Genomic DNA, 144,179 nt, shown 5'->3' on the forward strand with positions numbered 1-144,179 from the left:
CTGATAGTGCTTAAGTGAAGATTTCTTAGCCATATGTTCTAGTGTGTATAAATGTTTTCACATAACTGTATTTGCCTTTCATTACCACTGTGTGGTCTTACAGGAAGAGCAACGGTGTAGCCCTTAAAGCCTTTGTTCATTTCAACCACAGAGATCAGGGCAAGAGGCAGAGACAGGTTTCCCCACACCTTGTAGCTCATCCTTGGCTCCTCTGTCCTGCAGAACGATATAAACACAGCTTTCATCCAAATCTAGGCCTACTCTAATGCAATTGAGTAATACGTAGCATTATATAGATATAGACATTAATTTGGGGTATGTGATGGTGATATAAACCGCTGTGAGATGGATACAAATAAAATACTATGCTGTCAGAAATGGAATGAGTTTTTGTTTGTGCCACTTTGCTGGGGTCAAGTTCCTGTGCAAAGCACCATTTGTTTTATGTTCAAATCACCCCCGCCCATTTATAACACTTAGCTCAATTTCCTGTTTGTGGCCAAACCTCAGTGTTTCACTCATATGATGCTGTAACTCTGTGCTGTAAAGAGAATGTACGTACCAAGCATGTCTGCAAGAACAACAATATGCTGCATTAGTTGACTTTTACTTGGGTAATTTCGCTGACCCTCTTATCCAGAGCAACTCACAAGATGAACTTTCTGATAAGGGGGACAGGCCAAGCAATAGAGGATAGTTATAACAAGGAGGGGGTAATTTTGTTAATAAAAAGATAAACCGTACATATCGAATTGGCGTCTGGATCCATGATTTGGCTCATCATAAAGCTCTGATTCTGAAAGGGAAATCATACATATGTAAAGAGTCTAGTATTTCTATCTAGTTAAAAAATATATATGATTTAATCATCTGGAATTCAATAATGACTTAATATATACTTTTCACACAATATTTTACATTAAATACTATATAGCAAGCAGTATATAAAATGCTTACTTACTGCAGTCAATACTATGGCCATAAAACTCCATGGCTGAGTATGTTTTGGAACTTAGAAGGTCACCCCGTATTGATATGTTGAGAATCCCGTACTTGTCAACCTGTTTGTTAGGGCCTTGGGACAGGTCTGTACAGCACTGCGTCTGTATGGATGGCCAGCACACAGTGTGGTTCCATCCATTCACCTCTACCAAGAGCTGGTCCAGAAGGGGCTCCCAGTACACACAAAAGTGGCTTTCTTCTGTTTCAGGGCCCAGGCCGAGGTCGAGGGAAGAAGAGCCCTCACATTGGGTAGTTATCTGACCTCGGATGGACAGGAAGCTGTCATTGGCATAAATGCTGATTGTACCACAGCCCCTTTGTAAATCATAAGCCAGAGTCAGTTTCTCCTTTCCATGGCGCCAGGTTCCACACATCTGGAAGAATCTGTCGTATTCCCCTGATCCTGTTGAAACAGGTGAAGTAAAATGTGTTGAATTCATGACAATGTTTTTTTTAAAATAGTTTTAAAGCGGTCTCGGCACGGCCACACCCATCGTTCAAAATTATAGTGTCCTGCTTAACTTCAAACAAATATTATTTCCACCTACCTGGTGAAAATAAGGCAAAGAGAAAGATCTTCCACAGTGTCCCTTTAAACTCCGCCCCCATTGTCACTGTATGGTTTCAACTTTGACCTCTATGAAATGAAAAAAATATAGAACAAAAGTTATAAAACATAAATACTGGTTCCAGACACTTCACTCTCTGTGAAAACAGGATAGATCTGTTCCAGGGCGATTACAGTCCAGTTTCTCAATTGAATGGGTTTATGTCTTTTGACTGGCACTCTATCTGTCCTCTTCCATCCAGGAATGATTCTCTCATTCTTTCCCTTATCTTCTCTAAACAACCCACAGCTGGTGTTCTTCTGAGATACAGTTATCCTTCCTCAAATGTGTCTTCAAGTATACTCGTATCAATGAAAACATTTGTTCAGTCCTTAAAATACATTAGTGTCCTTTCTCTATTATCAATGAGAACATTGTTTCCTTCTAACAGACACCATTAACTGGGACTTGTATTTACTGAATCTTCAATGACAAGTTTGTGTTCTGCCTTGACACAGATGCAGACTTAATGAATGCAATGCTAATCTACAAGTCAAACTAATTTCCTTCATGAGAGCTAAACTGTCACATAGTGCTTAGCATTTTGGATGTAGCAGGAGCCAAATGGCCTTTGTGTTTACAACTGAACCGTAATAGAATGGTGCAAACAGTGTTGTACCTTGAAGTTGTACCTTCATTTGGCTTTCAAACTGAAGTTGTAATGAAATGCTTTAAACATTTAAAAGATGTGTATATGTGTATTCTTGCTATTTATGTGATCTACAGTGCTGCTTGAAAGAATGTGAACACTACAGGGATGGGCATTGTTTTTGAATAAAATATAAAATATACTCAGAAAATCTGTAACTAAACCCCAACTAATAATAAATCAAAAATACTAATAAACCAAAACTTGTGGGTGCAAAAGTATGGGAACCCCATCATTCAACAGCTTGTGGAACATCCATTAGCAGCGATAACTTGGAGTAAACGTCTGCTATAGCTGCTAATCAGTGTCTGATATCTTTTTTGAGGGATTTTTGCCCACTAATCCTTACAGAACTCAACCAATTGAGTGAGGCTTGAGGGGTGTCAGGCATGTACTGAGCGCTTCAGGTCTTGCCACAACATCTCGATTGGATTAAGGTGAGGACTTTGAGTTGGCCAATCCAAAACACAAACCTTCTTTCTCCTGATCAATTCTTTGGTGGATATGATTGAATGCTATGGGTCAGAAGAGGAAAAGCCGCCCCTGATCTTGTATGCTTAACTGTTTGGACAATGTTATTTTGGTGATAACCAGTGTTGGATTTTAGGCAAACATTTGCAGTTTTGATTGTGACCGAAAAGGTCAATTTTGGACTTGTCTTTCCTGAGAATGTACTTCCAGAAACCTTCAGATTTGTCCAGGTGTTTGGGCAGTTTGGTTATTTTTTGTCGGTAGAGGCTTTGTCCTAGCAACCCTCCCATTAATGCCATTTTGATTCAGTGTTCCCTTTTGTTGAAGCATGGTGACCTGAAATGCACCAAGGGAGGTCTGTCAGTCCCTAGATGTTATGTTTGGGTTGGCATTTACCTCATTTATTATCTTTCTTGTGGCTCTAAGGGATATATTAGAAGTGTGTGCACTTCTAGGCTGAGTTTCTGTCATATTAAATGCTCTTCATTTGTAAATGAATTGCCTCACAGTGGACTGATGGACTGGTTGTACAGGCTGATGTGCTCTCACTTCCCTCTTTCTTATGTCCTCTGAGATCTCCTTTCCTATTTATCAGAGAAACTCTATCTGACAGTCTGTTTTTCTGTAAGTATTTGTTTCTTTTTTAATTTAACTGTGCTTATCACCTGAATTGATATTCGCTGAATTGATAACTCCATATCCAAGAGAAAGACTGTTTCTTTTTAAAAGACAATGTTAACAAAAATTATTCTAAAATTAAATATACAAAGAAAATATTTTAACCAGTTAAATGGAGAGCCCTAATGCCATATCACTCCTAAAAATACACCTTGCAGAGAAATGTTTCTGTGACCCCTTTCTGAAATTATTAGCTATATAACTTATTTAAAAATGTGATAATAGTTATCATAACTGGTAGAAATCAATTGCTTATTACTCTGAAATGACATCAACAGGTATTCTTGCTGGATGGTGTTGAATGTCTGTTGTATCATTATACAGTTACATTGTGAAATGCATAATCTTATGACATAATGTAAACATATATAAACAACACTGTATTCATGTAAAACAGTTTCATATTACAATGTTTCACTCTTTTTCCATATGAATACAAAAACAATATCACGGTTTATCAGCACTCTAGTTAAGCAATTAAGAAATTTGCAAATAGTTTCGTAGCAGTGAAATCATTTCTAAAATACCTGAAAAGGACAATTTAATATTGATGAAACGTTAGTGTACATACACTACTGTTTAAAAGTTTGGGGTCACTTAGGCCATTAATAACATCAAATTGCTAAGAAATACAGTGTAGACATTGTTAATGTTGTAAATGACTATTGTAGGTTGTAAATGGTTGTGTATATTCAGTCAAAAAAGGTAGGAAGGAAGATGAGAACAACCTAAAGAACATAGAAAATGCAAATAAGGATGATTGGTTCCCAGAGTGACCTGTGGATTAATTATTTCACGTACACTACCATCAAGAACAATTTGGTTAATGACTCAACAGCTCTCATAGTTGGGAGACACTCTTCATTAAACATCAATAACACTTAGTCTTTCCTGCCTATTTGCATTCACATTATCAACCACTCTAGACAAGTTACCACAAAACCATGGCACATCTTTTTCTATCCAATCTCCAGAAATCACCGTTGGTGTCCTTCTTCACAAATCAAAGCTCCTTACCTTTTCCTTATCTAAACTTTTTGTTCCATTCTTGGATATCACAGTTTTCCATTCTACTTCTCCACCTTCATTCACACTATCAGAAACAAACACTGCTTCAATTCCACCACCATTCCAACCTGCCTGTACAGTCTGTACTGCCTTGAGAGAAAAGAAACACTGCTCACTCATGCACTTCATGCACCCTTCTCACTACTAGTGGTAAACACTGATTGTGCCAGGCCACATGGTTCTAAGGACAGATATTGCACCTGGTGTAACTGACCTTGTCTTATCTGGTGTCCTGATGGATCTTGGGTACAAGCACTCTAAGTGTTACCTCTTCTCTCCTTTCTCTATCGCTCACTTATTTCCTTACTCGCACAACCACTGTTGCAGAACCTGAACACCAGGACAATGTCTAATGACTACCTGGCCTGACAACTCAGCTGTCTTTGTCAACCTTGTCATGTTGCTTATCCAGATTCTGCTTGAAGACTCCTGCTGTCGCTGCACACTGTCCAACTGGTTGTTTTGCTATTTCTGTCTTCACTTAACCCTGTCTTAACCCTGTCTTCTCTTAACACTTGCCTATGAAAAGCCAGCAGAACTGTGCATTTCTGTGGAGTACGTATCTTGACCCTGAGGTCATCTTGAACATTTACATATCTTGATGAACAATCTGTACTTGAAATGACAAGGGCGCTTATAATCTACAGTCAGCAAAAGAGGATTTTGTGGGATTTTTTCCCAACAAACAGTGCGAGTTTTCTGGGTATGCGTACAGACACTGACAACTACTGATGCACAAAAGACAAAATACAAATTATTTGATTTCTCTAGAAATGCTGTGTTCTGTATCTTCAAACCAATCTAATTTGGACTAAAAGCCAATAGCCACATTCAGAAAGAGTAGGTATTAGTTAACTAGGCCTTGAGACATGATAACATGAACAAAATACGTCAGTTTAACCTATGAACAGGGCACTGACAACACATTTTTGGTTTCTGTGGCCAGCCTGAACTCGTCAGAAACAAGATGCAAGCTGAACAGTTGAACCACAGTCTAGTGAGGTCTGTGCAGAAAACATGCAAGATACCTCAAACATCTGTCAATGCTGCACACAAACTGAGCTAAATGTTAACAAAAGAAAGATGTCCTGCAAACATTATGAGGAAGCTGAGCAATAAGCAAGACATCTACCAATCCCCAAAAATAGTACCTTCTACAAAAGCAGAAACATATGATATCATATGAGAGCCACTCAAAAGAGGGGTTCTCATTGCAGGTTTTTCGGCGTCTACATCAAGCCTACAATTTAAAAGTAATGTCTTTCTCCACAAGACCAATTTTTTACAAAGATGGGTGGTAAACATTATAAAAAAGTGATTGAATCATATTGCAGTGTATTACAAATGAAGGAATACATCAGAAGGCACCATAGGTGGCCGCGCCCACACACCCAGGCTCTGTATTCCAGTACTTTGGATTAAAATAAAATAATGACTATGGGATTGAAGTGCAGACTGTCATCTTCAGTTTGGTATCAGTTTCCGGTATCTGTCAACAGTCATATCATCAATGAAGACAACTGAGCCAATCCCAGGGTCAGCCAATCATGCCATAACAGTAACTCCACCATGGTTCACAGATGAGGTAGAATAGTTCATAGTTACTTTCTTTTTCTACACTTTCCTCTTTCCATCACTCTTTTAAAGGGAAATAATGAAAAATATCCAAGATTTGTCTAAATCTGAAAATGTAAAAAGTAATATTTGGACAGTCTCTCTATGCCTGCAACTCTCCTGCTCAGGGAAATTAGGGTCAAGCTAATGTGAGCGCAGTCACCTAGTTATTTAAATCTTGCCCCATTAAAGCGATTTGACATAACGTTGTGAAATAATGAACACTCAAAACTTTCCTTTTCAACTTTTGGAAAGGAAAGAAAAAGGTGTAGTGGTCTCTTCATTTTTTCCGGAGCTGTAGATACCTACACTAATTAACATAACAAGGAACAGGTGCGCCTGATAATCACTGAAGGGGATTGTGAGAGTACCCCCGGCACCGACGCGCAGCACTAGCGGCGTGACTTCCCCAACCCTGGCTGGCGCTGGTTATAGGTTCTGGACATCCCGGCCCGGGAGCCAGCACTGCTCTTCCGGGCCATACCCCTCCCAATCCACGAGGTACTGGAAGTCACCCCACCACAGTCTAGAATCCACGATGGACCAGACAGTGTAGACCAGCCCATTGTTGGTCTCCAACAGCGGAGGGGGGGCCTCCAGCACCCGGCGGACCCAGCTTCCGACAGGGTCGAGAGCTAGACAAGGTCGCCCGGTTGGTATACGGGTGTCTCCCCGCGGTTGCGGTCAGCCACGGGCTTGTTGCGGTGTACAGCAAGATGCAGATGCACATGGGCTGGGTTCCATATCTCCTCTGCATGCCGGAACCACTAATCCACCGCGGGGACCTCGGTCTGGCTCCAGTGCCTTGGTACCCCAACATACACTGCAACAGTGTGAGGTTCATGGAGGAGTGGTGCAGCAAATTCTGGGTGTATTCTGCCCAGGGCGAAGACGTTGACCACTCCTCTGGCCAGCCCTGACAGTAGGACCGCAGGAACCTGCCCACCTCCTGGTTTACGCGCTCAACCTGCCCATTGGCCTCAGGATGAAACTTGGAAGTGAGACGTACCATGACCCCCAGCCTCTCCATAAACCTTTTCCAATACTCGAGAGGTGAACTGGGGGCCCATTCTCAGACGCATCTACCTCTACCACGAATGGCAAAGATGGATCAGGGTGAGCCAAAACACAAGCGCTCTAGAGAACAGAGCATTCACTGAGGTGAATACCCTGTCCGCCTCGGGGGTCTAATGTACCCTGGCTGGTCCCCACTTCAGCAGGGAGGTTGATCAGAGCCGCGACCTTGCCAAAACCACAAATGAACCTCCGCTAATAATTAGCAAAACCAAGGAACCGCTGTACCGCTTTCACCGTGGTCGGGGTCGCCCAATTACACACGGCTCCGGTGCGCCCCTTGCCTGCAGTAGGCTGTCCAGCTGGGTGGCCATGTCCACCAGCTAGTCGAAACCGAGCATGGTGTCACTCCTCGCTGTGTTGGGTCTGGTTGAGGCGGCTGATGACATGTAAGACCCGGTCCATTGCAGTTCAGAGTCTCTCCAGCATTTCCCCATGTTCTTTGATGCGTTCAATTATGCCGGAGAGTTTGGGTTTACCTGCTGACTCCATTCGTTTGGTGGGTTATTCTGTCACGTTCTGTCTTCTGGAAGTAGGAGTCAGACACAGGGAGTTGCTTGCTTGTGTTTATTTAGCAGATAAGCAAGCGTAAAGAAATGCCTAAGCAGGCATTACATTAACAATGGGCAACAGTAAATCCATTAAAAGAAGAAAATGTGCCAAACAGGGCAGTAGCGCAGGGTCTAGCTGTGTTACACAACAACATGCAAACATAAAGAGAATCCCTGACATAGACAAAACAGAACGGTGCCAACAAACAATAATCCACGACCCTGAGAGTAACCAAAAGACACATATATACCTATATTAAAGAACATAAAAAGGAACAGGTGCGCCTGATAATCACTGAAGGGGAAACGGGGGGATGGTGGCTTCAGAAAGCCGGCGACGCTAACCGCCGTAGTCCAGGTGCACCAGCAGGGGGAGCCACAGGAGAGGGGGTTGTGACAACTCTGTTCCAGAATTCTATGGTTGTTTTTGGTAATATTTAGCCAACTGTAACCTGGTCATTTTGTTCTTGAGGCTTACTAGTGGTTTGTGTCTTGTGGTGCACTCTGAATTTCTGCGGGTTTACCTTCTGTGTATGGTAGTCTTTGACGCATCTATGTCTACCTTCTGGTCTGGTGAGTGGTATTGGTTTTTTTCTTCACCATTCTTCAGTCACTATAGTGCTCTTCTATGGTCCAACTTGTTTGCCATCGCTGGGCTTATCAGTGGTTCTTTCTTGATGTACCAAATAGTTTATTTTGATGCCTAAAGTTTTTATGTCTCTGATCAATTCATTGTTATTTATCTGCCTTACTATAGCCACCCAGACTTGCACTGACACTTCACAAACACACCTGCCAATTAAGAAACAGCGATGAAGCAAATTGTCCAAATACTTTTGGTACCCTAAAATGGGGGGCAATTATGTACAAAATGTGCTGTCATTTCTAAATGGTTCATCTGATTTGAAAGAATACCCTGAATTTACAGTTGGTAGTCGACATTTAAATGGTATACCAACTGCATCATTTCAAATCCACAAAACTGAGCCAAAAACTTTTGTCACTGTTCAAATATGTTTGGAGTTCACTCTACCCAGGGAAACTGCATATAATAATTTCATGTGACAGGTGAATTGTCTTTGTCTGATACAGAATGTCGTGTCCTAGATTCTGCTTTTGTGGTGTGACAGGGATTTTATGTGTTGTGGAACTTAAATTTTAGCCAGGTCTTTACCTGTGCTTTCCTGCTTCACATTATTCGTCCTTTGCTCAGAACCTATGGTACCTCACAAATAATGGGATCATTCAACACAATGGGGTCATTCACGCATCAACAAAACTACCTTGTTTCATTTCCAACCATCCATGCCCCCCTCTTGGAAAGGGATTGTGTTTTCTCATTCGAAGGTATTGCACTGATTTAAACTGGGTTAAGCAAACCTCCTCCTAGAGTGATCTTTTTTTTTGCACTTAACCAACTTGCATTTAACCATGTGTGTTGGATTTAGGTAAAAACTGTTCAATTAAATAAACGCCAATGTGCCTCATAGTTGGAACAACAACTTGCCGCACTCCAGGAACTGGGTTGCCTAACTCTAGTGTAATTACTGTTATGAATTTCTTGTACACCTCAGGATTAAGAATGGGAAATATTAAGTGCATTTCTTGGCAGCTGTAGCAGTTTGTCTTTGTGCACTAGTGCAAAGATAAAGCATGCAGTAACATGCTCTAACTTCCACAGACTTTTGCTGGACATACCATTGAGGTGTACTGCAGGTCAGGACAAGCTGGCACAGCACCATTTGTTTTATGCTATCAGCTACCGTTATAATGGCAGCGGCTCTACTACAAACAGCCCAAAGTGGTGCACATTTACCACTGCAGCATGGGTTCAAGTACATTTCCTTGCCCTTTCACCAGAAACTCTTTCCTCTATTCTTTCATCGCTGTCTCACAAAAAAATTGTGAAAATATGTCATTTTACAACAGCTTAAGCAGTTGCGGTGAACACTTAAGATGAGTTTTAGATGTGCTGGGCGTTACAGGCATTATAATCCTGCAGACATCTGCTACTATTTTGATTGTTGTAGAAATTATTCTCCCATTTACAATCACCCATATTACCATTTTATTTCAAACAATTATCTAGTGTAGGCAACTAACTAAAATACACAATATCAGACCAACACCTGGGTCAGTTTATCAATACATTTCCAGTTTGAATATTTCGCTAGACACTATTAGGCAACGTTTCTAATAAAATCTACCTTTACCTCCACCACAAATAGCATCTATGAACTGTATGACTTTTGGTGCTGGCCGTTTTAAAAGCGTGTTAGCCATTCATGAATGACACTGATACAATAACTATCAATATAGGTGATGATAACTGACTTTTTCATCAAGTGAAAAGATGAGAGAATGTAGTGTAGTTTTTGTCAATCCTGAAAAAATCCTAACGCACAATTTGAAAATCCACCAGAAATAGTTGCAATATAACAGTAAATAGTTTTATTTTAGGCTTCCTATAACATAGCTTCTGAAGGTGTAGCCGGCAAAGTTTTTGTCTATCCTGAACAAATCCTAATACATAATTTGTTTTGACTTTGATGTGTTGTTCGGTAGTCCGCATCTCTAACCACTACGCTATTTAACAAGGGGCAGTCAGTCAGTCAGTAAGAGACATGCACTCTTCTAGGACGGCTCTGCTTACGAAGTCCGGCAAAAATATAATTGCCCCTGAAAGTCTTTTATAGCCATCTTCAAAGCAGTGCACCACCCACTCCTTTCTCTCCGATTACTGCAGGCATCTGATCACTCATTAACAATTCTAGACAAAAACATATATTATCATAGTGTTATAATCATATAAAGAGAACCTATAAGAGATACCTTGATTTCTATGAGTAAATGCAATAGGGCACCCCTGTAAAATAAAGAAAACTAAATAAAGTAACATACCAGGTTCTGGTCAACTTTAGCCTGGTCTTGCAGACCATACATCAGGCATGCTGTACTTCGAAGAAATGTCTTGCCTACCACTAACAGTACACTATTCTGTTTGAGAAGAGCAAAACCGACCTACACCCAATCCCTAACCCCCCCCCCCCCCCATTGTTTAAGCAGAGGGCCTCAGCAGTGAAAGAATGTCCCTTTCTTTTCACTTCTCAAATGTGTGTGTTTGTGTGTGGGCATGTCTGTGTGTGTGTGTGGTGGGGGGAATCTATCCCACAAGGATAGATTCCTAAAACTGGTTAGGGTTTAGGCATTAATTGTAAGGTTAAGGAGACAGGGTTAAAGTGTATGCATAGGGGTTTAATCATTGAGGTTAAGGTTTGGGATATATTTTTTTATGATATTAAATTGCTGCTGTAATTTTTACTTAACTATATAATGGCCACAATAATGTCTGACGAAAAACAAAAAAAGGAGATGTGAAAACATGATTTAGGCGTGTGTTTTAAAAAAAAAGTTAAGTTCTGTCTTAAATATAAAAGCTCAAAGCATGGGTTATCGTGGTTAGCACCATACAGAATATGGGTCAAATTACTGGGCATCTTATTATTCATGTCAACAGAACAGTAGATTGCACTCAAACCACATTTTCTTTATTTGCTTAGTTATGGAGATGCATAGTATGATGGAGGATATTCACCTTATCACTCTTCCCCCATCATTTTCTATCAAAGATGCTGAATATTTAAAACATATTCTGGTTTATTGTGCCCTTTGAACTCTAGTTTGAGGGTATTTCCTTTAAGCTGCAGTATTTTTTCTATTCATCATTATATTCAAAAACAGTGACGTACTCTGTCACTGACTTCTGATAAGTAAACTCTGGAGTGTCAACGCTGGCTATGTAAGTGAGAGCAAGACATGCAACAGGCTTTACTCCACCATCGTTTGTCTGAGAGAGAGATAGAGAGAGAGCTGAGAGAGAAGTGACCTGCAATGGTGGAGGAATGTGACCCGGTCTGTGACATCAGAGCTGGACAAAAAGGCTCTGTAGCCCGGGCCCTGAGCCAGAGTGAAAATGAAGTTCAAAGGTCATATGATGGTCCAGCATCTACTTTAGCCATGTGAAGCAGTGTCCCATGCAAAAAGCTGAGTTCAGCCTTTTAAATGAACAGTTGAGCAGCATGGTAATTTAATATCAGATAATATAAACAAACATATGTCATTCAGCTGTTACATGATGTGAAAGTATTGCAAATATTTATAGTAGGGGAGAAACATCCAGTACTTTCTTAAGGCTTGTGAGGAAGGCATGGGGTTAAGATGCATTTCAAAACCACCGCTCTCAATCAAACATGGAATGTTTCTTTCCATAAAGGTGGGTGTTTTTGTAAGGGTTTTGGGATGGAGGGGGATTTCTTTGCATATGTCTGTCAGAAGACTACAACAGACCGTGAGAATTTAATGCTCATCTGAGGCTACACACATTAATTTGTGCGTAGCCTCCAAGTTATTTGGAATTCCACCTGCTATCCAATTTCCTCACAGACCTTAATCCCAGCTCAAGATCTTGCAAGCTGCAAACAAAAGCAGAATCGAGGCTATTCCATCTGAACAAGTCTATTTTTGTTTAAGCCAGTAGTTATTGAACTGCCGTCTCTGATGCACTTCAAAAAGCAAACAGCATTTTGTCCTGATGGAGCAACACTCGTAATCTCTCAGTGGGTCGTATGGGTACAGTTACTGTCTTATGTTGCCAAGTTGGCAAGCAAGTGGACAAACATTAACATGCATTAAACCCATCATTCATTACCCAAGCTGTGGTATAAATAGTACTTCTCCTTTGACTCTGTTATTCTTTATAGTATTATCATTGCTATATTATATTAATAACATGACGGTTAGTCCTACTAAACGTAACAGGTACATCTTTGAATGAATTAATCCACCCATAAAATAATCTAGATTCAGGTCATTAGTGTCGTTTCGGTCAAAGAAAGCAAATTAACCTTGTTCCCTTGTCTTGAGAAATATTACTGATAAGAGATTCGGTTTAGTCTACATTTGTATCATAGAAGTAGCTAACAACAGATAAAAAAAAAACTCCTGCAAATGTAAGAAATGTATTTAAAGCACAACGTGAACCAGGACAAAAGGAAAGTGCGTCATACAAAGACCCTGTCTGGTTCCGACAAATAAGCTAAAGAGCAGCGGAATCAGCTGTACGGTTATGAAGCAACATTGTCGTTGATCTAATAAAGTCCTTTGTGTAGATCACCAACTGTTAATTAACACGTTTTATAAAAACGGGCTGCCAACCTGCATGTATATAGTCTAACTGTACATAAATGACTGCGAGAATCCTATCCACTGCCGGAGTTAGTTCAGGTTTTTCTAGATAATACAAATTGTCCTGCAGTATTTTTATTTACTGTTGGTATGAGCACTGTTGACTTCTCAATTTGAAAAAAGATTTGCTCTTGTATGCTTTGGCCTCCGTTGTTAACCAGGCACTGTCAAACAGTCTGTCTTTAATGTTTTACAAAAATACCCTATTGACGTGAAATATGAACTGAATGCAAGTAAAACCGAGTATGTTGTTCTTTAAAGTGTATAAAAATGACTGATTTTCAAAGCATATTAATGAGTCGATTTAGAAGTTATGAATAAATTGGATTATTATATAGAGGCTATGCGGTTGTGTTTTGTCACTACATTATCTCTTAGAAAGTTGGTTGGCCCTCTTTGATGTCACGTTGGTAGATAAATTGCTGGCTTACATAATTATTAGTGACCTCTAGACACGAGTTATCAAACACGTCTTTGTGATGGATAACTGGAATTTAATTTGTTGTTTACTGAGCAAGGCACCTACACATCTTTAATAATGTAACAATTTTGATTGAATTGAAGACCTACAGACAAATAAGTTAGTTTTTTATGAAAGTGTTTCCCTTCTGCGTGCCTTTTGTATGTATGTAAATATTTAATTCAGGGCTCATCTGTAAAATAAACCTAGGTCTTATTATGAGTCATATTTTTAATTACATTCAGCGAAAGTCTAACCAGTCGGATAACATAGCAAAGCACCTGCCACTGCCTTAAATGCGTTGTTGCTGTACAAGCACATGGTAGGCTCCAAATATTCTATGTACATAAAATATAACATAGCACAGATTAAAGCAGTAAATACATTTTTACTTGTTTTTTTTTATTTACCTTTAGCCAAATGGAAACTGCTGAAAGTTGTTCTTATGGTTTTCCGTCGATGTCTACTTGTCTAAAAATTACAGGTCCTCTGGTGAGCGAGTCTGTTCTCCACTCCAAGATGTCAATGTAGATATGATAGCTAGCGACGCTTTTAACTAAATGAAACTCAAAGATAAATCCGAAGCAAAACCCGAAGTCATAAGCACGTGAAAATGAGCTATGACGAGCTTGACTGGAAGTTCATCTTTCAGTAACTCCGTGGTTTTGAAATTGCATTTATCACTTCTGCGCATCAGACTACACTGGCTCCCCGCGTTACACAGTACAGCCACATTGGAATGGTCCAACCAGGGTACTTTGAGCTGCCTCACACAAAGCCTCGCCCTTGGGAATTGCTGTCAGCACAGACAAGGTGCGAGACAAACTGCCTGCGGGTGTTTAGCAGGCATATGAAGAGGGGCCACGGTGGTGGGCGCTTTCTCTGCAATAATATAAGGGCACTTCACATTCCAAACTATTTTATGCTAAATGTGTTCCAAGCACTCACTTTCTCTGTTAAAGGCTATTATAAAACGTATAAAGGGTAGTCTTTAATATTGTCAAGTCATTTCCCCAAGGTTAAGCAGTAAGCTAGCTCTCTGAGAAATTGTGACATTTAATGTTTAAACATTGGTAATATGAACTTGACATTTTTTTTACGTCAAGTTAATTTAGAGAGTAATAGCGAGTCACATTTCCCATTTGAAAACTGTTACAGGAGGTAAATTCATGAAGAGAGTGGGGGGAGACATTTAGACAAAACACCTGGCTATCATGATCAGTTGTCTGGGTTTTTTGTCTGTACAAGGGTGTTTGCGCATGCGTGGACACCTTTATGCCAGGAAGCAAACAAAGGTGTATTTGTTTGACATGCAATGGATAAGTATTTGCCTTTTATATTATATGGCAGTTTCCCTCAACAAGATAAGAATAAGTCCCCCTTCACAGCTGTTAAAAGTGTGCTTAGTTCATGCAGCTTTTTTGTAGTCGTAATAGAGGATAGGATACTTACGGATTGGTTTAGAGCTAGAGTCAAATGTAACTAAAAGTGGGAAGTATGGACAAAAATCTATATCTCAATGAATTGATTGAATTATCACGATAAATAAAATTTTGATATAGCCCGTATCTATAATGCACAACAGATATGTATTACAATAAACTACATCAGCAAAAGGTACACAATAAGTTAGCGCTCCAATTAGTGACTGCAAAATGATACTACAATAATTGTCTGCCATATCACAGTAGTGAAGGGAAGTATTGGACACTTATTTGTCATTGCGCTCACGTGAGTTAAGAACAGGAAGGTTCAGCAGGCCAGACAATCTATTTGTTAATCTCCAGACAGTGGTTAATGGTTAGGATGGTTGATGATTAGGCTTATGTGTTTGTGTAGGGGAAGATGTGGTAATATAGGATATTAGCAGCGTCAGTCAGGCAATGGGAGAAGTTGGTAACAACCATGTGACAGTCTTTCCAGAACACACACTAAAACCCAAACATTGTTATAGAAGGTGTATCATTTAGGTAAATATTTGTAGAACAGTAATATTGTTTGTCATTGATGTAAAACAAAATGCACTGTGGTGTATTGATCTGCAGGACTTCCAACATCCTGCAATTATGGTTTTGATGGTCAACCTTTCATGAGCTTAAAGAAAACCCATGTTTGATTTGCTTTCACCCTCTTTAAAGCCATCCGTCATTTCTGCAGCAAAGTCATCATAAAACCGTACACACGCTAGGAACTTCCTCAGAGGTTTTGTGGCGTGTCATGTAGAATGTAGAAGGTTTCTCTCTCAGTCATCGATGCCCTGAAGGTTCAAACATGACCTCAGACAGTATCAAGTAAGACGAGTTGACGGCCCTCATGGACTTGCACACCCACACACACCTACAGACATGGCTCCAATTCAGCAGGTGCCTTGTGCTCTGAGATACTTACTCCCCTTACCCCCTCCTCCTCCTTACCCCTCCTCCTTACCCCTCCTCCTCCTTACCCCTCCTCCCCCTCCTCCTCCTTACCCCTCCTCCTCCTTACCCCCTCCTCCTCCTTACCCCTCCTCCTCCTTACCCCCTCCTCCTCCTTACCCCTCCTCCTTACCCCTCCTCCTCCTTACCCCCTCCTCCTCCTTACCCCTCCTCCTCCTTACCCCCTCCTCTTCCTTCTCCCCCTTCTCTGCTGAAACACAAGAAAGAATTGCCTTTTTAAAACCAGGATAGGAAAAATGTTAGTCACCTTTTTCTGATTTAATTACAGTTTGAGGATATTTTTGTATACCCTGTTGTATACCGAAGTCAGAAACACACACACGCACCCATGCACACACGTACACACACAAAGGGTCTTCGGCAAGATTCTTCATGGGTCCAAACCAAGACCATGAAATCCCATTCTCTGGGGCCTCCTCTTGTTATAGTCTCAGTAAAAGCTTTCATAGCAATCAGGGGTCTCCACACAAACTCTATACAATGTGTTTATATGACCTAAAACCACACTAAAGGTTATAGTACCACATTCACTGTTGAAACAATGATTTACTAGTGATTTAGACATTTAATGCTTAGTTAACTTTGGGTATAACCCAATTCTGGCATCTCATTTATGTGTTCTCATTGCCTCCAGAGCTCCAGTCATGACTACACATTCATTCAATGTGGTTGTTATTTCAGGGACGTGAACATTGAAACCAGAGCCATTGAGGTGTCAGAAGACTTCCAAATGAAATCCACGATCTCTCCTCTCATGATTGTTTTGCCTAACTTTCCCTGTTACTCATGTTGATCTAGGAATGTGGGGAAAATCCAGGTGGTTCCCTCATGAGAGATAATATCTGTTTACGTGTGAAATACTGAACACGTCTTAAGATCCTACTGTAAGGTTTCCCAGACTATAACTTTATGTTTTTAGTGCTCACGTGCTGGTTGTATGGTTCCTGGTAGGTAGGGTTCATCTCAGAGTTAAAAGTTGATAGAATTGTATTATCATAGAGTGAAAACGCGTCCTGTTCTGCATGACTTGCATGTGTGTGTGTATCTGTCTGGTATGACAGAGAGTTTTGGGAACATGCTCCAACATGTTCCTAAGGACTGGTTTCAGGTTTTTCGTATATCACCCACACCATTTCACTGATAGATCATTTGATATTATGCGTGGGCACATAGCTCCATTCAAAATATTCTCTCCAATTATTTATATTCTCTCCTCTGGGCTTCTCCTTCAAAAGCAGAATAACAAAATATTCTCTCCCTTCCCCACCTCCTCTTGAGAATGTGTATCCTGAGGCAGTAGTTAGCATCTCCTTTTACCGATATTCTTCTCTGTCCTGAATGTAGCTTTTTTTCTCATCCATTTCTTCCTCTCTCTATACACCTCATTCAATTTCTCTCTCTCTCTTTTAATTCCCTATTTCTGTCTCCCCTCTTTTCATCTTTTCCTCTCTTTAACCTTTCCTCTCTTTCCATCTCATCCCATATCTCTCTACATATTCCCACTCTCTTTTTTCTTCTGTCTTCATCAATTCCTTTATCTCAATAATTTCGTCACCTCTTTCTCTCTTTATGTCTACCCATATTTTCCTTTTTTTTCATATTTTTCTTTCTCTCCATCACGCAGCTTACTCTACCCACCTCATGATATCGCTGTCTCCTTCTCTTCAGTTCCACTCTGCCTAGTTTCTTTTGTCTGGGTAACATTTCAGCTTATGCATTGGTGTGGTTTAGGTCGCGTGGTCAGAAGCATTTCTTCTCTCACAGACAACCACTTTAGACAGATGGCCGGATGACGACTCATACAGACGGACCTTGTCTTCTACATTATTAAAACATGAACACCGGGACCCTGAACAACCCAGCGATTACAATCAGGTCCTCCGCCGTTTCCTGTCACCAAGGTGACGAGTGGGTGCCCAGGGAACAGCTGGTCAGCGTTGCTCTGTCCCCTGGCACCTTTTCTCTCCCGTCAGTCAAATCTGACATTAGCATATAGATTGAGCCTGTTTACACATTCAACCGTAACACCTAGCTTGGTTTGAGCAGTGCAAAAAAATAATATAATTATCACGCATACTACAATAATTTCAAACCACATAACAATGTATTTTGAGGATTTGACTCAGGTTTTTATAATACAGGGTAATATATGCTATGATGTGGCCTGTGTGTTGATTTCTGAGCAGTGGGATGTAATGAACAGAATGTGTGGAGCTTTGCTGCAAGTAAGATGTGTGGAGCTCTGCTGTCCATAATTACAGAGCAGAAATGCAAAGATTACCATTACAGTACATCATCTACTACTAACTCACTCCAGTACACCCTTTAGATTGATTATTTACATAAAATAGTGCTTAGCTGATAAATGATCTGTTAATTCCCTGGTCAGATATGGTAATAAGTCTGACACATCTGTTTTCCTGGAAGTCACATTGAGCAGAGGGAATGGGGGAGGCAGAATAATTGATCTGAATTTAAAGCCTTTGTGGGACAATGTAGTGTGTTACTGACTCAGCTGTGATTTCATCGCTTTAGTCTGTGTGTTTCAGCCTCTGACCTCTCCCATCCCCTCAGCATTTTACTTCCAATCATATCTGTGCGATCAGGCATATATTAGACAGTAAATATTTCCATTTTGAATTGTTGTGAAATGTGAAGAATCCAAATATGGTTAATTCATCCATAACAGTCAGAAAGGAATGTAAGTTTCAAGGTTAATTTGATGTAAACTGAATACATAATGGGAGTATTGTTCCTCATTAAATAGAAATATTTGTGACTGGTAATTTGTACTAGCTAGGGACACTAAATCATTGTTCGGTATTGACAATAGCGCCATCAACACTAATGAAGTCACAGATAGAGCACTGCTAACATGGCCTTGATGTTTTTCTACCTATTAAAGATACATTCTTTGAGTAGGCACCACCTCTACTAGCAGTACTGTTGACTTCAGGGATGGCAAACACCCTAGTGGTTATAGCCTGTAGTGCTTGGAACTCAAAGGCTGCTATTTTGAACCCCTTATACAACAACCTGTAAAATCTGCTGTTGTATTTAACCCTGATTGCTAATGTAACCTTCTGAATTGGAGTGTAAATTACTAAAATGTTCATTATTTAATGTCTTTACAGTGTTTAAAAAAGTTTTTTTGAGACTATTGTGGGCTTCCAAATAGACAATAGTGAATGTTTAGCGCCACCCTTTGGCAAAATGCATATTGCATTTATTTACATAGGAAATCGGGAAAGCACGGAGGTCCAGATTCCACATGAATCTTGTCTACTGTCATTTTTACATGTTTATATAGTAACAGGTCTCTAGATGTAGCACCGCTGACAAATGAAATGTCCAGTGAAGCATGTGAAGAGAGCAACATTCAAGCTCCCGCAGGAGTTGGATAGAGTTAATTGTGAGGAATTGTGAGGAAATCTCAGCAAAACCAAACTCCTCCTCTTTCTCATATACCAACCATGGCCTACTTAAGATATCTTACTCCACCTGCAAATGTACCATCCTCTTTGAAGTTATAGCTGGCAGAATGAGAGCATGAGAAATAGAGAGCTTATGTGCACAGTTCATTTCTGCAAGGCAAAAGCAAGATATGAAAGGGGAAAAAAGGAAAATGTATGCTCACACTAATTGAAGTGGCTCTGGATAAGAGCATCTGCTAAATGACTTAAATGTAAATGTAAAAATGAAAGATGAATGGTGTGGGAGAATGGAGAACCGTGTTCCAACAGTCGGAACACTATGATACACCGACTCTAAAGTTACTGTATGTAATGATACTGAACTTGAGATTCTGGGAGTGAGTTGTAAATCAAAAAAGTCTGGATACTGAGTGGGTGGGGTCAGGGTTAGTGGGGTTAGGTGGGTGGAGAGCACCATAACATCCACAAACCCAAATCGCTAGTCGGGGAAACATCTTCCACACACAGAGGAACTGGATGACGAAATGGGGTGTTCCTCGAGATTGACAAAAAAATCATACACCAGTGCTAAGACACACACACACACTCGTGGGCTTTGGGTGTTCTACCAGACAAATTTCTCCAGCTTTAGAGTTTTTTTTTCTAAACTGCAATTAATTTTTCTTCACTCCTCTCATCTGTCATTGCAAGGATCCCACAAAATCTCATCGTAACGTTATCTCTTATCTACGATTTGTGCAGTGTAACTGGAAAAACAAGTAGAGAACTTCCTTTTTATTTCCTGACAGTGCTATGCTGGTAAAAAAAGGTGAACTTGTGTAGCATTGAGTGGGGAGTCTGGATTTGTCAGTTAGGCCTGGGAAGTCCCTGCTCAGCTGTACAGCCATGTAATATTGTGTGGTCTCTGCGAATCGTCTCGTGGAAGTATACACCGCCATCATGCTAACTCTAAAGACTCTGAGGTTTGGCTTCTCTCTGTGAGCTCTGCTCCTACTCCATCCCTATTTTTCCCTCTCTGTCCTTCTCTCTCCTATAAACTCTCTCTTATTCTCTTTCTCTCCCTCTCTTTCCTGATGTTCTCTTATTAATCTTTCTCCTTCTCTCTCCCCCTCCCTCTCGCTCTCTACTTTTCCCTCCTCTTCTTGGAGGCCTCCCTCTGTGGCTGGGCAGAGCTTCAGTGAAAGTTTCCTGGCTGTGAGGCAAACTCCAGGGCTACACAATGTGATGTAGCGCTAATCTGTTTTCTTTGGAAGCGACCTGTGCATGGCTTCTTGTTTATTTGCGTGGGATATTTCATAACATATACATGACAATGATGCCTGAAAGTATGTGTGATTTCTCAAATCTAGATATGCAAAATACATGCTGGTTTTTCAACACAGCGTGCCCCAGAGAAGAGCAGGAGGGGAAACCCCTGGCCCCATTGTGCCGATTCCAGCTAGCCACATACGGCTCTATGCTGCATGAACTAGCTAAGTGCAGATGTGCTTGACTGAAAGTGCTTTTATATCACACACAGGAGGAAGTGGCAGGCTGGACTGCAACAGGCAAGAGGCGCTCTCTTCCCCTCTTGCTGTTTCAGTTAGTGTTTCACACGGCACACTAATCTCACAAGCTAAATTATTGATTGCTTTGATGTCTGATGCAGGTCCCAGATTCCTGTATCAAAGCTGATGACTTGAAAATGAATTGACAGTTTAATATCTTGTAATTTTCTGTGTGTTATACATGAAAGTAAATAATTTCCTAATGTCCAGCTGAAACTTAATAAAGATAAAAATAATAATAATAATCAGGCAAACTAAACCGAGGTAAATTGAGTCTCAACAAAACCCCTGAAATTAATGGGCACGAAGAAGGAGACTCCCCCTTACTATAATAGACTAAGTTTTAGCGGTTCTCTACATTCAGAGCTTTGAAAAGACTCTTACCCTTGTCCAAACCATCTCATGTTCAAAACATCGGTCCTTGTGCCACCAGTTGCTCAGAACAAGACCACATTTATGTTATTTTCCTGGCTGTGTGGAGACACAGGACACCCCAAGGGAAGTGACCTCATTATCAGCTATTACCAGTAATCCTGTGGGGGTCTGTGGGCCTGCTAGCTCCCCAGAGAACGAAGAGGGAGTATTGGGAGAGCAGTGCACAGACAGCGCCCTCTACAGGGCACATACCATCCTGTCTCTGGCCTCCATATTGTTGCACTGATCTCTGAATCTTTCTTGTCCACATCCACCCCCTTTCCTCTCAGAGTAAAGAAAAGCTGCAATTGTTATAACAGATAGTGGTTAAACAATATGATACATAACAGAATGGAACCATTGTTATAAAAGGAGATGCCTCTTTCCATCATTCTGTGAACACTGTCTCTCCCTCACCATTCACCTCAGGTTCTGTTTGCTCAATCCAGATATAACTAACCATGAAAACCTCTTCGTGCTTGTTATAGCTAAAGCCGTACTGATGACTTTTAGCCTAATATGCTCGCATAGTGTAATTGAGGCTAGTATCATGTTTGCCTCTACTCATGGAATAGATTTTTTGTAAAAAATGAAAAGCTCCTTTTAAGTGAATACAATATCATTCTGGCAGGGCTTCCATGGTCTCTCCTCAGTCTCTCTGGTTTCGTTTACCCCCTGGCCATCTCCCGGGGAGGGGGTAATTCACTGCAGACCACACCACATTGATGGACAGGCTCCCACAGATGATGATAGGCCAGTGGGGGAGAGAGTTACTTTGGCTGCCGGCCCTTATGCTGTCTCTTGCTGAAGTCTACTGCACAGTCTGTGTACAGAGTAACCCACGACCACGCCTGCCATCATCAATCAGTTAAAACATTCTTGTGTGGATTTGGTACCCTGCTGTGTGTAATAGTCTTCCTGAATACGCCCAATTTCTGGTCATTTAATAAGCTCTAACAGTTTTGTGGCAATAGATGTTCAATCCATTAAGACAGTGTGTGAAGTGTCAATATGTTTGCATTACATTGTGAGTCTGGTTCAAATATTCAGGACAATGGCAAAAACAAATGTAAGTTAGCAAAGGGAGATGTTTGAGTTTTCAACAACTGCGCTGATGGTTTAATGCTCTGAAAAAACAATTACTGTTGAGAAACACATGAGTTACAGTAGTGCTTTCGGGGTGGGGGTGCAAACTGGCTCAACATTTGGTGTCGGTGGGGTTAGCGTTGGACAATGTATCTTCGCCTCATCACGCTCTTGTGAATCTTGTGGTACACAGATACAGTTAGGTCCCTAGAAGCTCAAATGTGGTTGTTGGCAGTGAATGAGTTATCATTAAAGCACATACCTGTAGATGCAAAAAAGTACTTCCTGGTTCAGCAAGCTTTGTGATAAGAAGCAAATTGGCTTGGTGAGAATACGTTTTGGAGGATGCATCTCAATCTTCCACCTTTCTGAGCCAAATTGGCAAACTGATTTTTTTTTTGGACATTTTATTGTCACTGTTTTTTGTGTTTTTGACCCGTGGAACACATACCCTGTTGTATGTAATGGATCATTTTCATCCATTAGAAGAGGTATTTTGATGTTTCCCAGATGGAGCAGTGGTCGATTGCACTCTATTGTAGAACCAAACTGAGCGACTGGAAAGTCCCATGAGCAATGCAAAGTCCACTCATTCTGCTCTTCAGAACTTCCGATAAAGGTTCAGTGATGTTACGATCTGGTGGTTGGAGAGACCATGGAGGCAGCATGAATTAATAAACATGAATTTGTTTAGCCGCTAGTATGGGGTTGTTATCATCCTGGAATATTGGAACATCATGGGGAAACTGTATTTGTATTGTACCTGCTACTGTAAAATGGCCTCATATTCCTTGGCTGTATCATGACTATGCAGTACAATCATCAAACACAATGACTCCCACAACATGGCTGCCCATACCATTATGGATCCCCCACCGTGTTTAATAACTGGCAGCAGACACTGTGGTCTAAAGGTGTCCTTTGTCTTTCTCCAAGCCTTTTCAAGAGCAATTCCTGAGGGACACAAAAAGTAGTGCTGTAATACTGTTTCACTTTGTTCCATTTGTTTGTTTCTTACGTCTGCAAATTCAGCTATTTTGTGTGTGAACCCAACCAACATAAAATGAAATCTCTATGGTGCGATTGACTGGATTGACCTCACATTAGCTATGTGCACTGAGTGCCTTCCAGACGGTAGACACAAACACTGTCATCTTGCCAGCTAAGGAACAGTACATTGCATTGCTAGTTTCTCTCATTGTCTTAAATTCCAACAGCTGCACACACTGGTGGATGTTACTGACTGTCGCTAGCTAACAAAGTGTCACCTGTAATTCAATGCAGCGAAATTGAAATGAAGACCGGTGATGGTTATAAATGTGTTTTATTGTATTGAGTGGTAGAAATAAAGAAATGTCTAACATATCCTTTGTTTGAACTACTGGAAGCCAGATTTCATCAGATTCCCACACGTACTTGTATCATACTGTATGCCATTAATGAGGGCTGGGGGGGCAGTAGATCAAACCACTGTGAGGCAAAGGGCAGGGTGTCACACTCCTTTGAAACTTAAAAATGCGCTCTTAAGTGTCTATAATTAGCACACATGCTTTTATTTCGTATTGTTGATATTATTGAAATAACATAGTTATGTTTACAGTGCTAAATTGCGGGAGACAAATCATATTTTCCCAGGATGTGGGGGTCGCTACCCCCTCTGCCCCCCCTGGAATTGTCCAGCTCGGCATCTGCTCTCATGATTTTTGAGATTCTTCCTTTTGCAACATTTAATAATTTTGTAATTTGTGTGACTGATTCACCTGAAATTTAGGCACCAACTAATTGGCCTCTTCGTAAATCTATTAGATACCTCAAGTTGCTTTGAAACTTAATCTTCAAAGTGTTAATTATCAGACCTCTTTCTGGCAGACATGTAGTGTTAATTAGCAATCAAAATGACCACTGTAGCTGTGTTTGTAATTGTGATTTAGCTAAAGTAACAGTCCTTATCCATGTGGTGTTTCCGTCATTTTGACCACCCCATGTGTATTTTTCACAATGAAAAATATGTAATTTCTGTCTGCAAATGGTGGCCTGCATTTAAACTGAATAATGTACTTTTTACTTAGGTGAAGACTTTGGGTATTGTGGAGCTCCTACACCTAAATATAGATAACACAGGAATCTAAAACTAGCATCTGTTGATAAGAATTAGGGCTTTTGATTTTTTAAATCAATGTTATTGTTTCCATATTCCCCAGTATAGGTAAGCTATAAATAATATAATGTGTTTACTTTGTTCATTTCTCCCTGTTTTAACCAAAAATAACATAATCCCTGATTCATAACTATGTCGTCTGGGTACCAGTCTCTTCCGAAAACATACTGAAGTAAAAGATGTGTACAGATTGGCCTACAGTAAGGTCAACTCAATAGTGTTAGAATATGCGAAAGAAAATGCAGTACTTCTGTTAATAAAAAAGCCTGCAATTTCGGTTCACAACGGTATTATCTTACACAGTTGTGTTTTCTATCGAAACGATTTTCGTGATTGTTTAATTCTCACAAACTTCTCACTGTCAGTTACTGTTGAAGGTTTCAAAGCACCGCCTTTATCTTCAAGTCCCACCTCTTTTTACTCCTCCGCTCTGCTCGCGATGCATCCTATTCCCAAGGAAAAATTCCTGTAGGAAGGACGAAAAGATTATCAAAAAGAGAATAGTGACTTCTATCCAGAAAATATCGAGTAAAAGGGCATATAGAATAATCCAAAATTATCAAGGTATGTGCATATATTACAGTATTTTGTTCTGCAGTGGACGTTTCACGTGAAAGCCACAGATTGCTTGCAATAGGGGGTGTCAAATGACTGACAACACGGCAGAATTCCTTGCAGGAAAGTCCTGTCTGATCATTTGCTAGTCTTGTGTGCATATAGATTATTAAACATTCGTGAATTCATTAATACAGACGTTTGTCTTTATATTTAGGAACTTGCTTTTACAATAGTGTTACACCACAATGAAGTCGATGCAATGGAACTATTTACTCTACACTCCACCTAACTTGCTAGTATTATCGCTGTAAGAATTACTTATTTTATGATTTTGCGTTCAGTTGAACATGTCTGTGTAATGGCCTTGTGTAGTCTATGAACTGCAACTTTGCTTTAGGCTTAATACTGGTTTATAACGAGACGCGCGTATTAAAATGTCACAACTAAGTTCGAATTCCACGGGTGCGAAACTTCTGACGTAAAATAAACAATCGTGTTACACTCCTGTGTACTTTAATCTAGAAAAAATGTGAGGATTTGAAACCGTTGGTTTGTGGATTCTTTCATGAGAAATCCATCTTCGTAATGTGCAATCAATGTCTTATAGCAGGATCTCAACTCAGTTCAATTTATATTCTATAGGACAGTACATATTTGCATGTACAGAACAGTACAGTGCAGAAGAACACGTTCGTAAAAATATAATTTTTTGTTTACCTTTGAAGTAAGCCTGGACATTGATTACTTGAAGTAATGCAACTTTTCCCTTGTTTTAAAAAGCTTATTGTTCGTAATGTGTCTCCCAGAATATGATGCTAACATATACTATTTTTCGGCTAGATATCTTTGGTTGTTGTTATATATTCTGTAAAATTGTCATTGAATAGGATGCTGGCATTATGGTTTGCCCTGAAGTACATTTTCTTTTAATCTGTCCAACTCCAGTTCTAGTACACATCGCTTACTCTGTCATCCTAATTTCAAACATACCAGTTGTTTTTTTTACAACATGTACATAGCCATCCGGTTTTCTAGGTTTCAGCTCTGCAACCTTCCCAGACAAAAAAAACTACTGGTCTTCCTCTACAAAGCAGGCTTAATGAAAGGTCAGAGGAGTTCCGTAAAACCCAGGTCACTCAAATTTTCCACGCTTGAATCCCACCATTTGATTTTACCTTTTGGATACTCACCATAATCCTCAAATATCGGTTTCCTTTAAAAATAATAGTAGAGAGCAGTATACAAAATTGGAGTGAAATTAGATTTGTAGCATAGCCTATATATCTGTTACCATATTCCCTTTTCTCTTCCACCACCTTTTAAAAAAATAATATTTTGGATCACACATCTGGAGGCCTCTTAGCATCCATAGATGTCATGATATCTTCGCATCACCCCTTTGCTCCCTTTCTGTTCTCGATGTTCTGTCAGTATTTGCCAGGCTGAATGCTGAGTGAAACATGCTTAGTGAAACCCTGGACATGTGATACTGGATGTAGTCCTGTATATGCATCTTGACTCTTGATGAAGATGATGCCAATGGCTATGTGATGCTACGGTCAGCTAAACAAACAGACTGGAAGGCTAAGATCCTTCACATCTCTTCGTGGATTTCCTCTCACACTCATGCAGATGGAAGAACGAATCCTGTGTGTGGTTGTCATGGCAACACCACATTTTTAGGATGGCAGAGACCCATCTGCTTGTGTGCCTCATACAGCGGACGATGTGTCTGTGAACTGAAGTATACTGAATCTGTCTGTGCATGTAAGAACAATACTATTTAATTGGATTAAAGTACCTCTTTTAAGAAACACAAAACAAAGACAATAAGCTATTTAGAGTATGCCTGACTTTGAAAATACCTCTACTTTATCTTTCTTCCTGCATGGAATATCAACATCCTCATTCATCTCCGCCCTTCTCAGGTCTAACAAAAACCATGCCAGAATATAACAACGGCTCATAGAGTACTGGTTGTTAAGCTACTTCCACTGATCTCAATGGGGCTTTTAGTAAATGTCCAGGATAAATACTGGAGGCTATGCTGTGTTTATTTTGGTGCAATCAAGAGCAATTGGTATGTAGCCTACATGCCAAATTGACAGTGTACCTACAATCGTCTTCGCTAAACGCATTCCATTCCTCCACACCCAGCTCTTTACCCTCTTATTCTGTTTGTTCTCCCCCTCAAACCCCTTCTCCATTTCCTTAGCTCTCTCACTTGCTCTCCCACTCTCTCCATTTCTGTCTTCTTTCTCAATATTTCTACTCTCTGTCTTTCTCTCTGTCTCTTATCTGTTTGTCTCTCAGTTTTTGTCTGTCTCACACACTTTCCATTTCCCTCCGTACTCTCACTTTCTCTTTGCCCCAACCTTTGCAGCCTACACCAGTTATGTGACTGGCATGTCTAGGCTTTGAAAGTCAAGATGATGTCAACTGGATATTCATATGTGATGTTATTTAGTCCCAACTGTCCAGTGCAAAAGTTTGTGATTAATCATAGCTGAACCACTAGAGCTTTGGGGCAGGGAATACCTGAAGTTATGACTGTTAGTAAGTGACAGTAATGGAGCCATTTTCTTGGTGAGCACTGCATTGGCAAGTTCATATGTCCCTTTTATACTACAATAGTTTTATTTAGATGAATGTGACTTAGAGCGTGTTAAAACTTCAACAGTTGCCCTGATGACAGCCTAATTTAAATAACATTTACATAATATGTAATATAACAAATTAATGCTCAGCATTCTGGCACCTCCTGACCTAGAAGGTGTATAAACGCGCTGTGTTGTTTACTTGGTAACTAAAATGACACTCCCTACAGAAAAAGTGTTGTTAGTGATAGTGCCAGTGTGAGATTTATTTACATTACTGTTCAAAGGTTTGGGGTCACCTGGTCATTTCCTTGTTTTCCATGAAAACATACATGAAATTAGTTTGAATAGGAAATATAGCAAAATAAATAGGACATTTAGTAATTGACAAGGTAAGAAATAATGAATTTATTTTAAATAATAATTGTGTCCTTCAATCTTTGCTTTCGTCAAAGAATCCTCCATTTGCAGCAATTACAGCTTTGCAGACATTTGGCATTCTAGTTGTCAGTTTGTTGAGGTAATCTGAAGAGATTTCACCCCATGCTCCCTGAAGCAGGTCATTTTCGTGTTGTAGGAGGAAATTCCCTCCAATCTAGTGCTGTCCAGAGGGAATGGCATGGTGTTGCAAAATGGGATGATAGCCTTCCATCTTCAAGATCCCTTTTACAAATCTCCCATTTAACCACCACCAAAACACCCCCAGACCATCACATTGCCTCCACCATGCTTGACAGATGGAGTCACACACTCCTCCAACTTCTTTTAATTTGGTTTGAAAACTTAGATTTGTCTATCCATAACACTTTTTTCCAATCCTCCTCTGTCCGGTGTCTGGGATATGGCTTCTTCTTTGCAACTCTGCCAGCATCCTGGAGTCGCCTTTTCACTGTTGATGTTGAGACTGGTGTTTTGTGGCTACTGTTTAATGAAAGTGCCTGTTGAGGACCTGTGAGGCATCTGTTTCTCAAACTAGACACTAATGTATATGTCCTCTTGCTCTGGTTTGAGGCATTCTGGTTAGAGACAGTTTGTGCTGTTCTGTGAAAGGAGTAGTACGAGGCGTTGTGTGAGATCTTCAGTTTCTTGGCAATTTCTCGCATGGAATAGCCCTCATCTCTCAGAACAAGAATAGACTGATGAGTTTCAGTAGAAAGTTCTTTGTTTCTGGACATTTTTAACCTGTAATGGAACCCACAATTGCTGATGCTCCAGACACATAACTAGTCTAAACATTTTCAGTTATATTGCTTCTTTAATCCGCGCAAAAGTTTTTAGCTTTGCTTACACGATTGCAACAGGGTTTTCTAATGATCAATTAGCCTTTTAAAATGATAAACTTGGATTTGCAAACACAACATGCCACTGGAACACAGGCCTGATGGTTGCTGACAATGGGCCTCTATATGTCTATGTAGATATTCCAGAAATATCAACCGTCTCCAACTACAATAGTCATTTATAACATTAACAATGTCTAGAATGTATTTCTGACCAATTTGCTGTTATTTTAATGGACCAAGAATTAGCCTTTTTTTTTCCAAAAACAAGGAAGTGACCCCAAACCTTTGAACAGTAGTGTAGTTGCAAAACATTTTTTTTATTATTCTGCTTGTACATGGAGCAGGACCTGACTTGATACGTCACCACTCATTCCAATCCAGCACATGCTGAGCTATACATCATCCGTAGACCTCAGTAGCCACATCAGTATTTGTCTGGAAAGTGTACCACGTAACCTCAGGATGGTAATACTGACCGCAAATCAGTCCAAGATTTAGACTAAACTAACATACTGAAAAAACTGTCTTGATTCCAGATTTAGGTTGGAGATAATTTTTATAAGTCACCTAGCGAGGTAACGTGGAACACTTTCCAGGAAGTCTAGTTCTCTAGGTCCTTCGAACTCCATCAGGAAAGAAATTGCAGAAACAATTCTGCAACCCTGTTTCCAAAAAAGTTGGGACGCAGCTTAAAATGCAAATAAAACAGAATGCAATGATGTGCAAAAATAGTACTAAAACAACATATCAAATGTTGAAACTGAGAAATTATTTAATGTTTTTCGAAAAAAACATGCCCATTTTTAATTTGATGTCAGCAACACTTTTTTTTTAAGTCGGGACAGGGGCATGTTCACCACTGTGTTGCATCACCTCTTCCTTTACAAATACTTTGTGTTTGGGAACTGAGGAGACCAATTGCTGTAGTTTTGAAATGTATTCCCATTGTTGCTTGATAAAGGATTTCAGCTGCTCAACAGTTCAGGGTCTCCTTTGTCGTGTGTTTCGTTTCATACTAAATATTTTCAATGGGTGACTGCATGCAGGCCAGTCTATCACCTGGACTCTTATTACAGCTCCATGCTGTTGTAATAGGTGCAGAATGTGGTTTGGCATTGTCTTGCAGAAATAAGCAAGGCCATCCCTGAAAATGATGTATTCTGGATGGCAGCAAATGTTACTCCAAAACCTGTATATATTGTTCAGCATTAGTGGTGCCTTCACAGATGTGCAAGTCACCCATGTGCACTAATGCACCCCTTTTGAACTGCGCTGATAACAAGCCGGGTGGTCCCTCTCCTCTTTACTGTGGAGGATGTGGTGTTCATGATTCCCAAAAATAACTTTAAAAATGTTTGATTTGACAGACCACAGGACAGTTTCCTCAGTCCATCTTAAATGATCTTGGGTCCAGAAAAGGCGGCAGCATTTCTGGTTCTTGTTTATATCTGGTTTCTATGAATGGAGTTTTAACTTGCATTTCTGGATGCAGCGATGTACTGTATTCACAGACAATGCTTTTGGGAAGTGTTCCTGAGCCCATGCAGTGATGTCCACTACAGAATTGTGTCTGTTTTTAATGCAGTGCCGCCGTTGATCACGGCCATCCAATGTTGGTTTTCAGCCTTGTCCCTTGGGTACAAAGATTTCTCCAGATTCTCAGAATCTTTAAATGATATTATGCACTTTAGATGATGAGATCCCCAAACTCTTCGCATTTTTACGTGATAATTTTTTTTCTTAAATTGTTGCACTATTTGCCTGCGCAGAGTGGTGAACCCCTTCCCATCTTTACTTCTGAAATACTCATACTCTCTGGGATGCTCTTTTTGTACCCAATTATGGTATTGACCTGTTGCCAATTAACCTGATTAGCTGTGAGATGTTCCACCTGGTTTTTCTTTTTAGCATTACACAACATTTCCAGTGTTTTGTTGCCCCTGTCCCAGCTTTTTAAAAACATTTTCCTGGCATCAGATTCAAAATGGGCATATATTTTTCAAGAAACAATAACATTTCTCAATTTCAAAATTTTATATTTTGTCTTTTTACTATTTGCTATTGAATATAGGGTTTAATTAATTTGCACACCATTGCATTCTGTTTTTCTATACATTTTATGCAGCGTCCCAACTTTTTTGGAAACATTGTTGTAATACCACCAGCAACAGCACTTACCCTGTTAATTACCAGGTAAACAACATTGCCACTGAGTTTATACACTTTCCAGGACAGATGTCTATATCTTTTGTCTTGCAGCGCGGTGAGATAACGTTTTGTGAGTGTGAATCAAATTGTGTTGATATATTATAATGATATTTAAATCAAATTGTGTTCACAACATCTGATGGAGTCTAAATAGGCTTATAGTCAGACATAGAGATGATGTGATGACAGATTGATGTATAAAAGCTCCTCTCACAGTACTAACTCAGCCCTGTGACCACGGCTCAAAAACTGTAATCTATCCAGACATGGAATGAGTGTACAATCTGAGGCTCTTAGCTTAATGATTGATTCAGAAGTTCATTATGAGATAAGAGCCAGAGTTCCACAAATGACACACCACTGTGACTAAAAGATTTGTGCTGCAGAAAATGTGGACAGAATGATAAAACCATGAAATTATTTCAAAATTTTTTCAAGAACGAGTTAATTTAGTAGGATCTTAACTACATGTTTTGAACATGTATAAATGTGTCATGACACATTAACCAAATCAAACTTCAGATTTTTGGAAGACAGGCAGGCTATCCAGAAAGCTTTCCCAAAAAGCTTCTGAATTAAATGTAAATTAAATAAAGCCTGTGTTGCTGGGAAATAAAATTATTATTTACATCAGTTCAGAGGCAGTTTATGTAGCAAATATGTGTGCTACAAAAAAGCTACGTTAAACAAGCAAGTCTTTATCAAACAAAAAATGTATCGACATTTCTTCTTCTCAAGAGTGGTTTTCTTATGTGATCCAAGCATTGTTGTGGAAAAAATGCCCACAACAATGGATAATAAAGATTACCGCCGCGTTTCCACTGGTGCTTTAACCCGGCACCTGGGTCACACCGGTGATTTATGCTAATGTTGGCTCCAGACTTTTCTGTTTCCACTATACATTTGGTACCAAGGACTTGAGGAGGGGCTCAGGTAGGTAGGAGGAGTAAACTATAAACGTGATTTAGTTTTCCGGTTACACAAAATAAAAGCCAATATTTTTTCTAGTAGTACAATAAAGCCATGTTCAGTTTGTTTACAATACCGCGTTTTAACTTGAGTAATAGAACTAATTTCTTACTCAAACTCCTGCGACCGGCTCCTTCACCAACTTCACTCGTAACACTGCAACTGTAAGCCAATGTATTCATTATTTGGTTTGATAAGAATTCTGTCAAAACTATGTACTTTTTATAGAAGGATTTGGGAGAATTCTTAGGTGATATTGCGTTATAGGTTCTGCAGGCTACGTCTCTGTCTTAGCGTTCCCTTTTTCTATCGAGTCAATGGTATCGTACCACATTCGGTCATTCCAACTCTTTCCGTTCTGAGTCTTTGCTTCCTTGTACTGTTGCTTAATTTTCAAGGATCTGTTTGTTAGATCGGATGAAAACCATTACGAGAACCCTACAGACTAAACAAACGATACACATCGCTATTCGAATAGCACAAAATGCGGCATTTTCTATTGAGCCAATGGCATCGTACCACCTTCGGTCGTTCCAACTCTTTCTGTTGTGCGTCTTTGCTGCCCTGTACTATTGCTTCATTTTCTCAGGGATATGTTTGTTAGATCGGAAGAAAACCATTACGAGAAGCCTAAAGACTAAGCAATTAATAGGCTACACACCACCATTTGAATAGAACAACATACCGCGTTTTCACACCAAGTAACGCGTCAATCCGCAAACCCCGCCCTAAATCCTAAATTCCGGGTGGTACCAAGTGAGAGCCAGGCTACTCGGCCGGGCCCGTATCTGTGGAAACAGAAACAAAACCTCGACTTTAGGGTGAAACACCAGTGAAAACGCAGCATATGTGTCCATAACCAGCGTTTGTCATTGTTGACTCCTGTCTCTTCGGTCTGGTGTATTTTGATCTGCAGAACCATTAGGAGTGCTCTGGGTTGTTTAGTTGCTCAGGTTCTCCTGTCTATTAGTCCTTTCTCCAGAGCTTTAAATCACCAAGTGTCTCCATTGTCTTGATATCTTTGTCTGTGCTCTGACTGGCTGGGCTGTTGAGCTATTGACTCTTCTTGTCAGATTAAGACTTGTGACTGATGAAGAGCAGTGATAAACCAGTTGTTTTGATGATAATCTCACATTGAGTGTGTCGTTGACAGCATGTGCAACTGTGTGGTAACTGTTTCTTTCGCTGTTTCTTTCACTGTGTTTAAGTCTTTCTGACTTTCTGACCCTTTCTGTCTCTTTCTGTCTCCCCATTGTCTGTAACCTGCTATCTTAATTGGGTGGGTTAAAGAGAATAAAGGCATATATTTTCTCCATAGTTGTTTGGCATTAACATTCTTTAGCTATGTCTAGAACCTACTGGCAGGCTAAACCTGAGAGAAGAGAGAGATGAAAAATATCAGTGATGAAATGATCAAGGAGGAATTTCTAGGTCTTTGCATAGTTGACTTGGCCATCGCTGCATATTTCGCTGGAACAAGTGAAGAATGACCTTGCTTGATTGAGGGCCACATGGCTCTCTTAAACGTTTTGATAGACCTTGTCTCCAGCCGTTAGAGACAAAATATTGAATTGTTGCAGAGGCCACCCTAGCTAATATTGCTCCTTTATCAGTTTAAGGATTGTAAAAAAAGTTATATCACAACTGTGAAAGAATTGTTAGAATCTCTGTTTCAGTGGCTATTTATGTAAGCAGAATCATTGTTTGGCCAAAATGTAGCATTTGAAAAAGGCATGGGATTGCCTTTGGTCTTGTCTGTCAATGGGGCATTACAATCAAGTGATCTTGCTGTGATTGTAGTCATTACATCCAGCTTCTGTTCAATTCTAGCTTCTGTTACCCAAGTGAGTATTGTGAGAAAAAATTGTGCGAGAGAAGGATTTCAGAGGTTGCTCTGTTGTCCAGAGACTGCAGGAAGGAGATGCGGGTGGAGCAACAGTTGGGGTGGTGGGGTTGACCTGACCACCATTGACAAATTGCCTCGTCTCGTCCCTCCTTTTCAAACATGGAAATACGTTTGGCTGCCCTTTCTCTGGGGAGTGGCCGTAAGTCACTCTGTAGCCTTTTTGGTGAGACAAATAGACTGACGTCATTGGACGGTGTGTGTCCCTTGAAGCAGTCTGCCAGATGCGCCTGTAGCAGCTGCTAGTGGCTTTACACGGAGAGGGACTCTGGCATGCCGTGTGCCTTATTATTAAAGAAAAATACCCCTATTTACATCCCCAGACTGCAGACATCAGCCTCAGTCTCGACCATCAGTGGAACAAATGCCTGGTGAGGAGGAACAGGCCTCGGCTACATTAAAGAACCAGCTCTCCCTAACGTAATACTGCCTGAATTCCATTGGGCGCTGTGTGTTTGTGTGTGTTTATGTGCGTACTGGAGACACAAGCTGGTCATGCACATTTGGCTAAATTCCTTGTAAAACGGAGGTAATGTATTAAATTAAAGCACTGAAGTGCATAGAGTCATAGGCAATCTGTTTATCAGAATGCTTCATTGAAAAATTATTTCCTTACTTAAGCTTTTTATTGGTTGGTCCCGAAAGGAAGATTGCACCCGGCGTCGGCCTTGACCAGGCAGAATTTGGCACTAACTCCACCAGGAACTTCTGATGTTATGAGCTCACAAATGCTGTTAGGCTTGCTTTTATTGTCGTTCTGTTTCCTTGGTGTCTGTTGATGAGAAGACCATGAGAGGGATTCATTTTGGTCTGGCGTCAGTCTTTCATAGAGATGTTCTTCGATGCAGTCACATGAAGGTCTCTGAAGCCTCCTCAGATTGCCCTGCAGTGGACTGGTAGATCACAAAGCCAATTACATAAAATACCCATAGGTAGTCTGACTCTGACCACACTGCCTGAATGGGCTTTGTTATCATGTGGGAGACTGCCAACAACTTCCCACCACCAACTGGGAAAACATGTAAGTTAACATTCAAAGTTTCGGACAGTAAGTTTGATCAGCATCTCTTGAGCTTCCTAGAGTTATTCTTTTTCCATGTTTTGGCAGTTGGCGTCACAGTAAAACCTTTTCCTCTGGGAAAGCCTATCATAATGTCTGATCCTGCTGTTCCTCCCAGTCTGCCCATAAGCAGACAGATTTAGAGAGCTTTAATGCTCAATTACTTCTGCTTTACAGCCGACGCCACTTATCCACGATGCCTAGCTAATGGGGTGGGCCCCCTGTCAGGAGTAGGACCCTCTGTTTGATGAAAATTAAGAATATGGAACACTTTGAAAAATGCCTGCAGAGTTCTTCTGCACAGTGCCAGGCAGCTCTTCCTATCCCTCTGTCTGTCAGAAAGCTGCGATACATGCCTTAATATATCACGTTCCGATCAATACAGGGAAGATGCCTTAATCCATATAATGTATAGCACAGCCGGTATCATTTTACTGCAACTTAACACCTACTAACTGGTTTCACTCTCAGGGTCTTTCTTCACTCCAGCAATAGGAAGATACTTTTATTTTGCCCACCCCACTGCGTAATCAAAGTGTGTGGACTCGTTTTTGTTGAGGGATTGATCTTATTTCAGTTAGCGGTAAAAGTGCATGCTTGGATTTGTCCCAAAATCACAGAGAGTATCTCACTTATTAACACCTGTAAATAACTAATTGACTTGACTTTCAAGTTCTGTGTAATGAATGGCTCTTTAGAGACAACTTATACACTCATCCACTTGGCTGCTTTGTTTTATGAGAACGGTTTATCTTGAGAGTAGACTAAGCGTCTTCCTGGGAAGATCATCCCATGGCTAATACTGTTTACTGTCTGCTGGTCAGTTAGGGTTTTTTATTGAATTATTCCTGCATGCATGTGATGTGGCACACTACCAATTTAAATAAGTTGTGCAAAGTGATGTTTGGGTAATAGGCAATTATTCTGGACTGTGTTGCAATTGTTTTAATGGAAAATAATTGCTGTTTTGGGAACAGGCATGAATACTGGGGCAGGGTTGGTCGGGTGGGCATTGGGAGGCAGGCGGACAGATGGGAGGGTGTAGTCTGCTGGTGGTGTTTTCCTCCGATTTGAACAGCAGGACTCCTCGCTGAGCAGACAGGCATGGCCCGGCAGAGAGAGGGTAGAGGAACCAGATTGGCTGTGAGGTCACGGAAGACAACACAGAAGATGGTGGGAATGACAGAGTAGGCAAGTGAATGAGAAGTAATGAAGTGATGGAAGAATTAGAAACCGATGAGGAGACAGTGGATATATTGGGCTCTTAGATATATTGGTCTCTTAGCCCTCCTGACAAAAAGAAGTTAACAACATGTGGACGGCTCATCAAGAATGGCTGAAATAGTGTGAATGAAGTGGTGTCAAACATATTAAAACCATGTGTTTGATTCTTTCCATTCCAGCCATTACAATGAGCCAGTCTTCCTCAATAAGAAGCCACGTTTGCTGTGAACCTACACTGACGAGATTGTGAGTGGTCTGTTCTCCCCAAACACCCAGCCCATCATTCATTGACACAGCTTCTAATCCAGCCGGGTCAGTGTAGTGCATGTAGAAGATGTCTGTAAAAGGGTCTAATCGTCTCAGCCCCCAACCCACAGGACGTCTGAGCCTTCTGTCACTCTCCTCCAACAAGAAAACAATCTATCAACCAGATGGGCTGCACCAAACTTTATGGCCCAATTCCAAGTGGATCTCTTCACATTCTATGCAGTTGTGAAGATGGGCTTTCATTGATATAAGCAATTGGGTGAAGCTTTCACGTAACTTGTCAAAGGTTAATCTGGAACATTTTAAGTTTCTAAGGGTGGCATCAGGGATATGGATGGGGGAAGGAATCGGTACAGTATATCACTGGTGGGTAGTCATACATACTGGACTATATATACTGAAGTTTGAATAGATGCAAGTTGTGATGTATAGCATAAGAAAAATCTAAGTATTTCTGACATTTAGTTTAATAGCTGTAACTTTTTCAACCACTCACACAGCAACAATGTGCACACTGTAGATAGTACTACTAAGAGAGCCTGAACAGATCGGGCAAGGTGCCGAAACATCTACAGATAGCGGCAAGATGCTAATACGATTGCTACTAGTCAAATATATTTTTATAGCTTTCTTGAGTAAACCTGGGAATGTTGCTAGCTAGCCAATTAACAAGCAATATGAGGGGTTAATGTGGGTTATTTTTACTGTACAATTTAGCTTGATTAACAAGTGATGTTTCTGTTAAATTTGTGTGAGTTGCTACATAGTTGGTCACTAGTGTTTTGCACGGTCTTCACCACGTTTGCTTGAACAATAAATATTTTCCTCATTGAATATATAAAGATCTTTTTTACCAGTGTTCTTCAACACTGTTGTTTGCTCCTTGGGGTTTCAGGCTGGGCGTTTTGTAAAAGCACTTTGTGTCAACTGCTGATGTAAAAAGGGCTTTATAAATAACTCAAGGTAAAATGTATATAATTACTGTGCGAATAGGATTCCAACATAAGATTGACAGAAATGTACTGAAGAGCAAGTGCATCACTGTATTGTAATTCCAAGAAGGAAAAGGTCCCAGTAATGAGTATTTATGACACACATAAAGCTGGGAACACAGAGGAATATGTGGGGTGGAATGAAAGGGGTCGTAATGGGAGCAATGACTATGGGGTAAAGGTGTAGCCTGTCAGCTTTAATTTGAGGGTATTGGCCATCATGAGGCAGGTAAATCCATCAGAGAGACAGCATAAATATTAAGTGTGACAAAAACAAGTGTTTGGTATACAAAGAAGTAAGAAAGCACTGCTGACCCAAGCAATGGAATATTACCTGGCAAACAAAGGAAGACCACTATGACCAAAGAATGCTCAGTTTATTTAAGAAAACTCTCCAACAGATCAGGAACAATCCACGAGGTAGGCGTAAATGCCGCTACCATCTGCATAAGACGTCACTAGCTGAACTACAGAGTTTAGACTGCAAGGTGAAAAAACTAGTTATTTAGAAATACTTGGTGGCCTGAATAAGTACCTAAAAGAGCCCACAAAGCTCTAGAAAAAGGTCTTGGGACAGATCAGAGAAATATCAACATGACCAGAGTAATGGCAAGAATAATGTGGGGGGAAAAGGAAGTGGCATACCACATCATCTGTGAAATATGGTGTTGTGTTTTGGGCATGTAGGGCTGCCACTGGAACTGGCTCAGTTGTCTTCAATGATGATTTAACTGCTGACCGCAGCCGCAGTATGACCTCTGAAGTGTACAGTAACATCTGCTCCGGTACAACCAGATACCTCTGATACAACCAGATACCTCTGATACAACCAGATGCCTCCGGTACAACCAGATGCCTCCGATACAACCAGATGCCCACTGGAACAACCAGATGCCCACTGGAACAACCAGATGCCCCTGGTACAACCAGATGCCCCTGGTACAACCAGATGCCTCTGATACAACCAGATGCGTCATCATGTATCACAAAAATGTGTGATCAAATATTTTTGGACTGTTTAATAAGAAAGGAGCAGATATCAACTGTAAGCCTTTCTAGAGAAAAGTTTTCAGAATCCGAATCACCTTTAAACAGACCTAGAATTTCACTTGGGCTGCTAGTGGTACACAACACGAAGGGCCAGTAGACATATACATCTCACAAAGGTGAGTACACCCCTCACATTTTTGCAAATATTTGATTATATCTTTTCATGTGACAACACTGAAGAAATGACACCTTGCTACAATGTAAAGTAGTGAGTGTACAGCTTGTATTACAGGGTACATTTGATGTCCCCTCAAAATAACTTAACACATAGCCATTAATGTCTAAACAGCTGGCAACAAAAGTGAGTACACCCCTAAGTGAAAATGTCCAAATTGGGCCTAATTAGTCATTTTCCCTCCCTGGTGTCATGTGACTCATTAGTGTTACAAGGTGTCAGGTGTGAATGGGGAGCGGGTATGTTACATTTTGCTCAGACCATACGCCACACACTGCATCAAATTGGTCTGCATGGCTGTCGTCCCAGAAGGAAGCCTCTTCTAAAGATCATGCACAAGAAAGCCCGCAAACAATTTGCTGAAGACAAGCAGACTAAGGACATGGATTACTGGAACCATGTCCTGTGGTCTGTTGAGACCAAGATACATTTATTTGGTTCAGATGGTGTCAAGCGTGTGTGACGGCAACCAGGTGAGGAGTACAAAGACAAGTGTGTCTTGCCTACAGTCAAGCATAGTGGTGGGAGTGTCTTGGTCTGAGGCTGCATGAGTGCTGCCAGCACTGGGGACCTACAGTTATTGAAGGAACCATGAATGCCCACATGTACTTACAGCATAGAATTGGAAATCCAATACAGAGACAGACAGCAATACCAGCAGACTGGGGAGAATCAAATGCGACATGTTGTGTCTAATGGTTTTATTACCTTGGCATGCATGTACATGATTATCAATGAGAAAAATGAACAACGAATCACAATGTATTGCAATATTGAATTGTTATACTGAGTATATTGCAAAACTTCAAGAATTACAATATTAGGCAAATGGTGTAATAACTTAACATGTAGTCCCAGGCAATTCCCAAACCTAATAAGGGAAGACCCCTACACTCAATCTACCCCCAATCCCAGACAAAGACCCCCTATAGGGGGACAAATATGTTTTAAGGCAACATCTAGCACCCAGTTGAATCACCAAGATTATGCAGAAATTCCTCTTCAGAAAAGTTACAAGCTTTGAAGCTCATACCCTACAATCAGTTGCTCTACTCTTGGCTGAAGAACGGAATATACAGTGGTATATACAGTGGTATATACAGCGGAATATACAGTGGTATATACAGTGGTATATACAGCGGAATATACAGTGGAATATACAGTGGTATATACAGCGAATACAATGGTTTATACAGCAGAATATACAGTGGTTTATACAGTGGAATATACAGTGGTATATACAGCGGAACATACAGTGGTATATACAGTATATATTCCCAGTGAGAGACAGAGACAGAAAAAGTGAAAGAGAAAAAAATGGAGAGAGAAATAGAGAAAAAGAGAGAGAGAGAGTAGTCAGTGAAACTGTATCTCTCCAGGCCCCCATTGCTGACTGGCCTTCCTGGGCTCTGGCCTGGCTGCTAAATAAATGATAGCTATTAGATACTGCAGCACCGTGACGCTGAGCTACCCTGGACACTTAGTCAGCAGCACACAGATGACAATTCTTAATACAGATCAAGGTCACCATGCTAAAAACATCATTGCAATAAAAAATCAGTAAGCTTATATCAAATATTGCCAATTTGTTTCAATATTTTCTATACTCATGCTACTGTATCCAACATCTCTGGGTGTGGGCACAAGAGAAAATATGATTGAAGGTTTCAGCAAAGGATTGTTTGAATTAACGCACCTTGATCAACTGGCACACAGTTTCAAGCTGACGTTCAGACACAGGCTATGACATTTTTAACTAGCATCATTCATTGCCAACTCAATGAAAGGGGGTTGTATGGTTGGAGACTCACTGCTGATAGAGATAAGAAAGGGAGACAGCAATTTGTGAAAACACACCTGAGTATGCCACATGCTCCAGAACCTACTGCAGACAGATGAGACCAACATAGATCTTTTTGGTTTAAGTACACAAATCTTACAAAGCCTTCAAAGAAAAGAACACCTTGCCACAGTCAAACTGGGAGGAGGTTCAGTGATGTTTTGGAGTTGCTTTGCTGCCTCTGGCATTGGGTGTCTTGAACATGTGCATGCAATCATGAAATCAGTAGAATACCAGGTCATTTTAGAGTGCTATGTCAAACCCACTGTCAGAATGCTGGGTCTCCGTCAAAAGTCATGAGAACTGGAGCAGTTTGAACAAAACGTCTGGGCCAATCTGCCAGTACAGAGTTGCGGGAACCTCATCAATGGCTACAGGAAGCACTTGACTGCAGTTATTTTTAGGCAGTGCAACCAAATATATAAATATACAAACAAAGCTTTAAGTACAATTAAATAATTTTTGGCAACAAATACTTAGGTAAATGTAAATTTTTCTTATAGACAACAGTGAGTTATTTGAAGATGAAATGCAAGGGTGCCAATATTTATGGCTACAACTACATGTGCTCTAAGTAATTCTTTAAATTAATCACTTATATAAGATAATTGTCATTAAATGTATGCTGTAGTACCTTTAAAGTGCCAAAAGCCCACTGCGAACATTTATTACACCCTTTCATTGCCACCCTACTAAGTGTTTGAAGTAGTGAAGGGTTGTCTGGAAAAAGCCCAGACACATTCTTTGACAGCACTTGTATTGTTTTAATTAGACCTAGTTCAAACTCTGCTGCCTTGTCAATTTAGCTGGAATTCTACTCCAGCTCAACTCCAACGCCTCAGCTCTTTGATCACATCGGTGAATACTTTTAATGTGGACGGCTGTCACTGGGGCTCCTGTTAGTAGTTACAAGGACCTATGTCTATGAGTCACTGTTTGAATGTGTGTTGATTTATGTTGAGAGCCTCAGCCAATGTTTCAAATGTTTTCTTATCTTCTAATTTAGCCAACTCCACTATCTTCCAGCTAAACGCCACTATTTAGTGAGTCTGCATTTTGTCTCCTTCAAGTCATCATCTCTTGGAGCTTTTCTTTGGCTGTGATTTAGTGAAGCAGTTTTGCAGAGGATGGAGGAATATGTGAAAAGAAAATGTCACACTTCCCACCCCAACAGCTTAGTGATGGGTTAGAACATCAACACCTCACTGGGCTGGGAATTGCCATGATCCTTGTGATACGACATTGTCACAACATTTAAGAGCTTTAAATACTTTCTTTTTCTTCAAAAGATGGTGGAAAACCTGAAAGAAAAAACACAGGATTTTTTGGTCTGAATGGAGCCAAGTCTCGCAACCGTAATACTGAATTGCAATATGCTAGGATATGTATTGCAACTTTATTGATATGCACTTTTACAAGTCAAAGTGCAGGTCTAGGCTTCTATGCATGAGGACAGGATGTTAGGGAGTCATGGTCTAGGAATGCAGTGTATTATCCACGGTAGACCTAGATCTCAGTATAGTCACTCTACACCTAAGTCCACAGGGAAAACAACTCTTCCTGTTTTTGTGCAGAGGAAGACAGATTGAACCTTGTGAGTTTAGACGAGTCAGGCCCCATGGCATGCATGATGATGACAGTCAAATGGCCACTATGAGTCAGAGGTGCTACCATAAGAACATGGTCATTGTTCAAGCAGATGTATAGTTTTGGACTCTTTGTCACTTTGATGGTAAGTGTTTTTGCTGGTGGTGGATTTTACCTCTTAAACCTGAGCTCAGAGTGTGCTTATCAATGCCATGTCTGGATGACAGATTTTCAATTTCTAGGTCTGCATTAATTTCTCATTGATTGCTGTAGCACCTCCGGAGCTCACTCACACTATGTCTAACTAGTCTAAAATATATTTGTCTGAAGGGTTAGAAAGCCTCTGACCCAACCTCTGTGTGCTGTTTCTTGTTGCTTGGCAGGCAAAGCAAGCTGTCCTGTTATAACTCATTGATGAACTCTAACCTCTGTCTGCTCAGCCCAGAGCTTTATTACAGCTGCAAGGCTGCCTCGTTTCTGAGGAGGATCACTAAGACAAAACTAGATATGAATCAGAAGACAAGGAATCCCACCATTCCCTTTCTACTACACTGGCAGTTGAAAATCCTTGATGGACTTTGTGGACTCATAGTGGGGAGGTTTCTTGGGGTTTTGTGTTTGATCAAAATGCATTGCATGCCATTCTGTTTACAAATCTTTTTTTCTGAAGTACTCTACTTTGGTTTTAGTTAAGAATTCCTTTCCTCAGACTGTTTGATGTTTGGTAAGTCTTCTTCTGGCTTGGTTTGAAAGCTACATTTGAAATTGTATCCATTTCCGATGTAAGTTTAAAGCAGAGCTTAAAGTTAAGAAGCGAAGGCTTAAATTATATAGTCAGATAAAGTAAGTTAGCTTTGCTTGACCTCAGGTCTCTCTCTCTTTCTGCATTTTTTCTTCTTTGTTTTACATGAATCTCTGTTGGTTCATAACCCATTGACCAGGTGTGCTGTCTAGGCTAACGGTTAATGAAGGGGTCTCAAATCAACCAGGGTCCACAACCTGAGTTTATGGTCACAGCAAGAAGAAAATTCCCTCTACACTGACTCATGCGGTCAAGGGAACCGATTACAGGCTCAGCCATCCATATATACGTTCCAAAAGGAAGGAGGTTTGTGGTCAAACCATCCAGTAATCAACCCTTCAGAGCTATGCTTGTTCCAGCGCTGTTTTCATTTATACTTGAACTCAGTAGAATTGAGGAAAGCTCCTCTCATTCAATCCAATCTGAACACATTCCCACAAACCCCTTGTTTTTTACATAAAAACCCCATCACGGCTCCAGACCTGATATACATGTCCTTCAGTTTTAACCTTTTTTTGTTGCAACATGGCAATTACTTTAAACCAAACCTTGACTTTTATAAATCTCTAATAGTTAACAACACCTCACTTTTGGGGGAGACTGTTGGGTTGGGTTTATGAGCTGGACATGTTTATATCTCATTTTATAGCAATTCATTTGGCTGAACTAGGAGTCGCCACTTTGCAACAACACTCAGCAGCCATGATGGTTGACGGATGCAAGTGGGTTGACTGTGCTCAGGCAGAGATATTATAGAATGGACGAGATATGAATCTCATTGTTCAATATACAGTATTGAGGAATTATAACACACCTGCCCATCAGAGAGATGACCAATCATGTTCAGGCTATCATCCTGCGTCCTGCTGTTGCTATGCTAATCTTAACAACATTTCATTTGAGAAAGATATGAGTATGAGACAAGAAATTGCACACAAAAAATCAAATACTCTTTCCCAGAATTACCAAAAAATGCATTGCATAGCCTAGTGACAATATAGAGATCAATGTGACCAGTTAGCATGAATACGATTTTAGTGATGTTTCACTATCTAGTGCTGTATCTCTGTCTCAGGATGTGTACATGTTAATGTTAGGAAAAGGGAGGGCTGGGAATCCAAGAGGTAACAATCATCTGACATTGTAATGGTCGTTCATTATTCTGCTAGTTGTGGCATTGTTTTAGTGTGAAATCCGTATGAGTGATTAAGGTAGGTTTTAGCCACATAGTAGCCCAGCCCAGCTCTCCGGGTCAGAGGACAGATGCTCCTGTCAAAGAGTTTATTGCACCATAGACTGGTGCTGTTTTATAGGCATTTGGTTGAGGGCTGATTAAGAGAAAGAGAGAGAGAGAGAGAGAGAGAGAGAGAGAGAGAGAGAGGGAGGGACATACCCGGATGTAGAGTGGGAGATGGCAGGGGAAAAAAGACTAAGTTGTCAAGATTCCAGACAAAGCAAAGACAGAGAGAGTGAACGGAACAGTCAGATTTAAGGGCTTGGAAGTCACAGAGAGACCTGTTGATTGAGCAGGTAGTAGAAATGTGTTTCACTAGCACCGAATCTCAGGAATCTCAGTACTACAGAGGAAGACAGCCGGTTTGAGGTAAGAGTGGGCACTCCTGCTAAATGTTTGAGAGTACCACCCCTGCTGGTCTGCCGTTGGTCTCCCACTGTTGTTCTCAAGCGTTGGCTTTTCAATTGCTCTGTGCTTAGTGGGTTTTTTGTGCTTACAGTACCTGATATTGAAGTTCTCCCTCCAGAACAACTTTACGTTGGAGACAGCGGGAGGTTGACTGCCACTTGTTGAACTGTGTCTTCTGACAAGCATGTCTTTTCTTGATTGGACATTATGTGAATAAACAGGGATGCAAAAATGTACTGTATCAACTGGGCTTAGTATTTCAGTCATCCATTTTGCTAATCAGTAGTGGAATGGCATGTGGCTTTCTTGCCTAGGAACAATTCAATATGTTTTTTGGAATCTGAAGGAAATTGAGTTATTCCAGGGAAATGGAGTGAGTGGAATAGGGTTTGTTGTTCATTCAGGTCCTTAATAGAACATTTGCAGACAGTGGCTGTGGACCCACCAAGTCTGGATCTGTGACATATTTCTATGTTATTGATTTTGCATTCATGCTTTATCACTATCTAACAGTGTCTTAATTTGAGCCAGTTCCACATGGAAAGAATGTTATTCTCCAGCAACAGGACATGTTTAATGTTATGTGAAATTTAGTACACATTCTTATTCTGTCTAGCAGTTGATAAGTTTTTTTGGTCTGAAATGTTACTGCAAATGTTACATTGGAGATTACAAACGTAAGCCTTTTTAACTTCCAATCAACTATACTCTTGCGTTTCTCACTGTGAGGGACAATTCCCATAACTACTTCATGGCTTTCATGTCTCTACAATAGCACCAACAGCTTGCATATATTATCTCTGCTTTAACTTTTATTCAGTGGACTGTTTGAATATATTTTCTTTAGTTTATGTCATCATTAGCCGTCCCATCTCTCCCCCTCTTTCTCTCCATCCCTCTTTTTCTTCCTCATGATGTTTGTTGTGTCCCTTCCTTTCTGTGTCTCTCTTGTTAATGGGTCTCATGGTTGTTTCCCCTCTGCCTCTTCCAAATGTTCCTCAGAGCCAAAGAGCCAAAGAGCCGTGGCTCGTGGTGGGTGAACGTTTACTGAGTGTTTACCGGGATGCCAAACAATCTCCATTTACTTTAAGCCGAAGACAGAAAGTCCCGGATCGTTCAACGTTGTACACACACGCAAGTGTGCTTGCTACTGTACACACAAGGAGAATTTGTGAGAGCCAGCGGTGTCGGCACGAGCAGTGAAAGGGAGAGCCCTGCTGACAAGCGCTAACGTGAGGAGTTGCACACAACGTTGCAGATTGTTCCACGCTGCACCCCCACAATTACACGGCATGACGTGTCCTTTCCTTCTCACCTGACATCCCATTGCTCATCGGCCACTCCTCTTCGGGGGGGGGGGGGGGGGGGGGGGGGTCAGCGATAAATCCATGTAGTTTCTCTGTGCCTGAGTGGTGAGCGGTGGCAGGGCAGGTATAGTGGGGTCTAAATAACCCTGGTCTGTTTTTATTTCCAGAGGGGAACCCCATCAATAAAGGCCTCAACCATCTGCTGCCCTCTAAAAGGCCTGTTGCGCCCCACGGCTGACTGGGCTACCCTGTCAAAGGCCCCCTCCCCCTCCCCCTCCCCTCCCCTCGCTCCCCCTTCCCTCCCCTTGCTCCCCCTTCCGCGTCTCCCACAGCTGCCGCCTCCCAAGGCCTGCTTGCCTCTTTCCTCCTCGCTGGCTGACCGAAATGGCTCGCGCTTGCCCCGTCTTTTTCTACCTGTTCCATCCACTGCGCGGTCCATGCAAACCTATCCTTTTTCTTCACAAACCCGGCACACTATGCCTTATTGTCTAAGCATGCCAACACTGGCAGTCCTCACCACCTGTCTGCCCGTGTGTCTATGACACAGCTCAACCCCGGAGCTATAGAATTCACCTCGTTACTCATGCCATTACATTATCCTTCACATAAGTCCCCTATTACACATTACCAATCATTCACGCCGTACAACATTTAATATGACAAGCTAATGTGAAATCTAAATGACCCTCAAACATATTAACAAAGCATGTGTCTTGCAATCCATATAAGCCAGTTAATCAAGCATATAGGCTGCATTTAGCTAATTCTTTGACCTTCAGTCTATGCTTTCCTCAAACCTATCCATTCTTTCACTCCTCACTGTCTTCCAGCTGTCTTTTTTCACATCTTTCTATCTTGCAGTCCGGCGTGTCCTTGAAATGGGGCATATGTGACTGCTGTGCTGGAAAGCTGCTGTACCTCTGTTAAAGTGGTGACGCCAGTTGTCCACATGCGCTACGTCCGCACACAGTATGATGAAGTGAAGTGAGGAAAACTCGGGACAGGGAAATGTCTCTGCCCATCAGAAAGACAGCTTGGTCACTGGGATGGGATGAAGGCACAAGTGAATGATTAAAAGGGGAGAGATTACAACAAAATGTATATTGAGTTAAAGACAACTCCACTGATTAATTATTCATCCACCCACCCTTCACTGTCAGATGACAGCACTGCAAGATCAATGTCACCTTAAGGCAGCTAGCTGCTTCCCCGATGGTCCTTGGTTATTATTAGCTACAGAGACTGGGTGTTGTTCTCCCTGCAGGCGTTAGAGCAGAGCCCTGTGGCAAGGCGTTTTGAAGCTGTGTCATTAGCATGATCAGCCCTAGTCTACTTTTTGTTTTGTTGCTCTAGTGTTAATTAGCTCCCAGCTGCTGTTTAGTCATTCATGTATTCAGGCTGCCTGAAGGGTGTGACTGCACATCTCCTTCTATCGCCCCCTGGTGTCGAGTGAAACTTCCAAGACCACAGTATTCCTGCATATTCCTGTTCTGTCTCGCTGGGATTACTTTTGAGTTTACTTTTGACACACACGTTATAAACCGGCACATTATATGAACAGCTCGTTTTGAATCCTTTGGTGCGATTCTTTTGGATTCTGCTCTACCATGGTGACTGACCATGACAAATTCACAGAGGTGCAACCAACGGGATTTTCTAATTAATAGTGCGTGTCAGTGTCTGATGGGGTCACTTCCGAGACACCCACTTCTACTGTTACTACCACAACTGAATTCCTTACAAATTCCAATGTTTGAGTGAATCCATGGCCCTCCTTAAACCCAGTAGCCTGTGAGAATTCTCTCTGAAACTCACACAGGTGCAGCAGTCTCCGTAGGCCCAGTCTGCCTTTTTGACACATTTCTCCTGATGAAACCCATCTGTGTGCGAGTTAGTATGAGCATGATTTATTCCCGTGGTAATACTTGTAAGAGTGTGTAAACCAAAGGTGGTTGGTTTCTGGCTTGTGTGTGTGTGTGTGTGCATGTGTACGTGTGAAGTGTGTCTGTGTACTGCACATCCCCCTGGGCCCTTTGCGGAGGTCATGGATCTTTATTTGATGGCTGATTAGTGTTGAAACATCGTTCCCTCTTGTGCCCCAACACCCACTAACACGATGAAAACCGCCAGCTCCTTCACTCATACTCACACCTCTGTCAACATCTATTCTATCACTTTCCTCCACAGTCAGCGACTCCCCCACCTGACACACACACACACACACATTACTGCTATCTGTTCCCTCAGTGACCCTGAGATGACCCTGGCAGAACCATCTTTCTCTGCTGGTTATCCTGCCCCTAGCCTTTGCATTGTCCCTCCACATCCTGTTGGATAGAGGCCACGTTTAGAGCACAATCGCAGCTAAATAATATGTAAGATGGGAGTGATCGCGAGGCCAGATGAATGATTCTTATATATTGATGTCTGGGCATCAACATGCAAAACATTAGCCAGGCACAAACGGAATGATGCTGCAAGAAGCACTAGAATGGATTGTTTGGGTGTTTTTCCCCTTGGTAAAGCAGTTAGGGACCACAGGGAGAGAGATTTTAATGAGCTATCATAGTTTATGTGCGGTATTTGGAAAAGCTTCACCGAGAAAGATATATCATATGCACAGCTTTCATGTTATTCAGTGTCTAGTATGCAAGTTTTTTTGAAACTAAAGCTTTTGGTTATTCGTGGATGATTGAATGTTACGAGACCAAGATGACAAAATCCTGACCCATTTTTCGAAAGTGCTTTTTATTTAACATCAGTGAGCCCATTGTCGCTGTACAATGATTTTAACACATGCTAGATTGAAATGAACCTGAACTTCTCACTTCATCACCCCTATATAAGTGCTTGGAAGACATTTTTGTTTGTACTTTCTCATGATGCAGTGAATGTTTTTGACATGCTGTTTCTTCATATGATTTTTTAAAGGTTTATCACAGATACTCATCTAAATTAGCATCAATAACAAATTGTCATAGGATATGGCTATAACACATTTGGTTATCAACCTTATATCGGCAGACGTGGCTTTTGCCACTTACGATAGGTGAAGAGACAGACTCCGGGGTTAGTAGCTACATTGTTAAAACAAAGTTATGATGAAAAGATATGAAGGTGTGGGAAAAAAATATTCTTCAGACCAAGATGAAAGAACACTTTCACAGCCTGCGGTTTTAACTTCAAGCTGCATGACCTGATTGACTTTTATTCTTTTTCACCAGTTCCAGGTGTCAAACCACAAAATGCTTGTAAAAGGATTGTAGTGTCCAAACATTGAATTGGTACAAATGCCACTGCAGTGAACCCTTAATTCAGAACAATAATTTACATATATGTGTATATATATATGTAATAGTTTTTTTAAATTTAACTTTTATCCATGAGATAAAGGATGGAACTGTTGTGGGGGCGGTGCATGAGAGCCCTATTCATCTATAAGTGCCTGTTCCACATGTAGGTAGAATGTCTCGGTTTGTCCTCGCTGTCTTTGTGTTACCCTACAAAATCTAAATGGATAATGGTTAGCATACATTTTAAGTGCATTGAAAATCTTAATAAATCACAGTGAGAAAAGTGAAATAAAACTTGCTCTGTAACATGGAGCCTTTTCTTTGGTTGGTTCCTGTGACCCAACTCTCCTTTTCTCCCTTTTATTTCTCATAATCCTGCAACCATCGGTTGAGTCCCACACATCCCACATGAGTTTGGATCCACCAGCTGGAACCAGTTTCTGAAGGAAGTTCCCCAGAGAAAATGGCTTATTTATAGAGGCGTTTCATTTTGGGGGTCACTGATCCATGAGACCACTGTCTTGGAACAGAATAGATTGTATTGCAAGCCTGAAACTCAAATCTAACTTTATTTTTTTTCTCATTTTCAGTCTCTGTCCATATCTTTTCTCTGTCGTTCAGTTTTCTGCTTATTCTTTCACCCGATGTAGAGCGTAGTTGATTTGCCCCACTTTTTTTCACGTGGGAGTTCATTGAATATGCAGCACTTTTGTTTGTGCTGCTTTATTGAGTCTCATTCAGTCTGTATTATGGTCATGTTTAGGTCCAATACTTCAGTGAAGGTGAACAAATAACTGCAGAAGATATAAATGGGATGGTACTGATATCCAAATCCATTGAGACAGCCGCTGTCAAGGTCATGGATAGGTCAGTATAATAACTAGAAACTTGTCAAAACAATCATTTGTTTGTGTTTGCATTATTGTTGCGATGGGTCTTTAAGCATTATGTAGAAATAAAAAAAAAGACACAACAGCTTAGTCTTTTGTCTCAGCCCACATTCACACCATGTGATGTTCCATAAACAGACAGAAACTATCACCACTGACCACTTATTTCAAAGGACAGGAAGAGTCTGTTGCGTCTGGAAGTTTAGTTTCAACATATGCGCTTATAGACAGTTACATCTTTCCTTTGTGCAACCACATTTATGTGCAGTGCCTTACAAGCTGTCTCTTTATTTGATGAGAATATTCAGTCTCTTTTATGCTCAAAGCCGACAAGTGCAAAATAGACCATCCTTACTCTAGCGTTTTCAATTATTTGTTTTGCAATCCTGATCCCGAGGAACACTTCAGCCTGAGGCCTAACAACTGTGGATACAATTCAGTCTGTCTGGTCCAGCTACAGTGTTCAAGAGCTCAGCCACCCTGACAGAGTTGTCATGCATTGTGTTCAGTTCACACCACCACCCACCACTGTAAGCCAAACCCAGACGATTCTCATTCTCCACCCAATGTAATCAGTCCCAGGTCTCATCTTTTCTGTTTCTTTGGTGCCCTTCTGTCCCTATTTTATTATTTCTCTAATTTCCTCCTTCCTCTCTTGTTGTTGCTCTCATTCTACCTTCCTGCCTGCATCTGAAGAGGTTCAAATTACACACTAAATTAGAACCATGTATCCCCCTGTTTTCCTTTCTCCGTCGCGCCATCATTCAATGCTTTTTCTCTCCATCTTTTGCTTTCTCTATCTCCCTCTTGTATTACCAGCCCTGCTTCTGTGTCTTGACTCAACAGCTGTGACATTAACAGCTGTAAGAAGACTCTCGCCTTTTGTCCACCTCTTTTTATAGGACCCTCCATGAGTGTTGGATCAGTAGATCTGTCACCTTTTATTTCTGCCGGTTTCAACACATATGTTTTACAAACTAAGAATAACAGCACTTTCCATCCCCTAATTTCATGCAAGCATAAGTATTGGGATAAGCAAATTTAAGAAGTATGCAAATTCTATCAGATTTGAATTAGGAGATTGACTTGGTCTATACCGCTCCACATTTCTCCTTGATAAACGTTGGCAGTGTGTTTTGGGTCATTTCATTGTGAATCTCCACCCATCTTGTACATTTGTAGCCAAGATGCTTCTGTACACTTCTGAATTCATTCTGCTAGCGCCACCATTCATTACATCATCAATAAAGATGAGTGAGCCCATTCCAGAGGCAGCCCTACATGCCCATGCCATGTCACCACCCCCACTATGATTCACAGATGAGGTGGTATGCTCAGATAATCTTTTGTGCTATAGTTCCAATTGAGAGCCTGTTTACTTTTAGCATCCAAATTGCTTGCTTTTCTTTCATCGACTGCTCGCTAGTCATGGTGGATTATGCTTACTGACCAAACATAGACTCCAAACCCAAACAGAGCTGGGAAATCACATTCATGTGCTGTTTTATGTGTGAACAATCAGTGCAACAAGAAACACCTGATCAGTTAGAAACACTGGTGAGTTAAAAGTCCCAATGCTTATGGTCACCTAAAATGGGAGGATGGAACTCTGACAGTGCTGCTATTATAAGTTGTTAAAACATGTATTGAAACAGACAGAAATGTGAAATAGCAATTTGCTGTACTAATACTTATGGTAGGCACAGTATGTCACCTGTTCTCCACTGGCTTTTTTCTCTATCTCTACATACTAGGCTTAACTTGGCAATGCAACAGAAATTGCCTGTGGTTCAAATGAAGCCAAGTCCAGTCAATCTACTGCAGACAGCTGCCTGTCGTCACAGAGATACCGGTAGATGTTCTAGAATGGTGACACGGCTCAGGACATGTCCGTCTTTATCTCTGTCTATCTCTGTTACAGATCAGCAATGCTCAAAGGGGGTAATTTTGTTTGTTTGTTTGTTTGTTTGTTTGTTTTTGTAACTTTTTTTGTGATTTTGCTGATGTCTTTATTCCGATTGACTTAGTGTTCATTTGGGGTGAAAGGATGGGGGAGGATATGTCTTATTATTTTGGTAAGCTTCCTCCACTGACTTAAACCACTCTCTGAGAGACAGGAGCCCTGGTCGGGAGTGACCATATGAGCTAATGTGAGGTGCAATTGCTTTATTAATGAGGTAGAAAACAAAACCAGCAATCTCCAGAATCCAGACCTTTCAGGTTAAGAGTTGAAAACCCCTGGTGCATTATTGTGCCATATAGTAATGAAAGATATTTTAAATATAGAACACAATTTTCACAGCTTCTTTTAAGCTGGTTGACAAAAAGTAAAATGCCAGGGCAAGTGGGAAGTGGGGCATTGTGTAGAATAGGTTGGAATGTGGTTCTTAGCCATGTGGTTCTTAGCTTTTAAAAAGGGCTCTCTAGCTTGTTTTTTTTACTTACAGTTGCTGACATATTAATACATTTTTTACATGATTTGCTGTTTTTCTTCTGTTATTATCCTTTTAGCATTATAATATCTGTAACGCCCACTACAATGGTGGGTGTTACCTTGTGGGTGTTACCTTGTGGATATCATCTTGTTGCTGTTATAGATTTTATAAAAAAAAAGCTTATGACATTGACGAATAATAAGATATTGTATTTTAGCTTTAGACGCTTGGACATTCATCATATTTGTGTATGCTTGATTCAGGATACAAAATGTTTTATTTGTTTTGGTCAGAATTATGTAATAAAATACATGAAAGCACTAATGAGTGCAGCTAGTTCAGCCAGGGAACCTGAGTGGGTGTTTGATCAGTGATACATCAGCTGATGTCTGCATTGCTCCTACCACAGTCTCAAGATTTCCTAATCTAATATGGCGGTCTATTTAAGTCGGTCAGGGTACTCACTCTGCTGCTCTGCTGGTTGCCTTAGCATGCTTTTGCTAAACCAACTCACCACTCCAGCCTCCATCTCTTGGGTTCTATTTCTTTCTGCAGGGGGACTGGTACCGCTTTCCTTGCTCATTACCTGTAGGTCTCATCTCATCTTCATCCGCTTATCTGGTATCGGGTCGCGGGGGCAGCAGCTCCAACAGGGGACCCCAAACTTCCCTTTCCCAAGCCACATTTGCCAGCTCTAACTGGGGGATCCCGAGGCGTTCCCAGGCCAGTGTCGAAATATAATCTCTCCACCTAGTCCTGGACCTACCCCGAGGTCTCCTCCCAGTTGGACGTGCCTGGAACACCTCCCTAGGGAGATGTCCTGGGGGCATCCTTACCAGATGCCCGAACCACCTCAACTGGCTCCTTTCGATGCAAAGGAGCAGCGGCTCTACTCCGAGTTCCTCACGGATGGCTGAGCTTCTCAGCCCATCCCTAAGGGAGAAGCCAGCCACCCTTCTGAGAAAACCCATTTCAGCCGCTTGTACTCGCGATCTAGTTCTTTCGGTCATGACCCAGCCTTCATGACCATAGGTGAGGGTAGGAACGAAAATTGACGATATGACAAGCAGATTTTAAGTTATGATTTCTCCCTCCCCAATTTTAAGAATTTCATAAGGTGATGTTAGGATTAGGCAGGTTGTAGGTATTGCGATTAATAATATTAAAGTGTTAATGTTGTTATTTGTAGTATCGTATACACCATCATGCAATGGCGTGAGTTTCCCCAAAGAAACAGAACCTGACAATAAGACAGCGTATGTAAAACCAAGATGTGACGTTTCCTGTCTGAACTTTTAGAATTATGAGGATGGTTTAATCAGTAATCTGTGGATAGTCATGGTAGTATTTTCTATCCAAATGAATGGCGCACAGCAAGGTGAATAATTGGTCATCTTTCCCTTGAGCGAGGCCCTTAAACCTTATTGATCTTGTGAGTTGGTGTTGAAAAGAGCCGCTGCTAAATTGCATTTGATGTTGTACGTGCTGACTTCATCAGTGTTCAGAAAAGTGGATAGTATAGGCACATGCAAAATCTGGGAACATTTTCTAAATGAGACATTCTTTTAGGTTAAAGTGATAATATATCAGAATTATATTTTATTATGTGGTGCTTTGCCATGTGTACCATTCATGCAACCTGTAATTATGGTACAACATTTGTTTTTAGAAACATTCCAAATGACAAAAGTTAGTAATCCATGTTTTGACCTAAGAACTACCACACAAACTCACTGACAAGCTTGTCCCTTTCATCCATAACATTAATAAATTATCTTAATTTTCCCAACATGTCAAAACATGGCAGTCCACTTTGTTGACCCAAGGGGTTATAGACACAGACATGAACATGTTCAATGTATCCTTTGTTTGTACATTCTGTGATTCATCAGAGTTGCGACTTTTCTTTCCAGTGTAATGTCCGTAATGCTAGAATCTGCCATCTAACAATGAATCTGATAAGAATTCTCCCAAGCTTTCCTATGTTCTCCTTTGTTTTTCGGGTTACTGAGGAAATACAGGATATCCACTATACAGAGTCCAGCCAGGCAGATATAAAGATAATATTCTGGATAGGGAAAGGCACAATGTCTTTGAGAGAAATAATTTTTGCACAAACATTCTTTAATGTGTTCCTCACAGGCATCCTGTTAACTTTGTGTAATTATTTTTATTGGTCTGGCGAGTTTGCCTCTCAGCGTTTGGGGGCTAATGTTTGGGTCTATTGCAATAGACATATTAGGGATGTTTTTTTCCATTGTTTACATCTGTGCTTGCATCTGTGTGCCACACGCCATTAGCCTACAGAGGGGTGTATGTTAATATTTAGTCTCTCTCATCAGCATCTAAAACCTTTTCCCTCCAGCCAGAGCAAAACATCATTGCTCGGCCATGCAAGCGATTCATCAAATGAGTCTCCTTTACATGCACTGTTTTTTATGGCTGGGGTGAGACTGACACATTAAACACATCAGATACAGAAAGGCTCTGTTCGTAATCAGACAAGGGCTCCCACATCAGACTCCAACCTTGTCTGATGTTTCACTTCCCACAGAGTTTGCGAGGGTGGTTGATTCGAGAATTTAAACCTTAACCTTTTTTTACACAAACCTTTTCTGTTTTCTTGGTTTAGTCATCTGACTTATAACTGGAAAACGATCAGACAGAATCACCATTTTCAGTTTCTGTCTTTTCAAGAAACCAGCTTGAATGTTCTTATCTCAGCTCTCTCCGTCTCCTCTTTTTGGCTGTGCCCCACTCCCCTTATGTCTGTCACATCTATCACTTTCTGAAAATGCCAATGTATTCTTGATATGGGTAACAGGGGTGATGACCTATCTTTGGAGTGCTGGCGTTATGTCATTCTGCATAGGTCCCTCCATTCTTGTAAATGATTAATCGGTTCCTGGGTGAAGGTACCGCTAGACTGCAGGCTGCTATGTTGTAAAGCCGATGTCTGAGCCTGGACACGCTCCAGGTCAATGGGTTTACTGGGTTGCCATGGTGCTAGTCAAGGCTTGGTTTCTCATCATTGGTTGTTTCAAATTGCTATTAGAAATGTCCTGGATGTACTGGCTGTAGGTAATCTTTTACATGTGACCGTTCATCTGTAACCTCTCGTACCGGGTACCGGAACAGTATGAACAGGATGGCCCTTTTTATATCACCCATTCAGACTGGCTTTCGAATCCACCTAGAAGGAGAACAGATTTTAACTCTGGCCTTTTAACCTACCCTTTATCAACAAATCATTTTTGATGTGTCAATACAGTGTAGACTAGTGCATCTGAGAGGATATTGTACCGTACTATTCAACTAATCAGTGTCTTCTTGTTGTGTCTGAATGTGCAGGTAGCCCACCATGCACTCCTGAGTCATCCATCCCGTTTCCTGCTTTCCCCCTGGATCATCATCGGCTCTGTGATGAACCACACCCCCAGCCCTCACATGGCCGAGGCCGCTAAGTCCGGGGCGGGCCTGCTCTGTGGCCTGGGTCTGGGGCCGGACAGGGTCCGCTCTCCCGACAGCCTGACCCACACTCCCAGCCCCAACGGTGGCACCCCGAGCTCCAGCCCTCCTCTGCTGCTTTCCCCAGGCCTGGGTGAGTCCGGGGACTGGGAGAGCCGCGAGGAGTTACGTCTCAGGGAGCTGGAGGAGGCGCGGGCACGAGCCGCCCAGATGGAGAAGACTATGCGCTGGTGGTCCGACTGCACTGCCAATTGGAGGGAGAAGTGGAGCAAAGTGCGTGCCGAAAGGAACCGTGCGCGGGATGAGGTACGTCAGCTCCGCCAGCGGCTAGATGCCCTCACCAAGGAGCTGACGGGCGCGCGGCGGGAACGCCAGGAGCTGGCTTCCGAGAACGAGACGCTCCGTCAGGAAACAATGCGCCTCCGTGCCGACCAAGCCTCACCTTCCCACCCCCTTACCTCAGCGCCACCCTCTTCTTCGTCCTCCACCCCGACTTCCTCCAACTCTCAGCCTCCTGTGGACAGCAAGCAGGACAGGGTGGGCGAGGGCCCCGGGTCACCGGAACAGGAGCCAGTGAGAGACGTGGACACTGAGAAACCCGACAGACAAAAGGTGGGTGGATAGATATGGTAGAACCATTATGTTATGAAGAGAAATCAGTACCAGAACTTAAGTAACCAGAACAGTGATGGTTTGCGTGCACAGAGCACCTGTCATTTATTTGGGCCATTGTTCCGTCTTGTTAATGAAGGGCCAAAAGCAGATATGTCTCAGGTCGATTTCTCCAGAATGTGTTATTCAGACCTTCCTTATCAGGGTTCCTTACCTGAGCATCGTGGCTCAGTGGGAGCGCAGCAATGGTGCTCTTGTTCTTAAAATAGACTCCCGCCCCCCGTTCATCCTATCTTGTACCCAGGGGGCACGGACTGAAATATTGCAGCCCAGTCCCAGTTTTCACCAGCCTATTTTCCGGAGGAAAGTTTAATTTCTCCTTTTCGATGCTGGGAGGGAGCATCTTGCCTAATTGTAAAGGTTGGTGTCCTCAGAGGTCCTTAGGCATATAGCCACAGCTTTGAAGGTCCCTGAGCTGAACCACCAGGTTTCGCCATTGAATAACACTGTGGATTCCAAGCCCAGTGTATTTAGCACTGGACATTGATCGCTTGACCAGACGAGGTTTCTGTTTTTAGGAAGGGTGTGTATCTTGGCAAGGAGTATTCAGCTGTGTTCCGCTACGCTACATTATACTCTCTAGCCTAAGAACACACACAATGACATGACAAATACACGCAATAACCTGTAATACAGTTGATGCAGCTCAGGCAGCAGAGAGAGTACAGATCAGTGTCATTAGCAATCCAACTTGACCTTCAGCCAACTCCCTCATGGGAGGGGGGGCAGATGTTTCCATGGAAACACACTGACAGCCACACACTTCGGAGCATACCGAACAAGGGGTCGACTTCAGACGTGATAGGTAATGACGATATCCATTCTCCGTTTCCCCCTACGGGGCCGAAGTGAAGATGGGAAAAAATGAATGAATTATGAGAAATCAGACCACCCTGCGCGACCTGAATGTCCAGAGAGATTTGTCTTCAACTGCTCGCTGCGGGCCAACTGACACAAAATAGAGGCCTTTCCGGGTCCAATGGCTGGGCATTTCAAATAAATCACATCAATAAATACATTTTGGGTAAACAGCAGCATGAAGCAGAGCTGGGCATTATAAGCCTATTCACATACAATCCCATTTCCTGCTCCTCCATTGTTCTCACTCACACAGACGAGCTGAATGCTTCCACATGTGGCGGCCTGAGTAAGCGGAGTGGCGCCACCCGCCCCCCTCCACTTTAAATTATCCTCTAGGTCCCCCTGCTGGCCGTCGATGATAAACAATTGTTTTCCTGTTGTGTTCAGTGTTGTGACATAGAATTAGATGGAGAACAAATCCCTAGGTATGTCCTTTTATAGTGTTTGTGAGCCCATGGGCAGTACCAAACACTTATTTTGTTGAAGTAAATTCTCTTCTTCACCAGTGAAATAGCTGATCGATCCCTCATCACAAAGGATAAGCCAATGAAGTTGGAAGTCCCACCCAGCTAACTACATTCAAATGGTCGCTGGTGATATTTACTCTGGAATGCCTTTTTGACCACTAGAGGCCTCTATCCTTCTGTATGTATTGTGCTCTTTTGTAGCAGGAAGTTGGCGGAGGGTCCAGAGACTAGCGTGGCTCCCAGGGACAAACTTTTGATATGTAATCCTAGCGACTAGGAACAGAAAAAGAGAAAAAGATGGGTTCTTTTGAAAAGTCTGTTTTTGAAAACGATGCCAAATGGCTTGGGAATTTCATTAATACAGACAGGAAATGAGGATAGAGGTAATATGCTATCAGCTGTGGCAGCGCTATTAGGTTAGATAAAACCTGTCTCCTTGTCAAGATTAATTAAGAAAAGTAAATATTTAAGTCTGAAAGTCTGCTCCACTCTCCAGCCCTGATGGGGGATGTGATGTGCTGCAATGGGGATGATGACGTCAGGAGTTTCAGAATGAAGCGATCCAACTTCCTGGTTCATGTTACAGAGTAAAACAATGGCAAGAGCCCTTACGAAATATCAGACATGTTTGACAACACGTTCAATTATGTCAAAGAATCACTGACTGTTGTAGTCACACTGCACGTCCGTTTCTTTACTGTTTTTATCGTCTTTATGTACCAGATTCAATAAAAGAGAATTAAAACTATTAAGTGTTAGGTTGTCCCCAGTTTGGCATATTACTCTCCCTCTCTCACAGGAGTTGGAGCTGTTGGAGTCAGTTCTGAGGTCCAAGGCAGAGGGTCCAGACTCGTGGGACTCCCGCAGTGCCAGCAGCCTGCGGTCTCCCCTGAGTCGCCAGGACCGCAGCCGGCTCCTCTGGGATGACATCGCCGCCACAGAGGAGGACCCCGGCAAGATCAACGCCCTCCAGCTGCGTCTCGATGAGTCACAGAAGGTCCTGCTGAAAGAGCGCGAGTAAGGAGAGGGAGTGATACGGGTTATGTGGCGAGAGTGAGAGACGTACGCACATGTCGATGTTTAAGTATGTGCACTTTCACATAGGAAGTGCTTTCGAGTACATCGGGGACTGAATGCAGAAAGAAGCTGGACGAGCGATTCCTTTTACTATTCATCCTTCCGTCGTATTTTATTATGGAAAAGGCATTCACGTTGAGTGAGTGAGGACTAATGCAGCATCTGTCTCTCTCTGTTCGACCTGGCCCGCATGCCTGCCTCATTATTTACAAGCGCAGCCTCCTGTTCTGGCCGGGGTTCTGGCACCGCTGCCGCACTCCCGCCAACACTGCCATCAGGCCATTAGCTTTTCCATTAGAATCATAACAGTTTTATGAGCTCTCCGGAGGCTGCTGATTTCACTAGTCATTGGACTGCTCCTTCAGGTCCTACAGTGTGACAGGCGAAGCCCATCTGACTGAGTGATCTGTTGAGCTATTCCGGAACATTCTGGAATATGTCTGTATTCTCTACCATTGGGACCCTCCAGACCTCCAAAAAATAAGTTAATGTTGTTGTGTTAACATCTATCCATCTTTGTTTTGATGGATTCGTGGTTACAAAGTAGGCCAAGGATACTGTTCTTTCAAAATAAATACATTTATTGTGCCGTGTTACATTCTCAGAACCTAGCAGTGTGTGTTTGAGATGCTTTAAAACAGTTCTCTAATCCAGATCAGTTAGACAGTCTAGTGTTCTCCCATTTCGTTAGAGCAGTATCTAACAAATTGTCTCTTCTCCCCAGGGATAAGCACGCTCTTAGTAAAACCATTGAAAAACTGGAGACGGAGCTGAACCAATGGAAGCTCAAATACGAGGAGCTGAACAAGACTAAGCAGGAAGCCATAAAACAGGTGAGAGGAGGGGTCACTTCTACCCTGTAAACTCCTCTCAACGATCTACAGAAATTATATGAAATCGATAATGAATTGAGAAATTAAATATTAAAAATGAATACGCGACAAATGACAATAACAAAGCTATATCTGCCTAAAAAGTAATCCAGGGAACGTATACAGTACATGCATATGACCGCCAAGGCCCTCCGTCACACTGGTGTTATCACCTCGCCTGAGGCGGACACATCAATGGCTCGTCCTTTTCATCCCAGGTGTTTTTAGAAGTATCGCAGGACCAGTGCGGCCTTCACATCACAGGCTTCGCTCTCCTTTCCCTTCGTACCTACGTCACTACAGCCTGGCGCACTGACGCACCTGCTGAGAGGGCGGCTTCAAAGACCCAGGGCCGCCCCGCTCGTGGCTAGAGAGTGTGCTTACGGGAGATAGCCACTTGGGGGCACTGTACTCTTAGAGCAACAAAATAAAGCAGGGTGTGTGCGGCTTGTGTGTGTGTGGTGCGAGTGTGCGGCACGCGCAGTCCAACAGGGTAGTCACTGGGGACTGAAGATATCTCTCCGGATATCCGGGAGGTGAGAGAGGACAGGAGATAGCTCAGGAGAGGAGGGTCCGATTGAGTGGGGAAATAAGACTGATGAGAACAGCCAAAGCAGGAGGGAAGTGTTTGATAAGGGAGAGAGTGCAGAGAAGGAGAGGTGAAGGTGACAGGTGTGTAATATATGCCCGAGTCACCCGTAGGATTTCACAGGTTTAATGGGAAACAGGTTAATGGAGCCCCCCCCCCACACACACACATAAGCCTGCCTCAGTGACACCCGTGACACCATAGCTTTCCAAGTAGAGTCTATTCACTGAAAAGGGGGGGTGGGATAAATGGAACTACGACCAAGACCGTGGAGGAACGTATTTGCCAATGACACCTGTGGGTAATGATTTCTTGGCTCTGAATCCTGACTTCTCTCTCTTTATTCCTCTGTCTTTCTTCCCTCACCCCTCCCACTCGACTTCCCTGTCAGCTGAACATGCTGAAGGAGGTCCACCAGGATGAGTTGGGCCGTATGTCGGAGGACCTGGAGGACGAGCTGGGAGCTCGTACCAGCATGGACAAGAAACTGGCCGAGCTGCGGGCCGAGGTGAGGGCTTAAACACTCCCCTTTTAACCATCTGCTTTATAATGGTTTCGAATGGATTGTTGGGAGCTGTTTATGCTGCGTCTCAAAGCACTTTACATTTAATGGGGGTAATTCAGTCCGTTCAGCGTCAGTCCCTTGACTCCGACTGACCCACTGGTTGATATAGTAACAGTGGGAGCCGCCCGTCAGGCCACTGTGTTGGCGACAGACTTCGCCATCGTTCTTGAAGGGTGTGTTTCGCGCCTGCGGCTCGCATCGAGTCGAACGAGCCCTCTCCTTTTGAAGTGTTAGTAAGCCTCCCTCCCCTTCGCCCGTTCCTTCCTCAGAAGACCGTTTCCCCTGGGGGGCGCCTGTCGAAGGGCACTGTCAGGCTCACGAGCCTCACGTGTCTCCTTTCTCCTCTCTGGCTCATCTGTTCGCCCTCATAGCGACACGCTCGGCGCGGATGTCAGCCGTGGGAATACACGCCGCGTTTAATGGCTCCGCTGTGCTGGCAGACGAGCCGGGCTGTAGGATAAGATGATGAAATGCTAATGTGGCATCCCTTCACATGGAGGGTGCTTACACAGGGCTTCTTATTCACGACCTGGACGCTTCTCACATGCCGCCGTTTTCACTGTCCTCTATCGCCTCCAGTAGGTTTACCTAACACCCTTCACGTTGTTCTACACCCTTACCCCCACAGATGGAGCGTCTGCAGGTGGAGAACGCCGCCGAGTGGGGCCGGAGGGAGCGCCTGGAGACGGAGAAGCTGGCCCTTGAGAGGGACAACAAGAAGCTGCGGGCACAGACGGAGGACCTGGAGGAGCAGCTGGCCCGTAAACGCCGGCAGGCGGCCAGTGCCCTGGACACGGACCTCAAGACCATACAGACGGAGCTGTTTGAGCGGAACAAGGTGAGGCGCCCCGCGAACACCTGGCTTGAACTCATACAGTACAGGAGGTTCACTTCGTGAGGTCAACCCTTCTCCATCTGGGCCGATTCTCCCTAGTACCACTTTATGCCGCGTGTTAAAGGATTAAGTGTGCTGTAACTGTGCATCAGGATTCCTGTGCTGCCCTATCCACGCCCTCTAATTAGACCAGTTACTATGAGACTGAAGAACGTGTGTTTGAGTGGGAAGCCTTGACTGACAAGGCAACAGAAGGACGGATGGGAAATGGTAGAGCGAACTTCCAAATCGTCCATTCAGATCTGTCGGCACCGCACAGCCTGTCCCTCGCTGCCCTCCATTCTGGCCCTTGTCATGAAGATTAAGGACCCTTATCAATCCAGAGCAGGTGGCCTGTTCCGAACGGGGCAAACCTATTCAGCTGGATAGGCGTCAGCTCATAGCCGCTCACTGGTTCCGCCATATCATCCAGCTGCATGTCGTCTCCACTCATTAGTTCTCCGAGTGACCATCAGATACCTGGGAGACGTGCCCGTCGTCAGACACGCACAAAGCATGTGTCCGTCAGACGCCGGCTGCGGAGACAGAGGGAAGCGCATCGCACGCTGTTGGCAGCGCTCGGGCGCCAAATCAGGTCACTGCTGAGAGAATGGAGAACCAGGAAATGGAGGATGCGTTCCTCTCCCTCCTCGTCTGTCCTCTCCATTTATCTCCGTCTGGTGTAATCTCTGGGTCCAGCTGTGGCTCTTTAGAGGAATCTATGGAGGAATAAAAACACTTAGTGCTGGCTCTCCAGGAGCTGCTGATTTATAGTCTGGGCTAAAAGCAACCTGAATACAGCCGTCACTCTTTCTGTCTTTCGCTCTCTTGGCACTTTCACACTCGACCCTCATTCTCCTTTCGTTAACTCATTCGTTCACTTTCGCAGCCGCCCACTCGCTCTCACTCACTCTCTCACCCTGTCATTCTTTCACACGTTCGCTGTCCGGAGAGATGGGGAGCCAAAGACTGGGGTGGACAAAGACATTTACAGAAAAAAAGAGTAGCAACCCGATGTGAGAGGGAGAAGAAAAGCAACCGTGAAAAGGACAGGCCAGGCCCCAAGCATAAGAATAATGTGTGTGAGATTAGTTGTGGATGTCTCATGTGTATCTCATATACAGCCAGGCAGGACTGGAGACATGGAGACCGTGTGGCTGATGGATGTCCTTCAGTGTGGTGTTGAGGCGGGGTATCGATCGAGAGAAACACGGCAAGCGATTAAGACACTGTGGCGACACAGGCAAAGAACAAAGTGTGATTGATACCGAAATCATATCCACTCTCAGCCAGAACTCTGTGGGAAAAACATGGCCTGCTAGGAGATGGATGGACGTCCTCTGTGGCAATGCACTTCTGATTGCCCGAGGAGAGAGACCCGGAAAAAGGACTGTGTTTGTTGTGTGTGTCTGTGTGCTATCATTTGTCTTGGTGTGTAGGCTGCCGTGGCATTGGTCCCTGGTGTGCGCGCGCGCTCGTGTGTGTGTGCGCATGTATGTGTGTGTGTGTATTGGTTCCATTGGTCACATTAAAGACAAGTTGAACGACAGCCTATTGATTGAGAAAGTAAAGTGCAGAAAAAGAGTGAGGGAGCGGTAAAGGTTTGATATATATATTTAATCAAAGGCTCAGCTGAAGCCACAGTTCCAGACTCTGTGTGTGTTTGTGTGTGCGTGTTTGTGTGTCTTAACTTTGCAGCTTTCTTTAAAGGGATAGGGCAATATTTTGGCAATAAAGAGTGCTGAACTAATGTCTTTGGGGTGGGACGTTAAGCGGATTCCAAGGCACCTATGTATCATAAGATTTGGGGTTTTAACCCCCGGTGTCCTGCCAAGATGTCCAATCTGGCCAACCCAGTCATCCCCAGCTTCCAATTGGGAGACTATGTGACTCTGTGTGTGTGTGTGTGTGTGTGGGGGGGACTGTGTTTGTGACTGTGTGTGTGTGTGTGTGACACTGTGGGTGAGTGGGTCTGAGACTCTGTCTGTGGATGTGTGTGTGTGTGTGTGTTTGTGTGAGAATGTGTCTGTGATGCTGTGGGTGTGTGTGCGTGAGACTCTGTGTGTGACACTGTGTGGGTGTGTGTGTGCGTGTGTGTGGGTGTTTGTGTGAGAATGTGTCTGTGATGCTGTGGGTGTGTGTGCGTGAGACTCTGTGTGTGACACTGTGTGGGTGTGTGTGTGCGTGTGTGTGGGTGCGTATTTCTGCATTGCAGGCAGTTAATCACTGAGGGTCCTTAGATTATTAGACTTGTCTCCCCCACATCACTCACATATGCTGAAGATGACAGGAACTGCCTGGCTATATATTATACTATTACAACGTGCTTTGTCTTTTATGCTCTATGAATACATTTAATCTCCTTATATGCAAAGGCAAGCCCATACTTATATGCACGAACACACTCACACACACACACTCACACACACACACACATTTATGAGGTGTATTAAACGCACTCATTGAACATACCTCATCTGAGCCCACCATCAAATGAAAATTTCAACAAAGACTGAAACATTAAAGAGGTTTCTGCTTGCCAGTGAGAAGCACAGGTAGAGAGAAACCCTTCTCCTTCACACAGCAAGACTGCCCATAACCTCCATCATTGAGCAGTACTTCACCCGCTGCCCTTGTCGCTCAAGATTTACATTGGTCCGCTAGGGGATGGCGACATATTACCAGCCTGTGTACAAAGCCAAGACAGTTGAATATCAGTATCAGATGCATGCATTCATACCCAACGGAGTTGAAGTGCAACTTGAGGGGCTGATATTTAACCGGCTTGTCTGAAAAAAGGTCTGCTCCATTTTTCAGTGTAATGAGCAGCCCACCAGCACCTCTCTCCGGCCATCCACCAACAATAACAATTAGGTTGCTTTTGAAAAGGGCGTCAGCTAAATGACTATGTCTATGTGAGGTCTGTTAGTTTGAAGGTAGTTTCTGGAGCCATAGCTTTAGAGCAACGGCTGGATGCCCACAGCATCATTAACAATGGGCCGACTGTGCCCCCCCCCCATGTCGAAGAAAAAAGTATGTGACAAATGTGAAATATAAGAAAAAAGGTATTTCCAAGCAAATATACAGTATTTTTTCCACACTTTGAAATACATTTCATAATGCATTAAAACAATACTGCATTTTGCAAATGGTTTAAGTGGACTGAGGTGAGTCCTGTGCTGGTGAAATAGCATCCGACTGTTACGATAAAGTGTTTCCCCCGATATAGTCTGGAATGTTCTCTTGTGGGTGACAGAAGTCTCCACCACCTAAGTCTACATGTCATCTGAACATACACTCCAGTCCTGTTGCACAGTTCACTAAATCTGTCTGGTCTGAGGATCCATGGCCCCAGTTCTTCAATGGTGTTCTTCTTGAAACCTGTAGTTATCAGTGTTCATGGCCAGTGGGTCATTTCTCCTTAGTAAGTACAGGAGGGGAGGGACTTCCTGTTTATTGCACTTTCACAGTTTAACAGGTTGATGGGGGAGATTGTTGGCAGGGTAAATAAACTGCTCTTTTCTCTAAGTTGTCTGTGGGAGGCAGCTGACTAAACCAATCTCACTCAGGGTTAGCATAAAATAAAACATGAAGCTGCCCGTGGAGTACTTCCTTTTAGCTATTAGCAAGTGGTTAAAATGTATTTTCCAGTATTCCTCAGCGCACATGTTCTAACCAAATCAAGAAAAGAGGTATGTTGATGGCATTCATATCTCCTCCAGAGGTGCAAGTTTCCATTTACAGAAATGAATGATACGATTGATATTTCACTTCTGCCCATTGTTATGAAGATAGAGGCAGCCAGAGAGGTGGCCCTAGGAATGACTCAACCTCACATTATGTTCACATGAGGCTGAAGTAGTTATATTTCTTCAAATGCCTTGATCATTATGCAGAAAAACACACACACACACACATATAGAATATGCATACTTCCAAACATCGCTAATTTCTCTGTCAGTACTATTGTCATCCACATTTTGTAAGCAAAGCCTAGTTAAAGAAGTGACACATGGTCTGCCTGAAGGAGTCATTTTGTTGAAATGTATTGCAGTTTTGCGTCCTGATATTAATTATAAACCAAGGGGTTTTGAATGCTGATTGGCTGAAAGCTGTGGTATATCGGAACCTAAACCAAGGTATAACCAGCTATTTCTGTACTGTTCTAATTACTAGTTTATGATGGCAGTAAGGCACCTCAGGGATTTTGTGATATAGTGCCAATATACCAAACTGCTTAGTGCCAAACTAAACCTTTAGCCGTGGTATATTGGCCATATACCACACTGCCTTGTGCCTTATTGCCAAAATACATGAGCTGTAAGAAGTCACATTTTTATGCATCTTACTCAACGCCTACTTTGTTTTCTATCCTGAGTTCTACCTTTCCACTGCACTAATCTCAACTGATGCCTGCAGAGAAATTACACTTAATAAAGTGTACAGTGGCTTTCTATTTCTGGCACACTGATTCAGATTTTTGTGTGTAAACAAATCTTGGATGAATTCAGAAGGACAGTTACTAATACAGTGCGACGGTGTGGGCGACAGACAGGCGGAGTGAGGGAGAATGCTGGGTCAGCCCTGCACAAGCTGCAGGATTCAGACATCAGCTGTGTCATCTGCGAAACCTCAAAGAAAGACTGAGTCACAAACTCAAGGTATCTGTATTTCTCCCTCTCCTCTCCCCCTCTTTCTCCCTTAGTCCCTCCACGCCCACTGAAACGGCCGCTGGCAGAATAAACAGAGCTTTGTTTAATGGCTAGCCTCCCTGCCTCCTCCTGCCAAGGACAGGAACTTTGGCCGTGAGGAGCCTCGCACCTCTCGGAGTGGGTATGTGGAGGGGGCGATGTCAGACCCAGTCAGATAATAGGAAAGACTGCAATAGGGATCAGAAACCTGATTTTTGGTGAGAGGGGATGTTCTCTCTCATCTTTTTTATGCCCGCCTTGCCCAGTTCTGTAAAAAACACAATTAAACCACACCTACACCCAGCATCTGCAAGCTACACCCGCAAGCCCCCTCCCTGACCACTCAAATTCAGGGATGAAACCTGACCGCACACTAATCACAGTAATTAATGGGCCCATACACACTGCTCATCTGCTCTGTCTGAATAATGGACTGACTTGTGCCGCCGCTGCTAGTGAGCAGGTTTCATTAGTCAGCTTGCTTCATTATCACCATGGCGTCTGTTGCTTGACTCTGCTTCCTGTTTTTTCCTTGAGGGTAAGAAGCTTATAAAAATTATCTCTCCCAAAACAATGTTCTATTCTTTGGGCTAAAACATTCCTTTAATGTGTTTGTGTTTCAGGGTTTGTTTGTTTGTGTGTGTGTGTGCGTGTGCACGTGTGTAAATGAGATCTCCCGGCATGTGGCTGCAACATCTGGGGTTAGCTGGTGTGAAATTATTTGTCTTGCTCCTTGGATTCAGTGCTACTCCTACCGTCGTCCTTTTGCATTTCAACCTGCGTCGCTCCCCCTCTGGGAGCTCTCTATTTCATCTCCCTATGTCTCTCATCGTACCCCCCCCCCCCCCGTGTCTTTTGTTATTCCGTAGCATGCACAACCTTGTGCGACAGGCTCATCTGAATGTGAACAATATGTACAGTGTTGGACTTGGTGGCTCCGGTGTGTCAGGCCTGACCCGGTGGGCGTCTGTCACTGTGATGCATCTGTCCCTTAAAGTCCATTCCACCTAAACGGGCCTCGTCTCGGATCTGTTACTGAGGGCCTGTGTGGTTCATTTGGGACCTCGGGGGGCTGGAGCTTATGGTGTGGTTTAGACGGCTAAAGTTCTTAGGATTGGGAGAGACAGCAGGATTAAGACTAAAACAGACAGAGGACGCCGAGCAGGTGAAGGAGATATGAGAAACGGAGAGGGCTCAAGAGAGGTAGGGAGAGATGTGTTGTATGAAGATTATAGAGCGTTGACGCACTTAACCTTTGAATCGTATTCAAATGTACACTTTATTTACAAATAAAAAAGTGTGTGTGTGTTTGTGTGTGTGTGTGTGTGTGTGTGTGTGTAGGACTACATGACAGATGTACTATTAACGTGAGGCACATAAGGAAGCATTTGTACTGACACCATGTTGAAGATGAGGTCGTTTGACATAACATTTCAGGCTGGAGGACTGCGATAAGCAAGTGTGTTGGGTAATTTTGTTGTGTTTCTGTTTATGTGGAATAAAGGGAGAGAGTGGAAAATCGTCTGCTTTGACAGGACAAACCGCCGTTCCCTCGCCAAAGGAGCAGCTTCTAAGCCTGACGTTTATCCTTAGCTCTGAGACGAGATGAGAGGAAGAGTAGGAGAGGGTTACAATACAGGTCAGAGGTCATGCTTTTAAGAAAACGGAGGAAGCAGAATGAAATGAACGGTAGGCAACCCTCGACCTGTAGCTGGGCAGTCTCGCTAGATTTGGGGTGTATTCATTCCCCTGGAGAAAGCATTTTAGTTGTGACACGGTTCGTCAAACAGAGGGTCCTTTTCAATATGACGCTGTGAGTGCTAAACTGATGAATCGTCTCAGTCGGTAAAGTGCTGGGTACCTGGTTGGGTCCGAATCCGCCACCAGCGTTAAGACAGAGAGAAGGGGAGGAGCCGAGCAGCTGTGCCGGGGGTCATAGGGCATAGCCTGGGTAATGCATTTGCTTAGTTGACAGGTGCACGCATGGCGATTAACTCCAGCGGTTGCTGGTGGACGAACCCCAAGGCCGTGCAACTGCTTCCTTGATTCCCGCAGGTGGGCATTGCCGAGGCAACTCAGGGTCAACTCAGGGCCAGGTTGGTTTGGAGGTGTTCATCATCTCTTACTGGGCAGCTCTGCATCCTAGACTGTGGGAAAGCTTTAGATGTTATTATTATGACTAAAGGGTTTGCTTTGAAAAGGTGATGGTTATTGAATTACGGATATATTGCAGGCTGCTAACTGAATTGTAGACTGTGCCAGGATTGGCCCAGAGCAAGCTGCGCTCTGGAGGAAGGCTATCTTGTTGTATTCAGCTTTCGACTGGCCGGCTGTACTCTAGACAGTAACCAGGGCAATGTTTAGTTGCCAAACGTTGTTGAACGTCAGATATAGAAACGACACAAATGGAACCTCATTCTGTTGAGTCTGGTTTTCTTCTATGTTCCCTGTGTTGTTTGGGGAGCTAGCCCCTGTCTGCTACAGGCTTGCAGGTTTGATTCCAGCCAAGGACCAGTGCAAAAACAAGTCACGTTGGATATTAACGTCTTCCAAAAAACTAAAATATTTCCTTATTCCTGCTTTTGTTAAGGATGGAAGGCAGGCAGGAAGCATCTCTCAGTAGAAATAGGCTTATTACAACTTGTACTCTTAAAATGTTCACACAGCACAGCTAGAAGAGGACTGGTCAGAAGAGGACTGGTCACCCCTCCGAATCTGGTTCCTAGGTTTCTTCCTAAATTTCGAACCCTCTTGGGGACTTTTTCTTAGCCACTGTGCTTCAACATTGTTGTTGCTTGCTCCTTGGGGTTTCAGGCTGGGTGTTTTGTAAGAGCACTTTGTGACAACTGCTGATGTAAAAAGGCCTTTATAAATACATTTGATTGATTGGAGATGTTAGCCTGACAGTGGAACCATCAGTACGCCATTTACTTCTACTATCCCCAGTTTGCTGTTGATTGATCCCCCGCTTCTTTTCTTCCTCCCCCTCTCTCATCTCCATGGACTGATCTAATCCTGGCCTATCGAGCCCAGGCTTTGAAATGGGCTCCGTCTGGGCGATGTCATCATAATCAACCCAAACTCCACTATGTCTCCGTCTTTTTTTGTGTCTATTGGTGGGGTGAATCGGTGGGACCCATGAGGCTTTACATGAACACATAAATTCAGTTTCATAAAAAATGGAAGAGGGGGAGAGTGTTGCAAATGAGCGTGTGTGTGCACGTGTGTTTGCATGCGGTGAAAGGTAGACGGGGATGTAAAAGTGGCTAGGCGAGAGAGAGGATGTCTGAATAACGCGTGTGTTCATGTGGGGTTTTAGTCTGTCTCTGTCCTGGCAGTTCCCTGTGTTTTCTTTACTGTATGCTCTTCTATATTGTACATGCTACAGGGTTTTCGAATCAGTGCGTGTGGTCACTTTGGCGAGTTTGTTTAATGCATTCTTTGTTGTATGTGTAGCGTAGCGTGTCTTTGTTTCAGTGCAGTGGAGCAGATGTTGTGGCAGTTTTCGGGGTCTTGAAGCCAGTCAAGGGGAAACATTTAACAGCCATTCTCGCGTGACACTGTCTAGTTCCCTCTAACCAACCTACCTCTCCTTATTTATTTACCGATTTACATCTGGGAATCGGTAAATAATGTGTGTTCCTGTCAATCTGGGTGGGAGTTTTGTAGTGGTGTTTTGATTGCATGCCGCCTCATTTGCATGATTCTTTTCAAATGCTATTTTTTGACAAAAAGCATATGTGTGTAAGTTGAGCTGCGAGATTTCTAACACCGCTCGCTTCAAGCGGTGTGTTTGCGAATCAGTTCTGGGTGCGAAAACTATCACCTCACCTTCGGTTTGAAGGGTGCAGAGTATATTCATCATCATAGATCATTCATCAACATGTCTCATGTTTTATGTAAACATAGAGCTCTTAGCTGCCGACTCTCTCACCCTCCTCTTTTATATTGAAGCACTCATTCATACAGGACACTGAGACCCACATTACAGCTAAAACTTTAAATCCAAAAGTAAATAACGTTGTTGGAATTCTTTCTGCCACATCTCACTCTCTTCCAAGTTCCAAAGTGAACAAGACAGTGTCTTTGTGGTGATGTCATGTTTCTGAGCACTTTTTTTTTTTTTTTTTTTATCCCACTGTCTTCTACCATTATTTTCTTGTCCCCTTCTGGCCTGTTTCTTTATTTTAGAAAATTCCCTTTGATCTTTCCCTACACCTTTGTCCTGTTTATTCATGCCTGCCACCTCTCCCTACACCCCACTTTGCTCCCTGGCCCTTTCTCATTTCCCTGGACTCTCCTGTTTTCTGATGGGGCCCTCGTTGTATGTATTATCAATCCCAGACCTACTCCCTCACCACTTAACTCCTATCCAATCTCATATCAATCAACCAAGCAATTAACTGTTTAATGAGGTCATGCGTGACTAGGGATCGTCTTCTCAACAAACATTCTCATGTAGACTTATTGTCACTGTAGCGCTGCGACTACTTACACTCCCAACAATTTGAGAAAAAATTACCTTCATTTTTTAGTTATTATAACTGCACCAGAGTTAGGCATTAGACTGTGTTCATTTTGCACTTTTTATGATTGTATTGTAAATCTTTACCCCCTTTACTGCCACTCTTACCTCATGTAATTTACCCTGAAATAAATTGGTCAGCTGCTCAACAAAGAAATGCTTAAACCAATAGAATGTTCCCTCCCCTTCTGAAATTCAAATGTTCCTATACACCTGCATAACCATGACTGTCCAAACAAGCCATGACCAAAAACCTAAGCACCAGAACTTTAGCCCCCCGTTAGCTATCAGTACCCACAATGACAAGTCTATAGTCTATAGAGCACTTTACATTCACGCCGGCTGCCCGCAAGAGAGGAGCTTACAGACAGTACTCCGTCTCTGAGTAAGATAATTGTGTTTTAGATGCAGAATGATGTAGCACACCTTGGAAGGCTCTCCATTCTTGTAATCCATTTTAGATTTATAAAAAAGTGAATTAACACACAGTGAACAAGTCATGCGTCTTGCCCAATCTTAACATACTAAAATCTTGCATGAGTCGTATAATAGCTGGTCCTAGTAGAGTCATGGAAAGGCAATTCATACCAGAGTCATGCACTAGCAAGTCATACTAGAGTCAGTCTAGAGTCATGGAAAGGCAATTCATACCAGAGTCAGTCTAGAGTCATGCACTTGCAAGTCATGCTACAGTCATTCAATATGTAGTTGTATTACAGTCATGCTAGAGTCATTCAATATGTAGTTGTATTACAGTCATGCTAGAGTCATTCAATAGGTAGTTGTATTACAGTCATGCTAGAGTCATTCAATAGGTAGTTGTATTACAGTCATGCTAGAGTCATTCAATAGGTAGTTGTATTACAGTGTGTGCGTGCGTGCGTGCGTGCGTGCGTGCGTGTGAGACATTCAATACAGCAGTCTTGGCAGTACTGTTAGCTGCGGGAGACTCATCATGCTTGTGTTTTCACACAGTCTGGCCACAGTGATTATCAATTGAATTATTAATGAACCATGTGCTCCCTTTATCCGCTCTCCTTTTCTCAAAATCAAATTCAATTTAGAATAATCTCCCTCCCTTTCAAATTCCATTTCTCTTTTTCAAAATCAATTTCAAATTTGAATTTGTTTTTTCTCTCTCTCTCTCCCATGCCCTCCCTTCCTCTTCAGGTATCTTCCTGTCCCTCACCATTCCTGTCCCTCACCATTCCTGTCCCTCACCATTCCTGTCCCTCACCATTCCTGTCTCTCACCATTCTTGTCCCTCACCATTCCTGTCCCTCACCATTCCTGTCTCTCACCATTCCTGTCCCTCACCATTCCTGTCTCTCACCATTCCTGTCCCTCACCATTCCTGTCCCTCACCATTCCTGTCCCTCACCATTCCTGTCTCTCTTTCTTTTTCTGTCTTTTTTCCTCCTCTCCCTCTCTGTGTCCTGTACACTTCTCTCCAACCTTGCTCTGTTCTCACAACCCTGGCTGTGTGTTATTTGAAGTGTGTGTGTGTGTGAGCCAGGTCGGATGGCAGTCACCGTGGGAGACGTATCCAGCCTGACATGACACAAAGCCACAGAAACGCATCAATAATTCACCTTTAGTCAAGGACTCAATCAGCCAACAGCAACCAACGGGGAGGCAATAGCTGTATTTCCCCTGTTGCGTGTCCATGACCTCCCTGGCCTGATTCCTGCCATCTCATCATGTCTGGTCCTGTCCAGTGACTTGGGCTAGCGGTGAATGTGATTTGTCAGTGACAGTTTCCGAGAGGCGGTGACTATGACAGTGACGGCTTTGCAAGACGTTGTTTTCGGAGTGTGTAGTTGGTGGGTTGTCATTTTGATTTACATGAAGCTGTCGGGGATTCTACGGTTTGAGAGAGAATGCGTCTGTGTAAAATGGTTTTCTGATCCGGCCACACATGGACTGGATAGGCTGCGTACAGCAGTAAGAATATCCCACTGCCCGCGGAGGGTGGAGGCTTTCACAGTTCATCACCTCAACCGCAAACTTCCACTGTTTTTTCATTTTATTTATTTTTTTTAGTTGTGTTTTCCCCCCCTTCCTGTTAAGTGGAGGGCCAGAGCAGTGAATCGATACCACGGCCTGTCTGTTTCAATAGGACAGCTCATATAGTCAGGGCTGCTTGAGAGCTTTGCTCCGCGGCTGGGGAATACCATTGCCGAGTGTTTGATTTATCTTGCCTTATAAAACAGGTACACGATGTTCTGCCCATATCATACAGGGGGAATTCTCAGGAGAACCCCACTGACATTGAAGATGACAGTGATGATTAAGTCAAGGTTGACCTGAGAATGTTCAAAGAAAAGCAGAGAAATTAGAAACTTGCTCTACTAGTATAGTCTGCGGACAATGGTTTCTTTGCAGATTTATCTCTTTCGTGGTTGTCTTTGGTGTTTTTGTCATGTTCTGTATTCTCTCCTTTGTAAGCATTCACTTCTCCCAAAAGCTTTTTCTTGGTACAATATGTTTGCATTCAATTGGAATATTTTCTTTGTTTTCACTGGTAATGGTGATGTCAATGAGGCTTTTCCATTATTGACATAACGCTCCAGCGAACATTAGTGGCAATGCACAAGAACCAGACAAACTCACTCAACTTATGAGGACTCTGCTTGAGGACCTGTTTATTAGTTAATAGAATCACATTTGTTACGGACACATCCGACAAACGTCCAACTTAGCCCGGATCATAAGCGACAGTAACAAATGTAAAAAAAATAATAACTAAGTGGTTGCTTATATTACATACACGTGCATGGTGTATTACACGCATCTGTGAATTGTTTTCTGAATTATCGGAATTGAGTTCCGATCCTGGAGATTTCTGGCGAGACTCACCCCCTAGCCTGCGCACCACCTATAAAAACAATTGACATGTCGACTGACACTTCTCCCATCCCGCCGACCAGGAACTGGCAGACATGCGCCACATCCACTCCAAGGTGAAGAAGCAGTACCAGGACAAGATGGCGGAGTTGGCCCACGCCAACCGACGGGTGGAGCAGCATGAGACGGAGGTGAAGAAGCTTCGGCTGAGGGTGGAGGAGCTGAAGAAGGAGCTGGGCCAGGCAGAGGACGAGGTGAGCTTCGACATACGCCACACACACCCAGATAGGTGCTGTCATTGTGTGACTGGCAGTGATGGGCTCTAAAGGGTTTCATCTGCATTAGATGTGGAAAAATTATTCTGGGTTATTACGTCCAACGTGACCAGGATTTGGGATAATTGATTTCTCTCTCGTCTGTCCCTCTCTGTCTCTCTCTACTGCTCTCTCTCTCTCTTCCTCTGTACTTCTCAGTTGGACGAGGCCCATAACCAGACCAGGAAGCTTCAAAGGTCTTTGGATGAACAGGTGGAACAGTCCGAGAACCTTCAGGTCCAGCTGGAACACCTGCAGTCTCGGTAAGACTGATGCTATCTCACACACACGTGCAGGCACACATACAGTATCTCACATGAGTACACCCCTCACAGTTTAGTAAATATTTGATTATATCTTTTCATGAGACAACACTGAGGAAATGACACTTTGGTATACTTTAAATTAGTGAGTGTACAGCTTTTATAACAGTGAAAATGTGCTGTCCCCTCTAAATAACACAACACACAGTCATTAATGTCTAAACCACTGGCAACAAAAGTGAGTACACCCCTAAGTGAAAATGTCCAAATTGGGCCCAAAGTTTCAATATTTTGTGTTGCTACCATTATTTTCCAGCACTGCCTTAACCCTCTTAGGCATGGAGTTCAACAGAGCTTCACAGGTTGCTACTGGAGTCCTCTTCCACTCCTCCATGACAACATCACGGAGCTAGTGGATGTAAGAGACCTTGCGCTCCTCCACCTTCCGTTTGAGGATACCCCACAGATGCTCAATGGGGTTCAGGTCTGGAGACATGCTTGGCCATCACCTTTACCAGCTTCTTTAGCAAAGCAGTGGTCATCTTGGAGGTGTGTTCGGGGTCATTATCATGTTGGAATACTGCCCTGCGGCCCATCCTCCAAAGTGAGGGGATCATGCTATTTTTCAGTATGTCACAGTACATGTTGACATTCATGGTTCCCTCAAGGAACTGTAGCTCCCCTGTGTCGGCAGCACTCCTGCAGCCACAGACCATGACACTCCCACCACCATGCTTGACTGTAGGCAAGACACACTTGTCTTTGTACTCCTAACCTGGTTGCCGCCACACACGCTTGACACCATCTGAACCAAATAAGTTCATTTTGGTCTCATCAGACCACAGGACATGGTTCCAGTAATCCATGTCCTTAGTCTGCTTGTCTTCAGCAAACTGTTTGCGGGCTTTCTTGTGCATGATCTTTAGAAGAGGCTTCCTTCTGGGACGACAGCCATGCAGACCAATTTGATGCATTGTGCAGCGTATGGTCTGAGCACTTAAAGGCTGACACCCCACCCTTTCAACCCCTGCAGCAATGCTGGCAGTACTCATACGTCTATTTCCCAAAGACAACCTCTGGATATGACGCTGAGCACATGCACTCTTTGGTCGACTATGGCGAGGCCTGTTCTGAGTGGAACCTGTTCTATTAAACTGCTGTATAGTTTTGACCACCCTGCTGCAGCTCAGTTTCAGGGTCTTGGCAATCTTCTTATAGCCTAGGCCATCTTTATGTAGAGCAACAATTCTTTTTTTCAGATCCTCAGAGATTTCTTTGCCATCTCTGGAAGTGTCATATTGAACTTCCAGTGACCAGGATGAGGGAGTGTGAGAACGATAACACCAAATGTCACACACCTGCTCCCCATTCACACCTGAGACCTTGTAACACTAACGAGTCACATGACACCGGTGAGGGAAAATGGCTAATTGGGCCCAATTTGGACATTTTCACTTAGGGGTGTACTCACTTTTGTTGCCAGTGGTTTTGTTGCCAGACATGAATGGCTGTGTGTTGAGTTATTTTGAGGGAACAGCAAATGTACACTGTCATACAAGCTGTACACTCACTACTTTACATTGTAGCAAAGTGTTATTTCTTCAGTGTTGTCACATGAAAAGATATAATCAAATATTTACAAAAATGTGAGGGGTTTACTCACTTTTGGGAGATACTGTACACATACACACTCAACTTACATTAATCCACAGTACGCACAGGACAATGGACACATCTCAGTGGCATACTCTTCTCTGCAGGCGTTTGTGTATACGGTTTATTTAGACAGTGTACTATGGCCTGCCGTCCTAGTGTTCTAAGCTCTGCTTCTCCCAGGTGTCTTAGCTGGAGGAGATTAGCCCACCGCAAGGCCTGTTTCCTGGTCTGTCAGGCAGGCTTGCGCTGGGCCAGCCGTCTCAGCTCCTTACCCAGATCTCTCCCTCTCTCTCCCCCTCTTTCCGCCCTCTCTCACTGTCCCTCCCCTCCCTCCTCTTTCCCTCTCTCTTTCACTCTGCCTTATCATTCCACCCTCGTCCCAGTTCACGCCCCCCGACAGCCAATCGCAGACCGCCCAGCCGCGGGTTGCCGTAGTAACAGATAGCCTGCGTGCCGCGCAGCAGTGCTGGCCCCCCTGTAGCTCAGCGGAGGAGCGACAGGCGCGTTGGCATGGAAACGCCTCCAGGAGATCACATACAGAGCGTGTACGAGTCGCACACACAATTTGACGGAGTGTGTTTTGGCACGGCCTCGCAGAGCCCTGACAGACCTGGAGCAGGGAGGGAGTCAGACCCCATCAGTACATTAATAGTGCTGCATTGTATCCAGATGAACCAGCCCAGCCGACACACATTAAATCTAATGCACTGCATGCCGGCGGATAGGAGCGGGAATATTAATTGCACAGAAAAAAATAAATAAAGATAAATGGATTTAGGATTTAGAGTTGTTGTCCATAACCTCTTTCGAGGCTCCTACTATATCTTTCCTCCTCAATTTTGATTTGAAATGGCTTTATTGGCAAAATGTTTTAAAGTACGTTGCAAGAGGACAATGCTATAATAGATGTGAATGTCTCTCTCTTCCTCTCTCTTGCCTTTTCTGTCTATTTTTTCTTTCTTTTTGTGTAATTTCTTTCCCTCCCATTCTTTTTGGTCATATATAATGCTTGCAATCTCTCTCCCTTAGGTTCTTAAAAGGGATAGTATAAAATGTTAGCTTTACCCAGAGGGGTGGCTGCACAGTGGCTGTTCCTGTTGACATTTAGCCATTGGGTAAGCAATACATAGCATTGGCTCCAGAAACTATCATCACTAGACATGAATTTTGACCTTCCTTCAAACTGCACTTAGACTTAAAAATAATGTATCCGTGAGTTAATCAGGCTCTAGTGAAGTGTGCTGCACTGTTGAGCTATCCCTCTAAGCAGAGACCCATTTGAGTCCATCTGTCTAAGATACAATATTGTCTATGATCTCTTCGTAGCCCAGTTTGATCATAAAACTAATTAATGTCTAAATCAATACACCAGAAGAAGCCAGGTGATCCGGGAAAACCTGGGTTGCATTCTGGGAGGGCCAGTACTGTGTTTGTACGTGTTTGCCTGTATGTGAGCCTGGTGCGGGAGTTGATGTTAGAGGACTAGCCCACCAAATGGATATTTTACTGTGCCTCGTTAAAAGTCCATCCTCAATTTATTGACTCATTCACTGTGGATGGCCTAATCCTGTGCGCTCATGCCCGATGCCACGTGCACACACCAATGTACCCGCGGCAAACTAACACACCAACAAACCTACTTTATTATCAGTTACAAAATGACACGCATGCAATCCTAAAACAACATTTGTGTATAACGCTTTGTCTCACACACACACGCGCACACACACATTTGCAGTTTTCCTCTTGTGGAACCCTTGCGCACACAACCTTTGGCCTCCCGGGTGTGTTAACAGTTCTGGGGTCAGAGGTGAGAGGCAGGCAGCGGGGTGCTGAGGTGTTTGGCTGTAATGGCCTGGGAGGAACTAAGAGGGGGCTTAAAGAGTGATGCAGAGAGACGGACAGACATGTCTAGTCAACACGATGGAAACGCTCATCCGGTCGGAAACAACGGGGGAAGTTGTTGTAACACTGTTGCCATGACGCTCTCACCATGACACTGTCGGATCACTGTTAAAACAGCGAAAGGCCTACTAGGTCAGTTGCTGCATCGTGAGGGGAGGGGAGGGGAGGGGGGGTGCAGGCTCTCATCTGTGAGTTGCCCAGGATAAGAGCGTCTGCTTAATGACTTCAATGTGAATGTAAAATACGGGCTTTAGGCTTAGTGATTCTTCCTGTGCTGCCTCAGTCTGAACATCATCAGGGAGCCACTCCTGCTGCTTCAAAGGCTGTCAGTTTAATGGTCCACTCTTTTGGGGGAAATTGGCGTATGGGTTGGGAATGCGCACACGCTTTTTATTCATCTGCTGTCTTCCGTGGCTTGCGTGTTCGTTCTTGCGCACACCAGCCGGACATTCAGAGTTCTGGCAGCACTTGGCACTCTTAGAACACAATTAGAAGGAGGATAAAATGAAGCACGTTCTACGCCATTGATTTCCCTTCACTGTAGCAGGCGTGTTTGTTTGGCGCAATCAGGGGGCCAATTCAGACTTGAAACGTAATGCAGGTTTGTGGAGCGCCAGCGCCGTTACCACAACATCGCAGCTGAACACCGAGGGGGCCGGACGCACGCAGCACCCATTTAGAGCCGTGGAGGATGACAGCTGCTTGTGTGCTTCCATTTTACCTTCTCCTTCTACATGCTTGTTCTTTTTCTGATGTGCCTCATTAGGGTTCTTAACGTGATCTATGTGTTAGATTATAAAGACAAAGAGAGGGAGATGAGACATTCTGTGGGTTTAAGATGAAGGCCTAGCGTTTTATTGACCTTTTATTGGCAATATCTCTAACCTTGTGTTCGCTCTGCTCATATTCTACCATACAGCCTTGGTATATTTACTTCCACATCCCACATTGCTAGTTGATATTGGGACAGCTGTGAACAGACGCAAAAGAACATCTCGGCAGTTTAGCAAGCCCATTGGCTTCATCGGTTCAGTTCCATTCATCAGTTGTTTGCACAGGTTTTCTTTTGTTGAAAATGTTGAGAAGCAAATGGGCCTGTGTTTGATTAAATTCATTATAGTGGCAGTCTGTAAATGTAGACCACCGCCTGTTCTCCCTCTTGTTGTCTTTCTGTCTCTTTCTTCCTCTTACTTTCTCTCCCTCCCTTCCTTCTCCTTCGCATTTACTGTGTCTCACCTAGAAATGGCTTTGCTAAGTGTTTGGGCTCAATAGAAAAGCTTTTAGCTATTTACTGTGTGGCTGTGGTCAAAACACTATTATGTGTAATTTGGCACTATTAAAAGGATCCCTGTCCCTGTCAGTGAGTCCCCTGTTAGACTGCCCTGGTCTGGAAGCAATCTAGGGTCAGTTTAGGCCTATATCCTGGCTCTCCAGCTTTCTAAATCTTCTGTATTATCTGGCCATAATAGTTGACAATACGGTCCAAACAGAACTAGTCAAGAACTGTATCACAGTGGACTCGAACACAGCGGTAAATAGGGTGGCGGCACAAACATTGGTACCTGCCTGGTGTTTTCACATGTCAATGAAATATTACCTACGTGATGTTACAATATTATTAAATATGTTAAAAGGAGCCCTGCTCCCCTCATCAATGTATGATTTGGCCACGAGTACAAGACAAGTCCATGCCATTATTTGGGTACGGGTACAAGACAAGTCCATGCCATTATTTGGGTACGGGTACAAGACAAGTCCATGCCATTATTTGGGTATGGGTACAAGACAAGTCCATGCCATTATTTGGGTACGGGTACAAGACAAGTCCATGCCATTATTTGGGTACGGGTACAAGACAAGTCCATGCCATTATTTGGGTACGGGTACAAGACAAGTCCATGCCATTATTTGGGTACGGGTACAAGACAAGTCCATGCCATTATTTGGGTACGGGTACAAGACAAGTCCATGCCATTATTTGGGTACGGGTACAAGACAAGTCCATGCCATTATTTGGGTACGGGTACAAGACAAGTCCATGCCATTATTTGGGTACGGGTACAAGACAAGTCCATGCCATTATTTGGGTACGGGTACAAGACAAGTCCATGCCAATATTTGGGTACGGGTACAAGACAAGTCCATGCCATTATTTGGGTATGGGTACAAGACAAGTCCATGCCATTATTTGGGTACGGGTACACAGGATACAAACTCTTCTGGTCACTTTAACGCAGTCAGGGCTCCTGTTCTCCCTGAAGCAGACACAATAGAGGCTCACTCTCCCGTTGATTAATGTAGTTTGACGGAGACTGATCCCTAACCCTGTGTGTGTGGCCGTGTTCTTTCTCTTCCTACTCTGAGCCCCCCCCCCCCCGGCCTGAAGGCATCCCAGCCGATGCGTCACCCTCACACACACCGAGCGTCACGGCGCTTCACTCACAGTGAGCAGGGACGCAAAATCTTCCCGGAGATGGGGGGCCTGCGAACAGTCGCACGTCATCCTAACATGAGCGGTTGTGCCCTTTTAATAAGGACTGTGCGTTAGGGATGAAGTGAGGGGGTGTTTCCCGGGCGGCTCCAGCTGCAGCTGGGGCTTAATTGGGGAGGGAGTGGATTCGTTATGTGACGCCATGTTGGGTCTTTGATGTGCGGGGGTGACTGATCAGAGCTGGCCCCTCAGAGCCACCGTGTCACATTAGTGTCACTTTGGAGCCCAACAGGCGGCCACGTAGGGCGCCGCTCAATACACACTGAGCACGCACATTACACACACGCACACTACACACACAAACATTAAACACACACACACATTACACACCCACACAGTAAACACACAAACACACATTACACACACGCACATTACACACACACGCACACTACACACACACGCACACTACACACACAAACATTAAACACACATCACACACCCACACAGTAAACACACAAACACACATTACACACACGCACATTACACACACACGCACACTACACACAAAAAACCTTAAACACACACACACATTACACACACACACACAGTAAACACACAAACACACATTACACACACGCACATTACACACACACGCACGTTACACACACACACACACACATTACACACACACGCACACACAAACATTAAACACACACATTACACACACACGCACATTACAAACACACGCACATTACATACACACACATTACACACACACACACATTACACACACACGCACAATCCGAACACACACACATTTCCATTAGCCGTTCTCCTTGCTGTTGTATCATTGTAGTGGATGGGCGGTTTAACTGGAAGTCAGAGTTTGAGATGGCTGTCGCCGCTTGTGTGTCTAGACGGGGGAAGGAGAAAAGCACAGCAGTGATCAGAGAGACCAGGTGAGGCTGTGGAGACAATGGACTGTTTAGAGAGAACATGAGAGGGCCTGCAACTAATCCCTCTGGGATACCAGAAGTGCAGCCTCCCCACGTCACCTGGTAGGAGTGGCCAGGTATGAAACAAGAATGGCCAGAGCCTCAGACATTTGGCTGTTAGAGGATTGAGAGGTGGATCTCAGTAATTCATGGAGGTGTTGTGGTTTGACAGTTTCAAAGGCACAGGATGGGTCTTGAAGGATGAGAATAGAAGAGACAGAAAGTCAGGTTCAGCAGCGCGCGTAGCCTCTGTGACACAGAGAACTCAGTTGAGTGAACCGTCTTGAAGCCTGACTGGCTAGGGTCAAGGAGATCATTTTGAGCGATAAAATGAGAAAGTTGTTCTAAGACAGCACTGTCATCCCGCGTTCTGGAAAGGAATAAACAGAAGGGCTGTCTTTGAAGTCAGTGGTCAGGGATGTCTTGATGGGTGAAGTGAGAACTGGAGATCTCCAGAGATGGTCAAGTTATCGGCGGCCTGACATGTTATCCGGCTTTAATCTGGAGAGAGAAGAGAAGGAGGCTAATGCGTTGGTTAGATGTGTGCGTGTCGGACCAGTGGGCTCAGTAGGCTTATGGAGCGGATGTCTGCAACCCTCTTTCCAAAGAGGTTGACAAAGTATTCCCCAGAGAGAGAGGTCAGGAAGGAGGTGTAGTATAAAGGAGAGATGAAGAGGTGGCAAAGAGTTTCTTAGTGGTATGGAGAGCAGTGTAGGCTGAGACAAATCAACAACTCCACACATGGACAAATCCAAGCACTTCCGGTGTACAGGAATTGCAGATGGACTGTTTTGGAAGGCTACGCTGCATTCATCGAGGTTGAGTGCCTATGAATTGAAAAAGCGCAAACTGTTGACAAAGCTATAAAAGCGCCAAATTAGATCATCTGAAAATGATAGGGAAGTGAAAGAGTGGTGTGAAGTGCCACTCACTCCTCTACGGGCGATGTCATATCAGACTGACTAGCACCCACGTTTCACGATCATGAACCTGGACAGATAATTCAGTGAATCTTGGTGGCTGTACCCTGTCCAGCCGGCTCCCTCACACACTTTCTGCTCTTCAATATTTGAATGAGAGAGCCAGCCAGTCGGTCGGCACTGGTTCATAAGTGCTACTGTATAATTGATCAGCATTGTGACTGCAGGCTCCGGCCTCGGAGGGAACTGTGTCCAGTAAGGACAAAGAAGGGGTTGGAGGTAGCTAGAGATGGTGAAGAGAGAGCTGGACAAACAGGAAGGGGTGCGCGTGTTGTATTAAGGAATTAACCACGGCTGCTTTTCCCCATGTACCTGTTTGTCTTTGTCATTAAGCTGCGGACCGGGCCAAGTGCAAACACACAGGTACAATTTTAGGCCAGATTCGAGGCGATGAATCATCCCCAAATGAAGATCAATTCGGCAAATGTTTCACTGATAAATCATTTAAGCTTTTCTGTGAGCCTTAGAGGGATTCATTAGACCTAGGCTTGATGGGAACCCCTCTAGTGAATTTCTAAACCACTCCCCAGTTTTTTCTCTTGTTCTCTCACTTACCCTCACTCTCTTCTCTCCCCCCTTGCACTCTCTCTCTTTTCTCTGTCTTCCACTCACTTTCCGTCTACATCAAGAATGTCTGTAGTGGGCTGTCATCTAGGTGGTAGGATCCCAACTGTAGTGGCCGTGGCACAGTAACGGGTAACCTTCGGGCTGCTGAGTGTTACCTGGCAACCAACGCAGCTCCTCTCTCGTGTTGCTGTTTGTTTGCGCTGGGCTTACAGGCAGCGGTGAATTATGCATCGTTTGTTTAGCCGACGGACAGTGCAGAAATATGCCTTTGTTTACCCGGTCACTGTAGAGATCTCCACAACAATTTCCTGTGAAAGTTTAGCTTTTGTTGCTGAGGGAGTAATCACATGTTTTAAAGGAAAAACAGAATTCTGACTGCAATGGGCGACTATATGCAAGTTGAGGCAAATGGAGAATAGAACCTGATGTCATTTTCCGCCTTGATGTCCAACTTCCATGTTTTCTGTGTTGCTCTGTTCCAGACTGCGGCGGCAACAGAACCCGGGCTTGTTCGGAAAGATGAGATCAGCCCGGTTCAGTCCGGACAACCCAGACGGACCTCCTAGCGACCCGGATGAAGAGGAGGAGGAGCTGCAGATCCAGATCCCATGAACGAAAGAAGGACACAGATATTTATCTGACGGACAGACAGACTGACAGGGAGGGCTCTTCATTTCAATCCTGAGTCCCGCAGATGGACAGACGTACAGACGGATGGATAGACGGACAGACCTGGAGTCCACCTTGACCCGGCTCATCTCATTTAAGGACAAACCGTGGCCAAGGTGGCTGTGGACATACGCGTTGTTGCCAGCTGTGGCCGCGAACCACAGAGCTACCAGCAGGGGTCGGGAGAGAGTCCATCTTACATTAGGACTGGCAGTGATCTTCAGCACAATAGAGGACAACCCACCCTGCACAACGCCTCAACTGTCACCGCCTGTCTGCAGCACCTTCAGTGGTGAAGACCCTTTAAGTCACACTCTCCGTACAGCTCATGCCTCCCCTTTAACCCATTCTTCTTCTTTGCATCCTGTGTTTCTTCAACCAGCAAAGAATGTTGTACAGTCTCCATCCTATATTATAAAAGCCCTCCAGAAAGGGGTGGTTCTGTGACTGGAATGTTCCAACAGTGTTCTTCTACAATGTTATGTCAAGTATCTGAGTTGTGTGGTTAGCTGTACATCCAGTTTAGTAGAAGGGTTTATAGCCCACAGGTCACTGCGTTGTGGATATGTGCCTGGGATCAGAGAGTCATCTTTACTTCACCAGCGTTGTGGGGCTCAGCCTCAGAAACAATCCCTATACCGGGGAAGGCAGTTCTAATGGATCTTTTTGTGCACCCACCAAAATCCCTCGGAACGGAATTCGAACACGCATTGCAGTATTTACACAGAAGCTCTTTTTTCCGTTGGTCAAATGAACTGGCTATGGTCATTGTATTAAAACATACAACAACTACCTAGTCAACCCTCCCTCACTGATATGCTTTCACTTTTCAGAGTTAGACATGTGCACGGGATGGATAACGTAAATGAAGACACTGTGTATAGGGAAATGTGTCAGTTTGTACCAACTAAGATGTGTGTGGCGAGACCCAATGGAGTAATTGGGGTTAACTGCCTTGCTTAAGGAGAAAACAACGTTTCACCTTATCGGCTCAGGGATTCGATCTAGTAACTGGTCAGATACTGTAACAGCTTGGCTACCTGCTAAACATTACTATGGCGGGTTTGAACGAATCCCAGTATCTAAGGCATAAGGTGCTTTAATAGAATGGGGTTGTTTGACCGACAGTATTGACCTTTACATAGTGGCTGGTTCATTCCAAAAGCAATAAGACATACTCTGTCACTTTGACTCATCTGCTATTATGGGGACCAAGCTATTTGTAATAATGATGATTTGCTAATTATTTATGTTTTTTTTTATAATTGATGTGTAAACCAGTGTTTTTTGTATTTAGCTCTATAAATGTTACATGTACATATAAACCAAGTTTGTCTCTTTTCATTTGCAGTCTGAGATGTATGTGTGTACCTAGCTACTACTGATTCAATGCACAGTCATAGTGAATCATCCAAACATCAGAGGCATCATTACCTCAACCTCCATGGAGTGGGTAAGCTTACATTTGTATGGCTCTTTCGCCGTCAGAGAGGCTCAGTAATACCTTCGGGCCAATGAGGAGATTCATCATGCAAGGAAATAGAGCCAGATGTCTTTCCTTTAAGAACAAGACAAGTCTGTATTGGCTTTAAACTCTAGAGTAGAAGACTGTTGATGTTGTTTAATTCCTCCACTCAGTTCATTGGGAATCCACTTAACAGACACTGTATTGTCCTGCTCCCTGTCACGATGCTTTCAACTGTTCCATTCATCAGTCTTGTGAGTTCTAGTCTCTGAGGCAGTGTGAATGCAGGCAGACCATTTCTGATCTTTTGCCAAATTTTTGTTGAAACATCTGATTGGTTAAAAAGAAAATTGATGAAGTTTAGAAATGGGCTGCCCATGGAGATGCATAGCTATGTGTGAGTGTAATTGGTCCCGTGAGGCTTTACCTTGGGTGTAATGGATCTCCACTTTCTGCATGGAACTTATTAGACAGGAAGCACCCCAAAGAGGAGATCTTTTTCTCCCGTTATCTTGTCCTCCTCACAACTCTTCGTGACATTACATTTAAAGCCGTATTCGTCTCCTTCATTCCCTCTCTCTTTTAACGATAATGCCGGGCAGACACAGTGGTCGCTGTGCCAGTCTTGAAGACTCGATCTGCCTCTTCAGAGACCAAAACAAGCCCTTCAGGAGGCTTAGCCTCTATCAACTGCTTTACACAGTTAACTATGCTACCGCACAACAACAATGTGTTGCCTGACAATGTGCAGTCATTATTGTTGGCAGTGGATCGAACTGAACATCCCACAGCTGTTGTACTGGAACCTAAAGTGATATCACCCAATCTCTATATAGAGACATATGACAGGGTTGTATATTTACCTTGGTCTGACACCTGTTTTCCTGTCATGCTTTGATGGCTTACACTCTGGGGTATCGGTTATGAGGTCTACGCCAGGTGTGCCTGGAGATCCCTGCCAACGCAGACCTCTGGATGAGCGCACCTCTGGTTGTCTCTTGTCTTCTTTCTGTCCTCCACATGTAGTCGGTGCTCTTGGATGGCTCCCTGAAGGCCATTCACTACAGCCCATTAAGCCCACTGCATAACAGCAGAGGGAAGAGAAGAATCTCGACTGAAAAGGAAAAGAAACTGAAGGTACAAGTTTTGCCTAAGATTATGGGAGTCTTAAACCCTACTAGCAATGAAAAAACAAGGAAACGATGTTGAAAAGACATTAAAAATTCATGATTCAAATGATTGTGCTCATTGGCAAAGCTTTCATCCAACCGTTGGAATTAGGCTTTGAAAATCCCAAGCGTCTGACTACTTCATCAACTAAGGCTGGTTTATGCTGACAGTTCGTTGGTGTAAAACCAAGTTTTGTAATAAAATGTCCTGTCTGATCTAATGTCCTGTCTGAACTATGTTGTATTTGTGTTTATATGGGTCTAACACAGTGTACTATGCTGTCGCTCTAAGCACACTGACTGCGGCTGTGTTTGAAGCTGTGTGAGGTTTATGCTGCATCAGGTCCTGTTCAGCACCATTGGGTTGCTGGGTCATTACTAAGGTGGCCCAAGTCAGTCAGTCCCTGCGTCAGTCCGAGTCCCAGCTCATCTCCTCTCTGCTCTGCTGAGTGGTTTTGCTTCCAGTCAGAGACCATTAGCATGAGAACCAGCAGGAAGAATGCCCAGATTACACCACAGAGAGAAAGACCCCTCTCTCGCTTATTCTTTTCTTTCTCCTTGCTTTCCCTGCTCCTTTTGCCCTGTGACTATTTGTGTGTTACCAAAGCTGACACTGAGTTTTTCCTATCCTGTGGAACTGAAGAAAGATCTACCCTTATTGCCGGCTTTACCAGCAACCGCTAATAATTCTGTATAATGACTTGCTTTATGGTACAACATGAATGCTGTCGGTAATACAGTTAAAAAATATATATTTCATCATTCTAATCCCTGTTTATTGTATAGGAATCGATAGTTGTACAATACATGTACACTCTGTCTCTCCATGTCTCCCACACAGTCAGTCACGCTTGGACGAGTCTCTCTGCTGGCTCTCTTGAGGGTTCAGTGGAAACTTTAATGAGATTGAGACAGACCAGAGTGGTAACGCTGCCCGGATTCCAGTTCTGAGCACACACTCCCAGGCTATGGTGTGGTTTGGCTCTCCTCTGGCAGACAGGCCAGTAATAATAGGGTGCGATACGGACCCCCTCATACAGAAAAGCTTAATTAATATTTTAGACAACTCCGATTAAGCTCCATGTATGTTGAAGGACTGAATCGCAGATAAGCCTAAATACCGTTTGCTTCTTTTTAGTGGGGACAGTAAAGGTCTTTGGTGAATGAGAGAGTGAGAGAGAGAGAAAAAAATATATGTTCCCAGTACATATAATGTACATAACAAGGAAACTGTGCTTTGACCGTATTGTCATTCAGAGAGTGGAATCAATTGCCTGGCCATCACTTCCAATTGATATTTCATGACAATGATGATCCAGAATTTGTCTCCCTCAACTTCTAGAATGCATTTGGATAGTTCTGATTGGTCCCCTCAACAGTTTGCTTTGGCCAGAGCTGACACACAAAATGATATTATCTTTCACACGCTGATTGGTAAAATGTGTCAGAGGCTATCCTTATTAAGTTTTGTACAACCCCTGCCATTTTGAAGAAATGCATATGCCTGGATGGCAGTTCAGACACAAATCATGGAGCAATACAATAGAGCTGTGGAATTCCATTCAGGGTGAGTACAGAGCCACCCCACACTGTTACTTCACTTGGGATCTGCACCTGTCTCTGGGAGCCTCTCCTCTCTCCTTTCACCATGTCTATGTTCAGCAGACACCCCCAACACAACTGATGACTTACCAAACAACACGATAAATGTATCACAACATTGTGAATAAGAAATTCAGAGCGTAGACAAGGCTTATTCTCCTGTCCCTTTAGGGTAACACTTAAAGATTCACGTAGAACCAGTTTTAGGTGAGCCTGGAACCAAAAAGGCTTCTACCAGGATCCAAAAAAGGCCATGTATTGTAGAAAATCGGATCAGCTTGTGGCCTTGTGCGGTCTAATCAACTTGGAACTTAAAACATTCAAACCCAAGAAAGTGGTGGTGGACTTCAGAAAATGCCCCTCACCTCTCCCTCTTAACGTTGAGGGCTCAGCTTTTAGTTCTGATGAATCATTCACTTTTCCAAGGGTCCTTCATCTCCCACAATCTCAGGCGGGAGGAAAACATTGTAGCGATCACCAAGAAGACACAGATCCATTTTCTTCTTGAGTCTATCCTGATCCAGCTTCACACATCAGTCCATCCTCAGCATCTCCATTACTGTCTGGTTTGGGCCTGCTGCAGGGTTAAAATGCAATGCATTGTATTGTCTGCAGAAAGGGAAATTGATTACTGCCTGCCCTCTGTAGATGTCCTAAATCCCTGCAGGGCTTAGAATTGCATGGCAAAGATCCCCGTTGACCTCTTCCACCCCCAATTCCGAGAAGACTCCTCATGTAGGCACTCAGCAGGCTGGCAGAACAGGTTAATCATGACCAAAGAATCCTGCCTGCTGAAATGTTATTTGTTCCACGCTGTGGCCTTCAGCAACCCACCATCTGTTCTGCGGAGACTAATAACACTACATTTACCACATCAAGCTGCTTTAAACCTGTAAAGTAAATATCTGCACTATACTGCGCTAAACTCTGTTAAAGATGCATTATGCGTTTTATGGCAACGGGTTGTAAAAGTGGTGCTGTCAAGCCAAAATGGGTCCCCAAATCTGTTTTACTATGTCATGTATGTGCCGATATGTGCCCGACGTCGTCAAAACCACTCAATTTCAGACTGATACTGCAGGTATACTAGTGATGCTAGAGTATGCACATAAACATTAAATTATACATCCAGCCTAAAATTTAGGTTATAAAAGCATTTTGTTGTTCACGAAAGTCCCAGACTGCATGTTTCATCTTCCTTCTTCTAGATATGGTGTTACCGGTACTATAACTTAATTCACATTGTGTGTATTCTGTGCCCTTTATAGCAGAACCATTCCGCCAAGTACAATTTGAGTATGCGTAAATGTGCTTAGCAAAAAAAAGGATTCTGATTGTAAAAGTAAGAGATGTTTTGACCCTCTCAGGCCAGTATACATTATCACACGGATGCATCACTATGGAATCCTATGTTGCCCGTTAGTCATAGCTACATGGTCTGACATTATAATGCACCCACACACAAAATCTGCCAACAACAAGAAATGAGAAGCATTGCTCCTAGTTGCTCCCAAACGTTGCTCTCAGCTCATTCCCAAGAGTGTATGTCTGTGGAAGAGGAATAACTGTGGGGGTGAGCATGGATGGTATACTGTAAATATCACACTGTTGTGTGTGTGTGTGTGTGTGTGTGTGTGTGTGTGTGTGTGTGTGTGTGTGTGTGTGTGTGTGTGTGTGTGTGTGTGTGTCAATTTTTGGAAGGGTTCAGCAGACAGAAAGTTATATGACCAAGAACATTGTACAATTTCATATCACTTGGTTTTTCTCTCTGTCTATTCTCTCTGTCTTTGCATTTTTCTTTTCCTCTATCTCACCCTCTCTCCCATTGTCTTTTTCATCATTCCTGTCTTTCTTTCCCTCTCTTTTTAATTACATTTAATAATTTTTACCATCATTTTTCCAGGTGACTGTGAACACATTCTCATTAACCGCAATGACCAGGGAGCCATTAGAGTTAACTGCCTTGCTCAGGGACAGAACAACAGATTTTTCACCTTCCTGTTGTGGGGAATCAGACCCTTTTCCTTTCTACTATCTACCTTGTTCTTGCTTTCTTTACTGCTGTCCATCACACTCTGTCAATTCAATTAAAATTTGCTTTATTGCTATGCCGTTCCAAAACTATTGCCAAATCCCAACATTACAAATGAGCAAACGCTATGAACAAGTATTACAAAGCTGTTCATTAATAGGTAATTAACAGGTTTGATATCGACACAATATGATCTAGTAACAATGTTACTGTCACTTGTTATTGTACCCCCCTCCCCCCTCCACACACACACACACACACACATTATGCCTTACTGTATCCTACTGTATCGTGTGTTGCCTCCCTAATCACAGACCTGTGCTGCGTTGAGGTGCTGTCAGTAGTTATAGCCAAGAGCATAGTTCATTTACTCCATAGTGTAATCTCTCAGCTTTTCTCATTATAAAGCTAATGAGTTTAAGGCAGTAAAAGAGCAGATTAAATTGATCTGAGCATAATTATGCTTTGGGACCGGCGGATATTCACTTTAACCTCTGGATGTGCTATAGTACACACCTTTGTCTCTCAGAAGGTATGTGAGTATGTGCGTGTGTGTTGTGCATGTGCTTGCGCAAGTGTATAATATGCGTGTGAACAATTTGTCTCTGCTCCGAGAGATATGAATTTATCTGTACGTTATCTCGCCTATTTCTTCCAGCGAAACAGTGTTTGAATTTCATTGTTAAAAAGCCAGTGTCATTCACTTCACTGGCACCTGGACTGTAGAATGTCATTACTTAATCTTTTAAATGTTCTCTTCACGACGTAACTGTTTTTTTTGGTGTTTTTTTTAATACGTTGTTACGTTTGAATAGCATCTGCTAAATCTCAGCACGCCTACTTGCGGTGTGCCACGCCCTTTGGATGGGGTGATGTCATCACAGCTGGAGTGGAATTTCTCCAGGGGTTATCCTGATGCTTAGTTGTAGAGCAAGTGGCACACACGCTACACACACAGAGCGACTCCCCGGACAGTGCAGTACTTTGACTGAAGGGCTACCATTGAGAGGGGGATGCCAACAAATTGAAGTAACACTTACACGTTTCTCCTCAACACACTGTTGGAGTGTTTAACACAAGGGGAGTGTTCAACTTCAATGACGTTGTCAACAGGACTTAATGCGTTGTCTCTACTGGATTCGATAAGTAATGAGACTTTACACAGACGTACATAGTGGGAGTTCTCACACCCATAAAAGTGGTATTTGGCTGTGTGAAAAAAATTGTGTTAGACCAGGGTTCAGGCCAATGAAAATGTTGCTTTTACTGGCTGATGATATATGGCAGATGTTGTAAAATGAGGGTTGGAACTTGTGCAGATGCCAGCGAAAACCGCTTGAACATTTGTCACGATATAATGGACAACGTACAGCTGAGAATAGGGGTCAAAGTTCAGAAATACATAAAAAGGATTAGAGTGATCATATTGAAAATCATTTAATCAATATGTCAAAGCTGCGCAGAATCTGTTGACATCACAAAGCACATGAAATGCGAAATCAGGGAAAAACAAAAAATATTATTTTTGGCATTTTATGCTTTATTTGTCAGAAAAGTGGTGCAAGGTACAGGAGGGAGTTTTTGCTGAAACAGCAGTAGGTCGGACTCAAACCCAAAGCTGCAGTAGAACATGGGTACCGGATGCAGTGACCCAGACTGCTTCACCAACCCACCAGTGAAATATAAAATGAGCTTATTGTGCTGAATGTCATTGGAATGGCTATACATTTTAATCAAATCAGGGCAATTTTGTAAATTTAGACATGTAATTATGTTTTATTTTGTGAATGATCTGTGCCCACTTACAGTGGAGAGAACAAGTATTTGATACACTGCCGATTTTGCAGGTTTTCCCACTTACAAAGCATGTAAAGGTCTGTCATTTGTGTCATAGGTACTCTTCAACAGTGAGTGATGGAATCTAAAACAAAAATCCAGAAAATCACATTGTATGATTCTGATGTATGATTTTTAAGTAATTAATTAACATTTTATTGCATGACATAAGTATTTGATACATCAGAAAAGCAGAACTTAATATTTGGTACAGAAACCTTTGTTTGCAATTACAGAGCATACGTTTCCTGTAGTTCTTCACCAGGTTTGCACATAATGCAGCACTGGCCCACTGCTCCATACAGACCTTCTCCAGATCCTTCAGGTTTCGGGGCTGTCGCTGGGCAATACGGACTTTCAGCTCCCTCCAAAGATTTTCTATTGGGTTCAGGTCTGGAGACTGGCTAGGCCACTCCAGGACCTTGAGATGTTTCTTACGGAGCCACTCCTTAGTTGCCCTGGCTGTGTGTTTCGGGTCGTTGTCATGCTGGAAGACCCAGCCACGACCCATCTTCAATGCTCTTACTGAGGGAAGGAGGTTGTTGGCCAAGATCTCGCGATACATGGCCCCATCCATCCTCCCCTCAATACGGTACAGTCGTCCTGTCCCCTTTGCAGAAAAGCATCCCCAAAGTATGATGTTTCCACCTCCATGCTTCACAGGGATGGGCGTTCTTGGGGTTGTACTAATCCTTCTTCTTCCTCCAAACATGGCAAGTGGAGTTTAAACCAAAAAGCTCTATTTTTGTCACATCAGACTACATGACCTTCTCCCATTCCTCCTCTGGATCATCCAGATGGTTATTGGAAAACTTCAGATGGGCCTGGACATGCGCTGTCTTGAGCAGGGGGTCCTTGCATGCGCTGCAGGATTTTAATCCATGACGGCGTAGTGTGTTACTAATGGTTTTCTTGGTGGTCCCAGCTCTCTTCAGGTCATTGACCAGTTCCTGCCGTGTAGTTCTGGACTGATCCCTCACCTTCCTCATGATCATTGATGCCCCACGAGGTGAGATCTTGCATGGAGCCCCAGACCGAGGGAGATTGACCGTCTTCTTGAACTTCTTCCATTTTCTAATAATTGTGCCAACAGTTGTTGCTTTCTCACCAAGCTGCTTGCCTATTGTCCTGTAGCCCATCCCAACCTTGTGCAGGTCTACTATTTTATCCCTGATGTCCTTACACAGCTCTCTGGTCTTGGCCATTGTGGAGAGGTTGGAGTCTGTTTGATTGAGTGTGTGGACAGGTGTCTTTTATGCAGGTAACGAGTTCAAACAGGTGCAGTTAATACAGGTAATGAGTGTTGAACAGGATGGCTTCTTAAAGAAAAATGAACAGGTCTGTGGGAGACAAAATTCTTGTGTTGGTAGGTGATCAAATACTGATGTCATGCAATAAAATGCTAAATAATTATAAAAAAATCATACAATGTGATTTTCTGGACTTTTGATTCCGTCTCTCACAGTTGAAGTGTACCTCTACATGCTTTGTAAGTAGGAAAACCTATAATTGTTCTCAAATACTTGTTCTCCCCACTGTAATGAGGAAACTGATGATAAAACAATCTCAGTTAGGATTTCTAAACAAACTAGAAAATACAAAAAAAGTGTGCTGAATTTTAGAATATGATGGATACACATTAGAAATAAGACCAACATAATTGAGTTACTGGCAACAAAAGACTACATTCCTTGTCCTTTCATAAAATGTTACCTCACATCTAATGTGCTTGTCGTACATCAAAGTCTTGCTGTGTTGTTGTCGACATGTTCTTGGCTTCCCTTCCAAGCATCACAAAGCTCCCTCTCAGCACAGGCATATCTGACAGGAAGGCCTTCTGTCTGGGGCTTCTCACCTAGCAGTCTTTTAGTTTATTTTTAGATTTGTGTTTTCACCTAGCCATCATGTGATCTACATATACACTAACAACTTTTCATCCAAAACACAATATTAAAACACTCTGGAAATTGAAAATGTCTGCTAATGTACTGAATTACAACACTATTGCTACTAAGTGTTATTAGAGGCATAATTTATAACCTCATCAGTGGTCATAATTTGCTAGTATGGCGATACATCATGGTTATACAAATACCAGTTTCAGGGCAAAATCTGCCTTTCAGGTTCCTTCCCTCTGGTGAAGAGACAAAAGTCAGTTGTTCCTGCTCCATACCAGACATTATTCATGTCAGAAAGCACCTATGAGTGTTTTCATTCCAGGTAGAACCCTTGTAGTAATTGGGAGATTATTTTTTTGTTCAAGGTAAAATCCTTCTTGGTTTCATCTGTAACTCAGGTTCTACCTGTTACTAAAAAGGGTTCTCCTTTTACCCTCTGAAAAATTACCCAATTTGGGGTTTCATCTACAATTGGAACCCTATTATTCTAGGTAGATGCTTTTCAGTTCCAGATGGAACCCTTTTGGTTCCAGGTAGAACCCCTTTGCAACCTTTTGTGTAGGCCTGTCCTATTGGTTTACAGCAGTCCAGCTCTGAAGGAGAGTCGATAAGGATGAATAAAGATAGCTGAATAAGATTTGCAGACTTCCACATCACTCTTGTGAAAAACCATAAAATACTCTTCAGTTGTCCCCATTGGAGTATTCTCTAAAAATGAATTTCTTGGGAATTTAAGTGAAACTATTTTAAGTAGAACCTTTTTTACTGACAAATGCTTGTACCTGAAACCAACAAGTGTTATCCTAAAGATATACCCTTATTAAAGCAAAACTTTTGCGACCTTTTCTTAAGAGTGTAGGCCTGTTTTATTGGTTTACAGGAATGAGTCCAGCTCTGAAGGAGAGTCGCTTAGGGGGAATAAAGACAGTTGAATAAGATTTGCAGACATCCACTTAACTCTTGTCAAAAAGGTGCTACTGTATCTAGAAATATAAGATCACTCTTTAGTTGTCCCTACTGGAGTACCCTCTAAAAATTAATTTCTTGGGGGTTTAAGCGAAACAGTTTTGTACCTGAAACCAAGGAGGATTATCTTTAAGAAAACCTTTTTTCTTGCCGTTAATTTGTAGAACAACATATGAAAATTATTTGAAATGTAAGTACTTTTCTATGATGTCTCAATATTGCCTCACCTACTGTAGAAAGGATGAAGGAGGATTAGGGGGCACAAAGCATGTTACTCTCTTATGTCTATACATTGCTTACCCCTTTGGCTCACCTCTCCCCTGGGGTTCTAGCGGGCAGATTGGCTTCACAATAGGAAGTCACGTGACTATACAGAGCATGTGAGCGCAGAGAGTGCTCAGCTGGGCTTTGTTTTTCCCAGAGAGAAGAAGACAGAGTGTCTGGTCTCAGTGGCAGTAATTACAGGTCCTGTCACCTGACTCCTTTCTACCCCACTATTACTCCCCATGTAGCTGTGCTCACAGACACAGAACAGAGACAACACAGTCTGCCCCTCCCCCTCCCCACCTATTGATTGAGAGCTCAGAACCAGGGTGCCGTAATGGAGTTGAAGCGGACAACGGTGCAGTGCGGTTGGACATAACTTCCGCTGTGACACTGAAGGCTCTTGAGGAGCCTGTCATGGAACAAGTGCAATGACTTACAGTGTTTCATTCTCTGAGTGGAGCACAAACAGGTTGCTGCGTCCAGGCTTGCCGGGTGTAGTCTGGCTGACGACAGTGGGTTGCGCTGTCCTGACTGGTTAAGATGTACTCAATCAATCAATCAATACATTTTTTTATAAAGCCCTTTCAGTAGGTGTGGCAATTTCAGTGGCTAGGAAAAACTCCCTAAGAATGCCAACATTTTGGAAGAAACCTAGAGAGGACCCAGGCTCAGAGGAGTGACCAGTCCTCTTCTGGCTGTGCCGGATGAACATATTAAGATTACAATTGTAATAATTAATAAATGCATGTGGGCTGAGTCTAGAGTCTAAACTGACTCTGGCCTGCTGCTCCTTCTCCACACAAAGAAAGCAGGGTGCCCTGGGTTTAACTAGCTAAGGTTCAGACAGCTTTGTTTCAGTGAGACAAAGACATGTACTAAAAGACATCTAGTCTATATTTTTTTTCTATATTTTTCTAGTCAATATTTTTTGTTCTAATAAAGAAAATGTTGTTTTATCCAAGCCAACAAGTGAGAAAAAAAGATTATGTCCATCTTCCCTTGAACATGGTACTTAACCCAAATTGCTCCTTGAAGTCCCACTAGATATGTGGGCCTGCTAAATGACTAAAATGCAAGAGCCTTTACAGTGGGCATTCATTTGCAGGGGAGGGATTTCTTACCGTTCCTGGATCCTTTCGGACAGGAGTAGATGTTTACAGACAGAATCCATCAATTAAATGAATTGCTCAATGTTTAAATGTACAGTACTATGCAATCCTGCCAAATCTCATCCTGTTCATTCGAGGCTACATTCAAAGTAAATTACTGAATTTGCAGGTAAACCACTGTTAAGGTAATGTTACTGATGCCATGGCTGTGACTTTGTAGAATGGCAGGTGATGTGTGCCAAGAAGTGGCAGATGCATTTGTCTTCACAATTGTGAAAAGCTGGTTGCTATGTGATGTGGAAATGGCAGAGATAGAGCTGTGGAAGCGGTAGAAAGAGTTCTGGGTATATGTATTTGAGAGAGCCAACTTCTGCATAACATAAAGGACAAGGATATGTGTGTACAGAAGATTTTATTAGTGTTAGAGACATTTTGGAGCAGGGAGGCACATATTTACCAGCAGAGTTTTAACGAAGGATGTTGTTCTGCCATCTGTTTTTAAAAATACTCAGTTTAGACCTTTACTAGCCTATATGCATGTAAAAGATCATTAATTTCTGTGTTTACTGTAAATTTTCACATCTAATGGCCTGCCGAAAGGGAGCTCCATGCTAATGAATCTCTGTTATTCTGTGTCTGTCCAACACACAGACACGGCTGGAGTGTGGCGAAGCGAGGGTAATTACACACTGTTTCATGTCATTATAGTCATATAAAATATATGATACTGTTTTCCCTGTAAAATCATTACTTCATCCTTTGCTCTGTAGTTATGGCAGTTAACCATGGTGCATGAATGTGGAGCTCTTTACCAAAATATGAAATGCGAACGACCGTGTCAACTTTATTTTCTGTTTCTGCTGACTTCTTAATGCTTAAGCTTGTCTTTTGTGGAGAACAATGTTCAAGGTAAATGTTTTTAAAGCATCTGATTACAGCATCTGACCTGTTACAAAAAGCTAGATAGAATAGAGCAGATCTGCTTCCAGGATGTTGCTGAAGCAAGGTAGCAATTTTTTGCAACATTTTTCAAAGGCTTTTCAAGTTACATTTTTAATTACTAGCGCAACCTGCAAAACTGTATTGTCTTTAATTTATTCCAGTTTAACACTCGTTACAACCGAGATATGCAGCAAAGCATTTGTGAAGCCACAACACGCACAACCTTGAGGCGGATGGGCTACAACAGCAGAAGACCCCACCGGGTACCACTCCTCTCCACTACAAAGAGGAAAAAGAGGCTACAATTTGCACGAGCTCAACAAAATTGGACAGTTGAAGACTGGAAGAATGTTGCCTGGTTTGATGAGTCTCGATATCTGTTGAGACATTCAGATGGTAGAGTCAGAATTTGGCGTAAACAGAGTGAGAACATGGATCCATCATACAACTGTGCAGGCTGGTGGTGGTGGTGTAATGGTGTGGGGGATGTTTTCTTGGCACACTTTAGGCCCCTTAGTGCCAATTGGGCATCGTTTAAATGCCACGGCCGACCTGAGCATTGTTTCTGACCATGTCCATCCCTTTATGACCACCATGTACCCATCCTCTGATGGCTACTTCCAGCAGGATAATGCATCATGTCACAAAGCTCGAATCATTTCAAATTGGTTTCTTGAACATGACAATGAGTTCACTGTACTGAAATGGCCCCCACAGTCACCAGATCTCAACCCAATAGATCATCTTTGGGATATGGTGGAACGGGAGCTTCGTGCCCTGGATGTGCATCCCACAAATCTCCATCAACTGCAAGATGCTATCCTATCAATATGGGCATTTCTAAAGAATGCTTTCAGCACCTTGTTGAATCAATGCCACATAGAATTAAGGCAGTTCTGAAGGTGAAAGGGGGTCAAACACAGTATTAGTATGGTGTTTACTAATAATCCTTTAGGTCAGAGGTGTCAAACCGGTTCCACGGAGGGCCGAGTGTCTGCAGGTTTTTGCTCTCTCCTTGTACTTGATTGATTAATTAGGTCACTAATTGGTTAGTTTCTACCCTCACCTGGTTGTGTAGGTCTGAACTGGGAACCAATTTATAGGAAAAACCAAAAACCTGCAGACACTCGGCCCTCTGTGGAACCGGTTTGACACCCCTGCTTTAGGTGAATGTATATTGAGTTTAAGTGAGTATTATTACTACATTTTACACACGTATGTTACCAATTTGTTTGTTATACGTTAAGCTTGTTGGTGGCTGTTTAAAGAAAATGTAACCATGTGTTACAGTATCTTAGCCCAGAGATTACTTTCAGGATGAGGAATCATCTAACATCAAGTTGGAAAATTGTGAAATGCGCCTTTAAACAAACCCAAGGTTGTTACAAGAACATCATTAAAATAGCTAATTTCAGTATCAGGTAGCCACTAAACGCATCCAATTATAACTTTATCTTCCCACAAAAAAATTATAGGATGATATTTCAATAGAATTAATAGATGTTAGCAGATGCAAGGTCATGGTCATGGTAACACACTGCCTTCAGTTAACCATGTTTCTGAAGGGGAACTGACCGTTCATGGTTGAGAAAAAACAGTTAATGAACAAGGTGCTCAGGGTAACTTGTTTCAGTCACTCCTAAGCCCTTGGGAGGTAGAATGGACATTCAATTTGTAAAACTGCATGTAGGTTATGTCACCGCTTTCTTGCACAGCCTACATAGCTGTCATGGATTCATTTCTACATGGATACATTTTTTCCCTTGTCCTTGAACCTGAAGAAAGTCACTGCAAACGGCCTAGATCTGGAACAACTGGAACACCTAGTTTCCCACAAAATGCATTCCTGTTCAGTCTGTTCAGTTCAGTTCTGTTTCTATAGTCCGCATGTAGCTTAGAAGATTTTTTACTATGTCTTTTCTTCATCTATGAGAAAGTAATTAACATCTGTGTTCAGTACATCTTGAATGGAAGGCTTGATTTGATTCTTCGGACATCTTGTGAAAGTATTTTTGCACATACCTGTCCATTGAAGAAATTGTTAAATGGTATAATCTGGTATAATCTGAAGCAAAAAGCAAAAGGGAATCGGGTCCTTGTCTAGAGAACTTGAAAGTCCAGAAAATAAAAGTCCAGAAATGTTCCTTAGTAAACCTAATAGATTTATGAAGATACAGAGTGCTCCTTTTTTAACCTTAATGGAGAATCACTATTTCAAGTACCTTCCTGGGGTAAGGAATAATTCTAAATTGTCAGATGTTAATATGCAGCATGCTATCCCTGGCTTTGGGCTGTTGGTTTTGCGCCAAGACCAAGAAAGTGAACACAGTGTGGGGAATACTGAACCTGGGGAGCTTGAAGTGTGAAAGAGATATATTGAGAAGACAGAAAATATTTCACTGTTATCTTGCAGTTCATATGGCTTATATGACCACTGTAATATAGACTACACACTGGTCCCCAAGGAACAGTGGCCACCGATCTCATTTTGGTGTGATGATATGTGATTTACTGACTATATCCAAAATTATATTATATGAGGAAAATATCCTGATAAGAAATATCATATAATTCATATTTTTTAAACTTTTCAGTTGGTTAAGGACAGGTAATTTCAGCTTTCATCTCTCTTCTTCACATCAATCGATCAAATTTGAATGTATTTTATAAAGTCCTTTTTACATCAACAGTTGTCACAAAGTGCTTTTACAAAACACCCTGCCTGAAACCCAAAGCAAGCAACAACAGTGTTGACAGCGTCAGTAGGCGGACAAGGCAACTGGATCCATGATATATATTTTTTTACATTGATGCCAACTAAAACGACCACATGTTTTTAGCATACGTAGGATTGTGTGGGAGCTAGTTTTTGTAGAACGATCCCATTCTAGGTTTGCTCTATCGTCCTGCCTCTTTTTCTGATAATTTGACATAGTTTGCTGCCTGTTTCACGTGACAACAGGGGGCTGTTGGGACCACATATAAAAAGGAAAAAAATAAAAGACAGTACAAATATACACTCACCTAAAGGATTATTAGGAACACCACACTAATACTTTGTTTGACCCACTTTCACCTTCAGAACTGCCTTAATTCTACGTGGCATTGATTCAACAAGGTGCTGAAAGCATTCTTTAGAAATGTTGGCCCATATTGATAGGATAGCATCTTGCAGTTGATGGAGATTTGTGGGATGCACATCCAGGGCACGAAGCTCCCGTTCCACCACATCCCAAAGATGCTCTATTGGGTTGAGATCTGGTGACTGTGGGGGCCATTTCAGTACAGTGAACTCATTGTTATGTTCAAGAAACCAATTTGAAATGATTCGAGCTTTGTGACATGGTGCATTATCCTGCTGGAAGTAGCCATCAGAGGATGGGTACATGGTGGTCATAAAGGGATGGACATGGTCAGAAACAATGCTCAGGTAGGCCGTGGCATTTAAACGATGCCCAATTGGCACTAAGGGGCCTAAAGTGTGCCAAGAAAACATCCCCCACACCATTACACCACCACCACCAGCCTGCACAGTGGTAATAAGGCATGATGGATCCATTTTCTCATTCTGTTTATGCCAAATTCTGACTCTACCATCTGAATGTCTCAACAGAAATCGAGACTTATCAGACCAGGCAACATTCTTCCAGTCTTCAACTGTCCAATTTTGGTGAGCTTGTGCAAATTGTAGCCTCTTTTTCCTCTTTGTAGTGGAGATGAGTGGTACCCGGTGGGGTCTTCTGCTGTTGTAGCCCATCCGCCTCAAGGTTGTGCGTTTTGTGGCTTCACAAATGCTTTGTTGCATACCTCAGTTGTAACGAGTGGTTATTTCAGTCAAAGTTGCTCTTCTATCAGCTTGAATCAGTCGGCCCATTCTCCTCTGACCTCTACCATCAACAAGGCATTTTCGCCCACAAGACTGCTGCATACTGGATGTTTTTCCCTTTTCACACCATTCTTTGTAAACCCTAGAAATGGTTGTGCGTGAAAATCCCAGTAACTGAGCAGATTGTGAAATACTCAGACCGGCCCGCCTGGCACCAACAACCATGCCACGCTCAAAATTGCTTAAATCACCTTTCTTTCCCATTCTGACATTCAGTTTGGAGTTCAGGAGATTGTCTTGACCAGGACCACACCCCTAAATGCATTGAAGCAACTGCCATGTGATTGGTTGATTAGATAATTGCATTAATGAGAAATTGAACAGGTGTTCCTAATAATCCTTTAGGTGAGTGTATTTGGCCATCAAATGTGTGTGTCTACATAAAACTGACTCATTAACCACAGGATCAGCTCAATGGGTACTCAAAGCTGTTAAACTTGCGCCTGTGCTATTGCACATTTGGGCAGAAGTGTCTGTGAAGAAGACTACTCAGCTGTGTAATCATTCTATTGTACATCTCCGGCTGCTGACCACAAGCCTGCAAAATTCTGTGCACCAAAAAGTGCATATGTTGCATGTATGTACTGTATAAGCTGTGGATATAAGGTAGTATTAAATAAGGAGGGAGTAAAACACGAACTCTCAAAGGTAGAGATATAAAAAAAAATTATTAAGAAGGCAACCACAGTGAAATATATTTTATTTAACTGCGATTGCTGAAACTAAATAGCTTTCTAGACTCCTCAATGCATCTCTGATTTTATTGATGTAAAGCACTTTGAGCTGCATTCTTTGTATGAAAGATGCTATATAAGTAAAGTAAATGCCACAACAATCAGGGATTATGTCTTGTATGTTTTACGGTGCTTATCTTGGATAAGAATTACTCTCCATACCCATTTTATAATGACGTAGTTTGCGCATCTTTTTAGTGAACCATGGGCTGTAGATGTCATATAGCAAAACCAAAACATCCTTTCGGTCTCTTTCATGCTCTTCTGCAGCCCTAAACTAACAACACCCCTAATATCTCCACCCATATTCCACACAGTAAATTGGCCTACTGTAGGACTACCTCATACCCCAGTGTTTGTAAAGCAACAATGCTGAGGTGTTTTGGAGCCTGGAGTTTTCTTTTAACCCTAAAAGAAAATCAGCACCACCAAGCACCAACAACAGAAAGCACACTGTTAACCTTGTTGCAAATAACATAAACAATATTACAGATAGCCCTGGAGGTGTGTTTTGGGTCATTGTCCTGTTGAAAACCAAGGGATAGTCCCAGAAAGCATAAATGGCCACAGAATGCTGTGATAGACATGCTGGTTGAGTTTTCCTTGAATTCTAGATTAATCACAGACAGTGGAACCAGCAAAGAACCCCACACCATCACACCTCCTCCTCCATGCTTCATGGGGAACCACACATGTGGAGAACATCCATTCATCCACTTTGCGATTTATAATGAAGGAGTGGTTGGAACCAAAAATCTAAAAGCTGGGCTCATCAGAACAAAAAACTCATTCCTACCAGTCATGTCCATTTGTAGTGTTTCTTGCCATAAGCAAGTCTCTTCTTATTAATGTCCTTCAGTAGTGGTGTCTTTGGAGCAATTCAGCCATAAAAGCCTGATTCACACAGCCTCTCCTGAACAGTTGATCTTGAGATGTTTCTGTTACTTGAACTCTGAGAAGCGTTTATTTGGGCAGCAATCTGAGGTGCTGTTAATTGTCAGTTTCTGAGGCTGGTAACTCTAATGAACCTATCCTGTGAGGCGGCTCTGGTTATTCCATTCCTGTGGCGGTCCTTACGAGAGACAGTTTCATCGTAGGGCTTGATGGTTTTTGCAACTGCACTTCAAGAAAGTTTCAAAGTTTTTGATATCTTCCAGATTGACTGACCTTCATGTCTTTGAGTAGTGATGGACTTTGAATAGTGATGGACTTTGAGTAGTGATGGACTTTGAGTAGTGATGGACTTGAAGAATTTGCAATATGACTGAGCATTACTACATAATTCCAAATGTGTTCTTTCATAGTTTTGATGTATTCAGTATTATTCTACAATGTGTTAAATAGACAAAATAAAGAAATTCCCTTGAAGAAGCAGTTGTCCAAACATTTGTCTGCTACTGAAGGCCTATAGCAAGATCAACAGAAGATCTATCAAGAAACAGTTTTTAAACTGAATTAGTATATTGTCTCAGCATGTCATATGACAGCAACTGTAATGAATGCAGTGTTGCGGGAGCAAGGAACCAGGTGCAGGCAGAGGCAGTCGGTGTAGTTCTTTTTAATACAAGAAACAAACAAACAACCTAGCACAACAAAACACACGAAAGCAAATGGCTGACTAAAGCAGCAAAACAACTTTACAAATGGTTCTGAAAGACTTACATTGAACAGCACCACACACCAGCAAACACAACAATGATCCACAATGTGGGGAGCAGAGGGGAAACATTTAAACACTTACAAGTGAGTAGATAGAGACCTGGTGTGCATGATTAAGACATGTGACAAAACAAGTCCGGGATGTGTTCGTAAGTGATGGGAAAAGAGTGTGTAGGGAACGGTGGCGCTGCTGCTCACCGTACCATGACAGCAACATCAGGGTAACCAACATATGTGTTTATGATCTATATGTATCAAATATCTTAAGTATTATTAGACTGTAGCCCCAGTACAAGATAATATGACAGGTCAGATAGTTTAAATCAAATGGCGCTGCGACCACAAAAAATGTAATTGCTTACTCATTTGATAATGGAAATCAAACAAGCCTTCAGTTCTTTGAGAACAAAGATACATTTTGGCATTTTAGTTGCCTCCTTTTTCACCTGTAAATTCTGAACACCACTTTTGTACTAAAAATTTAATTTATTTTATTACTATTTAGTCAAAATTATTTTGTTTGTTGTATCCAGCTTGAAGCGGATGAAATAGACTTCTAACACTAGGGCAAACCAATAGAGCCTTAAAATCGTTAGGCAGTATTTGCATAATTTCCCAGAAATCTTTACAATAAAAATAAATAAATAAAATTACAATAAAACTGTTCAGTGAGGTTTTATATGTGAATCAAATATTTATTGCAATTTATAAATGTAAATACATTTGGTGACTGTTATGCAATTAAATAAAATGACTATTTAAAAATTGCATTTAATGATTTCATATAATGACCATGACCGAGATGAATTGACTTCATGGCCCATTCTCTTAATTTGTTTTTCAGTGAGGTACATTTGCCAGCTTTCACAAAGCCATGGAATGGAGCTACCAAGCCTCACAGGCCTGAGCATGTGTATCCTCTGGCACTTCACCAGTTCCTTTTATCTTTCTAAACGTATTCAATGCATTTGGCACTTAAATCAACTACGTTGATTTATTCAGGTGTCCATCAATGAACTAACCTTATCGCCAGGTTATGGCACACAACACATACAAGCCTGGAACAACTACCATTCAAAGTTGGGCTCTAATGGAGCGTATCATCCTATTGAAGTGTGCATTATTTGTAATCTTTTGAATAGAACTAATCAAAATGCTGTACTGTGGCAAATTAAGTGGCATTTCTGACATTTGATCATGTAAACCTTTATGACATTCAGTCTAGCCAAAAGCAGCCACTTCGTATATCTATATCGACTTTTCTTATAATGAACAAGTCTAAATGAAGCAATTACTTACTTGTTTCGGGAAGTCAGTGACAGCTAGACAGCTCAGCTGTACCACAGCAACACTAAAACATAGCGATCCATGCTTGAGTGCACAAAACACGTGCGCCAACATTTTGTGAGAGATGATTGTTCGCAGAACAATTACATCTGGGCAAAAAATAAAGAAAAAAATGTTTGATTACTTCTTGGGCTACTTCAATAGAAAAATAATATATGTGCGAAATAATTATGACACGTTATGTTTGATTTTTTTAATTTAATATTTTAAACCTATCCTCATTTGAACCCAAATAACAACTGCGCGTCTCTGTGTGTGATCATGGGCGATTAGTTACTGATGAAGCTCTACTTTCATTTTCTCCGGTTTTGGTTGGTTGGATGGCTGGTAAAAACAGAGTATATCTACAATAATATTAGCCGACCCATATACAATGTGATTTAGTAATGTACTATTGACGCAACTTTCTCAGAACAAGGCGGATAGGCCTACATTTTTCAAACAGGAATTGTTTAGAAGATTAGGCAACTATTTGTTAGATAGCTGTAACATGGCGCTGCCTTCAAAATATCACGATATTTGTGGAGTAACGGTATGTGGGGACCGGAAGCACTCAGCCAAAGGATGATGATTTGCATTTGATGCAGCCACCTCAACTCCATGTAGGCCAAGTGATTATCCTTTTTTTGCATCTCAGAAAATTGCGTTCTTTGGTTATCATAGGCTGCTGACGACATTGACTTTAAGCTAACAGTGCGGGTGTATAATCACAGTTTATTTCCTATTTTTTTGAGAATCCATCGCTGGTTGCACTGATAATCACCGGTTATTCGTGCTGTTAAAACTAATTTGTACACGGGTGTGCACAATTTCGCGTGCCTGGGCATCCGGGGCCGGATCTTATGAAACGGGGCTATAGCCCCGAATGTATTGTGATTCTATAGCGACGCCTCTGCAATAATGGCAATACTTTTCTGGAAATTACCATTTGTTTTCAAACGATGTTTTGAAGAAATAAAAAACATGAAAAAAAACCACAAATAACAGAATTGGTTAACACATCTTTAGATTTTGGGTTATGTCCAGATAAAAAGTCAGATTGTGGAAGATCAAGGTTTTTTTTAAATTAATAGACTTCCGCTTTTGTCTAGAAATCTGCATTGCAGTTTCCGGTTTACTTATTAATACTCATCCGCATTAGTAAACACCTAAACTCACAACAAGATGAGTGATGCTGTTGTACGGAAAAAAATAAATATAATGTACGTGACTCATTTAATTTTCAAGGTACAAGTGGGGCATCATTTTAATCAGGAGAATGTCCTCCTTTTATTAAAATATGGCTTGCGCCATTCAATTACTTCAAACGCTATAGAAATAGTCAGAAAAGGCGATTTTTTAAATATACTTCCACGTAATGCAGGTTTAAGCGCAATTAATATCATATAGGAACAGATGTTTACTTCCTATGCCAGTTGTTATTTTTCAGTTTCGTTGTGAAATGAGGTTACAGTAGTAAAATAAAAGAGGAGACCTGTTTTGGTGCTTTTTTGAGGGTATGGAATTTTAAGCTTAATTCAGGTTAGAAGAGGCGAAATGAAGGTTCGTTTCAATTCACTTGCTATGGGGACGTTTTTGAGGCTAGGGTGAATTTTAATGCGTTCTATTGTCCTGCCTAATACTACACTAAAATAGAACCCATCGCTAACTAGCTTACACCACAGTAAACTACTTACCCTCAGTTGTGCAGATAAATCGATACGTAGAGTTTGAATCCATTTTTCCGCTTTTTTGTTGGAGCAGGGGACCAGGCATCAACAATTCGATGGACATCAATAATGCTTATTTTAGGCAGGTCTTGGAGACATCTACTAAAAACTGAAATTTTGGGTGAAGGGGTTGATCGCCTTAAGTAAACCGGAAACTGACATGCCAACATCTGGCTAAAGCAGAACTTCGTCCATACGCTTGTGCACAGAGCCTATTGGAATAGCTGAACATCTGACAGACAAATTAGCATGTAATGTAGAGATGCAGCAATCATACTGAAGTAAAAAGCAACGGTTTAGAAACTCTTTCCAAAGGTACTGTATGTAACCCATAAGGTAAAATGCTAATTCCGTTTGTGGCCAGCTATGTAAACTAACATTGAATCATCCCGCAAAAGGTGTTCAATTTGTTATTGGCTATTCCTATTTGTCTTGTAATGCTTCACTTTGAGTAATCAAAAAGTTATGTTACTGATTACAAATGGACAGGTAACGTGTAACTGTAACTGATTACATTTTAAAAAGTTACCTACCCAACCCTGACTGTATGATAGAGGATATGTGAATGGTGATGCATCGTCTGTGGCCTGGATATACCATGTCGTGCCACAGTGTTCGATCTTTGGACCAGTGTTGTTTGCAATTCATATTACTGACCTTGCTGCGTTGTCTACTGCTTTACTTTTTCTAACCATTCCTACACTTTTGCCTTGTTTTATTCTAGTTTAGCTGCACTATTTATCTTCTTTTAGTTTTTTGTGCAAATACAATAATAAACTGTCTTTATTTCAGATTCTCTTTGTTTATGTAGGAAATTGAAGTCAGTTTTTCTCACACCTATGTATTTCTACCCCTGTTTCTTTCCCTCTAGCCTCCCTCTCTAACAACCCCTCCTGCTCTTCTTGCCTAGTGTAATTGTATTTTATCTGCAGTGTTTGTTTTGTATTTGTCTGTTGGGTGAATAAATACACAAAACTAATAAAGTATGTCCTTATTTCAGCCTCCCTGTGTTTATATTGGAAATATGTCAGTTTGTCTCACTCTATTCCTGCTTGTTTTCTTCATAGCGCCTTAACCCCCCCCCCCCCCCCCACCATTCTCTTAGTAAAAGCAGTACAGTAAAAGCAGTACACCGACTTAGCCCACACACACAGATATTTGACAGCAATCCTGTGCTGGACTTCAGCTGGGGGAAAGTGGATTAGACTATTTTATTGTGTCAGCCCCCTTCACATATGTACATGCACACAATGTACTGTATACAAAAGAGCACCATGCTCATCCATGGAGGAATTCCACTCATTGATGTCAGGTTCCATGTGTAGGGAAGGCAGCAGATCCAGTTGGGATGAAGGACACCCACCCACTGTACAAACATGCTTTACTGTACACTTTGGTGCCTGTTTGGTACAAGGCGAATTGGATCTGGTTCCTATATACGTATAACGTAATCACAAGGCTAAGGTCCTCCTGTCCAATTATAATTGACATTTAGCAGGCAACTCTGAAGTGACAGATGGAGAGATGGAACTACCTTTTCTGTGTGAATGTTAAAACACCTAGTCTGTACAGACAGATCACTAATGGCAGGTAAAATGGTCCTGGGTGTGTACTTCTACAGTTCCTGTGCCTACACTCAGCCGCCCACAGTGTGAGCTGGTAAACGGCCCTCCATTCTCTGCAGCGTATCCAGGAGGCCTCTTTACTCTGGTAATGAATAAGAGGTATGTTCAAAGTGGTCCCAGTGGCACAGAATCATTGGGTTCCCCATTATTGACCTCAGAACAAATCCTATGGGTTATATTTGTAGATTTGTAAGGCCTGTGGAGTTGTTCCCCAAGCACTGTTTCTACTAACATTTTTTATACTAATTTCATTCAAGTCTAGTACTAATAAGTACTAATATTTGCATTGACCTGGCTAAAATATCAGAAGTATCAAAAATGTATTTTGACACTTAACAAAAAGTATTCTAAACATGATCCTGGGATACATCTTAATATAATAATGTCTTATATAGGGATGGGTATTTACACCAATGTGTCATTTTGAATGGGTGAACTATCCCTTTTGAGTGTCTTTAGACAACTACAAGTAGGCTAAGTAGTTGGTTAGTGTGTGTTTGATGCTCTTAATCTTGATTCCTACTGTATGTCAAACAGCACAGCAGCATTGAATCACAGCTCAAATCTCCTCGTCACCTTTTTCCCTAAGAAGTGTGAAAAATCCACCACAAACTTAGCCTTACCAGCCAAGTGGGAGTGCGATGAGATGTTTGGTCGTCCAAACCCGGTGTTTTGGGGGTGGTTCTCTAGTCGTAAATCAGGGCTGTCAGCTTTCCCATGCTCCCTTGGCGCCACTATCCACATGATTTTTTATTAAATATAGACCTTGCGTCTTCTGAAAGTTCAAAAGATTTACAGTCAAGTTTGTATTCTTCTTACCAAAATTCAAGTCCCTTTTTAAAAGCATTACACAGAATCACAAAACCCAACAAGCAAGAGATGATGAAAATGCATCTATCTTGGTTGAAAAGACATCTTTCAGATTGTTTTGCACAGTGGGGACAGCTGATGGATGGACAGACAGGGTGTTGATATCTAAAACAATGCAGTGCTCTCCACTGGAGCCTCCACTGGAGCCGTCCTGCAGTGCTGCTGATTGTGGATGGGTACAGAGCGCTGCAGTGCAGAGGCCCAGTCAGCCCATTAGCCTGGGCTACTACGGGATGCAGAGACAGATGGCTAGGGTTGCCCAGCAGTACGTCCGACGCTCCGTTAACTGCGGAAATAAAAGCATTACTATGGCACAGCGTCAGATAAAAAATACACTTTAAGTGCGCTTTGAGACCGCTTAATCCCGGGCACTGCTCTCACTGGCAGGAGAAAGTGGGTGGATAGAGAAGGGAAGCCTCAAAGCGGTCATACACCGGGAAAGTAAACACAAAAATACAGACTTGCAGGAAAAGCAAAGACAGCAGGACTATAATGGGGAATGTAATATTAAAGATTGAGTTGATGTTCTCGACTGTGGAACATTTATTCATGTTTCCTCTGTTCCCTATGAACACGATTTTTTGGCTAAGGTTGGGGGTGGCAGAGAAAGGAAGCATGTAGCATTGGGGAAGCTACCCTGTAAATACATTTTACCCATCCACCACTGACTTTACACTGAAAGGAGTTGTCCTTTAAGTTATACTTTCAGCAATTTCTGGTGTAAGGTGACACATTTGAGACAGAATGTGTCCCTGAATATTACAAAAAAAGTGTGTTGTGTATGCTGACATAATCATAAACATTAGTTTAAACTCAAACTAAGAATTTCATTAATCTCTTAATTTTTTCTGGAACTGTATATATTTTTTTGTATTTTGGGGGGTCCTGTGTTTCATTATATCAAAACGATAGGTTACTTTAACGCTGAAAAACTGAAAATCTCACATCTATAAATGACCACCTTGAGTCCATTAACAAGCCCATGATGTTGAGGCCCTATATACCCAGGTCCAATTGCTTCTGACAAATTTGAACCAAAAAATAAGTTACAGTACGAATTCCTTTAGACTTTTTAAATGCAATGAAACTGGGTATATATTGTTGCCAAAGGCTCAGGCTCTGTCCATTCAGTCACACAAAGGGATTATTTTTTCATCTATTGTGATGATGTGCTATTCTTTTCTTTTTCAAATGCATTCAAAGTGCATACAAAGTGTGCCAAATGTCCTGCCTTTTGCCAATAAGTCTAACCTGATTAATAAAATAATGCAAAAAGGCATGAAGCATTGGTGTCAAGTAAACCCTCAGTAGGAAGATATGAATACTATTGTGTGCCTTGCGATGACTGTCGATTGTGTGGCACAACAAAAAGCCTTAGATTCCTTCTCCCATGCTTAATATTCACATAAAACAAAGCCGACAGGGCGACTTTGTTCACATAAAACCTGTTGCCAGCTAAAGGCTATTTGGTTGTTGCCAAAAAATAATAATTATTGTGAGTAATGTTCTGCTGTTACGTTACAGACTTATTCTAAATTGGATTTAATTGATTTGTTTCCTCTCAATAATCTACACACAATACACCATAATGAAAATGCAAAAGCAGGTTTTTAGAAATGTTTGCCAATGTAATAAAATATAAAAAACTGAAATGTCTAACTTGCATAATTCAGTCCTTTTTGCTATGACACTCGCTCAGGTGCATCCTGTTTCCATTGATCATCCTTGGGATGATTGCACAACTTGATTTGAGTCCACCTTTGGTAAATTCAATAGACTGGAAATGATTTGGAAAGTCATACACCTGTCAAAATAAGGCCCCACAGTTTACAGTGCATGTTCAAAGCAAAATCCAAGCCATGAGGTCGATGGAATTGTCCTTGGAGCACAGAGACAGGATTGTGTTGAGGCTAGAGCTGGTTGCTCTGCCATACTGAGCAATCGGGACGAACGGATTTAGGTAGGTGACCAAGAATCCCTTACTCACTCTGGCAAAACCTGGGTTTCTAGATGGAACAACCAATCAGGCCTTGATGGGAGAGTGGCCAGTCGGAAGCCTCACTTCAGGAAATGTCACAACAGCCTCCAATTCTGAGCGGGCTGTCATGTGCCTTTTACTGAGGAGTGTCGTCCGTCTGACCTGTCTAATTCCCTGAATAAGAGCATCTGCTAAAAGACTTAAATGCAAAAGTGTAAATATACCTAATAAAATCTAGGCCTATAATATGACCTCAAAATCTAAAAGTCTAATTGCAAGAACAGATTACTCTGTAGAACATGTGTTAACACAATGTGTAATATAACTTATTAAACACAGACCTGCATGATTCTCACAAAGAATGATGAATGATGTTGAACATGAAAACATGGCCTATAGTTGCAAACGTCACAATCATAATGCCATTTCATGGCAAACCAGTTAACTACTGAAAACACTACCGGGATTTTAATTGAGTTAAAACTATCATCAAGCCACAGCAAAATGAAATTACATATATTATAAGTTGAAATTGAAGTAGTGCAATAGGCCCCAACACTGAGCAGGTGCCACTTCCAATAAGACCTGTGCCTACATCCCTTGGGCCTTTACTCACCTGCACACACTGCCATGCTGTGCGTTTTCTATTTAATAACCATGGAAAATTCCATCAGAAGATTATGGAAAGGAAAGAAATCGTGCTGACGAGCTTAAAAAAAAATCTCCTGCACACAAAAAATAGGCTGGCTTTTCTGTTTTTTCTGTTTAAACTCTGACGTTAAGGTTCATTACTATGGCAATCCTCCACCTCTTTTCCATCTCTTCGGCTTTCTCTCCTCTTCTCTCTCCCACGCACCACCATTGTCCAATTGTCCTACTTTGTAAGTAGATGCAATGATTTTATGTACGTTTTAATGCCGAAGACCACTTCCACACGCGCACTAGGAGATGCAGACAGAGATTGAGGCAGGTAGGGGCTCCTGTGACATTTTAAAAGCATTTCATGGCTGGTGCTGCTATGGATGCTTTTCCATCCCTTTTTTCTTCTGTCAGTCTGTAAGTGTTTGTTTGTGTGTGTGTGTGTGTGTGTCTGTTTATGCGTGAGTGTGTGAGTATGCACACTCACGCATAAATTATTTTTACCACAACCTTGATTGTATCATGTGATTCTCAACAACAGACTGCCAACGTTGCATTGTACCAAGGAGTGACACATATTCATGAAACACTTTGCTTTTATAATACCATTTCTTAGTTTCACACTCAAAAAAATTTTAACAAAATAATGTAATGTTGCTATAGACAGCCAATTGTTAATTCAATTTGCAATGTTATCGTTCAAACTGACTGGTTGTTAATTCAATTCATTCAAATTGCTATGGCATTGGGCAGTCGGCCAGGCACTGTGGACAGTGATGGTGCTGTCTGAGGTCATGAATTTAATGCCTTAAATTGGCTTATCAAACACGTAGATTCACACAATAGCTACATATGTAACCAACCTGCTGGACTGTTTTACAGAATAAATAACAGAATAAAGTTCCCTTGAACTTCAGATAATGATCTAGTCGGCATGTTACGTCCCGGATGTGTTATGTATTTAGAAGGCTGAATAGAGTAATTGGTGTCTTGATCAATAGGTTTTACTGTATTTGAGACAGATGTACAACTTTAGTCTGAAGGTTGCACCCTGCCTGATGTGAAAATGCAAGACTAAGGATACTTGAATGTAATGTACTGCATGCCAGTTCTATGTTCTGCATGTAATGAAAAGGCCAGGCCCATTCATGGTTCAGGTGAACAAAGTTTAATAAAAGCCTGAAAAGGTACTATGTTCCAAATTATCTCACAACCCCATCAGGACTTGTGGGAGGTGCATACTGCCGAAATTTGAGGGTAGATTCATACATATTGAATTACATATTGAATACAATTGAATACAAATTGAATACAATTTAGAAAATATTGAATGTTTTGTGCACAGTCCCCTCATTTTAGGGTATGAAAAGTGGACAGTTGGCTTCACAGCTGTTCCTTATTAGGCAGGTGCTTTTTTTGCATTGTGAGGGCATGCTTAAACGAGCTGTCAGTGTGTAGTTGTGATTGTAGGCTTTGCATTTGTAATTAGGGTATGTTGCTGGTGTCTGACAAAAAGAGGACCAAGGAACTGTCATGCAAGTCAAGCTGGCCGTCATGAGGATGATAAATAAGTATAAGTCAATTAACTAGCCTAATTGTCAGCTAACTTAACTTCCAACAAAATCATAGAAACAAGTTGAGCAAACAGTAATCTAACAAAACATTGTCTAAGGCAATATCTCTCCTTTCTTGAAAGTCGCATCGCATCATCTTCCGCTTAATCCGGGGCCGGGTCGCGGGGGCAGCAGTCTAAGCAGGGATGCCCAGACTTCCCTCTCCCCAGACACTTCCTCCAGCTCTTCCGGGGGGACACCGAGGCGTTCCCAGGCCAGCCGGGAGACATAGTCCCTCCAGCGTGTCCTAGGTCTTCCCCGGGGTCTCTTCCCGGTGGGACGGGACCGGAACACCTTCCCAGGAAGGCGTTCCGGAGGCATCCGAAACAGATGCCCAAGCCACCTCAGCTGAGCCCTCTCGATGTGGAGGAGCAGCGGCTCTACTCTGAGCTCCTCCCGGGTGACCGAGCTTCTCACCCTATCTCTAAGGGATCGCCCAGCCACCCTGCGGAGAAAGCTAATTTCGGCCGCCTGTATCCGGGATCTTGTCCTTTCGGTCATGACCCAAAGCTCATGACCATAGGTGAGAGTAGGAACGTAGATTGACCGGTAAATCGAGAGCTTCGCCTTACGGCTCAGCTCTTTCTTCACCACGACAGACCGATACATCGACCGCATTACTGCAGAAGCTGCACCGATCCGTCTGTCAATCTCCCGTTCCATCCTTCCCTCACTCGTGAACAGGACCCCTAGATACTTAAACTCCTCCACTTGAGGCAGGCACTCTCCACCACCCTGAAGTGAGCAAGCCACCCTTTTCCGACTGATGACCATGGCCTCGGATTTGGAGGTACTGATTTTCATCCCCACCGCTTCACACTCGGCTGCAAACCGTCCAAGTGCATGCTGGAGGTCCTGGCTTGAAGGGGCCAACACGACAACATCATCCGCAAAGAGCAGAGACGAAATCGTGTGGTCCCCAAACCTGACACCCTCCGGCCCCTGGCTGCGCCTAGAAATTCTGTCCATAAAAATTACGAACAGAACCGGTGACAAAGGGCAGCCCTGCCGGAGTCCAACATGCACAGGGAACAAGTCTGACTTACTGCCGGCAATGCGGACCAAGCTCCTGCTTCGGTCGTACAGGGACCTGACAGCCCTTAGCAAAGGACCCAGGACCCCATATTCCCGAAGCACCCTCCACAGGATGCCACGAGGGACACAGTCGAATGCCTTCTCCAAATCCACAAAACACATGTGGACTGGTTGGGCAAACTCCCATGAACCCTCCATCACCCTGTAGAGGGTATAAAGCTGGTCCAGTGTTCCGCGGCCTGGACGAAAACCACACTGTTCCTCCTGAATCCGAGGTTCTACTATCGGCCGTATTCTCCTCTCCAGAACCCTGGCATAGACTTTCCCGGGGAGGCTGAGAAGTGTGATCCCCCTATAGTTGGAACACACCCTCCGGTCCCCCTTCTTATAAAGAGGGACCACCACCCCGGTCTGCCATCCCAGAGGCACTGTCCCCGACTGCCACGCGATGTTGCACAGGCGTGTCAGCCAAGACAGCCCCACAACATCCAGAGACTTGAGGTACTCAGGGCGGATCTCATCCACCCCCGGTGCCTTGCCACCGAGGAGTTTCTTAACCACCTCTTCTTGAAAGTCATATTTTTCTATTCCCCAAAAAGACAGGTTCTCAGTGTCCAACCTGTACTGGAAAGAGGCTGCTTGAAAATGACGTAAGCCCTAAGACATATAGATGTGTGACAAACCAAAGGTTTATCCAAAGGATAAACCTGAATACATGAGTGGAGGAACATAATGAATGCAGATGCTTCCATACAGGTGTTCTGAATGATACAATTAAGCAACTAACAAAGTTATTCTGAGTGTTCACATTTATCCTATGGTGAAACAGCTCTATCCTGATGGGTGTGGTCTCTTCCAGGATGACAACGCCCCCAACCACGGGGCACGAGGGGTCACTGAATGGTTTGATGAGTAAATGATTTGAATAATAAGCTATGGCTTCCACAGTCACCAGATTTCAACTCAACTGAACACCTCTGAAAGATTTTGGACCAACGTTTTAGACAGTGCTCTCCAATGCCATCATCAAAACACCAAATGGGGGAATATCTCTTGGAATAATGATGTTCCATCCCTCCAGTAGAGTTCCAGAGAATGGTAGAATCTATGCCAAGGTGCATTGAAGCTGTTCTGGTGGCTTGTGATTGCCCAACCCTTACTGAGACACTTTATGTTAGTCTTTCCTTAAGCTTGTGATCCATCTGTAAGTTTTGATGTGTACAAGACATAACAAACTGTTCCCAAATGTTTTGGGGCATATCCAATGGGCAAAAATCGACAAACTGCATCCCGAAATATTCTCAACCCATAATGCCTTCTAAAAATATATCTCTGCATTAAGACCGCTACATATAAAAGTGTCATAAATGTAAAATATAGTTGCAGAATGTTTATTCACCAAAAAAGCTGTATAACAAAAAGTACATATAAAACAAATGCACTTTTGTTCTCATAGAAATGTACAAGTGAAAGACTCATAAAAATGGGTGCAAAACTAACTCAAATGTGTGCATCCACACGTGGGTTATGCGTTTGTTACAACATGTGACTATGTGAGTCGCATTGGTAGCTCACACACACAAACAATAACTAACATGCACACCCTATGTTAGTGGACTCAGAGTAGAATGTTATTGGAAGATTGTCTTCGGTGGCAAAGCCCACAGGTTGAGCTTGGTCCCTGGGGATTTCATGATAGCGTTCACTACTGATTATCCTCAAAATCCTCTCTTCCCTCCCCATTTCACTACCTTGCTTTATTTTTCTCTCTCTCCTTTTCTTCCTCTACCTTCTGTGATTCTCTGGTGGTGTACCTTAACCCTGTTCTGCCCCAGAGCCTTTACATATGTGATCCTTTCGCCTGGTCTGTCATCTATCTGCTGAAACTGACTCAGCATCTCAAAATACAACAAGAACCATGACAAGAGGCGTCCACAGTTGCATGATATTCAGTGTGCCACCGAGCAGTGTTCTGAAACCCAAAACAAAGCAAAAACAAACATGCCTGGATTTTGAATCTCTTTATGTAAATTCAGCAGCCATTACAGATGGGATTTCTTTTTGAATAATATTTCAATAATTTTGCTAAATTTGCAAAAATCTTCAAGCCCAGGACACTTGTTTTGGAGTCACTGACAGAGAGAAACATTTCAACCATACCTCCGAAATTCAAGTGAATTTTAAAAGTCAAGGCTGAGACTGGACCACTCAAGAATATTCAATAACTCTGGGAAAGCCACTCTAGTTTTGGAATAAACAGTTGTATTGTGTCTTCATGAGAAATCCTAGGATTGGGTTTTCAAAAGCCTGAAACTCTGTAGTCGTTTCCAGACATATCCATAATATGGATGCCACCAGAATCCACAAGTCTACAGGGTTTCACTGCGTGCTGTATCTACTATATTTGACAATATTTAGGTTTTAATGCCAAAAATAAAATTAATTAAAGGTGTTGCTTTGCAGTACTTATTAACAGCATTGTTGCAAACAAAATGTAGGATTTAGAGTGGATTACTTAACACTTCTTTTCACATCATAAATGAATGCCTATTGAATGTGATGTGGTTCATTGTTTTTATTGTCAAGTATTGTGACGAACAGCAGTATAATTTTATGAATAGGCCTGTCAACGACAGGTGGGATCAAAAGAAATGTAAAAGTACAGATTTTTATGCCCTTGGCATCAGTTTACATGGACAATGAGAAATAAAGTTTCAATAATTTCCAGGTGAATTGGCATGTAAAGCTTGTTGTTGCTGTCCAATCACAACAGCATCCAAGTACACCAGACTAAATGTTACAGCCAGGGGAGCCGTATAGGTGGGAAAGTCAGGACAATTCCAAGGGCCCATGACTGACAGGGGCCCCAAAAAATAGGTAACAGCTGCGCAGAGGAGGCCCAATTAGAATTTTTGTCATGGGGCCCAAAACTCTTGGCGGCGCCCCTGGTTACAGCCTCCGTGTGGCAGTGGTGATGGGAAGTTCAACTCTTTCTACTGACTCGGATCTTGTTGAGTCATTCAGTAAAAAGGTTGAATCTTTTGAATAATTTTGTTCATTTGAGTCAGTAATGTCTACAGCCTAAAACTGAACGAGTCAGTCGTTCATTAGTCTTTTTTAATTAGGCAAAAGTTTGGTGTATGATTTAAATCAGTTGAAGATTAAATAAAAATGTCCGAACCTAAAGGTAAAACGAGAAGACCCTGCTACAGAACCAAACAAGTTGACCTGCTATTTTTGCTAATAATCTCAACAGAGGGTGCGTAGAAAACCTTGCATTCTCAATTAGGCTAGAGTTAGCTAGCTAACAAGTAGTTTTCTCCGTTCGATAGAGTCGAGACAGCTACTACAGTGGGGAGAACAAGTATTTGATACGCTGCCGATTTTGCAGGTTTTCCTACTTAAAAAGCATGTAGAAGTCTGTAATTTTTATCATAGAAACTGTGAGAGATGGAATCTAAAACAAATATCCAGAAAATCACATTGTATGATTTTTTTATAATTTATTTTCATTTTATTGCATGACATAAGTATTTGATCGCCTACCAACCAGCAAGAATTAGTTAGTTTTTTTTTAAGAAGCTCTCCTGTTCTCCACTCATTACCTGTATTAACTGCACCTGTTTGAACTTGTTACCTGTATAAAAGACACCTGTCCAAACACTCAATCAAACAGACTCCAACCTCTCAACAATGGCCAAGACCAGTGAGCTGTGTAAAGACATCAGGGATAAAATTGTAGACCTGCACATGGCTGGGATGGGCAACAGGACAATAGGCAAGCAGCTTAGTGAGAAGGCAACCACTGTTGGCGCAATTATTAGAAAATGGAAGAAGTTCAAGATGACGGTCAATCTCCCTCGGTCTGGGGCTCCATGCAAGCTCTCACCTCGCGGGGCATCAGTGATCATGAGGAAGTTGAGGGGTCAGCCAAGAACTACACTGTAAGACCTGGTCAACGACACTACCCTGTCATGAATTAAAATCCTGCAGTTAAAAGGTCTGAATGGAGGAGTGGGCCAAAATCCCTGGTGCAGTGTGTCCAAACCTGGTCAAGAACTGCAGGAAATGTATGATCTCTGTAATTGCAAACAAAGGTTTCTGTACCAAATATTAAGTTCTGCTTTTCTGATGTATCAAATACTTATGCAAATTAATTACTTAAACAATGTGATTTTCTGGATTTTTGTTTTAGATTCCGTCACTCATAGTTGAAGAGTACCTATGATATGACTTCTACATGCTTTGTAAGTGGGAAAACCTGCAAAATCAGCAGTGTATCAAATACTTGTTCTCTTGTATTTACTCAATATGTGATAAATAACAAGAATCATACTTGTTTACCCTGCTAACAGACTTAGTTGTTGTCTCTGTCCTCCTAATAAACACTGTCCATGTCCCTCGTCCGCTGCTGCTATGCTTCTCCTGTGTTACAGTGTCAATATTGTTGCTTTGGCCTAATAACATTACAATATTGTTGCATTAACTATTTTACATATTTTCTGGGACTTGTTAGTTACAGTTTTGTTTTGGGATTTATCTTAACATTAGGAATCTCACTTGAGGTCACACTCCTGTTAGAGTTGCATGAAGTTGGTAGAATCATTTACAGCTGTCATGGTAACTGGTATTATCTCAAGGGCTTGAAGTCATGTAATCAATACATCCCCATATTTATTTCTTAGTAATTTAGAAAATGTAATATAACTTTTATTACTGGAGTAATGATTGAATTCATTACATTTTAAATTAAAATGCATAATGTGAAGACTGTGAAGGTGAGTAGACTCCTTATGTAGTAGTAATGTTATGAATATTGCATCTAATGGTGGGAATTCCAACTTTGGAATTTGCACAGGTTCTTGAGAAACTCATTCACCTCTTTGTAAGTCTCATTTAAGCCACAAAATGCCAATGTTAACATTTGATGACAATAAAACTGAACCCATGAACAAGAATGACTTTTACACTAACAGGTATCCTTCCAGTGACTATCATCAGAACAGATTATTGGTTTCAAAGAATAGGTATGTACCATATTGCCTTTAACAGGGTCCAGGGTTAAATTGATGTCTTTATATCTCAGACCGTTGTACTCTCAGTTATTCTGTCTCCTCTATTCCTCCCTGCTGTGTCCTTCCGCCCAGCCCAGCTTAGAGAGATCATTAACAGCAAGAAGAGAAAAGCATGACCGCTGCTGTGTTGAGTCCATGAAATATTCAATACCTCCTTTATGTTAAAACTCCCTTTAATGGAAACGAGGAAACCAATCCCACCCAACACCGTTTCTCGGGCGCAGACCCATAGATGAGGAAACACACTATTTTATTCTAGTTTTATTCTGAGGTGTGTGAGGAAGGAATAACTGATATTGCAATGTGTCCTGCCACTTCTGAATGTTTACCGGCAGTGGCTGGGTGCAGTTGCTGAGCACCAGGAGAGAATAAGCAGACAGTAGCTAGTTGAGATATTTAGTCGAACGGCATGTGACAGGGTGTTTGAAAATTTTAAATAAATCTCCATGTCAGCTGAGGGGATTTCAGTGAATAATCTGCTTACATACCATTCACCCAAAGCAGCCTGAGGCAAGCTAAACTTCACAGAAAACATTTAACATATCTATTGCATACACTAGTTCCTTTCCTCTGTTGCCTGAGTTTCTGATCTTTGCGTTAGTTTTAGTGTTTTAGTGTAGTGAAAACACTAAAACCAGTATGTGTCAGTGCAGTTGTGTGCGTGTGTGTGTTTCTGTGCGTGCGTGCACACTGCCTGTTTGTGAGTGCGCATTCACACGCATGTGATGGCTAAATGCAGCCTCCTAACAAGCAGTTCGGATGTCACTGTCAATCTGCAGTTGCCGCTGGTGATGGTTCCTGTGGTTTCATCGCTGGGTTCGTGTGTCTGACCATGGTGCCCAGTGGGGCCTCTTAGCTAGCCCAAATAGCAGGCTGATGTTTTGAAAGGCCAATAGAGCTTGTGATTCAGATTAATCACTTCCCCTGTGCCTGGGGGGATTGCAAATTCACACGCGTGCACACGCCTTTTGCCCACCAGACTGCCATATGTCGCAGACTCGTCAATCAGAACACCAGATCACCCTGCTACAGGCCGAAAAGAGAAGGACGTGCAGGGATGAGAGTGGATGATGTACTATTGCACTTTGTGACTCCCTCTCCTGAATATTCAGACTGAAAGCTTGTCCAGAATGATGGTTGGAAGTAATGAGTAACTATCAGATATGTGGAAGCAATAAAGGTCAGGGGAGCATGGAGTTTTCGTCCAGTTTTCTAAAGCCAGGGAGCACGGAGAGGAAACACTATGAGGCTGTTTTCAGCAGAGCGAGAAGGCACTTAAGGTGCGTCAGACGAGACACAGTTTGAATGGAACACAGCGCAGAGGAGGAGAGATGCTAGGAGCAGATGAGGATGGTAGAGAATTACGTATGAAACTGCTGTCACGTCAGCACCACCACGAGCACAGGCCTCCGGTTCCAAGCACGCCATGCCCCATCACAACGTTTCTCAGTTGCCATGATCGTTGTCTCCCATTTGAGTGCACCTGTTATGTTTATTTTCAACACTATTTAGGCTCACCTTTGTCACTGGTTCATTGTTGACCGGCTTCACTTAACTGAACAGGAGAGAAAATGACGTCTCCAGGCTGGAGTATTTCTCTTCTGTGGCAAGGTGGGTCACTTCAAGAACCAGTGCGACCTGCTACCATCCTGACAATCCGGTTTGGCTGTAAGTAGTGTTTCATGTCCTACCCTAATCCATGTACAGCAGTGGTTCCCAACCAGGGGTACTAGGACCCCTGGGGGTACTTGGCCTCTCCAAAGGGGGTACTTGAAAACACTCATGACACCATAGACTTACTAGTGAAATTAACATGAGGGGGTACTTCAGGGGTACTGAAAGCAGTGCAAAAACATTTTGGGGGTACAGTAACTGAAAAAGGTTTGGAGACACTGATGTACAGGGTACAATTGCTTGGACTAATAATGTGCATTCAGTGCTCGCAATGGTGGATTTGGGATCATAAAGCAGTTTCATCAGTGAGGAGTTAGTCAAACTCGGGATTCCCACACAACCGTGTGAGAGGCCATTGCGCATAGCACCGTTGGATGCACAGCCTTTGGGGACTGGGAGGGAAACTAGACGCACAAAAGTGGTTTGAGTCTTAATGGACATGGGTCATACTAAGGATTTTTTTTCTCATCCACTCTCCTGTTCACCAGATTATCCCGGGTGTGCCCTGACATAAAAAGCACAATCCAGTGACAGATTGGAGGGAACAGACCGTGCGTAAGTGGGCTCCAAGCTGTCACCAGACCTGTCTAACTACCACAAAATCGAGAGCCCCGCGATGACGCAGACGGTTCCCATCCCTCCTCAATATATAGATATACAGGAGGTCTTTTGTAAGAAAAGGGCTACAGAACTTCCCGCTCACCGCTCATGGGATTGCGCAATCGACCTTTTGGCTGGAATGTTGTTCCTCGCTCCCGAATGTACCCTTTTTTGGAGAAGCGTGTTGGTGGTTTGAGGCCTTGCATAGATTCCCGAGGTTTAAACAGTGTTACAGTGAAATACCGCTATCCACTGTCACTGGCTACGGGAGGCCAAGTTCTTCACGAAATTAGACCTGCGCAGTGCATACAATCTAATCAGGGTCTGGGAGGGGGATGAATGGAAGACTGCTCTTTCCACTACATCTGGCCACTACGAATACATGGTCATGCCATTCAGGCTGGCTAATACGCCCTCTGTATTCCAGGCTTTCGTCAACGAGGTGCTTCGGGACATGTTAAACCGATTTTTTATTGTTTATATAGATTATATCCTTGCCTATTCCCCTACGTTTGAGTCACATGTCCAGCAAGTTAGACAGGTCTTACGCCGGTTATTACAGAACAGCCTTTTCGTAAAATTAGAGTGCGAGTTCCATAAGCAAACTATCTCCTTTCTTGGTTATGTGATTAGTCGCGACAGTGTTCACATGCAGGAAGACAAGGTGCATGCAGTGCTGCACTGGCCACGCCCGTTCATGGTGAAAGAACTGCAGCGGTATTTGGGTTTTGCTAATTTCTACTGCCTTTTCATCCACTTTCAGTTCTGTAGCTGCGGCCCTGATAAGTCTAATCATGGGGGCTCCCCTGACGCCTTCCCTGGAATCTGTCAGCCTGAAAGGGCATTTGAGGAGATAAAACGGAGATTCATCGAAGCTCCTGTCCTATGCCACCCTGATCCATCTATTCCTTTCGTAGTGGAGGTTGACTCCTCTGAGTCAGGTGTAGGGGCCATCCTCTCCAAGCGCCAGGATTCTCCAACCAAGCTGCGCCAGTGCGCCTTGTTCTTGCGTAAACGTCCCCCAGTATAACAAAACTACCATGTCGGGAACAGAGAACTGCTAGCCATCAAGCTGGCGCTAGAAGAAAGGTGGCTCTGGCTCGAGGGGGCACTCTGCCCGTTCCGGGTTTTTACAGACCATCTAAATCTGGAATACTTCGAGAGGGCACAACAGCTCAATCCATGGCATGCAAGGTGGTCTTTATTTTTTACTTGTTTCCAGTTCACCGTTTCTTACCGGCCGGGCACAAAGAATGTCAAGGCGGATGCACTGTCCCAGATCTATGATGGAAAACCTTGGGTGCAGAAGACAGACTCGATTCTACCCCCAATCTGTATTGTGGCTCCCATTCGTGGGGACATTGACCGGGAAATTGGAGGCGGGGGGGGGGTCAAGAGCCGGACTCAGAGGCACGTTATTGGTGGCCCACCTTAAGACGAGACATACAAGAATTCACACTGTCATGTTCTGTTTGTGCACAGGCGCAAACTCCTTGACACCTGACGCTGGCACCCTGGAACCGCTACCTGGGTGCCAGGTCGTTCGTCACAGCTGCTCTTTTGGCCTGTGGTTACTTACAGCTGGGATCAGGCCCCAAACTAAATACCCACCAAAATTAGTCCCCATCCATGTGTCTCTTTCTCTCTTTCTGTCATTCTCACGGTCTCTCTATTTCTCCCTGTCCTTTTCTTTTCTTTACTGGCTTTGAAAACCTTTGTGTACACTTCCCAAAATAAGTGAAGCTTTTTTGCCGGACCACATAAGCGGAGCCGGCCAGGAAGAGCGAATGTCTCTTACTGAGTGAGTGATTGACTGACTGTCGGGCTGACTTACCTTGTTAAATAGTATAGTGGTTAGAGACACAGGATGTCGAACAACAGGTCCATTGTTCAACAACCGTAACATTCAAAACGCATTATGCCTGAGGATCAGGACAGACAAAATCATTGCTGGCTTTAACCTTATGTAGCTACGTAATAGGAGTCCTAAAATAAAACAGTTCTGCTGGATATTAGGATTTGTTCAGGATAGACAAACTTCACTTTCTCGTTTTTTTACCTGACAAAAATTGTCACCTATATTGATAGATACTGTATCAATGTCATTCCCGAATGGCTAATTAGCTTAATGCATGACAAAGTTATTTATTGTCAAGAGGCTACACTGACACCCAGCAAGTGTTCAGCTGTGTGGCGTAGTAGTTAACCTTTCAAGTGGGCGACCCGGGACCTTGAGAGGGAAGCCATGATCAATTAGAAATTCAAAAGTAAACATACATACAGGCTTTAAAAATAAATTCAAAATGCTATAGGATTAGCTACTGTGTGTACAGTATTGTAAAAATGTGGTAATCAAAGTACAATTGGCAAAGGAAAATATACCCTGTTTTTTGGTTGATTCTTTCCAGTGTGACAAATTGTTCTTGTTTTTTTTTTCTCATTATTTGGTTGAGCCTAATTTTCTTGCTGTCCATCCTGGGCTCTATGGGGTCTGTTTGGTTTGTGAACTGAGCCCAAGACCAGCTGGTTTAGTAGGCTCTTCTCCAGATTAATCTGTCTGCAGATCAGGGCTTTGTTATGGAAGGTTTGTGAATTGCTTTCCTTTAAGCGGTTGTGAAACTGAATGGCTCCCTTTTGGATTTTTATAATTAGTGAGTTTAGTCCTAATTCTGATTTAACTAGTTCAAACAATAGGCAGCTGTAATGTGGCAGGGTAAACATTTTCTAAATCCCCAAATACTGTGCCCTTTGTAATTATTTGGAAAGCAATAACTTTTTTTCTCTAGACTGCTTACTCCAAGAGACTAATATGGTTAAAGTATAGATTATTTGATTTTATTGTGTATTGACAACCCTTTTTATACATTGTCCCCCCAATTCAAGAGACTAAACTTGAATTGGGGGGAAAAACTAAGCACTTATTTGTGTATAGGCTTGAATATAACCTCCCTGAAGTCGGCAACCTACATGTATTGGAACCACAGGACTCTCTGTATTTACCTGGAGACTTCTTGAGTGGTTTCATCTTTACCAAATGAAAGACTTAAAATATTTAATCAGATTTAAATCTGGGGATTGATTAGGTCAGTCGAGAGCCTTTTGCTTGTGGACCGTAAAAAAAAACTCCCTTATTTCTAATGCAGTATGTTTGTGGTCAGAGTCCTATCATCATCGTTAAAGAAGTCCAGTATCATCATCAGTAAAGAATAGTTAGCAAGTTCCAGTGTCCACCATACATGTACAACCCATACCACCTTCTGCACCATATTTCACAGTTAAGGTAGTATGCTGTGAATCGTGGGTAATTCCCTTTTCCTCTCCATACTCTTTTCATTCTGGTCCTTGTTAATATTTGTCTCATCTGACCACAATATTAAATCTGAAATTTGCAGCCTCATGTAGGTACATTACTTGACAGTAACTATAACCTGGCCACAACATTATACCATTTGATTTACAAGTCCTCTGTAGTACTGCTGGTGACATTTTCCTTCTATAGTAGTGGCTGACCCATCCAGACCTAACTACAGGAGAGTCTTCCTGATCTGTCAGACCTTTATTTGAATTTGTTTCAATTTGGTGAGTGTGCGTTGGCCATCTAATGTAGTTTTGTTTGGCTTAACAGGCTGTTTGCAATTGCTGAGCTCACCAGTGCATTCTTTCTTTTTAATTATGGTCTAATCTATAATTTTTTGTAAGAATAAGGTTGCAGCTGTGTTTCTAATTTCTGACTTCCTTGGCTTTCACTGACACCTGACAAGTTCTCATGTTGACAGATATCAATAGGTAAGGCTAAGTTAAACAGAATAACTAGATTTAAGACTAGACACTGATAGCTCTCTTTTGCCTACACAAACGATGTTATGGAAAAAAATTTACTAACCAGCTAACTAAGCCAACACTGTCCCAAAACCTTTGGTGCCCAGAAAAAAGGGACCATGGGCAAAAAGTGTTATTTTACTAATTCTCTCGCATATTCTCTATCTTGTTTTATCTCTCTTGGTCTGTCCTTTCTCTTGTTTGGGCCCACTCTCTAGGTGTGTATTGACCTCTGACCGTGTATGTTGTTTTGAGGTGTAAGCTAATTTCGCTAATGTTTATCTGCTGTGTTGTGGTCACAGCCCTGTTCTAAGGACGGACTGTGTCACTAACCCTCTTACTGTTATCACAGCTAATGCATGCTGGGATGCCTACTGTTCCGTTTGCATGGTCTGTAAGCTTCTCATAGAAGCTTACAAACACAGTATTGATTGTTTTTGGGGGCTTGATGGTTTGTTACCCAACCATTTATAGCTTTCATCCTTTGTGTCATTTTCATTTCGAACCTATGCATCAAACATTTTGCTGCAAGTTGAACAAGGAGTCTGAACATGCATTGTGAATACAAACTTCTGAGTTTGCCTAAGGGCGGCTTGGGATTAAAGGTGCCAGCATGAAAACAGTTGTTGATAATTAAAGCAACAATTACCCACAACCGGTTTTAGGGAGTGGGTTAGTATTCACAGTGTTATCGCCACCAGCCAACCAGTGACCATTCTCATAACGATGTCTGCATGCACAGACTGCACACACTGCTCAAAGCCAATAACCATTAGGGTGTGTGAATGTATCTCTGCGTGATCGTTTTTCTAACTGTGCAGAAGAGCAGTTTGCTTTTGAAAGAGGGGGGGTTTTAGAGGTCAGTGCCAAAAAGTAAGTCTTGCTCTGCAGCCAAAAACCTTTTAATTCATAATGTTGCAGGAGTTGCTTTTCTTGTTCCTGTTATCCATCACACTCCTCAAACAATAGACGTGGTTATTATCACAAAACAGTACTCAGCTGATAGAGGTTTACCGAAAAAAGATGATGGCATTCAACAGAGGTGATGGATGCTTAATGCTTTTGGTGAGCAGGCCTCCGTTTTGATGGTAGTTATGCACTTGCCATTTAGCTGACAGGAGAAAACAGACCATAAGGAAAACACAACACCATCCATGGAGAAACATATTGATTGTCTTACTTTCGATTCAGCTTTAGTGAGTAAGTAATATTACGTAGCTTTCTCTCTGTTGATTATACATACTTTAACAACAACAAAATGTACCTAACGATATAGTAAACTAAATGGAAATAACAGTTCTAATTGATCTTTGTGAATCTTAACATGTTGCGCAGTCCCCTAACTTTGTTTATATGCAAGGCTGATCATGAGAGGCAGTGCCATAAAATAAGGAATCAATATTTATGTATTTTATAGCTTTGTAATTAATGTCTTCATAAGGTTGAGTTAATGGAGGATTGTGTTAGTACTGATTTCACCTAGTGAGGATAGTGACAGCAGAATAATACATGCTTTCTTTATAGATTTTAATGAATGCCTACCCTGAGTTCTACATCACAGATTGTTAATGTTGACCATTGTAGCCGGAAACAAAATATTTTTTATGGAACATCTACATAGGCGTACAGACAGAGACCCATTACCAGCAACCATCACTCCTGTTTTCCAAGTATTTTTCCAAAAACAATAAAATCTCTCAGTTTCAACATTTGATATGTTGTCTTTGTACTATTTTCAGTTAAATATACACTGCGTGCACAATTATTAGGCAAGTGAGTATTCTGATTGTATCATTATTTCTATTCACATTTTCCAACTCCAAACCATATAAACTTGAATTCTCATTGGATTGAATCATTTTCAGGTAAAATGTATAGGTGTAATGAGGGAGGGTGTGGCAACAGTGAATAACACCTAATATCAAGGTGCGCATAATTGTTAGGCAGCTTCATGACCTCTGACACTGAAAAGTCATAAATTGTAAAATGCCTTTCAGACAGATGCAACACTCTTGAAATAGCGAAACTATTGAGGCGTGACCACCGGACACTCAAAGGTTTTGTTGGAAATAATCAACAGGGGTGCAAAAAATGCTTGGAGAAGAAAAGACGCAAATCAATTGCAAAAGACTTGAGAATAATTAAACGTGAAGCTACCAGGAACACATTATCCTCCAGTGCCACCATATTCCTGAACTGCAACCTACCCGGAGTGTCCAGAAGTACAAGGTGTCAAGTGCTCAGAGACATGACCAAGGTCAAGAAGGCTGAAACAAGACCACCACTGAATAAGATTTGAAATGTTCTGTGTAGATTAGGCAAAGAAACACCTCAAGACAAATTTTTCAAAGGTTTTATGGACAGATTAAATTACTCTTGATGGACCAGATGAATGGGCCCGTGGCTGGATCACTAATGGACACATGGCACCACTTCAGTCAGGCGCCAGCCAGGTGGAGGTGGGGTACTGGTGTGGGCTGCTATCATTAAGGATGAGGTAGTTGGTCCTTTTCTGGTTGAAGATGGACTGAAACTCAGCTCCCAAACCTACTGCCAGTTTCTGGAAGATACTTTCTTCAAACTGTGGTACAGGAAGAAGACCTCAGCATTCAAGAAGGCCATGATCTTCATGCAGGACGATGCTCCAACACATGCATCCAAGTACTCCACTGCTTGGCTAGCCAGCAAGGGCAACAAAGATGTCTGAAATGACCTGGCCCCCTTCCTCTCCTGATTTAAATCCTATTGAGAATTTGTGGGCCCGTCTCAAACGTGAGATTTACAGTCAGGGAAGACAATACACCTCTTTGAACAGCATTTGTGAGGCTGTTGTTGCTGCTTCAGCGAAAGTTAAAGTTGAACAGATCAAGAAACTGACAGACTGCTTGGATAGAAGGCTCATGGCTGTAATTGAAAAGAAGGTTGGTTATATTGGTCATTGAATATTTTAGAAAGGACAAATATTTTAATTAATTGTCATTTTGTGTTACTTATTTGTTACACTTTAACCGTTTGACGCGTACGATCACACCAGTGTGTTCAGGCTAGAGTGGTCCCTGAAGCGTACGATCACACTGGTGTGATTAGAACGTCATGTTTAGAACGCACCATTAGCATGCCTAGCTACAAGTAACATAACAATGGCTGGTAAAACCGTACTATTATTTACTCACATTTAGCTCAAACAGTGTTTTTAACTTTATTTCCTGATTGTAATTGTTTCAAGACCAAACTATGATATTAACCAGGTAGAAAGCATTCAAATCGGGACAGGAAGTGTTACTTATGTACCAACAGACAGCCAACACTAGTACACAAAAACAAATTATATTAGCGACTACTACCGATCAAAACCATTGCAAAAACTTTCCAGAAGTTACGTTACCCGTTGTATGCATTTTATATAGTTTATTCATTTTCACTGCACTGAATAACTGGTCATGATTTGTTAGCTAGCGGGCAGCTGACGTTTGCTAGCGGTTAGCTTACGTTCAGTTTTGAGGTTCAGTTATATTTTGGATTGACATTGTGATTGTTCAACAATAAAATACATCTTGAAAAATACGATTTGCCTAATAATTGTGCTCGAAGTATTAGGGTTAATGATTTGCACATCATTGCTTTCTGTTTTTATTAAAATTTTATGCAGCAAATTTTTGGAAACAGGTTCTAATTGGGGACCCTATTTAAGTTGCCATTTTGGATCATTGTGTTGTGGATCATTGTGTGTTTTGCCTCAGTTTTTGCGGTTAGCTTTGCCTTTTGTTGTTTTGTTCATGTGAAGAAGTAATAAAAATAAGTTTCCTTACACTTGCTCTGCGCCTCGTTTCAAAACCATGTTTTGTCCTGATTAGAGTAAATTCTTCCAATTCTTCCAGGATATGCCAGAACTCTTTTGCCTTTGGCTGCTTATTGTAATTCTTCAGATTGACCTTGGCTGCCTGAGGTTTCTGTTTTTTATTCTTATTGAGGTTGTGGCTATCAATTGGGCAATCTAATGCTGTAAGTGTTCCATCTGCAGACTTTGCTTCAAGTAGGTCTTAATTGTGTTTGGTGATTGTTTGAGGTCATTATCTTAATGAAATATATTGTTCTTGCCAAACCGTCGTTTTCATGATTATTAATCAACATCTGATTTATATTTCTCAGCAAACATTCTCAGCAAACACACTGGTTGTCACTCCATGCTTTATGGTTTTTCAGCACACAGTTCAAAAGCCAGCATCCGTAATGGTATATGGGTGAATTAGTTCACATGGCAATGGGTGACTTGCACATCTGTGGAAGCACCATTTATGCTGAACAATGTATACAGGTTTTGGAGCAACATATGCTGCCATCCTGACAACGTCTTTTTCAGGGAAAGCCTTGCTTATTTCAGCAGGTCAACGCCAAATGTATCACAACAGCATGGCTCCATCGTAAAAGAGTCCAGGTGCTAAACTGGCTTGCCTGCAGTCCAGATCTGTCACGCATTGAAAACATTTGGCGCATTATGAAACAAAAAATACAAGAAAGGAGACCCCAAACTGTTGTGCAGCTGAAATCCTATATCAAACAAGTATGGCCAAACACTTTCAAAACTACAACAATTGGTCTCCTCAGTTCCCAAAAGCTTACAGAGTATTTTTGAAAGATGAGGTGATGCAACAACGTGGCAATCATTCCCCTGTCCCACCGTTTCTGAAACATGTTGCTGGCATCTAATTCAAAATGGGCATGTATTTTTTCATTTGATATGTTTTCTTTGTACTATTTTCAATTAAATGTAAGAATGAATGATTTGCACATCATTGCATTCTATTTTTATTTGCATTTTAAGCAGCGTCACAACTTTTTTGTAGATTGCAATTTTATAACAGAAATGGTAAACAAGTAATGTAAGCCAACATTTTGAAAATAGCCAACATAAAGTAATCTACATTGCTTCAATACAGAGGGTTCACCAAAAGGTGCAAACCATTCATAAGCCAGAAGAGTAGAAAGGCAAGATTAGACATTGCCAAAAACATTTTAAAAAGCCAGCCCAGTTCTGGAACAGCATTCTGTGGACAAATGAAACTAAGATCAACCTGTACCAGAATGATGGGAAGAAAAAAGTGCAGAGAAGGCTTGGAACGGCTCATGATCTGAAGCATACCATATCATCTGTAAAACACGTTGGAGGTAGAGTGATGGCATGGGCATGCATGACATCCAAAGGCACTGGGTCACCAGTGTTTATTGATGATGTGACAGAAGACAGAAGCAGCTGGATTAATTGTGTATAGGGATATATTGTCTGCTCAGATTCAGCCAAATTCAGCAAGGTTGATTGGATGGCACTTCACTTCACAGATAGACCATGACCAAAAACATACTGCAAAGGCAACCCAGGAGTTTCTTAAGGCAAAGAAGTGGAATATTCTGCAATGGTCGAGTCAATCACCTGGTGTCAATCTGATCAAGCATGCATTTCACTTGCTGAAGACTAAACTTAAGGCAGAAAGACCCACGAAGAAACAACAACTGAAGACAGCAGCATTAAAGACCTGACAAAGCAACAGAAAGGAGGAAACCCAGTGTTTGGTGTTTGTCCATGGTTTTCACACTTTCTAGCAATCATTTTCTGCAAAGGATTCTTGACAAAATATAAAAAATCTAAATTTTATTTATGATTGTATTAATTTGTCCAATTACATTTGATTCCCTGAAAAAAGGCGACTGTGTAAGTAAATGGTTGCAATTCCTGCAATATTTTTGTACAACCCCTTGAATTAAAGCTGCAAGTCTGCACTTCAATTGCACCTCAGTTCTTTCATTTCTAATCCAATTTGGTGGCATACAGAGCCAAAATTATGAAAATTGTATCCAAATATTTCTAGACCCAACTGTATATTAAATATTTAAATCTGTTATGTACATTGTGGCATTTGTTGAGAACAAAATTACGTAACAACGGTCAACAGAAGTCAAAATCACCAACTGATTGAGGGCTGGATTCAAACTCACACTGAAAATCAAAGTAAACAAAATCACAGGCGGTTCCAACTTGCGTGAATTTCCCCACGGCAACTCATAATGTGACTCAGAAGTGTGTATGGCCCCCATGTGCCTGTATGCACTCCTGACAACATCTGGGCATGTTCCTGATCAGACAGCGAATGGTGTCCTGGGGGATCTCCTCCCAGACCTCCTCAGGGAACCAGTGAGCTCCTGGACAGTCTGTGATGCTACTTGGTGGCATCGGATGCACCAATATATAACGTCCCAGAGGTTCTCAATTGGATTCAGGTCTGGGGAACGTGAGGGCCAGTCCAGAAACTGCCTAGACACTCTGGCTACATGAGGCTGGGCATTGTCCTTCACCAGGAGGAACCCAGGGCCCACTGGCCCAGCGCAAGGTCTTTCACGATGTGTCTAAGGATTTCATCCCAGTACTTACCAGCAGTCAGGGTACCGTTGGCTAGCACATGGAGGTCGGTGCGACCGTCCAGACTTTTTCCCGTCTGTCACATGTGCTCAATCTGAACTGCACTCATCTATGAAGAGAACGGGAGGCCAATAGCTGACCTGCCAATTCTGGTGTTCTCTGGTGAATGCCAATTGAGCTGCACAGTGCTGGGCACATAGGGGGAAATCCCAGGGAAGACACGACCCCCTCATCCTGGGGAAAACTATGATTTATCCCCCCCAATATATCAATGTAAACATAACTAAGTAATTTCAATAATATTAATAACATGCAATAAAAGCACTTTTGCTGATTATAGACAATTAATAGTGCATTTTTAAGTTTCGAAAGATTGTGACCTCCGCCCTTTGCCTCAATGGTTTGATCCACTGTTGCCCCCCAGTCCTCAGCAGTGGCACATCGTGCAGGTACAGCGCATGTGTAGGAATCTGACAGAGTCAGTCTTTGGTGGCAGACTTTCAGAAAGTAGTTCAAACATAGGATTTCAATCAAATTTATCAATCATTCCAATTTATTTATAAAGCCCTTTTTACATCAGCATTTGTCAAAAAATTATTATACAGAACACCCAGCCTGAAGCCCCAAGGAGTAAGCAGCAACAGTGTTGAAGCACAGTGGCTAAGAAATGTATGAAGAAACCTAGAGAGGTTCCAGGCTCGGAGGAGTGACCCGTTCTCTTCTGGCTGTGCCGGGTGAACATTTTAAGATTACAAGTTGTAATAATTAGTAAATGAATGTGTGCTGTGTCCTCCTGTTCCTCCTCACATAAAGAAGCAGATACCTGTCCCGCTGCTTGGTTGATGCCCTTCTACGGCCCTGTCCAGCTTTCCACGTGTAACGGCCCGTCATCTAGTATCTCCTCCATGCTCCTGAGACTATACTGGGAGACATTGCAAACCTCTTTGCGACAGCACGAATGGATGTGCCATCCTGGAGCAGATGGGCTACCTGTGCAACCTCAATGGGCTACAGGTACTGCCTCATGCTCCCAGGAGTGACAAGGACACTTGCAAAACTAGAGAAGAATCTGTCAGGAATGATAGGGAGAGAGCAATTGTCTGTGGCCACCCACTGCAAAACCATTCCTATTTTCGGGGTTGTCTTGCTGTTGCCTCCCCAGTGCACCTGTGTTCACTTTCATTTGTGCCAAAACAGGTGACATTGATTCACGATTGCTTAAGTTTCCTAACTGGACAAATTGATATCCCTGAAGTTTAATTGAGTTGGTTTTATACTGTGATGATTACGTGTTCCCTTTTCCCTTAAAAATTCGAAAAGGAAAGTTTTGAGTGAGGAACAGAAGCGTTCAATTTGCAGCACTTGGTTTCTAAATTTAAATCCTTCCGTTCCTCACTCAAAACCTTCCTTTTCGACTTTTTTTGGAATGGAATTAATGTATATATTTTTCCTGAGCTGTATATGACAAAAATATGAATTCAGTTATTTGAGCCAGCATGCTAGCAATTTAGGCAACTATTTAGCATAAATAAGTATAAGTATTATTTGGCTGAATTAAGAACGAAAATAGCATATCTAAATACAGATTAGTTAAAGATTCTCCTGCTATGCATAAAAACTTACCAAAATGTAACAGCTCTATGGAAGTATTCACAAATCAACCTCAGCTAGTAGCTCTACAAAGGTAATCCAGGGGGTTCTGACTTTTTCTAACATGAGAGCTACTTAAAAAATCTTTAATGTTGTCATTTTTAGCTTTCAACTGGCAACAATTCTCTCTTTACCTCCCCCTGCAACTCTCTCAGTGTGTCAGGAAAAAATATAGCTTTACATTTTCTGTTACAATATAGTACTTTTAAATTATCAAATTATTCCACCCAAAACATTGTACGTTTTCCAAATTATTTTTAACCTTTTACATCTTTGCTGGTTTGTTCCTTTAAAAAAAAAAATCACTTTCAAGCGTAAAGTTACTCAAAGAGAAATCTATGTTTTGAATGAATAATTTACATCACAAGACCATTTTCTTTTCTTTCTAAATTCCAGTTTATAATCAACTGCCCCCTTAAATTGTGCATCTGGCCAAAGAGGAATTTGCAGGCATAGTGGTGGTTTTGTACAGCTGCAGCTAATTTCATAGGAACATTTGCAATGATAACTACTGTTAAATTCAAACAACATACAATATATTCTCATAATATGCCAGGTAAGACTATTTTGCTTTGGGGAGGTATTAAGTATTTATTTTAACCCATAAGATAATCATTTAGTTTACTGTATCATTTTCTTTTAACCCATCATTAAACTGGCTACACATGGAGCAATAGGCAAATTGGCAAATCAAGTGGAAATATTGATGGAAATTGACAGATATTGTTTTGGTGTCAGATAAAGTCAGTATTGTGTTGTTTAGATAGTAGAGGAGCTTGTGGTTTCTGATACTTGAAACTGAGATTTGTTGATGACAGTTTGTGGTGGAACATGTGAAAATTGCATATACTTTTAAAATATTTGGTGAGCTACTCCTAAGTGAGCTGCAAGCTTCTAATAGCTTGCTATTGACTGGTTGGAGACTACTGAGGTAATCTAATATCTATATAGCATAATAATGTCAAAGTAGATCAATTCTGTTGATATACCGTGGGAAATTCAAGAAAGAGAAATTCCATTAATGTAGCGTGGGAAATCTTAAGTACAAGATACAAACCAATAATCCAGATGCGGTACAACAAGAGGGGAATGCTCAACAAGCTGCTAGTCAACAGGACGTCTGCAGGCACATGGAAGTGGTCACTCAACATCACACTTTATGCAACCTAGCTTGTGCTAGTGAGTTTCTTAGTTGGGTTTCCTTATGACAATGACAACTGCTTCGTTGGTATTTCTGAAAATATTTTTTTAAATGTCAACTGAAAAATAGTTTTGGTTATATACATGACAAAATGGCGACCCCAACATCTAGTTTTTTGCCCACACATTGTATCTAACCATTAATGGTTACATGTAGGGTTAAACATTAATTTGCACTAATTACCTGGCACTGGAATTAAACATGCATGTTTTCAAAGAGACAGTAGACATTATCTCCACCTGGGAAACGTCTCAAGTTGAAGTGGATCTGATGTAAAGCCTCACATAGACAAACACACACACCCCTATTTGCACACACAAACACATCAGACTCTATCATGAATAACACCAACAATGAAAAGTTTAAACCCATGGAAACATTAAACAGATCTAATACCATCATGTCCCCATACTCTGAGTACACTTGATCAATGACGCTGCACAGATGAGGGCTGTTAATAATGAAGGTTGAGAGGAAAGAAAAGAGAAGCACTGATTCATGATTACCTCACCCTGCCTGTGAATGTATGTGTGAGGAAAGAAAAGAGAAGCACTGATTCATGATCACCTCACCCTGCCTGTGAATGTATGTGTGAGGAAAGAAAAGAGAAGCGCTGATTCATGATCACCTCACCCTGCCTGTGAATGTATGTGTGAGGAAAGAAAAGAGAAGCGCTGATTCATGATTACCTCACCCTACCTGTGGGTGTATGTGTGAGGAAAGAAAAGAGAAGCACTGATTCATGATTACCTCACCCTGCCTGTGAATGTATGTGTGAGGAAAGAAAAGAGAAGCACTGATTCATGATTACCTCACCCTGCCTGTGAATGTATGTGTGAGGAAAGAAAAGAGAAACACTGATTCATGATTACCTCACCCTACCTGTGGGTGTATGTGAGTGTGCGTGCATACTTGTGTATACATGTGTATAAATGCGTTAAGCTACTTTCCTGCATGAGTGACTGAACGGTCTGTTTATTTGTTTATCTGGATCTATTTGCTATTCATTGAAACCATACTAATGGTCCACTGCCTCCCATTTCTGGCATTCGATAACGGATCTATCATACAAGCAGATACTGCAAACTCTATCCACCTACCCATACATGTATCTCTTAGTCCTTCAACCTGGAGATTTTCATCACTAACCCATACATGGACATGATTGGTGTATGTTACATGTTTTCAAATAGTCACTGCTGTTATGGCAGATTTTGTTTTGTTAAGTCTACCATTCATGGGTAATTTATCTGCCACTCAAAATGTTTATTTTTTTCCTCCAGCTGCATTGTCATGGCAACATGATATGCAGCTCTGGCTCTGCATCACATTGTGCTAGAGAGAGAGACCCAACCAGTCACAGAAGACATGACTCGCACTCAAGAGTCATCATGTTGAGATTTGGACTTAAATGTGTTAAATGTGACACTGACAACTCTCTCTCGTCCAGACAGCCACACTCGCAGCACAGATCCAAAACCAACCACTTCTCCAAACCCCTAAACCAAGCGCACAAACCACCAAGCACTTAAAGAGAACCATGAATCAGTCTAAACACTGTCCACTTGGTCATTAAAACCCAAGAGCAGTTACGTGCGAGTCAATCTTCTCTAGCGTTAGCAATTCATCACCATGTCACTTGTGGCTCTGAACAAAAAAAAAGAATTATCAATGCAAGGCTGGTTTTAAACACTTGGTTGATGGTCTCTCTTGCATCACTGCAGGTTGTTAATCAGTATTTGTAAAGAGGATGAGGAGGAGGGATGGGAATGGCTGAAAAGACTTTTGAAGCATCGTCTCTTGTGGGATTGTTCTACTCCAGAGGTGATTAACTGCTGTTGGTCTAGGAAGCCCAGGAGATATCCAAACACAGCCAGAGGGAGAAGGAGAGAGAGAAGGATGGGAAGAGGGGAAGTTAAAGGAGGAGGATGCAATGCTTGGTTGAGTGTGTGGGAGTGGGAATTGATAATGCGAACAAATATCAAACATATACAATGGATTCCTTTTTAGACTAAATGAGCACGGCACTGATGGAATACAGGCCATTAATATCCCACACAGTGTCTGGAATCCCTGCTTTTCTCCACACAAAATGTTATTCTATACCCTGCTGAAAAATGAAGGCAAGCACTTTATGTAAGTTGCATCATTTAATATGACAATATGGAGGGCAAAGGACTATTTGATTTATGGTACCAGGAAGAGCCAACCTTCCATTTCTCCACGAGTCATGCTAGAATATTCTTGGATATAAAACAACAGTAGAGTGCAGTCGATTCAATAGACCACCTCTGTTTAACTGACTACAATAAAAAAGAATAGAAAACAGCTTGTGTAATCCTTGAGTGTAACACAGTGTTTCACCAGCACTGAAATCCAACTATAAACATAGAGATGTGTAAAAGAGCAGCGCCTGACACAGACTCCAAATGCTGGCCTACAAAAGTGGTGTGAGTCTGAGAGCGAAGAGGGAGAGGAAGTTCCAGAGTGTTATTCTCAGATTACATTACATTACCCTGCTGTGGTTATAGGGCCTCATGCTGAATGGGGGCTTTTGTTCACGAGAGATTAAATAAATAATTCCTATGCTAAAATAGCTTTCTTAATGAGATGGCAGATTTTAAAGAGGTCACAAATTGCCTACCATTTTGGTTTATGGTTGTCATTATTTTAGTTGTTCAGTGTGTGTTCAATTTGCTTTTATTTTCCTCTGTAGAGTTTGATGTCAAAGGGAGAACCCAGATAACCATGTACTCATGTCAGACACGTGGGCGCACACACACACACACACATACACACATGTACAGGAGCGTTGCTGTAGAATTATATTAGCCAAGTGGTCTGTGGGCCAATGTACTGAGGGGTGACTTATTGGTACTATAACAAACAAAATAATTTATACAATGTATCTGCTGTGTTCATGGGCTTTGTGAAATAATCTGTCTAATAATCTGGTCAACAATAGTAGCATTTTGCCCCCACCCCACTCCCTTTATCCAAATCAATGGGTAGCCTTCTCATATTCCGTAATACACACATGCAATAACACTCTCCAGGCTACAGTGGATAATGATGTTGAGAGAGAAAGATTTGCAGCCATTCCTCTGAAATTATATCACCCCCACCCCCCTCACTATCTGTGTGAACTAAACGGTTGTGTGTTTCACTGCCTGCCTTTGGCTTGGATGTTTGAATTAACATAAACATCATGGAAAATATCTTTAACCCCATAGGAGGTGGAGTTGGCGATAGGGTTGTGTGTGTGTGTGTGGGGGGTGGGGGGGGGGGTGTTAGAGCACGATAATGCAATGGCGTGTGAAAAGCGGACCAGCAAATCATATTTCTCCCAGACACTCAACTCCAGCTCTTGAATACTGCCATATGGCCCCGATTACACTCATTTATGAAATTCTCCCCACACTGGATGCTTTAGTCTGCTGCTGCTTCTCTGGCGTGTTTGTCCTCTGCACTCAATTACTAGAGTGTTTGTGTGTCTGTGTGTTTGCGCGCGTGCGCGCAGGTTTCTCTCTTTAGGTCCTCTTTAAAGGTTACAGAGGAAAACCCATGTACCATTACCCTGAGGTCGTCTGTGATGTTTCTGTTGCTAATACAGATGAAAGAATGGGCCGTTCCCTTTAAACCACTTTAGACCACAAGAAGGAGGCAGAACCAGCTGTAGTTTTGCCACAACAAAAGGCATCTAACAACAGTCCCTGAGATGAAGATTAGTTCATGAACATCAACAAAATAATGTTTCACACGAGGCCTATTTTCAAGACAGGCGATGTGTACATTTACATCCCATGAGTGTATGTACAAGCTAACTGTGTGAAGATGCGTTATCATGGGTTCTGAATACATTACCCAGGTGTACTATCTGCATGGTATGCATGTGTGTGTTTGTGTGGACCTGTGCATGTTTGTGCGTGTGGGCCTGTGTGCGTGTGAGTGTGTGTGTGTCTGCCTGCATGCTTGTTTGTGTGATCAGACAGTGGCTTGTCAATGCATGCCCTGGCGTCTGTCTTCTGTCGTTTGCCGTCTCCCTCTGTCAGCATTATCACAGACACTTATCTTGTCCTTAGCACTGGTATCCCTCTGGACGGATTCTTTTCTGAACGCCCGCACATCCCCCATCAACCTTCCCACCCCTCACGAGTCAACAAACCATGGACTTAGGCCTTGTTTACATTATAGGAGAAAGAATAAAACTCTAGATAGACTTATCTTGGTTTGCATAATCATTTCCATTGAATTTGTACTGGAATGTTCGAGACATTCCACAGAGGGTTGTGGCTGTCAATCGCGGGAAAATCGAGTGATATGTGTACGAACTGCACAGAAACTGGATACAGTTCTGACAAAATTGGCTTCACCCTTGCAAAACTGCATGGGGGCTCGATTGAAAATGTGGCACATACTACCTCGGAAGGTGGTTTCTCAAGCTATCAATATCAAGTCTTTTTGATATGTCTCAGAAAATGAAGGGTAATGTAAACAAGCCCTAAATGATGCACTTTGGGATCTTAACGTGGAAGCTACCAACTGGTGTATTTTTTTTCCAAACCCATATTTATAATCATAAACCACTTGTTAATGTATTTCAGTGTCACTACAGACTTTAAAAATAATGCTAGTCCTTTGAGGTAAATTACACCTCAGCCAAAAAGAACTAATCCAGCTGTAGTAATTTGACAGGGAGTACATTTATATGAATATAGGTTTCTCTGGAGATACACAGTAATTTCAGGATATTCATAGCAGAAGGTGGAGGGAGACATGTATCAATCATTTTGACCTGATGAACAGATCATATGCAGAGATGTAACAGTTGCGTTTGTTCTCGCCTAAGATTTTACTACTCCATATGATATCATATGGCTCTGTACAAAACAACAGTTGTCTTATTTCAGTGGGTATACTCAATCTGCCAATGGTATACAATGTCTTCCTATGCAAATACTTAATGAAATTGTAATATATACCTTAAGTAAACAAGATTTATATAATATTTATTAAAATTTCACAAGAGACACAATATCAAGTTACACACATTGTCAAAGGGCTGAGAGAACTGCTGGTGTTATCGTGACCTGATGGATCACCTGCACAGCTGGAACACCTTACGTACTCACCTAAGATAACAATGTTAGTGTTATAAATAAATACTGTACGAGTGCAAAATCTGAATGACCTCAGACATAAGTCATTCAGTAAGACAAGAGGTCACCAGAGGAGACAGTTCAGTGTGTTTTGGACAGGACAGAATAGGGATTTCGAGATTGTTCCATCACTGATGAAGCCCGTTTCCTCTGGGCTTGTGAGACTCTGCTGCTCTGTTGCACATCACTTCCTGTGCCTCTGTTGCTAGGACCACCGCCAGGCAGGAGGAGGAGATGGTGGGGGGGGTGTTAAAGTTTCCACTGTGTCATCAATATTCTGTTCTGTTCAAACCCTGGTTGCCTTAACCTAAGGCTGTCAGGCTCATTTTGCTCAAGCATCCACATTCAGTCTGCAACAAGATTTGAAGGGCCACACTGAAAATTGGTTATATTTCATCACAGTGAAAATGTGCAAAAAAAAGGGGTCCATCCATCGTTTCCTCACTGGCTGGCTTTAATTTGGGGATTACTATCAAGCTGGATAGTCAAGAAAATTATTATACACTGATCAGCCATAACATTATGAATAGCTGCCTAATATTGTGTAGGTCCCCCTTTTGCAGCCAAAACAGCCCTGACCCATCGAGGCATGGACTCCACTCTGAAGTTGTGCTGTGGTATCTGGCACCAAAACGTTAGCAGCAGATCCTTTAAGTCCTGTACTGTAAGTTGCAAGGTGGGGCCTCCATGAATCGGACTTGTTTGTCCAGCACATCACACAGATGCTTGATTAGATTGAGATCTGGGGAATTTGGAGGCCATGACAACATTTTGAACTCGTTGTTGTGCTCCTCAAACCATTCCTGAACCTATTTTGCGCCACCTTCTTCCATTGCTCCGTGGTCCAGTTCTGTTGCTCACGTGCCCATTGTAGGTGCTTTTGGCAGTGGACAGGGGTCAGCATGGGCACCCTGACTGGTCTGTGTCTACACAGCCCCATAAACAACAAACTGTGATGCGTTTTTTTCTGACACCTTTCTATCAGTACCAGCAATAACTTTTTTTGCAATTTGAGCTACAGCTTGTCTGTTGGATCGGAACACATGGGCCAGCTTTTGGCAGTGGACAGGGGTCAGCATGGGCACCCTGACTGGTCTGTGTCTACACAGCCCCATAAACAACAAACTGTGATGTGTTGTTTTCTGACACTTTTCTATCAGTACCAGCAATAACTTTTTTTGCAATTTGACCTACAGCTTGTCTGTTGGATCGGAACACATGGGCCAGCCTTCGCTCCCCACGTGCATCAACGAGCCATGACCCTATCGCTGATTCAATGCTTTTTCTTCCTTGGACCACTTTTGATAGGTACTGACCTCTGCAGACCAGGAACACCCCACAAGGGCTGCAGTTTTGGAGATGCACTGACCCAGTCGTTTTACCATCACAATTTGGCTCTTGACAAAGTCGCTCAGGTCCTAACGCTTGTCCATTTTTCCTGCTTCTAACATTTTGACTTTGAAGACAGAATGTTCACTTGCTACCTAATATATCCCACCCACTGACAGGTGCCATAATAACGAGATCATCAGTGTTATTCACATAACCTGTCAGTGGACATAATGTTATGGCTGATCGGTGTATGCACTATATGAATGTAAATCCATTATAATATATACACAGTTTTGATTGGTTTTAGTGACAGGGATTGGAATCGTTACGTTCGACAACTCGCTTACAACACTGTTTCCAAAAACTTTGGGACACTGTGTAAAATGCCAAGAAAACTCAAGGCAATGATGTGCAAATCATTTAATAACTATATTTAACTGATAATAGTACAAAGACAACATATCAAATGTTGAAACTGAGATATGTTATTGTTTTTGAAAAAATATATGCCCATTTTGAATTTGATGCCAGCAACATGATTCAAAAAGGTTGGGACATGGGCATGTTTTTTACTGTGTTGCATCACCTCATCTTTTTACAAATCTCTGTAAGCATTTGGATACTGAGACCAATTGCTGTAGTTTTGAAGGTGAAATGTTTTGCCATTCTTGCTTGATATAGGACTTCAGCTGCTCAACAGTTTGTGGTCTCCTTTGTCATATTTTTGTTTCATAATGCATCAAATGTTTTCAGTGGGTGACAGGTCTGGACTGCAGGCAGGCTAGTTTAGTACCTGGACTCTTTTACTACAGAGCCATTCTGTTGTTATACATGCAGAATATGGTTTGGTATTGTCTTGCTGAAATAAGCCATTGTCTAGATGGCAGCATATGTTGCTCCAAAACCTTTATCTATTGTTCAGCATTAGTGGTGCCTTCAAAGATGTGCAAGTTACCCATACCATGTGCACTAATGCACCCCCATACCATCACATTTGTTTGATTTTGAACTGTGCGCTGGTAACAAACCGGATGGTCCCTTTCCTTATTTTGTCAGACCAGAGGACAGTTTTCCACTTCGCCACAGTCGATCTTAAGTGAGCTTGAGAAGGTGGCTCAATTTCTGGATTTTGTTTATATCAGTTTTTTTCTTTGCATGGTGGAATTTTTTCTTGCATTTGTGTATGCAGCGAAGTACTGTGTTTACAGACAATGGTTTTCGGAAGTATTCTTGAGTCCATGTGTCAAGTGCAGGTGTAGTGGAGTGTGTAGCGAAGAACTGAGTCAAGCGCAGGGAGGCGATAAACGTTTCTTGTATTCGTAACTCAAAATAAAGGCACACTATAAAGCGGGCGAACAAGCGCTAAACAAGCATGCCAGCTCTTGACCCGGAGGACGCCGCTCAGGACGATCAGGGCGCCGATGATGGAAGTCGGCGAGGAGCTCCGGATCAAGAACATCCACCGCCGGCACCCAGCAACGCTCCTCCGGGCCATACCCCTCCCACTCCAACAGGTACTGCAGGCCCCTCCCCTCGATGTCCAGAGGGGGTGGAGGGACCTCCCGCAACTCAGACTTCTGGAGGGGACCAGCCACCACTGGCTTGAGGAGAGACACATGGAATGAGGCATTAATCCTGTAATCAGGGGGAAGTTGTAATCTATTAGTCAGCTTGTTCACTCTCCCCAGGACTTTGAACGGCCCCACAAACCGTGGCCCAAGCTTCCGGCAGGGCAGGCAAGAGCCAGACCCGGTCGCCCACAGCGTAGACGGGGGGGCGCTACGCCGGCGGTCAGCAGCGGACTTCTGGCGCTCCCTGACGCCGGATGTGTCGATGGGCTACGGACCAGGTGTCCTCGGCTGGTACCCCAGGACACACTGAAAGGGGGTCAAGGAAATGGAGGAGTGGCGGAGTGAATTCTGGGCATACTCTGCCCAGGGCAGGAACTCCGACCACTCCCACTGCCGGTCCTGGCAATAAGAGCGCAGGAACCTCCCCAGGTCTTGGTTCACGTGCTCCACCAACCCATTCACTTCGGGGTGGAACCCGGAGGTGAGGTTGACCGAGACCCCCAATCGGCTCATAAAGGCCTTCTAGACCCGAGACGTGAACTGAGGGCCCCGGTCAGAAACAATGTCCTCTGGCACCCCGTAGGGCGATCCGGCTCAGCCCACCCCTTCAACAAGGAAGTAATAGGAGCTGCTACCTTGCTGAAGCCCCGTATAAACCTACGGTAGAAATTGGCAAACCCAATAAACCGCTGCACCGCCTTAACCGTGGTGGGAACGGGCCAATTATGCATGGCTGACACGTGATCGACCTCCATTTCCACCCCACCGGCGGAAATACGAAACCCGAGGAAAGAGAGACGGCTCGCTGGAAGAACGTACATTTCTCTGCCTTAGCGTACAGGCCATGCTCCAACAACCGCTTTAGCACCCTGCGAACGAGAGACACATGCTCAGTACGCGTAGCAGAATACACAAGGAAGTCGTCAATGTAAACCACAACCCCGTGCCCCAGCATGTCCCTAAACACATCGTTCACAAATGACTGAAACACTGCCGGGGCATTCATCAACCCATACAGCATCACAAGGGATTCAATGTATTGGGATATCAGGGGGATAGGATATGAATACCGGACTGTCAGTTTATTTAACGCTGACAGGAGGCGGGCGAGGTGGAACGGTGGATCTGCCCCTGCCGCAGGAATTCGGCCACATAGGTCTCCATCGCTGCCGTCTCTGCCTGCGACAGGGGATACACATGACAATAAGGCGACACAGCATCTCCCTTTAGGTCTATAGCACAATCCCCGGACCGATGTGGTGGTAAACGACTAGCCATAGTCTTAGAAAATACCAGAGCCAAATCGGCATATTGAAAATGATCCTCGGAAATGATCTGTAAGTGCCCTCTCTTTCCAGCCCGACCCCGCCGCCAGGGTCCTGAACTCCAGGGCGAAGGCCTGCACGCTCCTCGTCCCCTGCCTGAGGTGCACAAGACGTTCG

At 42.5% G+C, this 144,179-nt stretch overlaps 2 protein-coding genes across 7 annotated transcripts in view; one reads left to right on the forward strand and one right to left on the reverse strand.

Annotated features, from left to right (window-relative positions):
- The window catches only part of LOC105022742 (adhesion G-protein coupled receptor G5), a 23,061-nt gene extending 8,872 nt beyond the window's left edge, over positions 1-14,189 (reverse strand). The window contains exons 1-6 of one of the 4 annotated variants that reach the window (XM_020055131.3): positions 13,830-14,189; positions 1,551-1,639; positions 962-1,405; positions 745-796; positions 563-571; positions 102-216 (exon numbers count right to left, since the gene is read on the reverse strand). In XM_020055131.3, the coding sequence (XP_019910690.1) occupies positions 102-216; positions 563-571; positions 745-796; positions 962-1,405; positions 1,551-1,611 (681 nt within the window). In that variant the 5' untranslated portion in view covers positions 1,612-1,639; positions 13,830-14,189. Of the gene's footprint in view, positions 1-101; positions 217-562; positions 572-744; positions 797-961; positions 1,406-1,550; positions 1,640-4,425; positions 4,605-10,616; positions 10,695-13,829 lie in introns of those variants that run through there. The other 3 variants (XM_020055136.3, XM_020055135.3, XM_020055137.3) reach the window with 3 other exon arrangements.
- A 10,733-nt stretch (positions 14,190-24,922) lies between these two features.
- Positions 24,923-85,192, forward strand: ccdc102a (coiled-coil domain containing 102A). 3 transcript variants are annotated; one of them, XM_010891391.3, is made up of 9 exons: positions 24,923-25,057; positions 55,927-56,655; positions 58,843-59,060; positions 59,845-59,953; positions 60,973-61,089; positions 61,775-61,984; positions 74,167-74,337; positions 74,557-74,660; positions 83,677-85,192. In XM_010891391.3, exons 2-9 carry the CDS (start codon positions 55,999-56,001, stop codon positions 83,804-83,806), a joined length of 1,716 nt encoding a protein of 571 aa, XP_010889693.1. In that variant the 5' UTR covers positions 24,923-25,057; positions 55,927-55,998; the 3' UTR covers positions 83,807-85,192. The 3 variants fall into 3 exon arrangements, with proteins under 3 accessions (XP_010889693.1, XP_019910699.1, XP_010889694.1); XM_020055140.2 differs by lacking the exon at positions 24,923-25,057 and adding an exon at positions 32,197-32,272; XM_010891392.3 differs by lacking the exon at positions 24,923-25,057 and adding an exon at positions 44,484-44,611.
- The last annotated feature ends 58,987 nt before the right edge of the window (positions 85,193-144,179 follow it).

This window comes from Esox lucius, chromosome 2 (genome assembly GCF_011004845.1).
Source record: "Esox lucius isolate fEsoLuc1 chromosome 2, fEsoLuc1.pri, whole genome shotgun sequence".
Classification (NCBI taxonomy): Eukaryota; Metazoa; Chordata; class Actinopteri; order Esociformes; family Esocidae; genus Esox; species Esox lucius.

Bases quoted from the DNA above. Each gene is read 5' to 3' on its own strand.
- ccdc102a (XM_010891391.3), top strand. From the start codon at position 55,999: ATGAACCACACCCCCAGCCCTCACATGGCCGAGGCCGCTAAGTCCGGG. The intron at 61,985-74,166 runs GTGAGGCGCCCC...CCCGCCGACCAG, and splicing joins AGCTGTTTGAGCGGAACAAG to GAACTGGCAGACATGCGCCA. The intron at 74,661-83,676 runs GTAAGACTGATG...GCTCTGTTCCAG, and splicing joins CTGGAACACCTGCAGTCTCG to ACTGCGGCGGCAACAGAACC.